Raw genomic sequence first — 143,555 nt, 5'->3', positions numbered from 1 at the left:
GCAACACTCCATTCATTTCGCACAGTGAATTGAAGTGTTGTAACAGACTGCTTTTCTTTCAGAGAAAGAGATGTGAGTTTCTTGTAAATGCTTGTAAGTAGCTTAAGGCAGTTTCTAAAGAGAGTGATTTTCTCTAAAAAGAGAGCCTTTAGAAAGTGAAGCAACACTCCATTCACTTCGCACAGTGAATTGAAGTGTTGGAACATACTGCTTCTCTTTCAGAGAAACGCATGTGAATTTCTGTTAAATGCTTGTAAGTAGCTTAAGGCACTTTCAAAGGAAAGTGATTTTCTCTGAAAAGACAGCATTTAGAGAGTGAAGCAACACTCCTTTCACTTCGCACAGTGAATTGAAGTGTTGGAACAGACTGCTTCTCTTTCAGAGAAACAGATGTGAGTTTCTTGTGAATGCTTGTAAGTCGCTTAAGGCAGTTTCAAAAGAGAGTGATTTTCTCTAAAAGGAGAGCATTTAGAAAGTGAAGCAACACTCCATTCACTTCGCACAGAGAATTGAAGTGTTGGAACAGACTGCTTCTCTTTCAGAAAAATGCATGTGAGTTTCTTGTGAATGCTTGTAAGTAGCTTAAGGCACTTTCAAAGGAAAAACATATTCTCTGAAAGGACAGCTTTTAGAAAGTGAAGCAACACTCCATTCACTTCGCACAGTGAATTGAAGTGTTGGAACAGACTGCTTCTCTTTCATGGAAACACATGTGAATTTCTGTTGAATGCTTGCAAGTAGCTTAAGGCACTTTCAAAGTAAAGTGATTTTCTCTGAAAGGACAGCATTTAGAAAGTGAAGCAACACTCCATTCACTTCGCAGAGTGAATTGAAGTGTTGGAAAAGACTGCTTTCTTTCAGAGAAACACATGTGAATTTCTGTTGAATGCTTGTAAGTAGCTTAAGGCACTTTCAAAGGAAAGTGATTTTCTCTGAAAGGACTGCATTTAGAAAGTGAAGCAACACTCCATTCACTTCTCACAGTGAATTGAAGTGTTGGAACAGACTGCTTCTCTTTCAGAGAAACAGATGTGAGTTTCTTGTGAATGCTTGTAAGTCGCTTAAGGCAGTTTCAAAAGAGAGTGATTTTCTCTAAAAGGAGAGCATTGAGAAAGTGAAGCAACACTCCATTCACTTCGCACAGTGAATTGAAGTGTTGGAACAAACTGCTTCTCTTTCAGAAAAATGCATGTGAGTTTCTTGTGAATGCTTGTAAGTAGCTTAAGGCACTTTCAAAGGAAAGTGATTTTCTCTGAAAGGACAGCATTTAGAAAGTGAAGCAACACTCCATTCACTTCGCACAGTGAATTGAAGTGTTGGAACAGACAGCTTCTCTTTCATAGAAACACATGTGAATTTCTGTTGAATGCTTGTATGTAGCCTAAGGCACTTTCAAAGGAAAGTGATTTTCTCTGAAAGGACAGCATTTAGAAAGTGAAGCAACACTCCATTCACTTCGCACAGTGAATTGAAGTGTTGGAACAGACTGCTTCTCTTTCACAGAAACGCATGTGAATTTCTGTTGAATGCTTGTAAGTTGCTTAAGGCAGTTTCCAAGGAAAGTGATTTTCTCTGAAAGGACAGCATTTAGAAAGTGAAGCAACACTCCATTCACTTCGCACAGTGAATTGAAGTGTTGTAACAGACTGCTTCTCTTTCAGAGAAAGAGATGTGAGTTTCTTGCAAATGCTTGTAAGTAGCTTAAGGCAGTTTCAAAAGAGAGTGATTTTCTCTAAAAGGAGAGCATTTAGAAAGTGAAGCAACACTCCATTCACTTCGCACAGTGAATTGAAGTGTTGGCACATAATGCTTCTCTTTCAGAGAAACGCATGTGAATTTCTGTTAAATGCTTGTAAGTAGCTTAAGGCACTTTCAAAGGAAAGTGATTTTCTCTGAAAAGACAGCATTTAGAGAGTGAAGCACCACTCCATTCACTTCGCACAGTGAATTGAAGTGTTGGAACAGACTGCTTCTCTTTCAGAGAAACAGATGTGAGTTTCTTGTGAATGCTTGTAAGTCGCTTAAGGCAGTTTCAAAAGAGAGTGATTTTCTCTAAAAGGAGAGCATTGAGAAAGTGAAGCAACACTCCATTCACTTCGCACAGTGAATTGAATTGTTGGAACAAACTGCTTCTCTTTCAGAAAAATGCATGTGAGTTTCTTGTGAATGCTTGTAAGTAGCTTAAGGCACTTTCAAAGGAAAGTGATTTTCTCTGAAAGGACAGCATTTAGAAAGTGAAGCAACACTCCATTCACTTCGCACAGTGAATTGAAGTGTTGGAACAGACAGCTTCTCTTTCATAGAAACACATGTGAATTTCTGTTGAATGCTTGTATGTAGCTTAAGGCACTTTCAAAGGAAAGTGATTTTCTCTGAAAGGACAGCATTTAGAAAGTGAAGCAACACTCCATTCACTTTGCACTGTGAATTGAAGTGTTGGAACAGACTGCTTCTTTTGCAGAAAAACGCATGTGAATTTCTGTTGAATGCTTGTAAATAGCTTAAGGCACTTTCAAAGGAAAGTGATTCTCTCTGAAAGGACAGCATTTAGAAAGTGAAGCAACACTCCATTCACTTCGCGCAGTGAATTGAAGTGTTGCAACAGACTGCTTCTCTTTCATGGAAAAACATGTGAATTTCTGTTGAATGCTTGTAAGTAGCTTAAGGTACTTTCTAAGGAAAGTGATTTTCTCTGAAAGGACAGCATGTAGAAAGTGAAGCAACACTTCATTCCCTTCGCACAGTGAACTGAAATGTTGGAACAGACAACTTCTCTTTCATAGAAACGCATTTGAGTTTCCTGTGAATGCTTGTCAATAGCTTAAGGCAGTTTCAAAGGAAAGTGATTTTCTCTGAATATAAAGCATTCAGAATGTCAAGGAACACTCCATTCACTTCGCACAGTGAATTGAAGTGTTGGAACAGACTGTTTCTCTTTCAGAAAAATGCATGTGAGTTTCTTGTGAATGCTTGTAAGTAGCTTAAGGCATTTTCAAAGGAAAGTATTTTCTCTGAAATGACAGCATTTAGAAGGTGAAGCAACACTCCATTCACTTCGCACAGTGAATTGAAGTGTTGGAACAGACTGCTTCTCTTTCACAGAAATGCATGTGAATTTCTGTTGAATGCTTGTAAGTTGCTTAGGGCAGTTTCAAAGGAAAGTGATTTTCTCTGAAAGGACAGCATTTAGAAAGTGAAGCAACACTCCATTCACTTCGCACAGTGAATTGAAGTGTTGTAACAGACTGCTTCTCTTTCAGAGAAAGAGATGTGAGTTTCTTGTAAATGCTTGCAAGTAGCTTAAGGCAGTTTCAAAAGAGAGTGATTTTCTCTAAAAAGAGAGCCTTTAGAAAGTGAAGCAACACTCCATTCACTTCGCACAGTGAATTGAAGTGTTGGAACATACTACTTCTCTTTCAGAGAAACGCATGTGAATTTCTGTTAAATGCTTATAAGTCGCTTAAGGCAGTTTCAAAAGAGAGTGATTTTCTCTAAAAAGAGAGCCTTTAGAAAGTGAAGCAACACTCCATTCACTTCGCACAGTGAATTGAAGTGTTGGAACAGACTGCTTCTCTTTCAGAGAAACGCATGTGAATTTCTGTTAAATGCTTGTAAGTAGCTTAAGGCACTTTCAACGGAAAGTGATTTTCTCTGAAAAGACAGCATTTAGAGAGTGAAGCAACACTCCATTCACTTCGCACAGTGAATTGAAGTGTTGGAACAGACTGCTTCTCTTTCAGAGAAACAGATGTGAGTTTCTTGTGAATGCTTGTAAGTCGCTTAAGGCAGTTTCAAAAGAGAGTGATTTTCTCTAAAATGAGAGCATTGAGAAAGTGAAGCAACACTCCATTCACTTCGCACAGTGAATTGAAGTGATGGAACAGACTGCTTCTCTTTCAGAGAAACAGATGTGAGTTTCTTGTGAATGCTTGTAAGTCGCTTAAGGCAGTTTCAAAAGAGAGTGATTTTCTCTAAAAGGAGAGCATTGAGAAAGTGAAGCAACACTCCATTCACTTCGCACAGTGAATTGAAGTGTTAGAACAGACTGCTTCTCTTTCAGAAAAGTGCATGTGAGTTTCTTGTGAACGCTTGTAAGTAGCTTAAGGCACTTTCAAAGGAAAGTGATTTTCTCTGAAAGGACAGCATTTAGAAAGTGAAGCAACAATCCATTCAATTCGCACAGTGAATTGAAGTGTTGCAACAGACTGCTTCTCTTTCATGGAAAAACATGTGAATTTCTGTTGAATGCTTGTAAGTAGCTTAAGGTACTTTCTAAGGAAAGTGATTTTCTCTGAAAGGACAGCATGTAGAAAGTGAAGCAACACTTCATTCACTTCGCACAGTGAACTGAATTGTTGGAACAGACAACTTCTCTTTCATAGAAATGCATTTGAGTTTCCTGTGAATGCTTGTCAATAGCTTAAGGCAGTTTCAAAGGAAAGTGATTTTCTCTGAATATAAAGCATTCAGAATGTCAAGGAACACTCCATTCACTTCGCACAGTGAATTGAAGTGCTGGAACAGACTGCTTCTCTTTCAGAGAAACAGATGTGAGTTTCTTGTGAATGCTTGTAAGTCGCTTAAGGCTGTTTCAAAAGAGAGTGATTTTCTCTAAAAGGAGAGCATTGAGAAAGTGAAGCAACACTCCATTCAGTTCGCACAGTGAATTGAAGTGTTGGAACAAACTGCTTCTCTTTCAGAAAAATGCATGTGAGTTTCTTGTGAATGCTTGTAAGTAGCTTAAGGCACTTTCAAAGGAAAGTGATTTTCTCTGAAAGGATAGCATTTAGAAAGTGAAGCAACACTCCATTCACTTCGCACATTGAATTGAAGTGTTGGAACAGACAGCTTCTCTTTCATAGAAACACATGTGAATTTCTGTTGAATGCTTGTATGTAGGTTAAGGCACTTTCAAAGGAAAGTGATTTTCTCTAAAAGGACAGCATTTAGAAAGTGAAGCAACACTCCATTCACTTCGCACAGTGAATTGAAGTGTTGGAACAGACTGCTTCTTTTGCAGAGAAACGCATGTGAATTTCTGTTGAATGCTTGTAAATAGCTTAAGGCACTTTCAAAGGAAAGTGATTCTCTCTGAAAGGACAGCATTTAGAAAGTGAAGCAACACTCCATTCACTTCGCACAGTGAATTGAAGTTTTGGAACAGACTGCTTCTCTTTCAGAGAAACAGATGTGAGTTTCTTGTGAATGCTTGTAAGTAGCTTAAGGCAGTTTCAAAAGAGAATGATTATCTCTAAAAGGAGAGCATTTAGAAAGTGAAGCAACACTCCATTCACTTCGCACAGTGAATTGAAGTGTTGGAACAGACTGCTTCTCTTTCAGAAAAATGCATATGAGTCTCTTGTGAATGCTTGTAAGTAGCTTAAGGCACTTTCAAAGGAAAGTGATTTTCTCTGAAAGGACGGCATTTAGAAAGTGAAGCCACACTCCATTCACTTCGCACAGTGAATTGAAGTGTTGGAACAGACTGCTTCTCTTTCAGAGAAACGCATGTGAATTTCTGTTGAATGCTTGTATGTAGCTTAAGGCACTTTCAAAGGAAAGTGATTTTCTCTGAAACTACAACATTTAGAATGTGAAGGAACACTCCATTCACTTCGCACAGTGAATTGAAGTGTTGGAACAGACGGCTTCTCTTTCAGAAAAATGCATGTGAGTTTCTTGTGAACGCTTGTAAGTAGCTTAAGGCACTTTCAAAGGAAAGTGATTTTCTCTGAAAGGACAGCATTTAGAAAGTGAAGCAACACTCCATTCACTTCGCACAGTGAATTGAAGTGTTGCAACAGACTGCTTCTCTTTCATGGAAAAACATGTGAATTTCTGTTGAATGCTTGTAAGTAGCTTAAGGTACTTTCTAAGGAAAGTGATTTTCTCTGAAAGGACAGCATGTAGAAAGTGAAGCAACACTTCATTCACTTCGCACAGTGAACTGAAATGTTGGAACAGACAACTTCTCTTTCATAGAAACGCATTTGAGTTTCCTGTGAATGCTTGTCAATAGCTTAAGGCAGTTTCAAAGGAAAGTGATTTTCTCTGATTATAAAGCATTCAGAATGTCAAGGAACACTCCATTCACTTCGCACAGTAAATTGAAGTGATGGAACAGATTGCTTCTCTTTCAAAGAAACAGATGTGAGTTTCTTGTGAATGCTTGTAAGTCGCTTCAGGCAGTTCTAAAAGAGAGTGATTTTCTCTAAAATGAGAGCATTTAGAAAGTGAAACAACACTCCATTCACTTCGCACAGTGAATTGAAGTGTTGGAACAGACTGCTTCTCTTTCAGAAAAATGCATGTGAGTTTCTTGTGAATGCTTGTAAGTAGCTTAAGGCACTTTCAAAGGAAAAACATATTCTCTGAAAGGAGAGCATTTAGAAAGTGAAGCAACACTCCATTCACTCCGCACAGTGAATTGAAGTGTTGGAAGAGACTGCTTCTCTTTCATGGAAACACATGTGAATTTCTGTTGAATGCTTGCAAGTAGCTTAAGGCACTTTCAAAGTAAAGTGATTTTCTCTGAAAGGACAGCATTTAGAAAGTGAAGCAACACTCCATTCTCTTCGCAGAGTGAATTGAAGTGTTGGAAAAGACTGCTTTCTTTCAGAGAAATGCATGTGAATTTCTGTTGAATGCTTGTAAATAGCTTAAGGCACTTTCAAAGGAAAGTGATTTTCCCTGAAAGGACAGCATTTAGAAAGTGAAGCAACACTCCATTCACATCGAACAGTGAATTGAAGTGTTGGAACAGACTGCTTCTCTTTCAGAGAAACAGATGTGAGTTTCTTGTGAATGCTTGTAATTCCTTTAAGGCAGTTTCAAAAGAGACTGATTTCTCTAAAAGGAGAGCATTTAGAAAGTGAAGCAACACTCCATTAACTTCGCACAGAGAATTGAAGTGTTGGAACAGACTGCTTCTCTTTAAGAAAAATGCATGTGAGTTTCTTGTGAATGCTTGTAAGTAGCTTAAGGCACTTTCAAAGGAAAGTGATTTTTTCTGAAATGACAGCATTTAGAAGGTGAAGCAACACTCCATTCACTTCGCACAGTGAATTGAAGTTTTGGAACAGACTGCTTCTCTTTCACAGAAACGCATGTGAATTTCTGTTGAATGCTTGTAAGTTGCTTAAGGCAGTTTCAAAGGAAAGTGATATTCTCTGAAAGGACAGCATTTAGAAAGTGAAGCAACACTCCATTCACTTCGCACAGTGAATTGAAGTGTTGTAACAGACTGCTTCTCTTTCAGAGACAGAGATGTGAGTTTCTTGCAAATGCTTGTAAGTAGCTTAAGGCAGTTTCAAAAGAGAGTGATTTTCTCTAAAAGGAGAGCATTTAGAAAGTGAAGCAACACTCCATTCACTTCGCACTCTGAATTGAAGTGTTGGCACATACTGCTTCTCTTTCAGAGAAATGCATGTGAATTTCTGTTAAATGCTTGTAAGTAGCTTAAGGCACTTTCAAAGGAAAGTGATTTTCTCTGAAAAGACAGCATTTAGAGAGTGAAGCAACACTCCATTCACTTCGCACAGTGAATTGAAGTGTTGGAACAGACTGCTTCTCTTTCAGAGAAACAGATGTGAGTTTCTTGTGAATGCTTGTAAGTCGCTTAAGGCAGTTTCAAAAGAGAGTGATTTTCTCTAAAAAGAGAGCCTTTAGAAAGTGAAGCAACACTCCATTCACTTCGCACAGTGAATTGAAGTGTTGGAACATACTGCTTCTCTTTCAGAGAAACGCATGTGAATTTCTGTTAAATGCTTATAAGTCGCTTAAGGCAGTTTCAAAAGAGAGTGATTTTCTCTAAAAAGAGAGCCTTTAGAAAGTGAAGCAACACTCCATTCACTTCGCACAGTGAATTGAAGTGTTGGAACAGACTGCTTCTCTTTCAGAGAAACGCATGTGAATTTCTGTTAAATGCTTGTAAGTAGCTTAAGGCACTTTCAACGGAAAGTGATTTTCTCTGAAAAGACAGCATTTAGAGAGTGAAGCAACACTCCATTCACTTCGCACAGTGAATTGAAGTGTTGGAACAGACTGCTTCTCTTTCAGAGAAACAGATGTGAGTTTCTTGTGAATGCTTGTAAGTCGCTTAAGGCAGTTTCAAAAGAGAGTGATTTTCTCTAAAATGAGAGCATTGAGAAAGTGAAGCAACACTCCATTCACTTCGCACAGTGAATTGAAGTGATGGAACAGACTGCTTCTCTTTCAGAGAAACAGATGTGAGTTTCTTGTGAATGCTTGTAAGTCGCTTAAGGCAGTTTCAAAAGAGAGTGATTTTCTCTAAAAGGAGAGCATTTAGAAAGTGAAGCAACACTCCATTCACTTCGCACAGTGAATTGAAGTGTTGGAACATACTGCTTCTCTTTCAGAGAAACGCATGTGAATTTCTGTTAAATGCTTGTAAGTAGCTTAAGGCACTTTCAAAGGAAAGTGATTTTCTCTGAAAAGACAGCATTTAGAGAGTGAAGCAACACTCCATTCACTTCACACAGTGAATTGAAGTGTTGGAACAGACTGCTTCTCTTTCAGAGAAACAGATGTGAGTTTCTTGTGAATGCTTGTAAGTCGCTTAAGGCTGTTTCAAAAGAGAGTGATTTTCTCTAAAAGGAGAGCATTGAGAAAGTGAAGCAACACTCCATTCACTTCGCACAGTGAATTGAAGTGTTGGAACAAACTGCTTCTCTTTCAGAAAAATGCATGTGAGTTTCTTGTGAATGCTTGTAAGTAGCTTAAGGCACTTTCAAAGGAAAGTGATTTTCTCTGAAAGGATAGCATTTAGAAAGTGAAGCAACACTCCATTCACTTCGCACATTGAATTGAAGTGTTGGAACAGACAGCTTCTCTTTCATAGAAACACATGTGAATTTCTGTTGAATGCTTGTATGTAGGTTAAGGCACTTTCAAAGGAAAGTGATTTTCTCTAAAAGGACAGCATTTAGAAAGTGAAGCAACACTCCATTCACTTCGCACAGTGAATTGAAGTGTTGGAACAGACTGCTTCTTTTGCAGAGAAACGCATGTGAATTTCTGTTGAATGCTTGTAAATAGCTTAAGGCACTTTCAAAGGAAAGTGATTCTCTCTGAAAGGACAGCATTTAGAAAGTGAAGCAACACTCCATTCACTTCGCACAGTGAATTGAAGTTTTGGAACAGACTGCTTCTCTTTCAGAGAAACAGATGTGAGTTTCTTGTGAATGCTTGTAAGTAGCTTAAGGCAGTTTCAAAAGAGAATGATTATCTCTAAAAGGAGAGCATTTAGAAAGTGAAGCAACACTCCATTCACTTCGCACAGTGAATTGAAGTGTTGGAACAGACTGCTTCTCTTTCAGAAAAATGCATATGAGTTTCTTGTGAATGCTTGTAAGTAGCTTAAGGCACTTTCAAAGGAAAGTGATTTTCTCTGAAAGGACGGCATTTAGAAAGTGAAGCAACACTCCATTCACTTCGCACAGTGAATTGAAGTGTTGGAACAGACTGCTTCTCTTTCAGAGAAACACATGTGAATTTCTGTTGAATGCTTGTATGTAGCTTAAGGCACTTTCAAAGGAAAGTGATTTTCTCTGAAACTACAACATTTAGAATGTGAAGGAACACTCCATTCACTTCGCACAGTGAATTGAAGTGTTGGAACAGACTGCTTCTTTTGCAGAGAAACGCATGTGAATTTCTGTTGAATGCTTGTAAATAGCTTAAGGCACTTTCAAAGGACAGTGATTCTCTCTGAAAGGACAGCATTTAGAAAGTGAAGCAACACTCCATTCACTTCGCACAGTGAATTGAAGTGTTGCAACAGACTGCTTCTCTTTCATGGAAAAACATGTGAATTTCTGTTGAATGCTTGTAAGTAGCTTAAGGTACTTTCTAAGGAAAGTGATTTTCTCTGAAAGGACAGCATGTAGAAAGTGAAGCAACACTTCATTCACTTCGCACAGTGAACTGAAATGTTGGAACAGACAACTTCTCTTTCATAGAAACGCATTTGAGTTTCCTGTGAATGCTTGTCAATAGCTTAAGGCAGTTTCAAAGGAAAGTGATTTTCTCTGAATATAAAGCATTCAGAATGTCAAGGAACACTCCATTCACTTCGCACAGTGAATTGAAGTGTTGGAACAGATTGCTTCCCTTTCAAAGAAACAGATGTGAGTTTCTTGTGAATGCTTGTAAGTCGCTTCAGGCAGTTCTAAAAGAGAGTGATTTTCTCTAAAAGGAGAGCATTTAGAAAGTGAAGCAACACTCCATTTACTTCGCACAGTGAATTGAAGTGTTGCAACAGACTGCTTCTCTTTCAGAAAAATGCATGTGAGTTTCTTGTGAATGCTTGTAAGTAGCTTAAGGCACTTTCAAAGGAAAAACATTCTCTGAAAGGACAGCATTTAGAAAGTAAAGCAACACTCCATTTACTTCGCACAGTGAATTGAAGTGTTGGAACAGACTGCTTCTCTTTCATGGAAACACATGTGAATTTCTGTTGAATGCTTGTAAGTATCTTAAGGCACTTTCAAAAGAAAGTGATTTTCTCTGAAAGGACAGCATTTAGAAAGTGAAGCAACACTCCATTCACTTCGCAGAGTGAATTGAAGTGTTGGAACAGACTGCTTCTCTTTCAGAGAAACGCATGTGAGTTTCTTGTGAATGCTTGTAAGTAGCTTAAGGCACTTTCAAAGGAAAGTGATTTTCTCTGAAAGGACTGCATTTAGAAAGTGAAGCAACACTCCATTCACTTCTCACAGTGAATTGAAGTGTTGGAACAGACTGCTTCTCTTTCAGAGAAACAGATGTGAGTTTCTTGTGAATGCTTGTAAGTCGCTTAAGGCAGTTTCAAAAGAGAGTGATTTTCTCTAAAAGGAGAGCATTGAGAAAGTGAAGCAACACTCCATTCACTTCGCACAGTGAATTGAAGTGTTGGAACAAACTGCTTCTCTTTCAGAAAAATGCATGTGAGTTTCTTGTGAATGCTTGTAAGTAGCTTAAGGCACTTTCAAAGGAAAGTGATTTTCTCTGAAAGGACAGCATTTAGAAAGTGAAGCAACACTCCATTCACTTCGCACAGTGAATTGAAGTGTTGGAACAGACAGCTTCTCTTTCATAGAAACACATGTGAATTTCTGTTGAATGCTTGTATGTAGCCTAAGGCACTTTCAAAGGAAAGTGATTTTCTCTGAAAGGACAGCATTTAGAAAGTGAAGCAACACTCCATTCACTTCGCACAGTGAATTGAAGTGTTGGAACAGACTGCTTCTTTTGCAGAGAAACGCATGTGAATTTCTGTTGAATGCTTGTAAATAGCTTAAGGCACTTTCAAATGAAAGTGATTCTCTCTGAAAGGACAGCATTTAGAAAGTGAAGCAACACTCCATTCACTTCGCACAGTGAATTGAAGTGTTGCAACAGACTGCTTCTCTTTCATGGAAAAACATGTGAATTTCTGTTGAATGCTTGTAAGTAGCTTAAGGTACTTTCTAAGGAAAGTGATTTTCTCTGAAAGGACAGCATGTAGAAAGTGAAGCAACACTTCATTCACTTCGCACAGTGAACTGAAATGTTGGAACAGACAACTTCTCTTTCATAGAAACGCATTTGAGTTTCCTGAGAATGCTTGTCAATAGCTTAAGGCAGTTTCAAAGGAAAGTGATTTTCTCTGAATATAAAGCATTCAGAATGTCAAGGAACACTCCATTCACTTCGCACAGTGATTTGACGTGTTGGAACAGATTGCTTCTCTTTCAAAGAAACAGATGTGAGTTTCTTGTGAATGCTTGTAAGTCGCTTCAGGCAGTTCTAAAAGAGAGTGATTTTCTCTAAAAGGAGAGCATTTAGAAAGTGAAGCAACACTCCATTCACTTTGCACAGTGAATTGAAGTGTTGGAACAGACTGCTTCTCTTTCAGAAAAATGCATGTGAGTTTCTTGTGAATGCTTGTAAGTAGCTTAAGGCACTTTGAAAGGAAAAACATTCTCTGAAAGGACAGCATTTAGAAAGTGAAGCAACACTCCATTTACTTCGCACAGTGAATTGAAGTGTTGGAACAGACTGCTTCTCTTTCATGGAAACACATGTGAATTTCTGTTGAATGCTTGTAAGTATCTTAAGGCACTTTCAAAAGAAAGTGATTTTCTCTGAAAGGACAGCATTTAGAAAGTGAAGCAACACTCCATTCACTTCGCAGATTGAATTGAAGTGTTGGAACAGACTGCTTCTCTTTCAGAGAAACGCATGTGAGTTTCTTGTGAATGCTTCTAAGTAGCTTAAGGCACTTTCAAAGGAAAGTGATTTTCTCTGAAAGGACTGCATTTAGAAAGTGAAGCAACACTCCATTCACTTCGCACAGTGAATTGAAGTGTTGGAACAGACTGTTTCTCTTTCAGAGAAACAGATGTGAGTTTCTTGTGAATGCTTGTAATTAGCTTAAGGCATTTTCAAAGGAAAGTGATTTTCTCTGAAATGACAGCATTTAGAAGGTGAAGCAACACTCCATTCACTTCGCACAGTGAATTGAAGTGTTGGAACAGACTGCTTCTCTTTCACAGAAACACATGTGAATTTCTGTTGAATGCTTGTAAGTTGCTTAAGGCAGTTTCAAAAGAAAGTGATTTTCTCTGAAAGGACAGCATTTAGAAAGTGAAGCAACACTCCATTCACTTCGCACAGTGAATTGAAGTGTTGTAACAGACTGCTTTTCTTTCAGAGAAAGAGATGTGAGTTTCTTGTAAATGCTTGTAAGTAGCTTGAGGCAGTTTCAAAAGAGAGTGATTTTCTCTAAAAAGAGAGCTTTTAGAAAGTGAAGCAACACTCCATTCACTTCGCACAGTGAATTGAAGTGTTGGAACATACTGCTTCTCTTTCATAGAAACGCATGTGAATTTCTGTTAAATGCTTGTAAGTAGCTTAAGGCACTTTCAAAGGAAAGTGATTTTCTCTGAAAAGACAGCATTTAGAGAGTGAAGCAACACTCCATTCACTTCGCACAGTGAATTGAAGTGTTGGAACAGACTGCTTCTCTTTCATAGAAATGCATTTGAGTTTCCTGAGAATGCTTGTCAATAGCTTAAGGCAGTTTCAAAGGAAAGTGATTTTCTCTGAATATAAAGCATTCAGAATGTCAAGGAACACTCCATTCACTTCGCACAGGGAATTGAAGTGTTGGAACAGATTGCTTCTCTTTCAAAGAAACTGATGTGAGTTTCTTGTGAATGCTTGTAATTCCTTTAAGGCAGTTCAAAAGAGACTGATTTCTCTAAAAGGAGAGCATTTAGAAAGTGAAGCAACACTCCATTCACTTCGCACAGTGAATTGAAGTGTTGGAACAGACTGCTTCTCTTTCAGAAAAATGCATGTGAGTTTCTTGTGAATGCTTGTAAGTAGCTTAAGGCACTTTCAAAGGAAAAACATATTCTCTGAAAGGACAGCATTTAGAAAGTGAAGCAACACTCCATTCACTACGCACAGTGAATTGAAGTGTTGGAACAGACTGCTTCTCTTTCATGGAAACACATGTGAATTTCTGTTGAATGCTTGTAAGTAGCTTAAGGCACTTTCAAAGGAAAGTGATTTTCTCTGAAAGGACAGCATTTAGAAAGTGAAGCAACACTCCATTCACTTCACAGAGTGAATTGAAGTGTTGGAACAGACTGCTTCTCTTTCAGAGAAACGCATGTGAATTTCTGTTGAATGCTTGTAAATAGCTTAAGGCACTTTCAAAGGAAAGTGATTTTCTCTGAAAGGACAGCATTTAGAAAGTGAAGCAACACTCCATTCACATCGAACATTGAATTGAAGTGTTGGAACAGACTGCTTCTCTTTCAGAGAAACAGATGTGAGTTTCTTGTGAATGCTTGTAATTCCTTTAAGGCAGTTTCAAAAGAGACTGATTTCTCTAAAAGGAGAGCATTTAGAAAGTGAAGCAACACTCCATTCACTTCGCACAGTGAATTGAAGTGTTGGAACAGACTGCTTCTCTTTCAGAAAAATGCATGTGAGTTTCTTGTGAATGCTTGTAAGTAGCTTAAGGCATTTTCAAAGGAAAGTGATTTTCTCTGAAATGACAGCATTTAGAAGGTGAAGCAACACTCCATTCACTTCGCACAGTGAATTGAAGTGTTGGAACAGACTGCTTCTCTTTCACAGAAACGCATGTGAATTTCTGTTGAATGCTTGTAAGTTGCTTAAGGCAGTTTCAAAGGAAAGTGATTTTCTCTGAAAGGACAGCATTTAGAAAGTGAAGCAACACTCCATTCACTTCGCACAGTGAATTGAAGTGTTGTAACAGACTGCTTTTCTTTCAGAGAAAGAGATGTGAGTTTCTTGTAAATGCTTGTAAGTAGCTTGAGGCAGTTTCAAAAGAGAGTGATTTTCTCTAAAAAGAGAGCTTTTAGAAAGTGAAGCAACACTCCATTCACTTCGCACAGTGAATTGAAGTGTTGGAACATACTGCTTCTCTTTCATAGAAACGCATGTGAATTTCTGTTAAATGCTTGTAAGTAGCTTAAGGCACTTTCAAAGGAAAGTGATTTTCTCTGAAAAGACAGCATTTAGAGAGTGAAGCAACACTCCATTCACTTCGCACAGTGAATTGAAGTGTTGGAACAGACTGCTTCTCTTTCATAGAAATGCATTTGAGTTTCCTGAGAATGCTTGTCAATAGCTTAAGGCAGTTTCAAAGGAAAGTGATTTTCTCTGAATATAAAGCATTCAGAATGTCAAGGAACACTCCATTCACTTCGCACAGGGAATTGAAGTGTTGGAACAGATTGCTTCTCTTTCAAAGAAACTGATGTGAGTTTCTTGTGAATGCTTGTAATTCCTTTAAGGCAGTTCAAAAGAGACTGATTTCTCTAAAAGGAGAGCATTTAGAAAGTGAAGCAACACTCCATTCACTTCGCACAGTGAATTGAAGTGTTGGAACAGACTGCTTCTCTTTCAGAAAAATGCATGTGAGTTTCTTGTGAATGCTTGTAAGTAGCTTAAGGCACTTTCAAAGGAAAAACATATTCTCTGAAAGGACAGCATTTAGAAAGTGAAGCAACACTCCATTCACTACGCACAGTGAATTGAAGTGTTGGAACAGACTGCTTCTCTTTCATGGAAACACATGTGAATTTCTGTTGAATGCTTGTAAGTAGCTTAAGGCACTTTCAAAGGAAAGTGATTTTCTCTGAAAGGACAGCATTTAGAAAGTGAAGCAACACTCCATTCACTTCACAGAGTGAATTGAAGTGTTGGAACAGACTGCTTCTCTTTCAGAGAAACGCATGTGAATTTCTGTTGAATGCTTGTAAATAGCTTAAGGCACTTTCAAAGGAAAGTGATTTTCTCTGAAAGGACAGCATTTAGAAAGTGAAGCAACACTCCATTCACATCGAACATTGAATTGAAGTGTTGGAACAGACTGCTTCTCTTTCAGAGAAACAGATGTGAGTTTCTTGTGAATGCTTGTAATTCCTTTAAGGCAGTTTCAAAAGAGACTGATTTCTCTAAAAGGAGAGCATTTAGAAAGTGAAGCAACACTCCATTCACTTCGCACAGTGAATTGAAGTGTTGGAACAGACTGCTTCTCTTTCAGAAAAATGCATGTGAGTTTCTTGTGAATGCTTGTAAGTAGCTTAAGGCATTTTCAAAGGAAAGTGATTTTCTCTGAAATGACAGCATTTAGAAGGTGAAGCAACACTCCATTCACTTCGCACAGTGAATTGAAGTGTTGGAACAGACTGCTTCTCTTTCACAGAAACGCATGTGAATTTCTGTTGAATGCTTGTAAGTTGCTTAAGGCAGTTTCAAAGGAAAGTGATTTTCTCTGAAAGGACAGCATTTAGAAAGTGAAGCAACACTCCATTCATTTCGCGCAGTGAATTGAAGTGTTGTAACGGACTGCTTCTCTTTCAGAGAAAGAGATGTGAGTTTCTTGTAAATGCTTGTAAGTAGCTTAAGGCAGTTTCAAAAGAGAGTGATTTTCTCTAAAAAGAGAGCCTTTAGAAAGTGAAGCAACACTCCATTCACTTCGCACAGTGAATTGAAGTGTTGGAACATACTGCTTCTCCTTCAGAGAAACGAGTGTGAATTTCTGTTAAATGCTTGTAATTAGCTTAAGGCACTTTCAAAGGAAAGTGATTTTCTCTGAAAAGACAGCATTTAGAGAGTGAAGCAAGACTTCATTCACTTCGCACAGTGAATTGAAGTGTTGGAACAGACTGCTTCTCTTTCAGAGAAACAGATGTGAGCTTCTTGTGAATGCTTGTAAGTCGCTTAAGGCAGTTTCAAAAGAGAGTGATTTTCTCTAAAAGGAGAGCATTGAGAAAGTGAAGCAACACTCCATTCACTTCGCACAGTGAATTGAAGTGTTGGAACAGACTGCTTCTCTTTCAGAAAAATGCATATGAGTTTCTTGTGAATGCTTGTAAGTAGCTTAAGGCACTTTCAAAGGAAAGTGATTTTCTGTGAAAGGACGGCATTTAGAAAGTGAAGCAACACTCCATTCACTTCGCACAGTGAATTGAAGTGTTGGAGCAGACTGCTTCTTTTGCAGAGAAACGCATGTGAATTTCTGTTGAATGCTTGTAAATAGCTTAAGGCACTTTCAAAGGAAAGTGATTCTCTCTGAAAGGACAGCATTTAGAAAGTGAAGCAACACTCCATTCACTTCGCACAGTGAATTGAAGTGTTGGAACAGACTGCTTCTCTTTCAGAGAAACAGATGTGAGTTTCTTGTGAATGCTTGTAAGTAGCTTAAGGCAGTTTCAAAAGAGAGTGATTTTCTCTAAAAGGAGAGCATTTAGAAAGTGAAGCAACACTCCATTCACTTCGCACAGTGAATTGAAGTGTTGGAACAGACTGCTTCTCTTTCAGAAAAATGCATATGAGTTTCTTGTGAATGCTTGTAAGTAGCTTAAGGCACTTTCAAAGGAAAGTGATTTTTTGTGAAAGGACGGCATTTAGAAAGTGAAGCAACACTCCATTCACTTCGCACAGTGAATTGAAGTGTTGGAACAGACTGCTTCTCTTTCAGAGAAACGCATGTGAATTTGTGTTGAATGCTTGTTAGTAGCTTAAGGTACTTTCTAAGGAAAGTGATTTTCTCTGAAAGGACAGCATGTAGAAAGTGAAGCAACACTTCATTCCCTTCGCACAGTGAACTGAAATGTTGGAACAGACAACTTCTCTTTCATAGAAACGCATTTGAGTTTCCTGTGAATGCTTGTCAATAGCTTAAGGCAGTTTCAAAGGAAAGTGATTTTCTCTGAATATAAAGCATTCAGAATGTCAAGGAACACTCCATTCACTTCGCACAGTGAATTGAAGTGATGGAACAGATTGCTTCTCTTTCAAAGAAACAGATGTGAGTTTCTTGTGAATGCTTGTAAGTCGCTTCAGGCAGTTCTAAAAGAGAGTGATTTTCTCTAAAAGGAGAGCATTTAGAAAGTGAAACAACAAACCATTCACTTCGCACAGTGAATTGAAGTGTTGGAACAGACTGCTTCTCTTTCAGAAAAATGCATGTGAGTTTCTTGTGAATGCTTGTAAGTAGCTTAAGGCACTTTCAAAGGAAAAACATATTCTCTGAAAGGAGAGCATTTAGAAAGTGAAGCAACACTCCATTCACTTCGCACAGTGAATTGAAGTGTTGGAAGAGACTGCTTCTCTTTCATGGAAACACATGTGAATTTCTGTTGAATGCTTGCAAGTAGCTTAAGGCACTTTCAAAGTAAAGTGATTTTCTCTGAAAGGACAGCATTTAGAAAGTGAAGCAACACTCCATTCTCTTCGCAGAGTGAATTGAAGTGTTGGAAAAGACTGCTTTCTTTCAGAGAAACGCATGTGAATTTCTGTTGAATGCTTGTAAATAGCTTAAGGCACTTTCAAAGGAAAGTGATTTTCCCTGAATGGACAGCATTTAGAAAGTGAAGCAACACTCCATTCACATCGAACAATGAATTGAAGTGTTGGAACAGACTGCTTCTTTTTCAGAGAAACAGATGTGAGTTTCTTGTGAATGCTTGTAATTCCTTTAAGGCAGTTTCAAAAGAGACTGATTTCTCTAAAAGGAGAGCATTTAGAAAGTGAAGCAACACTCCATTCACTTCGCACAGAGAATTGAAGTGTTGGAACAGACTGCTTCTCTTTAAGAAAAATGCATGTGAGTTTCTTCTGAATGCTTGTAAGTAGCTTAAGGCACTTTCAAAGGAAAGTGATTTTTTCTGAAATGACAGCATTTAGAAGGTGAAGCAACACTCCATTCACTTCGCACAGTGAATTGAAGTTTTGGAACAGACTGCTTCTCTTTCACAGAAACGCATGTGAATTTCTGTTGAATGCTTGTAAGTTGCTTAAGGCAGTTTCAAAGGAAAGTGATTTTCTCTGAAAGGACAGCATTTAGAAAGTGAAGCAACACTCCATTCACTTCGCACAGTGAATTGAAGTGTTGTAACAGACTGCTTCTCTTTCAGAGAAAGAGATGTGAGTTTCTTGCAAATGCTTGTAAGTAGCTTAAGGCAGTTTCAAAAGAGAGTGATTTTCTCTAAAAGGAGAGCATTTAGAAAGTGAAGCAACACTCCATTCACTTCGCACTGTGAATTGAAGTGTTGGAACATACTGCTTCTCTTTCAGAGAAACGCATGTGAATTTCTGTTAAATGCTTGTAAGTAGCTTAAGGCACTTTCAAAGGAAAGTGATTTTCTCTGAAAAGACAGCATTTAGAGAGTGAAGCAACACTCCATTCACTTCGCACAGTGAATTGAAGTGTTGGAACAGACTGCTTCTCTTTCAGAGAAACAGATGTGAGTTTCTTGTGAATGCTTGTAAGTCGCTTAAGGCAGTTTCAAAAGAGAGTGATTTTCTCTAAAAGGAGAGCATTGAGAAAGTGAAGCAACACTCCATTCACTTCGCACAGTGAATTGAAGTGTTGGAACAAACTGCTTCTCTTTCAGAAAAATGCATGTGAGTTTCTTGTGAATGCTTGTAAGTAGCTTAAGGCACTTTCAAAGGAAAGTGATTTTCTCTGAAAGGACAGCATTTAGAAAGTGAAGCAACACTCCATTCACTTCGCACAGTGAATTGAAGTGTTGGAACAGACAGCTTCTCTTTCATAGAAACACATGTGAATTTCTGTTGAATGCTTGTATGTAGCTTAAGGCACTTTCAAAGGAAAGTGATTTTCTCTGAAAGGACAGCATTTAGAAAGTGAAGCAACACTCCATTCACTTCGCACAGTGAATTGAAGTGTTGGAACAGACTGCTTCTTTTGCAGAGAAACGCATGTGAATTTCTGTTGAATGCTTGTAAATAGCTTAAGGCACTTTCAAAGGAAAGTGATTCTCTCTGAAAGGACAGCATTTAGAAAGTGAAGCAACACTCCATTCACTTCGCACAGTGAATTGAAGTGTTGCAACAGACTGCTTCTCTTTCATGGAAAAACATGTGAATTTCTGTTGAATGCTTGTAAGTAGCTTAAGGTACTTTCTAAGGAAAGTGATTTTCTCTGAAAGGACAGCATGTAGAAAGTGAAGCAACATTTCATTCACTTCGCACAGTGAACTGAAATGTTGGAACAGACAACTTCTCTTTCATAGAAACGCATTTGAGTTTCCTGTGAATGCTTGTCAATAGCTTAAGGCAGTTTCAAAGGAAAGTGATTTTCTCTGAATATAAAGCATTCAGAATGTCAAGGAACACTCCATTCACTTCGCACAGTGAATTGAAGTGTTGGAACAGATTGCTTCTCTTTCAAAGAAACAGATGTGAGTTTCTTGTGAATGCTTGTAAGTCGCTTCAGGCAGTTCTAAAAGAGAGTGATTTTCTCTAAAAGGAGAGCATTTAGAAAGTGAAGCAACACTCCATTCACTTCGCACAGTGAATTGAAGTGTTGGAACAGACTGCTTCTCTTTCAGAAAAATGCATGTGAGTTTCTTGTGAATGCTTGTAAGTAGCTTAAGGCACTTTCAAAGGAAAAACATTCTCTGAAAGGACAGCGTTTAGAAAGTAAAGCAACACTCCATTTACTTCGCACAGTGAATTGAAGTGTTGGAACAGACTGCTTCTCTTTCATGGAAACACATGTGAATTTCTGTTGAATGCTTGTAAGTATCTTAAGGCACTTTCAAAAGAAAGTGATTTTCTCTGAAAGGACAGCATTTAGAAAGTGAAGCAACACTCCATTCACTTCGCAGAGTGAATTGAAGTGTTGGAACAGACTGCTTCTCTTTCAGAGAAACGCATGTGAGTTTCTTGTGAATGCTTGTAAGTAGCTTAAGGCACTTTCAAAGGAAAGTGATTTTCTCTGAAAGGACTGCATTTAGAAAGTGAAGCAACACTCCATTCACTTCTCACAGTGAATTGAAGTGTTGGAACAGACTGCTTCTCTTTCAGAGAAACAGATGTGAGTTTCTTGTGAATGCTTGTAAGTCGCTTAAGGCAGTTTCAAAAGAGAGTGATTTTCTCTAAAAGGAGAGCATTGAGAAAGTGAAGCAACACTCCATTCACTTCGCACAGTGAATTGAAGTGTTGGAACAAACTGCTTCTCTTTCAGAAAAATGCATGTGAGTTTCTTGTGAATGCTTGTAAGTAGCTTAAGGCACTTTCAAAGGAAAGTGATTTTCTCTGAAAGGACAGCATTTAGAAAGTGAAGCAACACTCCATTCACTTCGCACAGTGAATTGAAGTGTTGGAACAGACAGCTTCTCTTTCATAGAAACACATGTGAATTTCTGTTGAATGCTTGTATGTAGCCTAAGGCACTTTCAAAGGAAAGTGATTTTCTCTGAAAGGACAGCATTTAGAAAGTGAAGCAACACTCCATTCACTTCGCACAGTGAATTGAAGTGTTGGAACAGACTGCTTCTTTTGCAGAGAAACGCATGTGAATTTCTGTTGAATGCTTGTAAATAGCTTAAGGCACTTTCAAAGGAAAGTGATTCTCTCTGAAAGGACAGCATTTAGAAAGTGAAGCAACACTCCATTCACTTCGCACAGTGAATTGAAGTGTTGCAACAGACTGCTTCTCTTTCATGGAAAAACATGTGAATTTCTGTTGAATGCTTGTAAGTAGCTTAAGGTACTTTCTAAGGAAAGTGATTTTCTCTGAAAGGACAGCATGTAGAAAGTGAAGCAAGACTTCATTCACTTCGCACAGTGAACTGAAATGTTGGAACAGACAACTTCTCTTTCATAGAAACGCATTTGAGTTTCCTGAGAATGCTTGTCAATAGCTTAAGGCAGTTTCAAAGGAAAGTGATTTTCTCTGAATATAAAGCATTCAGAATGTCAAGGAACACTCCATTCACTTCGCACAGTGATTTGAAGTGTTGGAACAGATTGCTTCTCTTTCAAAGAAACAGATGTGAGTTTCTTGTGAATGCTTGTAAGTCGCTTCAGGCAGTTCTAAAAGAGAGTGATTTTCTCTAAAAGGAGAGCATTTAGAAAGTGAAGCAACACTCCATTCACTTCGCACAGTGAATTGAAGTGTTGGAACAGACTGCTTCTCTTTCAGAAAAATGCATGTGAGTTTCTTGTGAATGCTTGTAAGTAGCTTAAGGCACTTTCAAAGGAAAAACATTCTCTGAAAGGACAGCATTTAGAAAGTGAAGCAACACTCCATTTACTTCGCACAGTGAATTGAAGTGTTGGAACAGACTGCTTCTCTTTCACAGAAACACATGTGAATTTCTGTTGAATGCTTGTAAGTTGCTTAAGGCAGTTTCAAAAGAAAGTGATTTTCTCTGAAAGGACAGCATTTAGAAAGTGAAGCAACACTCCATTCACTTCGCACAGTGAATTGAAGTGTTGTAACAGACTGCTTTTCTTTCAGAGAAAGAGATGTGAGTTTCTTGTAAATGCTTGTAAGTAGCTTAAGGCAGTTTCAAAAGAGAGTGATTTTCTCTAAAAAGAGAGCTCTTAGAAAGTGAAGCAACACTCCATTCACTTCGCACAGTGAATTGAAGTGTTGGAACATACTGCTTCTCTTTCAGAGAAACGCATGTGAATTTCTGTTAAATGCTTGTAAGTAGCTTAAGGCACTTTCAAAGGAAAGTGATTTTCTCTGAAAAGACAGCATTTAGAGAGTGAAGCAACACTCCATTCACTTCGCACAGTGAATTGAAGTGTTGGAACAGACTGCTTCTCTTTCATAGAAATGCATTTGAGTTTCCTGAGAATGCTTGTCAATAGCTTAAGGCAGTTTCAAAGGAAAGTGATTTTCTCTGAATATAAAGCATTCAGAATGTCAAGGAACACTCCATTCACTTCGCACAGGGAATTGAAGTGTTGGAACAGATTGCTTCTCTTTCAAAGAAACTGATGTGAGTTTCTTGTGAATGCTTGTAATTCCTTTAAGGCAGTTCAAAAGAGACTGATTTCTCTAAAAGGAGAGCATTTAGAAAGTGAAGCAACACTCCATTCACTTCGCACAGTGAATTGAAGTGTTGGAACAGACTGCTTCTCTTTCAGAAAAATGCATGTGAGTTTCTTGTGAATGCTTGTAAGTAGCTTAAGGCACTTTCAAAGGAAAAACATATTCTCTGAAAGGACAGCATTTAGAAAGTGAAGCAACACTCCATTCACTTCGCACAGTGAATTGAAGTGTTGGAACAGACTGCTTCTCTTTCATGGAAACACATGTGAATTTCTGTTGAATGCTTGTAAGTAGCTTAAGGCACTTTCAAAGGAAAGTGATTTTCTCTGAAAGGACAGCATTTAGAAAGTGAAGCAACACTCCATTCACTTCGCAGAGTGAATTGAAGTGTTGGAACAGACTGCTTCTCTTTCAGAGAAACGCATGTGAATTTCTGTTGAATGCTTGTAAATAGCTTAAGGCACTTTCAAAGGAAAGTGATTTTCTCTGAAAGGACAGCATTTAGAAAGTGAAGCAACACTCCATTCACATCGAACAGTGAATTGAAGTGTTGGAACAGACTGCTTCTCTTTCAGAGAAACAGATGTGAGTTTCTTGTGAATGCTTGTAATTCCTTTAAGGCAGTTTCAAAAGAGACTGATTTCTCTAAAAGGAGAGCATTTAGAAAGTGAAGCAACACTCCATTCACTTCGCACAGTGAATTGAAGTGTTGGAACAGACTGCTTCTCTTTCAGAAAAATGCATGTGAGTTTCTTGTGAATGCTTGTAAGTAGCTTAAGGCATTTTCAAAGGAAAGTGATTTTCTCTGAAATGACAGCATTTAGAAGGTGAAGCAACACTCCATTCACTTCGCACAGTGAATTGAAGTGTTGGAACAGACTGCTTCTCTTTCACAGAAACGCATGTGAATTTCTGTTGAATGCTTGTAAGTTGCTTAAGGCAGTTTCAAAGGAAAGTGATTTTCTCTGAAAGGACAGCATTTAGAAAGTGAAGCAACACTCCATTCATTTCGCGCAGTGAATTGAAGTGTTGTAACGGACTGCTTCTCTTTCAGAGAAAGAGATGTGAGTTTCTTGTAAATGCTTGTAAGTAGCTTAAGGCAGTTTCAAAAGAGAGTGATTTTCTCTAAAAAGAGAGCCTTTAGAAAGTGAAGCAACACTCCATTCACTTCGCACAGTGAATTGAAGTGTTGGAACATACTGCTTCTCCTTCAGAGAAACGAGTGTGAATTTCTGTTAAATGCTTGTAATTAGCTTAAGGCACTTTCAAAGGAAAGTGATTTTCTCTGAAAAGACAGCATTTAGAGAGTGAAGCAAGACTTCATTCACTTCGCACAGTGAATTGAAGTGTTGGAACAGACTGCTTCTCTTTCAGAGAAACAGATGTGAGCTTCTTGTGAATGCTTGTAAGTCGCTTAAGGCAGTTTCAAAAGAGAGTGATTTTCTCTAAAAGGAGAGCATTGAGAAAGTGAAGCAACACTCCATTCACTTCGCACAGTGAATTGAAGTGTTGGAACAGACTGCTTCTCTTTCAGAAAAATGCATATGAGTTTCTTGTGAATGCTTGTAAGTAGCTTAAGGCACTTTCAAAGGAAAGTGATTTTCTGTGAAAGGACGGCATTTAGAAAGTGAAGCAACACTCCATTCACTTCGCACAGTGAATTGAAGTGTTGGAGCAGACTGCTTCTTTTGCAGAGAAACGCATGTGAATTTCTGTTGAATGCTTGTAAATAGCTTAAGGCACTTTCAAAGGAAAGTGATTCTCTCTGAAAGGACAGCATTTAGAAAGTGAAGCAACACTCCATTCATTTCGCGCAGTGAATTGAAGTGTTGTAACGGACTGCTTCTCTTTCAGAGAAAGAGATGTGAGTTTCTTGTAAATGCTTGTAAGTAGCTTAAGGCAGTTTCAAAAGAGAGTGATTTTCTCTAAAAAGAGAGCCTTTAGAAAGTGAAGCAACACTCCATTCACTTCGCACAGTGAATTGAAGTGTTGGAACATACTGCTTCTCCTTCAGAGAAACGAGTGTGAATTTCTGTTAAATGCTTGTAATTAGCTTAAGGCACTTTCAAAGGAAAGTGATTTTCTCTGAAAAGACAGCATTTAGAGAGTGAAGCAAGACTTCATTCACTTCGCACAGTGAATTGAAGTGTTGGAACAGACTGCTTCTCTTTCAGAGAAACAGATGTGAGCTTCTTGTGAATGCTTGTAAGTCGCTTAAGGCAGTTTCAAAAGAGAGTGATTTTCTCTAAAAGGAGAGCATTGAGAAAGTGAAGCAACACTCCATTCACTTCGCACAGTGAATTGAAGTGTTGGAACAGACTGCTTCTCTTTCAGAAAAATGCATATGAGTTTCTTGTGAATGCTTGTAAGTAGCTTAAGGCACTTTCAAAGGAAAGTGATTTTCTGTGAAAGGACGGCATTTAGAAAGTGAAGCAACACTCCATTCACTTCGCACAGTGAATTGAAGTGTTGGAGCAGACTGCTTCTTTTGCAGAGAAACGCATGTGAATTTCTGTTGAATGCTTGTAAATAGCTTAAGGCACTTTCAAAGGAAAGTGATTCTCTCTGAAAGGACAGCATTTAGAAAGTGAAGCAACACTCCATTCACTTCGCACAGTGAATTGAAGTGTTGGAACAGACTGCTTCTCTTTCAGAGAAACAGATGTGAGTTTCTTGTGAATGCTTGTAAGTAGCTTAAGGCAGTTTCAAAAGAGAGTGATTTTCTCTAAAAGGAGAGCATTTAGAAAGTGAAGCAACACTCCATTCACTTCGCACAGTGAATTGAAGTGTTGAAACAGACTGCTTCTCTTTCAGAAAAATGCATATGAGTTTCTTGTGAATGCTTGTAAGTAGCTTAAGGCACTTTCAAAGGAAAGTGATTTTCTGTGAAAGGACGGCATTTAGAAAGTGAAGCAACACTCCATTCACTTCGCACAGTGAATTGAAGTGTTGGAACAGACTGCTTCTCTTTCAGAGAAACGCATGTGAATTTGTGTTGAATGCTTGTTAGTAGCTTAAGGCACTTTCAAAGGAAAGTGATTTTCTCTGAAACTACAACATTTCGAATGTGACGGAACACTTCATTCACTTCGCACAGTGAATTGAAGTGTTGGAACAGACTGCTTATCTTTCAGATAAACGCATGTGAATTTCTGTTGAATGCTTGTAAATAGCTTAAGGCACTTTGAAAGGAAAGTGATTTTCTCTGAAAGGACAGCATTTAGAAAGTGAAGCAACACTCCATTCACATCGAACAGTGAATTGAAGTGTTGGAACAGACTGCTTCTCTTTCAGAGAAACAGATGTGAGTTTCTTGTGAATGCTTGTAATTCCTTTAAGGCAGTTTCAAAAGAGACTGATTTCTCTAAAAGGAGAGGATTTAGAAAGTGAAGCAACACTCCATTCACTTCGCACAGTGAATGGAAGTGTTGGAACAGACTGCTTCTCTTTCAGAAAAATGCATGTGAGTTTCTTGTGAATGCTTGTAAGTAGCTTAAGGCACTTTCAAAGGAAAAACATATTCTCTGAAAGGACAGCATTTAGCAAGTGAAGCAACACTCCATTCACTTCGCACAGTGAATTGAAGTGTTGGAACATACTGCTTCTCTTTCAGAGAAACAGATGTGAGTTTCTTGTGAATGCTTGTAAGTCGCTTAAGGCAGTTTCAAAAGAGAGTGATTTTCTCTAAAATGAGAGCATTGAAAAAGTGAAGCAACACTCCATTCACTTCGCACAGTGAATTGAAGTGTTGGAGCAGACTGCTTCTCTTTCAGAAAAATGCATGTGAGTTTCTTGTGAATGCTTGTAAGTAGCTTAAGGCACTTTCAAAGGAAAAACATATTCTCTGAAAGGACAGCATTTAGAAAGTGAAGCAACACTCCATTCACTTCGCACAGTGAATTGAAGTGTTGGAACAGACTGCTTCTCTTTCATGGAAACACATGTGAATTTCTGTTGAATGCTTGCAAGTAGCTTAAGGCACTTTCAAAGTAAAGTGATTTTCTCTGAAAGGACAGCATTTAGAAAGTGAAGCAACACTCCATTCACTTCGCAGAGTGAATTGAAGTGTTGGAAAAGACTGCTTTCTTTCAGAGAAATGCATGTGAATTTCTGTTGAATGCTTGTAAATAGCTTAAGGCACTTTCAAAGGAAAGTGATTTTCTCTGAAAGGACAGCATTTAGAAAGTGAAGCAACACTCCATTCACATCGAACAGTGAATTGAAGTGTTGGAACAGACTGATTCTCTTTCAGAGAAACAGATGTGAGTTTCTTGTGAATGCTTGTAATTCCTTTAAGGCAGTTTCAAAAGAGACTGATTTCTCTAAAAGGAGAGCATTTAGAAAGTGAAGCAACACTCCATTCACTTCGCACAGAGAATTGAAGTGTTGGAACAGACTGCTTCTCTTTAAGAAAAATGCATGTGAGTTTCTTGTGAATGCTTGTAAGTAGCTTAAGGCACTTTCAAAGGAAAGTGATTTTCTCTGAAATGACAGCATTTAGAAGGTGAAGCAACACTCCATTCACTTCGCACAGTGAATTGAAGTGTTGGAACAGACTGCTTCTCTTTCACAGAAACGCATGTGAATTTCTGTTGAATGCTTGTAAGTTGATTAAGGCAGTTTCAAAGGAAAGTGATTTTCTCTGAAAGGACAGCATTTAGAAAGTGAAGCAACACTCCATTCACTTCGCACAGTGAATTGAAGTGTTGTAACAGACTGCTTCTCTTTCAGAGAAAGAGATATGAGTTTCTTGCAAATGCTTGTAAGTAGCTTAAGGCAGTTTCAAAAGAGAGTGATTTTCTCTAAAAGGAGAGCATTTAGAAAGTGAAGCAACACTCCATTCACTTCGCACAGTGAATTGAGGTGTTGGAACATACTGCTTCTCTTTCAGAGAAACGCATGTGAATTTCTGTTAAATGCTTGTAAGTAGCTTAAGGCACTTTCAAAGGAAAGTGATTTTCTCTGAAAGGACAGCATGTAGAAAGTGAAGCAACACTTCATTCACTTCGCACAGTGAACTGAAATGTTGGAACAGACAACTTCTCTTTCATAGAAACGCATTTGAGTTTCCTATGAATGCTTGTCAATAGCTTAAGGCAGTTTCAAAGGAAAGTGATTTTCTCTGAATATAAAGCATTCAGAATGTCAAGGAACACTCCATTCACTTCGCACAGTGAATTGAAGTGTTGGAACAGACTGCTTCTCTTTCAGAAAAATGCATGTGAGTTTCTTGTGAATGCTTGTAAGTAGCTTAAGTCATTTTCAAAGGAAAGTATTTTCTCTGAAATGACAGCATTTAGAAGGTGAAGCAACACTCCATTCACTTCGCACAGTGAATTGAAGTGTTGGAACAGACTGCTTCTCTTTCACAGAAACGCATGTGAATTTCTGTTGAATGCTTGTAAGTTGCTTAAGGCAGTTTCAAAGGAAAGTGATTTTCTCTGAAAGGACAGCATTTAGAAAGTGAAGCAACACTCCATTCACTTCGCACAGTGAATTGAAGTGTTGTAACAGACTGCTTCTCTTTCAGAGAAAGAGATGTGAGTTTCTTGTAAATGCTTGTAAGTAGCTTAAGGCAGTTTCAAAAGAGAGTGATTTTCTCTAAAAAGAGAGCCTTTAGAAAGTGAAGCAACACTCCATTCACTTCGCACAGTGAATTGAAGTGTTGGAACATACTGCTTCTCTTTCAGAGAAACACATGTAAATTTCTGTTAAATGCTTATAAGTCGCTTAAGGCAGTTTCAAAAGAGAGTGATTTTCTCTAAAAAGAGAGCCTTTAGAAAGTGAAGCAACACTCCATTCACTTCGCACAGTGAATTGAAGTGTTGGAACAGACTGCTTCTCTTTCCGAGAAAGGCATGTGAATTTCTGTTAAATGCTTGTCAGTAGCTTAAGGCACTTTCAACGGAAAGTGATTTTCTCTGAAAAGACAGCATTTAGAGAGTGAAGCAACACTCCATTCACTTCGCACAGTGAATTGAAGTGTTGGAACAGACTGCTTCTCTTTCAGAGAAACAGATGTGAGTTTCTTGTGAATGCTTGTAAGTCGCTTAAGGCAGTTTCAAAAGAGAGTGATTTTCTCTAAAAGGAGAGCATTGAGAAAGTGAAGCAACACTCCATTCACTTCGCACAGTGAATTGAAGTGTTGGAACAGACTGCTTCTCTTTCAGAGAAACAGATGTGAGTTTCTTGTGAATGCTTGTAAGTCGCTTAAGGCAGTTTCAAAAGAGAGTGATTTTCTCTAAAAGGAGAGCATTGAGAAAGTGAAGCAACACTCCATTCACTTCGCACAGTGAATTGAAGTGTTAGAACAGACTGCTTCTCTTTCAGAAAAGTGCATGTGAGTTTCTTGTGAACGCTTGTAAGTAGCTTAAGGCACTTTCAAAGGAAAGTGATTTTCTCTGAAAGGACAGCATTTAGAAAGTGAAGCAACACTCCATTCACTTCGCACAGTGAATTGAAGTGTTGCAACAGACTGCTTCTCTTTCATGGAAAAACATGTGAATTTCTGTTGAATGCTTGTAAGTAGCTTAAGGTACTTTCTAAGGAAAGTGATTTTCTCTGAAAGGACAGCATGTAGAAAGTGAAGCAACACTTCATTCACTTCGCACAGTGAACTGAATTGTTGGAACAGACAACTTCTCTTTCATAGAAATGCATTTGAGTTTCCTGTGAATGCTTGTCAATAGCTTAAGGCAGTTTCAAAGGAAAGTGATTTTCTCTGAATATAAAGCATTCAGAATGTCAAGGAACACTCCATTCACTTCGCACAGTGAATTGAAGTGTTGGAACAGATTGCTTCTCTTTCAAAGAAACTGATGTGAGTTTCTTGTGAATGCTTGTAAGTCGCTTCAGGCAGTTCTAAAAGAGAGTGATTTTCTCTAAAAGGAGAGCATTTAGAAAGTGAAGTAACATTCCATTCACTTCGCACAGTGAATTGAAGTGTTGGAACAGACTGCTTCTGTTTCAGAAAAATGCATGTGAGTTTCTTGTGAATGCTTGTAAGTAGCTTAAGGCACTTTCAAAGGAAAAACATATTCTCTGAAAGGACAGCATTTAGAAAGTGAAGCAACACTCCATTCACTTCGCACAGTTAATTGAAGTGTTGGAACAGACTGCTTCTCTTTCATGGAAACACATGTGAATTTCTGTTGAATGCTTGTAAGTAGCTTAAGGCACTTTCAAAGGAAAGTGGTTTTCTCTGAAAGGACAGCATTTAGAAAGTGAAGCAACACTCCATTCACTTCGCAGAGTGAATTGAAGTGTTGGAACAGACTGCTTCTCTTTCAGAGAAACGCATATGAATTTCTGTTGAATGCTTGTAAATAGCTTAAGGCACTTTCAAAGGAAAGTGGTTTTCTCTGAAAGGACAGCATTTAGAAAGTGAAGCAACACTCCATTCACATCGAACAGTGAATTGAAGTGTTGGAACAGACTGCTTCTCTTTCAGAGAAACAGATGTGAGTTTCTTGTGAATGCTTGTAATTCCTTTAAGGCAGTTTCAAAAGAGACTGATTTCTCTAAAAGGAGAGCCTTTAGAAAGTGAAGCAACACTCCATTCACTTCGCACAGTGAATTGAAGTGTTGGAACAGACTGCTTCTCTTTCAGAAAAATGCATGTGAGTTTCTTGTGAATGCTTGTAAGTAGCTTAAGGCATTTTCAAAGGAAAGTGATTTTCTCTGAAATGACAGCATTTAGAAGGTGAAGCAACAATCCATTCACTTCGCACAGTGAATTGAAGTGTTGGAACAGACTGCTTCTCTTTCACAGAAACGCATGTGAATTTCTGTTGAATGCTTGTAAGTTGCTTAAGGCAGTTTCAAAGGAAAGTGATTTTCTCTGAAAGGACAGCATTTAGAAAGTGAAGCAACACTCCATTCATTTCGCGCACTGAATTGAAGTGTTGTAACAGACTGCTTCTCTTTCAGAGAAAGAGATGTGAGTTTCTTGTAAATGCTTGTAAGTAGCTTAAGGCAGTTTCAAAAGAGAGTGATTTTCTCTAAAAAGAGAGCCTTTAGAAAGTGAAGCAACACTCCATTCACTTCGCACAGTGAATTGAAGTGTTGGAACATACTGCTTCTCCTTCAGAGAAACGAGTGTGAATTTCTGTTAAATGCTTGTAATTAGCTTAAGGCACTTTCAAAGGAAAGTGATTTTCTCTGAAAAGACAGCATTTAGAGAGTGAAGCAAGACTTCATTCACTTCGCACAGTGAATTGAAGTGTTGGAACAGACTGCTTCTCTTTCAGAGAAACAGATGTGAGTTTCTTGTGAATGCTTGTAAGTCGCTTAAGGCAGTTTCAAAAGAGAGTGATTTTCTCTAAAAGGAGAGCATTGAGAAAGTGAAGCAACACTCCATTCACTTCGCACAGTGAATTGAAGTGTTGGAACAGACTGCTTCTCTTTCAGAAAAATGCATATGAGTTTCTTGTGAATGCTTGTAAGTAGCTTAAGGCACTTTCAAAGGAAAGTGATTTTCTGTGAAAGGACGGCATTTAGAAAGTGAAGCAACACTCCATTCACTTCGCACAGTGAATTGAAGTGTTGGAGCAGACTGCTTCTTTTGCAGAGAAACGCATGTGAATTTCTGTTGAATGCTTGTAAATAGCTTAAGGCACTTTCAAAGGAAAGTGATTCTCCCTGAAAGGACAGCATTTAGAAAGTGAAGCAACACTCCATTCACTTCGCACAGTGAATTGAAGTGTTGGAACAGACTGCTTCTCTTTCAGAGAAACAGATGTGAGTTTCTTGTGAATGCTTGTAAGTAGCTTAAGGCAGTTTCAAAAGAGAGTGATTTTCTCTAAAAGGAGAGCATTTAGAAAGTGAAGCAACACTCCATTCGCTTCGCACAGTGAATTGAAGTGTTGGAACAGACTGCTTCTCTTTCAGAAAAATGCATATGAGTTTCTTGTGAATGCTTGTAAGTAGCTTAAGGCACTTTCAAAGGGAAGTGATTTTCTGTGAAAGGACGGCATTTAGAAAGTGAAGCAACACTCCATTCACTTCGCACAGTGAATTGAAGTGTTGGAACAGACTGCTTCTCTTTCAGAGAAACGCATGTGAATTTGTGTTGAATGCTTGTTAGTAGCTTAAGGCACTTTCAAAGGAAAGTGATTTTCTCTGAAACTACAACATTTCGAATGTGACGGAACACTTCATTCACTTCGCACAGTGAATTGAAGTGTTGAAACAGACTGTTTCTCTTTCAGAGAAACGCATGTGAATTTCTGTTGAATGCTTGTATATAGTTTAAGGCACTTTCAAAGGAAAGTGATTTTCTCTGAAAGGACAGCATTTAGAAAGTGAAGCAACACTCCATTCACATCGAACAGTGAATTGAAGTGTTGGAACAGACTGCTTCTCTTTCAGAGAAACAGATGTGAGTTTCTTGTGAATGCTTGTAATTCCTTTAAGGCAGTTTCAAAAGAGACTGATTTCTCTAAAAGGAGAGCATTTAGAAAGTGAAGCAACACTCCATTCACTTCGCACAGTGAGTGGAAGTGTTGGAACAGACTGCTTCTCTTTCAGAAAAATGCATGTGAGTTTCTTGTGAATGCTTGTAAGTAGCTTAAGGCACTTTCAAAGGAAAAACATATTCTCTGAAAGGACAGCATTTAGAAAGTGAAGCAACACTCCATTCACTTCGCACAGTGAATTGAAGTGTTGGAACATACTGCTTCTCTTTCAGAGAAACGCATGTGAATTTCTGTTAAATGCTTGTAAGTAGCTTAAGGCACTTTCAAAGGAAAGTGATTTTCTCTGAAAAGACAGCATTTAGAGAGTGAAGCAACACTCCATTCACTTCGCACAGTGAATTGAAGTGTTGGAACAGACTGCTTCTCTTTCAGAGAAACAGATGTGAGTTTCTTGTGAATGCTTGTAAGTCGCTTAAGGCAGTTTCAAAAGAGAGTGATTTTCTCTAAAAGGAGAGTATTGAAAAAGTGAAGCAACACTCCATTCACATCGCACAGTGAATTGAAGTGTTGGAGCATACTGCTTCTCTTTCAGAAAAATGCATATGAGTTTCTTGTGAATGCTTGTAAGAAGCTTAAGGCACTTTCAAAGGAAAGTGATTTTCTGTGAAAGGACGGCATTTAGAAAGTGAAGCAACACTCTATTTACTTCGCACAGTGAATTGAAGTGTTGGAGCAGACTGCTTCTTTTGCAGAGAAACGCAAGTGAATTTCTGTTGAATGCTTGTAAATAGCTTAAGGCACTTTCAAAGGAAAGTGATTCTCTCTGAAAGGACAGCATTTAGAAAGTGAAGCAACACTCCATTCACTTCGCACAGTGAATTGAAGTGTTGGAACAGACTGCTTCTCTTTCAGAGAAACAGATGTGAGTTTCTTGTGAATGCTTGTAAGTAGCTTAAGGCAGTTTCAAAAGAGAGTGATTTTCTCTAAAAGGAGAGCATTTAGAAAGTGAAGCAACACTCCATTCACTTCGCACAGTGAATTGAAGTGTTAGAACAGACTGCTTCTCTTTCAGAAAAATGCATATGAGTTTCTTGTGAATGCTTGTAAGTAGCTTAAGGCACTTTCAAAGGAAAGTGATTTTCTGTGAAAGGACAGCATTTAGAAAGTGAAGCAACACTCCATTCACTTCGCAGAGTGAATTGAAGTGTTGGAACAGACTGCTTCTCTTTCAGAGAAACGCATGTGAATTTCTGTTGAATGCTTGTTAGTAGCTTAAGGCACTTTCAAAGGAAAGTGATTTTCTCTGAAACTACAACATTTCGAATGTGACGGAACACTCCATTCACTTCGCACAGTGAATTGAAGTGTTGGAACAGACTGCTTCTCTTTCAGAGAAACGCATGTGAATTTCTGTTAAATGCTTGTAAGTAGCTTAAGGCACTTTCAAAGGAAAGTGATTTTCTCTGAAAGGACAGCATTTAGAAAGTGAAGCAACACTCCATTCACTTCGCACAGTGAATTGAAGTGTTGGAACAGACTGCTTCTCTTTCATGGAAACACATGTGAATTTCTGTTGAATGTTTGTAAGTAGCTTAAGGCACTTTCTAAGGAAAGTGATTTTCTCTGAAAGGACAGCATTTAGAAAGTGAAGCAACACTTCATTCACTTCGCGCAGTGAACTGAAGTGTTGGAACAGACAACTTCTCTTTCATAGAAACGCATTTGAGTTTCCTGTGAATGCTTGTAAATAGCTTAAGGCAGTTTCAAAGGAAAGTGATTTTCTCTGAATATACAGCATTCAGAATGTCAAGGAACACTCCATTCACTTCGCACAGTGAATTGAAGTGTTGGAACAGACTGCTTCTCTTTCAAATAAACAGATGTGAGTTTCTTGTGAATGCTTGTAAGTCACTTCAGGCAGTTCCAAACGAGAGTGATTTTCTCTAAAAGAAGAGCAGTTAGAAAGTGAAGCAACACTCTATTCACTTCGCACAGTGAATTGAAGTGTTGGAACAGACTATTTCTCTTTCAGAAAAATGCATGTGAGCTTCTTGTGAATGCTTGTAAGTAGCTTAAGGCACTTTCAAAGGAAAGTGATTTTCTCTGAAATGACAGCATTTAGAAGGTGAAGCAACACTCCATTCACTTCGCACAGTGAATTGAAGTGTTGGAACAGACTGCTTCTCTTTCAGAAAAGTGCATGTGAGTTTCTTGTGAACGCTTGTAAGTAGCTTAAGGCACTTTCAAAGGAAAGTGATTTTCTCTGAAAGGACAGCATTTAGAAAGTGAAGCAACACTCCATTCACTTCGCACAGTGAATTGAAGTGTTGGAACAGACTGCTTCTCTTTCAGAAAAATGCATGTAAGTTTCTTGTGAATGCTTGTAAGTAGCTTAAGGCACTTTCAAAGGAAAAACATATTCTCTGAAAGGACAGCATTTAGAAAGTGAAGTAACACTCCTTTTACTTCGCACAGTGAATTGAAGTGTTGGAACAGACTGATTCTCTTTCAGAAAAATGCATGTGAGTTTCTTGTGAATGCTTGTAAGTAGGTTAAGGCATTTTCAAAGGAAAGTATTTTCTCTGAAATGACAGCATTTAGAAGGTGAAACAACACTCCATTCACTTCGCACAGTGAATTGAAGTGTTGGAACAGACTGCTTCTCTTTCGCAGAAACGCATGTGAATTTCTGTTGAATGCTTGTAAGTTGCTTAAGGCAGTTTCAAAGGAAAGTGATTTTCTCTGAAAGGACAGCATTTAGAAAGTGAAGCAACACTCCATTCACTTCGCACAGTGAATTGAAGTGTTGTAACAGACTGCTTCTCTTTCAGAGAAAGAGATGTGAGTTTCTTGTAAATGCTTGTAAGTCGCTTAAGGCAGTTTCAAAAGAGAGTGATTTTCTCTAAAAAGAGAGCCTTTAGAAAGTGAAGCAACACTCCATTCACTTCGCACAGTGAATTGAAGTGTTGGAACATACTGCTTCTCTTTCAGAGAGACGCATGTGAATTTCTGTTAAATGCTTGTAAGTCGCTTAAGGCAGTTTCAAAAGAGAGTGATTTTCTCTAAAAAGAGAGCGTTTAGAAAGTGAAGCAACACTCCATTCACTTGGCACAGTGAATTGAAGTGTTGGAACAGACTGCTTCTCTTTCAGAGAAACAGATGTGAGTTTCTTGTGAATGCTTGTAAGTCGCTTAAGGCAGTTTCAAAAGAGAGTGATTTTCTCTGAAAAGACAGCATTTAGAGAGTGAAGCAACACTCCATTCACTTCGCACAGTGAATTGAAGTGTTGGAACAGACTGCTTCTCTTTCAGAGAAACAGATGTGAGTTTCTTGTGAATGCTTGTAAGTCGCTTAAGGCAGTTTCAAAAGAGAGTGATTTTCTCTAAAAGGAGAGCATTTAGAAAGTGAAGCAACACTCCATTCACTTCGCACAGTGAATTGAAGTGTTGGAACATACTGCTTCTCTTTCAGAGAAACGCATGTGAATTTCTGTTAAATGCTTGTAAGTAGCTTAAGGCACTTTCAACGGAAAGTGATTTTCTCTGAAAAGACAGCATTTAGAGAGTGAAGCAACACTCCATTCACTTCGCACAGTGAATTGAAGTGTTGGAACAGACTGCTTCTCTTTCAGAGAAACAGATGTGAGTTTCTTGTGAATGCTTGTAAGTCGCTTAAGGCAGTTTCAAAAGAGAGTGATTTTCTCTAAAAGGAGAGCATTGAGAAAGTGAAGCAACACTCCATTCACTTCGCACAGTGAATTGAAGTGTTGGAACAAACTGCTTCTCTTTCAGAGAAACAGATGTGAGTTTCTTGTGAATGCTTGTAAGTAGCTTAAGGCAGTTTCAAAAGAGAGTGATTTTCTCTAAGAGGAGAGCATTTAGAAAGTGAAGCAACACTCCATTCACTTCGCACAGTGAATTGAAGTGTTAGAACAGACTGCTTCTCTTTCAGAAAAGTACATGTGAGTTTCTTGTGAACGCTTGTAAGTAGCTTAAGGCACTTTCAAAGGAAAGTGATTTTCTTTGAAAGGACAGCATTTAGAAAGTGAAGCAACACTCCATTCACTTCGCACAGTGAATTGAAGTGTTGCAACAGACTGCTTCTCTTTCATGGAAAAACATGTGAATTTCTGTTAAATGCTTGTAAGTAGCTTAAGGCACTTTCAAAGGAAAGTGATTTTCTCTGAAAAGACAGCATTTAGAGAGTGAAGCAACACTCCATTCACTTCGCACAGTGAATTGAAGTGTTGGAACAGACTGCTTCTCTTTCAGAGAAACAGATGTGAGTTTCTTGTGAATGCTTGTAAGTCGCTTAAGGCAGTTTCAAAAGAGAGTGATTTTCTCTAAAAGGAGAGCATTGAAAAAATGAAGCAACACTCCATTCACTTCGCACAGTGAATTGAAGTGTTGGAGCAGACTGCTTCTCTTTCAGAAAAATGCATATGAGTTTCTTGTGAATGCTTGTAAGAAGCTTAAGGCACTTTCAAAGGAAAGTGATTTTCTGTGAAAGGACGGCATTTAGAAAGTGAAGCAACACTCTATTCACTCCTCACAGTGAATTGAAGTGTTGGAGCAGACTGCTTCTTTTGCAGAGAAACGCATGTGAATTTCTGTTGAATGCTTGCAAATAGCTTAAGGCACTTTCAAAGGAAAGTGATTCTCTCTGAAAGGACAGCATTTAGAAAGTGAAGCAACACTCCATTCACTTTGCACAGTGAATTGAAGTGTTGGAACAGACTGCTTCTCTTTCAGAGAAACAGATGTGAGTTTCTTGTGAATGCTTGTAAGTAGCTTAAGGCAGTTTCAAAAGAGAGTGATTTTCTCTAAAAGGAGAGCATTTAGAAAGTGAAGCAACACTCCATTCACTTCGCACAGTGAATTGAAGTGTTAGAACAGACTGCTTCTCTTTCAGAAAAATGCATATGAGTTTCTTGTGAATGCTTGTAAGTAGCTTAAGGCACTTTCAAAGGAAAGTGATTTTCTGTGAAAGGACAGCATTTAGAAAGTGAAGCAACACTCCATTCACTTCGCACAGTGAATTGAAGTGTTGGAACAGACTGCTTCTCTTTCAGAGAAACGCATGTGAATTTCTGTTGAATGCTTGTTAGTAGCTTAAGGCACTTTCAAAGGAAAGTGATTTTCTCTGAAACTACAACATTTCGAATGTGACGGAACACTCCATTCACTTCGCACAGTGAATTGAAGTGTTGGAACAGACTGCTTCTCTTTCATGGAAACACATGTGAATTTCTGTTGAATGTTTGTAAGTAGCTTAAGGCACTTTCTAAGGAAAGTGATTTTCTCTGAAAGGACAGCATTTAGAAAGTGAAGCAACACTTCATTCACTTCGCGCAGTGAACTGAAGTGTTGGAACAGACAACTTCTCTTTCATAGAAACGCATTTGAGTTTCCTGTGAATGCTTGTAAATAGCTTAAGGCAGTTTCAAAGGAAAGTGATTTTCTCTGAATATACAGCATTCAGAATGTCAAGGAACACTCCATTCTCTTCGCACAGTGAATTGAAGTGTTGGAACAGACTGCTTCTCTTTCAAATAAACAGATGTGAGTTTCTTGTGAATGCTTGTAAGTCGCTTCAGGCAGTTCCAAACGAGAGTGATTTTCTCTAAAAGAAGAGCAGTTAGAAAGTGAAGCAACACTCTATTCACTTCGCACAGTGAGTTGAAGTGTTGGAACAGACTATTTCTCTTTCAGAAAAATGCATGTGAGCTTCTTGTGAATGCTTGTAAGTAGCTTAAGGCACTTTCAAAGGAAAGTGATTTTCTCTGAAATGACAGCATTTAGAAGGTGAAGCAACACTCCATTCACTTCGCACAGTGAATTGAAGTGTTGGAACAGACTGCTTCTCTTTCAGAAAAGTGCATGTGAGTTTCTTGTGAACGCTTGTAAGTAGCTTAAGGCACTTTCAAAGGAAAGTGATTTTCTCTGAAAGGACAGCATTTAGAAAGTGAAGCAACACTCCATTCACTTCGCACAGTGAATTGAAGTGTTGCAACAGACTGCTTCTCTTTCATGGAAAAACATGTGAATTTCTGTTGAATGCTTGTAAGTAGCTTAAGGTACTTTCTAAGGAAAGTGATTTTCTCTGAAAGGACAGCATGTAGAAAGTGAAGCAACACTCCATTCACTTCGCACAGTGAATTGAAGTGTTGGAACAGATTGCTTCTCTTTCAAAGAAACAGATGTGAGTTTCTTGTGAATGCTTGTAAGTCGCTTCAGGCAGTTCTAAAAGAGAGTGATTTTCTCTAAAAGGAGAGCATTTAGAAAGTGAAGCAACACTCCATTCACTTCGCACAGTGAATTGAAGTGTTGGAACAGACTGCTTCTCTTTCAGAAAAATGCATGTGAGTTTCTTGAGAATGCTTGTAAGTAGCTTAAGGCACTTTCAAAGGAAAAACATATTCTCTGAAAGGACAGCATTTAGAAAGTGAAGTAACACTCCATTTACTTCGCACAGTGAATTGAAGTGTTGGAACAGACTGCTTCTCTTTCAGAAAAGTGCATGTGAGTTTCTTGTGAACGCTTGTAAGTAGCTTAAGGCACTTTCAAAGGAAAGTGATTTTCTCTGAAAGGACAGCATTTAGAAAGTGAAGCAACACTCCATTCACTTCGCACAGTGAATTGAAGTGTTGGAACAGACTGCTTCTCTTTCAGAAAAATGCATGTAAGTTTCTTGTGAATGCTTGTAAGTAGCTTAAGGCACTTTCAAAGGAAAACATATTCTCTGAAAGGACAGCATTTAGAAAGTGAAGTAACACTCCTTTTACTTCGCACAGTGAATTGAAGTGTTGGAACAGACTGATTCTCTTTCAGAAAAATGCATGTGAGTTTCTTGTGAATGCTTGTAAGTAGGTTAAGGCATTTTCAAAGGAAAGTATTTTCTCTGAAATGACAGCATTTAGAAGGTGAAACAACACTCCATTCACTTCGCACAGTGAATTGAAGTGTTGGAACAGACTGCTTCTCTTTCGCAGAAACGCATGTGAATTTCTGTTGAATGCTTGTAAGTTGCTTAAGGCAGTTTCAAAGGAAAGTGATTTTCTCTGAAAGGACAGCATTTAGAAAGTGAAGCAACACTCCATTCACTTCGCACAGTGAATTGAAGTGTTGTAACAGACTGCTTCTCTTTCAGAGAAAGAGATGTGAGTTTCTTGTAAATGCTTGTAAGTCGCTTAAGGCAGTTTCAAAAGAGAGTGATTTTCTCTAAAAAGAGAGCCTTTAGAAAGTGAAGCAACACTCCATTCACTTCGCACAGTGAATTGAAGTGTTGGAACATACTGCTTCTCTTTCAGAGAAACGCATGTGAATTTCTGTTAAATGCTTGTAAGTCGCTTAAGGCAGTTTCAAAAGAGAGTGATTTTCTCTAAAAAGAGAGCGTTTAGAAAGTGAAGCAACACTCCATTCACTTGGCACAGTGAATTGAAGTGTTGGAACAGACTGCTTCTCTTTCAGAGAAACAGATGTGAGTTTCTTGTGAATGCTTGTAAGTCGCTTAAGGCAGTTTCAAAAGAGAGTGATTTTCTCTGAAAAGACAGCATTTAGAGAGTGAAGCAACACTCCATTCACTTCGCACAGTGAATTGAAGTGTTGGAACAGACTGCTTCTCTTTCAGAGAAACAGATGTGAGTTTCTTGTGAATGCTTGTAAGTCGCTTAAGGCAGTTTCAAAAGAGAGTGATTTTCTCTAAAAGGAGAGCATTTAGAAAGTGAAGCAACACTCCATTCACTTCGCACAGTGAATTGAAGTGTTGGAACATACTGCTTCTCTTTCAGAGAAACGCATGTGAATTTCTGTTAAATGCTTGTAAGTAGCTTAAGGCACTTTCAACGGAAAGTGATTTTCTCTGAAAAGACAGCATTTAGAGAGTGAAGCAACACTCCATTCACTTCGCACAGTGAATTGAAGTGTTGGAACAGACTGCTTCTCTTTCAGAGAAACAGATGTGAGTTTCTTGTGAATGCTTGTAAGTCGCTTAAGGCAGTTTCAAAAGAGAGTGATTTTCTCTAAAAGGAGAGCATTGAGAAAGTGAAGCAACAGTCCATTCACTTCGCACAGTGAATTGAAGTGTTGGAACAAACTGCTTCTCTTTCAGAGAAACAGATGTGAGTTTCTTGTGAATGCTTGTAAGTAGCTTAAGGCAGTTTCAAAAGAGAGTGATTTTCTCTAAGAGGAGAGCATTTAGAAAGTGAAGCAACACTCCATTCACTTCGCACAGTGAATTGAAGTGTTAGAACAGACTGCTTCTCTTTCAGAAAAGTGCATGTGAGTTTCTTGTGAACGCTTGTAAGTAGCTTAAGGCACTTTCAAAGGAAAGTGATTTTCTTTGAAAGGACAGCATTTAGAAAGTGAAGCAACACTCCATTCACTTCGCACAGTGAATTGAAGTGTTGGAACAGACTGCTTCTCTTTCATGGAAAAACATGTGAATTTCTGTTAAATGCTTGTAAGTAGCTTAAGGCACTTTCAAAGGAAAGTGATTTTCTCTGAAAAGACAGCATTTAGAGAGTGAAGCAACACTCCATTCACTTCGCACAGTGAATTGAAGTGTTGGAACAGACTGCTTCTCTTTCAGAGAAACAGATGTGAGTTTCTTGTGAATGCTTGTAAGTCGCTTAAGGCAGTTTCAAAAGAGAGTGATTTTCTCTAAAAGGAGAGCATTGAAAAAATGAAGCAACACTCCATTCACTTCGCACAGTGAATTGAAGTGTTGGAGCAGACTGCTTCTCTTTCAGAAAAATGCATATGAGTTTCTTGTGAATGCTTGTAAGAAGCTTAAGGCACTTTCAAAGGAAAGTGATTTTCTGTGAAAGGACGGCATTTAGAAAGTGAAGCAACACTCTATTCACTCCTCACAGTGAATTGAAGTGTTGGAGCAGTCTGCTTCTTTTGCAGAGAAACGCATGTGAATTTCTGTTGAATGCTTGCAAATAGCTTAAGGCACTTTCAAAGGAAAGTGATTCTCTCTGAAAGGACAGCATTTAGAAAGTGAAGCAACACTCCATTCACTTTGCACAGTGAATTGAAGTGTTGGAACAGACTGCTTCTCTTTCAGAGAAACAGATGTGAGTTTCTTGTGAATGCTTGTAAGTAGCTTAAGGCAGTTTCAAAAGAGAGTGATTTTCTCTAAAAGGAGAGCATTTAGAAAGTGAAGCAACACTCCATTCACTTCGCACAGTGAATTGAAGTGTTAGAACAGACTGCTTCTCTTTCAGAAAAATGCATATGAGTTTCTTGTGAATGCTTGTAAGTAGCTTAAGGCACTTTCAAAGGAAAGTGATTTTCTGTGAAAGGACAGCATTTAGAAAGTGAAGCAACACTCCATTCACTTCGCACAGTGAATTGAAGTGTTGGAACAGACTGCTTCTCTTTCAGAGAAACGCATGTGAATTTCTGTTGAATGCTTGTTAGTAGCTTAAGGCACTTTCAAAGGAAAGTGATTTTCTCTGAAACTACAACATTTCGAATGTGACGGAACACTCCATTCACTTCGCACAGTGAATTGAAGTGTTGGAACAGACTGCTTCTCTTTCATGGAAACACATGTGAATTTCTGTTGAATGTTTGTAAGTAGCTTAAGGCACTTTCTAAGGAAAGTGATTTTCTCTGAAAGGACAGCATTTAGAAAGTGAAGCAACACTTCATTCACTTCGCGCAGTGAACTGAAGTGTTGGAACAGACAACTTCTCTTTCATAGAAACGCATTTGAGTTTCCTGTGAATGCTTGTAAATAGCTTAAGGCAGTTTCAAAGGAAAGTGATTTTCTCTGAATATACAGCATTCAGAATGTCAAGGAACACTCCATTCTCTTCGCACAGTGAATTGAAGTGTTGGAACAGACTGCTTCTCTTTCAAATAAACAGATGTGAGTTTCTTGTGAATGCTTGTAAGTCGCTTCAGGCAGTTCCAAACGAGAGTGATTTTCTCTAAAAGAAGAGCAGTTAGAAAGTGAAGCAACACTCTATTCACTTCGCACAGTGAATTGAAGTGTTGGAACAGACTATTTCTCTTTCAGAAAAATGCATGTGAGCTTCTTGTGAATGCTTGTAAGTAGCTTAAGGCACTTTCAAAGGAAAGTGATTTTCTCTGAAATGACAGCATTTAGAAGGTGAAGCAACACTCCATTCACTTCGCACAGTGAATTGAAGTGTTGGAACAGACTGCTTCTCTTTCAGAAAAGTGCATGTGAGTTTCTTGTGAACGCTTGTAAGTAGCTTAAGGCACTTTCAAAGGAAAGTGATTTTCTCTGAAAGGACAGCATTTAGAAAGTGAAGCAACACTCCATTCACTTCGCACAGTGAATTGAAGTGTTGCAACAGACTGCTTCTCTTTCATGGAAAAACATGTGAATTTCTGTTGAATGCTTGTAAGTAGCTTAAGGTACTTTCTAAGGAAAGTGATTTTCTCTGAAAGGACAGCATGTAGAAAGTGAAGCAACACTCCATTCACTTCGCACAGTGAATTGAAGTGTTGGAACAGATTGCTTCTCTTTCAAAGAAACAGATGTGAGTTTCTTGTGAATGCTTGTAAGTCGCTTCAGGCAGTTCTAAAAGAGAGTGATTTTCTCTAAAAGGAGAGCATTTAGAAAGTGAAGCAACACTCCATTCACTTCGCACAGTGAATTGAAGTGTTGGAACAGACTGCTTCTCTTTCAGAAAAATGCATGTGAGTTTCTTGAGAATGCTTGTAAGTAGCTTAAGGCACTTTCAAAGGAAAAACATATTCTCTGAAAGGACAGCATTTAGAAAGTGAAGTAACACTCCATTTACTTCGCACAGTGAATTGAAGTGTTGGAACAGACTGCTTCTCTTTCATGGAAACACATGTGAATTTCTGTTGAATGCTTGTAAGTAGCTTAAGGCACTTTCAAAGGAAAGTGATTTTCTATGAAAGGACAGCATTTAGAAAGTGAAGCAACACTCCATTCACTTCGCAGAGTGAATTGAAGTGTTGGAACAGACTGCTTCTCTTTCAGAGAAACGCATGTGAATTTCTGTTGAATGCTTGTAAATAGCTTAAGGCACTTTCAAAGGAAAGTGATTTTCTCTGAAAGGACAGCATTTAGAAAGTGAAGCAACACTCCATTCACATCGAACAGTGAATTGAAGTGTTGGAACAGACTGCTTCTCTTTCAGAGAAACAGATGTGAGTTTCTTGTGAATGCTTGTAATTCCTTTAAGGCAGTTTCAAAAGAGACTGATTTTTCTAAAAGGAGAGCATTTAGAAAGTGAAGCAACACTCCATTCACTTCGCACAGTGAATTGAAGTGTTGGAACAGACTGCTTCTCTTTCAGAAAAATGCATGTGAGTTTCTTGTGAATGCTTGTAAGTAGCTTAAGGCATTTTCAAAGGAAAGTATTTTCTCTGAAATGACAGCATTTAGAAGGTGAAGCAACACTCCATTCACTTCGCACAGTGAATTGAAGTGTTGGAACAGACTGCTTCTCTTTCACAGAAACGCATGTGAATTTCTGTTGAATGCTTGTAAGTTGCTTAAGGCAGTTTCAAAGGAAAGTGATTTTCTCTGAAAGGACAGCATTTAGAAAGTGAAGCAACACTCCATTCACTTCGCACAGTGAATTGAAGTGTTGTAACAGACTGCTTCTCTTTCAGAGAAAGAGATGTGAGTTTCTTGTAAATGCTTGTAAGTAGCTTAAGGCAGTTTCAAAAGAGAGTGATTTTCTCTAAAAAGAGAGCCTTTAGAAAGTGAAGCAACACTCCATTCACTTCGCACAGTGAATTGAAGTGTTGGAACAGACTGCTTCTCTTTCAGAAAAATGCATGTGAGTTTCTTGTGAATGCTTGTAAGTAGCTTAAGGCATTTTCAAAGGAAAGTTTTTTCTCTGAAATGACAGCCTTAGAAAGTGAAGCAACACTCTATTCACTTCGCACAGTGAATTGAAGTGTTGGAACAGACTGCTTCTCTTTCAGAGAAACAGATGTGAGTTTCTTGTGAATGCTTGTAAGTCGCTTAAGGCAGTTTCAAAAGAGAGTGATTTTCTCTGAAAAGACAGCATTTAGAGAGTGAAGCAACACTCCATTCACTTCGCACAGTGAATTGAAGTGTTGGAACAGACTGCTTCTCTTTCAGAGAAACAGATGTGAGTTTCTTGTGAATGCTTGTAAGTCGCTTAAGGCAGTTTCAAAAGAGAGTGATTTTCTCTAAAAGGAGAGCATTTAGAAAGTGAAGCAACACTCCATTCACTTCGCACAGTGAATTGAAGTGTTGGAACATACTGCTTCTCTTTCAGAGAAACGCATGTGAATTTCTGTTAAATGCTTGTAAGTAGCTTAAGGCACTTTCAACGGAAAGTGATTTTCTCTGAAAAGACAGCATTTAGAGAGTGAAGCAACACTCCATTCACTTCGCACAGTGAATTGAAGTGTTGGAACAGACTGCTTCTCTTTCAGAGAAACAGATGTGAGTTTCTTGTGAATGCTTGTAAGTCGCTTAAGGCAGTTTCAAAAGAGAGTGATTTTCTCTAAAAGGAGAGCATTGAGAAAGTGAAGCAACACTCCATTCACTTCGCACAGTGAATTGAAGTGTTGGAACAAACTGCTTCTCTTTCAGAGAAACAGATGTGAGTTTCTTGTGAATGCTTGTAAGTAGCTTAAGGCAGTTTCAAAAGAGAGTGATTTTCTCTAAGAGGAGAGCATTTAGAAAGTGAAGCAACACTCCATTCACTTCGCACAGTGAATTGATGTGTTAGAACAGACTGCTTCTCTTTCAGAAATGTGCATGTGAGTTTCTTGTGAACGCTTGTAAGTAGCTTAAGGCACTTTCAAAGGAAAGTGATTTTCTCTGAAAGGACAGCATTTAGAAAGTGAAGCAACACTCCATTCACTTCGCACAGTGAATTGAAGTGTTGCAACAGACTGCTTCTCTTCCATGGAAAAACATGTGAATTTCTGTTGAATGCTTGTAAGTAGCTTAAGGTACATTCTAAGGAAAGTGATTTTCTCTTAAAGGACAGCATGTAGAAAGTGATGCAACACTTCATTCACTTCGCACAGTGAACTGAATTGTTGGAACAGACAACTTCTCTTTCATAGAAATGCATTCGAGTTTCCTGTGAATGCTTGTCAATAGCTTAAGGCAGTTTCAAAGGAAAGTGATTTTCTCTGAATATAAAGCATTCAGAATGTCAAGGAACACTCCATTCACTTCGCACAGTGAATTGAAGTGTTGGAACAGATTGCTTCTCTTTCAAAGAAACTGATGTGAGTTTCTTGTGAATGCTTGTAAGTCGCTTCAGGCAGTTCTAAAAGAGAGTGATTTACTCTAAAAGGAGAGCATTTAGAAAGTGAAGCAACACTCCATTCACTTCGCACAGTGAATTGAAGTGTTGGAACAGACTGCTTCTCTTTCATGGAAACACATGTGAATTTCTGTTGAATGCTTGTAAGTAGCTTAAGGCACTTTCAAAGGAAAGTGATTTTCTCTGAAAGGACAGCATTTAGAAAGTGAAGCAACACTCCATTCACTTCGCAGAGTGAATTGAAGTGTTGGAACAGACTGCTTCTCTTTCAGAGAAACACATGTGAATTTCTGTTGAATGCTTGTAAATAGCTTAAGGCACTTTCAAAGGAAAGTGATTTTCTCTGAAAGGACAGCATTTAGAAAGTGAAGCAACACTCCATTCTCATTGAACAGTGAATTGAAGTGTTGGAACAGACTGCTTCTCTTTCAGAGAAACAGATGTGAGTTTCTTGTGAATGCTTGTAATTCCTTTAAGGCAGTTTCAAAAGAGACTGATTTCTCTAAAAGGAGAGCATTTAGAAAGTGAAGCAATACTCCATTCACTTCGCACAGTGAATTGAAGTGTTGTAACAGACTGCTTCTCTTTCAGAAAAATGCATGTGAGTTTCTTGTGAATGCTTGTAAGTAGCTTAAGGCATTTTCAAAGGAAAGTGATTTTCTCTGAAATGACAGCATTTAGAAGGTGAAGCAACACTCCATTCACTTCGCACAGTGAATTGAAGTGTTGGAACAGACTGCTTCTCTTTCACAGAAACGCATGTGAATTTCTGTTGAATGCTTGTAAGTTGCTTAAGGCAGTTTCAAAGGAAAGTGATTTTCTCAGAAAGGACAGCATTTAGAAAGTGAAGCAACACTCCATTCACTTCGCACAGTGAATTGAAGTGTTGTAACAGAGTGCTTCTCTTTCAGAGAAAGAGATGTGAGTTTCTTGTAAATGCTTGTAAGTAGCTTAAGGCAGTATCAAAAGAGAGTGATTTTCTCTAAAAAGAGAGCCTTTAGAAAGTGAAGCAACACTCCATTCACTTCGCACAGTGAATTGAAGTGTTGGAACATACTGCTTCTCTTTCAGAGAAACGCATGTGAATTTCTGTTAAATGCTTGTAAGTCGCTTAAGGCAGTTTCAAAAGAGAGTGATTTTCTCTAAAAAGACAGCGTTTAGAAAGTGAAGCAACACTCCATTCACTTCGCACAGTGAATTGAAGTGTTGGAACAGACTGCTTCTCTTTCAGAGAAACAGATGTGAGTTTCTTGTGAATGCTTGTAAGTCGCTTAAGGCAGTTTCAAAAGAGAGTGATTTTCTCTGAAAAGACAGCATTTAGAGAGTGAAGCAACACTCCATTCACTTCGCACAGTGAATTGAAGTGTTGGAACAGACTGCTTCTCTTTCTGAGAAACAGATGTGAGTTTCTTGTGAATGCTTGTAAGTCGCTTAAGGCAGTTTCAAAAGAGAGTGATTTTCTCTAAAAGGAGAGCATTTAGAAAGTGAAGCAACACTCCATTCACTTCGCACAGTGAATTGAATTGTTGGAACATACTGCTTCTCTTTCAGAGAAACGCATGTGAATTTCTGTTAAATGCTTGTAAGTAGCTTAAGGCACTTTCAACGGAAAGTGATTTTCTCTGAAAAGACAGCATTTAGAGAGTGAAGCAACACTCCATTCACTTCGCACAGTGAATTGAAGTGTTGGAACAGACTGCTTCTCTTTCAGAGAAACAGATGTGAGTTTCTTGTGAATGCTTGTAATTCCTTTAAGGCAGTTTCAAAAGAGAGTGATTTTCTCTAAAAGGAGAGCATTGAGAAAGTGACGCAACACTCCATTCACTTCGCACAGTGAATTGAAGTGTTGGAACAAACTGCTTCTCTTTCAGAGAAACAGATGTGAGTTTCTTGTGAATGCTTGTAAGTAGCTTAAGGCAGTTTCAAAAGAGAGTGATTTTCTCTAAGAGGAGAGCATTTAGAAAGTGAAGCAACACTCCATTCACTTCGCACAGTGAATTGAAGTGTTAGAACAGACTGCTTCTCTTTCAGAAAAGTGCATGTGAGTTTCTTGTGAACGCTTGTAAGTAGCTTAAGGCACTTTCAAAGTAAAGTGATTTTCTCTGAAAGGACAGCATGTAGAAAGTGAAGCAACACTTCATTCACTTCGCACAGTGAACTGAATTGTTGGAACAGACAACTTCTCTTTCATAGAAATGCATTTGAGTTTCCTGTGAATGCTTGTCAATAGCTTAAGGCAGTTTCAAAGGAAAGTGATTTTCTCTGAATATAAAGCATTCAGAATGTCAAGGAACACTCCATTCACATCGCACAGTGAATTGAAGTGTTGGAACAGATTGCTTCTCTTTCAAAGAAACTGATGTGAGTTTCTTGTGAATGCTTGTAAGTCGCTTCAGGCAGTTCTAAAAGAGAGTGATTTTCTCTAAAAGGAGAGCATTTAGAAAGTGAAGCAACACTCCATTCACTTTGCACAGTGAATTGAAGTGTTGGAACAGACTGCTTCTCTTTCAGAAAAATGCATGTGAGTTTCTTGTGAATGCTTGTAAGTAGCTTAAGGCACTTTCAAAGGAAAAACATATTCTCTGAAAGGACAGCATTTAGAAAGTGAAGCAACACTCCATTCACTTCGCACAGTGAATTGAAGTGTTGGAACAGACTGCTTCTCTTTCATGGAGACACATGTGAATTTCTGTTGAATGCTTGTAAGTAGCTTAAGGCACTTTCAAAGGAAAGTGATTTTCTCTGAAAGGACAGCATTTAGAAAGTGAAGCAACACTCCATTCACTTCGCACAGTGAATTGAAGTGTTGGAACAGACTGCTTCTCTTTCAGAAAAATGCGTATGAGTTTCTTGTGAATGCTTGTAAGTAGCTTAAGGCACTTTCAAAGGAAAGTGATTTTCTGTGAAAGGACGGCATTTAAAAAGTGAAGCAACACTCCATTCACTTCGCACAGTGAATTGAAGTGTTGGAGCAGACTGCTTCTTTTGCAGAGAAAGGCATGTGAATTTCTGTTGAATGCTTGTAAATAGCTTAAGGCACTTTCAAAGGAAAGTGATTCTCTCTGAAAGGACAGCATTTAGAAAGTGAAGCAACACTCCATTCACTTCGCACAGTGAATTGAAGTGTTGGAACAGACTGCTTCTCTTTCAGAGAAACGCATGTGAATTTCTGTTGCATGCTTGTAAATAGCTTAAGGCACTTTCAAAGGAAAGTGATTTTCTCTGAAAGACAGCATTTAGAAAGTGAAGCAACACTCCATTCACATCGAAAAGTGAATTGAAGTGTTGGAACAGACTGCTTCTCTTTCAGAGAAACAGATGTGAGTTTCTTGTGAATGCTTGTAATTCCTTTAAGGCAGTTTCAAAAGAGACTGATTTCTCTAAAAGGAGAGCATTTAGAAAGTGAAGTAACACTCCATTCACTTCGCACAGTGAATGGAAGTGTTGGAACAGACTGCTTCTCTCTCAGAAAAATGCATGTGAGTTTCTTGTGAATGCTTGTAAGTAGCTTAAGGCACTTTCAAAGGAAAAACATATTCTCTGAAAGGACAGCATTTAGAAAGTGAAGCAACACTCCATTCACTTCGCACAGTGAATTGAAGTGTTGGAACAGACTGCTTCTCTTTCAGAGAAATGCATGTGAATTTCTGTTGAATGCTTGTAAGTAGCTTAAGGCACTTTCAAAGGAAAGTGATTTTCTCTGAAAGGACAGCATTTAGAAAGTGAAGCAACACTCCATTCACTTCGCAGAGTGAATTGAAGTGTTGGAACAGACTGCTTCTCTTTCAGAGAAACGCATGTGAATTTCTGTTGAATGCTTGTAAATAGCTTAAGGCACTTTCAAAGGAAAGTGATTTTCTCTGAAAGGACAGCATTTAGAAAGTGAAGCAACACTCCATTCACATCGAAAAGTGAATTGAAGTGTTGGAACAGACTGCTTCTCTTTCAGAGAAACAGATGTGAGTTTCTTGTGAATGCTTGTAATTCCTTTAAGGCAGTTTCAAAAGAGACTGATTTCTCTAAAAGGAGAGCATTTAGAAAGTGAAGCAACACTCCATTCACTTCGCACAGTGAATTGAAGTGTTGGAACAGACTGCTTCTCTTTCAGAAAAATGCATGTGAGTTTCTTGTGAATGCTTGTAAGTAGCTTAAGGCATTTTCAAAGGAAAGTGATTTTCTCTGAAATGACAGCATTTAGAAGGTGAAGCAACACTCCATTCACTTCGCACAGTGAATTGAAGTGTTGGAACAGACTGCTTCTCTTTCACAGAAACGCATGTGAATTTCTGTTAAATGCTTGTAAGTTGCTTAAGGCAGTTTCAAAGGAAAGTGATTTTCTCTGAAAGGACAGCATTTAGAAAGTGAAGCAACACTCCATTCACTTCGCACAGTGAATTGAAGTGTTGGAACAGACTGCTTCTCTTTCTGAGAAACAGATGTGAGTTTCTTGTAAATGCTTGTAAGTAGCTTAAGGCAGTTTCAAAAGAGAGTGATTTTCTCTAAAAAGAGAGCCTTTAGAAAGTGAAGCAACACTCCATTCACTTCGCACAGTGAATTGAAGTGTTGGAACATACTGCTTCTCTTTCAGAGAAACGCATGTGAATTTCTGTTAAATGCTTGTAAGTAGCTTAAGGCACTTTCAAAGGAAAGTAATTTTCTCTGAAAAGACAGCATTTAGAGTGTGAAGCAACACTCCATTCACTTCGCACAGTGAATTGAAGTGTTGGAACAGACTGCTTCTCTTTCAGAGAAACAGATGTGAGTTTCTTGTGAATGCTTGTAAGTCGCTTAAGGCAGTTTCAAAAGAGAGAGATTTTCTCTAAAAGGAGAGCATTGAGAAAGTGAAGCAACACTCCATTCACTTCGCACAGTGAATTGAAGTGTTGGAACAGACTGCTTCTCTTTCAGAAAAATGCATATGAGTTTCTTGTGAATGCTTGTAAGAAGCTTAAGGCACTTTCAAAGGAAAGTGATTTTCTGTGAAAGGACGGCATTTAGAAAGTGAAGCAACACTCCATTCACTTCGCACAGTGAATTGAAGTGTTGGAGCAGACTGCTTCTTTTGCAGAGAAACGCATGTGAATTTCTGTTGAATGCTTGCAAATAGCTTAAGGCACTTTCAAAGGAAAGTGATTCTCTCTGAAAGACAGCATTTAGAAAGTGAAGCAACACTCCATTCACTTCGCACAGTGAATTGAAGTGTTGGAACAGACTGCTTCTCTTTCAGAGAAACAGATGTGAGTTTCTTGTGAATGCTTGTAAGTAGCTTAAGGCAGTTTCAAAAGAGAGTGATTTTCTCTAAAAGGAGAGCATTTAGAAAGTGAAGCAACACTCCATTCACTTCGCACAGTGAATTGAAGTGTTAGAACAGACTGCTTCTCTTTCAGAAAAATGCATGTGAATTTCTGTTGAATGCTTGTAAGTAGCTTAAGGCACTTTCAAAGGAAAGTGATTTTCTCTCAAAGGACAGCATTTAGAAAGTGAAGCAACACTCCATTCACTTCGCACAGTGAATTGAAGTGTTGTAACAGACTGCTTCTCTTTCAGAGAAAGAGATGTGAGTTTCTTGTAAATGCTTGTAAGTAGCTTAAGGCAGTTTCAAAAGAGAGTGATTTTCTCTAAAAAGAGAGCCTTTAGAAAGTGAAGCAACACTCCATTCACTTCGCACAGTGAATTGAAGTGTTGGAACAGACTGCTTCTCTTTCAGAAAAATGCATGTGAGTTTCTTGTGAATGCTTGTAAGTAGCTTAAGGCATTTTCAAAGGAAAGTATTTTCTCTGAAATGACAGCCTTTAGAAAGTGAAGCAACACTCTATTCACTTCGCACAGTGAATTGAAGTGTTGGAACGTACTGCTTCTCTTTCAGAGAAACGCATGTGAATTTCTGTTAAATGCTTGTAAGTCGCTTAAGGCAGTTTCAAAAGAGAGTGATTTTCTCTAAAAAGAGAGCGTTTAGAAATTGAAGCAACACTCCATTCACTTCGCACAGTGTATTGAAGTGTTGGAACAGACTGCTTCTCTTTCAGAGAAACAGATGTGAGTTTCTTGTGAATGCTTGTAAGTCGCTTAAGGCAGTTTCAAAAGAGAGTGATTTTCTCTGAAAAGACAGCATTTAGAGAGTGAAGCAACACTCCATTCACTTCGCACAGTGAAATGAAGTGTTGGAACAGACTGCTTCTCTTTCAGAGAAACAGATGTGAGTTTCTTGTGAATGCTTGTAAGTAGCTTAAGGCAGTTTCAAAAGAGAGTGATTTTCTCTAAAAGGAGAGCATTTAGAAAGTGAAGCAACACTCCATTCACTTCGCACAGTGAATTGAAGTGTTGGAACATACTGCTTCTCTTTCAGAGAAACGCATGTAAATTTCTGTTAAATGCTTGTAAGTAGCTTAAGGCACTTTCAACGGAAAGTGATTTTCTCTGAAAAGACAGCATTTAGAGAGTGAAGCAACACTCCATTCACTTCGCACAGTGAATTGAAGTGTTGTAACAGACTGCTTCTCTTTCAGAGAAACAGATGTGAGTTTCTTGTGAATGCTTGTAAGTCGCTTAAGGCAGTTTCAAAAGAGAGTGATTTTCTCTAAAAGGAGAGCATTGAGAAAGTGAAGCAACACTCCATTCACTTCGCACAGTGAATTGAAGTGTTGGAACAAACTGCTTCTCTTTCAGAGAAACAGATGTGAGTTTCTTGTGAATGCTTGTAAGTAGCTTAAGGCAGTTTCAAAAGAGAGTGATTTTCTCTAAGATGAGAGCATTTAGAAAGTGAAGCAACACTCCATTCACTTCGCACAGTGAATTGAAGTGTTAGAACAGACTGCTTCTCTTTCAGAAATGTGCATGTGAGTTTCTTGTGAACGCTTGTAAGTAGCTTAAGGCACTTTCAAAGGAAAGTGATTTTCTCTGAAAGGACAGCATTTAGAAAGTGAAGCAACACTCCATTCACTTCGCACTGTGAATTGAAGTGTTGCAACAGACTGCTTCTCTTCCATGGAAAAACATGTGAATTTCTGTTGAATGCTTGTTAGTAGCTTAAGGTGCTTTCTAAGGAAAGTGATTTTCTCTTAAAGGACAGCATGTAGAAAGTGAAGCAACACTTCATTCACTTCGCACAGTGAACTGAATTGTTGGAACAGACAACTTCTCTTTCATAGAAATGCATTTGAGTTTCCTGTGAATGCTTGTCAATAGCTTAAGGCAGTTTCAAAGGAAAGTGATTTTCTCTGAATATAAAGCATTCAGAATGTCAAGGAACACTCCATTCACTTCGCACAGTGAATTGAAGTGTTGGAACAGATTGCTTCTCTTTCAAAGAAACTGATGTGAGTTTCTTGTGAATGCTTGTAAGTCGCTTCAGGCAGTTCTAAAAGAGAGTGATTTACTCTAAAAGGAGAGCATTTAGAAAGTGAAGCAACACTCCATTCACTTCGCACAGTGAATTGAAGTGTTGGAACAGACTGCTTCGCTTTCATGGAAACACATGTGAATTTCTGTTGAATGCTTGTAAGTAGCTTAAGGCACTTTCAAAGAAAGTGATTTTCTCTGAAAGGACAGCATTTAGAAAGTGAAGCAACACTCCATTCTCATCGAACAGTGAATTGAAGTGTTGGAACAGACTGCTTCTCTTTCAGAGAAACAGATGTGAGTTTCTTGTGAATGCTTGTAATTCCTTTAAGGCAGTTTCAAAAGAGACTGATTTCTCTAAAAGGAGAGCATTTAGAAAGTGAAGCAACACTCCATTCACTTCGCACAGTGAATTGAAGTGTTGTAACAGACTGCTTCTCTTTCAGAAAAATGCATGTGAGTTTCTTGTGAATGCTTGTAAGTAGCTTAAGGCATTTTCAAAGGAAAGTGATTTTCTCTGTAATGACAGCATTTAGAAGGTGAAGCAACACTCCATTCACTTCGCACAGTGAATTGAAGTGTTGGAACAGACTGCTTCTCTTTCAGAGAAACGCATGTGAATTTCTGTTAAATGCTTGTAAGTAGCTTAAGGCACTTTCAACGGAAAGTGATTTTCTCTGAAAAGACAGCATTTAGAGAGTGAAGCAACACTCCATTCACTTCGCACAGTGAATTGAAGTGTTGGAACAGACTGCTTCTCTTTCAGAGAAACAGATGTGAGTTTCTTGTGAATGCTTGTAATTCCTTTAAGGCAGTTTCAAAAGAGAGTGATTTTCTCTAAAAGGAGAGCATTGAGAAAGTGAGGCAACACTCCATTCACTTCGCACAGTGAATTGAAGTGTTGGAACAAACTGCTTCTCTTTCAGAGAAACAGATGTGAGTTTCTTGTGAATGCTTGTAAGTAGCTTAAGGCAGTTTCAAAAGAGAGTGATTTTCTCTAAGAGGAGAGCATTTAGAAAGTGAAGCAACACTCCATTCACTTCGCACAGTGAATTGAAGTGTTAGAACAGACTGCTTCTCTTTCAGAAAAGTGCATGTGAGTTTCTTGTGAACGCTTGTAAGTAGCTTAAGGCACTTTCAAAGGAAAGTGATTTTCTCTGAAAGGACAGCATGTAGAAAGTGAAGCAACACTTCATTCACTTCGCACAGTGAACTGAATTGTTGGAACAGACAACTTCTCTTTCATAGAAATGCATTTGAGTTTCCTGTGAATGCTTGTCAATAGCTTAAGGCAGTTTCAAAGGAAAGTGATTTTCTCTGAATATAAAGCATTCAGAATGTCAAGGAACACTCCATTCACTTCGCACAGTGAATTGAAGTGTTGGAACAGATTGCTTCTCTTTCAAAGAAACTGATGTGAGTTTCTTGTGAATGCTTGTAAGTCGCTTCAGGCAGTTCTAAATGAGAGTGATTTTCTCTAAAAGGAGAGCATTTAGAAAGTGAAGCAACACTCCATTCACTTCGCACAGTGAATTGAAGTGTTGGAACAGACTGCTTCTCTTTCAGAAAAATGCATGTGAGTTTCTTGTGAATGCTTGTAAGTAGCTTAAGGCACTTTCAAAGGAAAAACATATTCTCTGAAAGGACAGCATTTAGAAAGTGAAGCAACACTCCATTCACTTCGCACAGTGAATTGAAGTGTTGGAACAGACTGCTTCTCTTTCATGGAGACACATGTGAATTTCTGTTGAATGCTTGTAAGTAGCTTAAGGCACTTTCAAAGGAAAGTGATTTTCTCAGAAAGGACAGCATTTAGAAAGTGAAGCAACACTCCATTCACTTCGCACAGTGAATTGAAGTGTTGGAACAGACTGCTTCTCTTTCAGAAAAATGCGTATGAGTTTCTTGTGAATGCTTGTAAGTAGCTTAAGGCACTTTCAAAGGAAAGTGATTTTCTGTGAAAGGACGGCATTTAGAAAGTGAAGCAACACTCCATTCACTTCGCACAGTGAATTGAAGTGTTGGAGCAGACTGCTTCTTTTGCAGAGAAACGCATGTGAATTTCTGTTGAATGCTTGTAAATAGCTTAAGGCACTTTCAAAGGAAAGTGATTCTCTCTGAAAGGACAGCATTTAGAAAGTGAAGCAACACTCCATTCACTTCGCACAGTGAATTGAAGTGTTGGAACAGACTGCTTCTCTTTCAGAGAAACAGATGTGAGTTTCTTGTGAATGCTTATAAGTAGCTTAAGGCAGTTTCAAAAGAGAGTGATTTTCTCTAAAAGGAGAGCATTTAGAAAGTGAAGCAACACTCCATTCACTTCGCACAGTGAATTGAAGTGTTGGAACAGACTGCTTCTCTTTCAGAAAAATGCATATGAGTTTCTTGTGAATGCTTGTAAGTAGCTTAAGGCACTTTCAAAGGAAAGTGATTTTCTGTGAAAGGACGGCATTTAGAAAGTGAAGCAACACTCCATTCACTTCGCACAGTGAATTGAAGTGTTGGAACAGACTGCTTCTCTTTCAGAGAAACGCATGTGAATTTGTGTTGAATGCTTGTTAGTAGCTTAAGGCACTTTCAAAGGAAAGTGATTTTCTCTGAAACTACAACATTTCGAATGTGACGGAACACTTCATTCACTTCGCACAGTGAATTGAAGTGTTGGAACAGACTGCTTCTCTTTCAGAGAAACGCATGTGAATTTCTGTTGAATGCTTGTAAATAGCTTAAGGCACTTTCAAAGGAAAGTGATTTTCTCTGAAAGACAGCATTTAGAAAGTGAAGCAACACTCCATTCACATCGAACAGTGAATTGAAGTGTTGGAAGAGACTGCTTCTCTTTCAGAGAAACAGATGTGAGTTTCTTGTGAATGCTTGTAATTCCTTTAAGGCAGTTTCAAAAGAGACTGATTTCTCTAAAAGGAGAGCATTTAGAAAGTGAAGTAACACTCCATTCACTTTGCACAGTGAATGGAAGTGTTGGAACAGACTGCTTCTCTTTCAGAAAAATGCATGTGAGTTTCTTGTGAATGCTTGTAAGTAGCTTAAGGCACGTTCAAAGGAAAAACATATTCTCTGAAAGGACAGCATTTAGAAAGTGAAGCAACACTCCATTCACTTCGCACAGTGAATTGAAGTGTTGGAACAGACTGCTTCTCTTTCAGAGAAATGCATGTGAATTTCTGTTGAATGCTTGTAAGTAGCTTAAGGCACTTTCAAAGGAAAGTGATTTTCTCTGAAAGGACAGCATTTAGAAAGTGAAGCAACACTCCATTCACTTCGCAGAGTGAATTGAAGTGTTGGAACAGACTGCTTCTCTTTCAGAGAAACGCATGTGAATTTCTGTTGAATGCTTGTAAATAGCTTAAGGCACTTTCAAAGGAAAGTGATTTTCTCTGAAAGGACAGCATTTAGAAAGTGAAGCAACACTCCATTCACATCGAAAAGTGAATTGAAGTGTTGGAACAGACTGCTTCTCTTTCTGAGAAACAGATGTAAGTTTCTTGTAAATGCTTGTAAGTAGCTTAAGGCAGTTTCAAAAGAGAGTGATTTTCTCTGAAAGGACAGCATTTAGAAAGTGAAGCAACACTCCATTCACTTCGCACAGTGAATTTAAGTGTTGGAACAGACTGCTTCTCTTTCTGAGAAACAGATGTGAGTTTCTTGTAAATGCTTGTAAGTAGCTTAAGGCAGTTTCAAAAGAGAGTGATTTTCTCTAAAAAGAGAGCCTTTAGAAAGTGAAGCAACACTCCATTCACTTCGCACAGTGAATTGAAGTGTTGGAACATACTGCTTCTCTTTCAGAGAAACGCATGTGAATTTCTGTTAAATGCTTGTAAGTAGCTTAAGGCACTTTCAAAGGAAAGTGATTTTCTCTGAAAAGACAGCATTTAGAGTGTGAAGCAACACTCCATTCACTTCGCACAGTGAATTGAAGTGTTGGAACAGACTGCTTCTCTTTCAGAGACAGATGTGAGTTTCTTGTGAATGCTTGTAAGTCGCTTAAGGCAGTTTCAAAAGAGAGTGATTTTCTCTAAAAGGAGAGCATTGAGAAAGTGAAGCAACACTCCATTCACTTCGCACAGTGAACTGAAGTGTTGGAACAGACTGCTTCTCTTTCAGAAAAATGCATATGATTTTCTTGTGAATGCTTGTAAGAAGCTTAAGGCACTTTCAAAGGAAAGTGATTTTCTGTGAAAGGACGGCATTTAGAAAGTGAAGCAACACTCCATTCACTTCGCACAGTGAATTGAAGTGTTGGAGCAGACTGCTTCTTTTGCAGAGAAACGCATGTGAATTTCTGTTGAATGCTTGCAAATAGCTTAAGGCACTTTCAAAGGAAAGTGATTCTCTCTGAAAGGACAGCATTTAGAAAGTGAAGCAACACTCCATTCACTTCGCACAGTGAATTGAAGTGTTGGAACAGACTGTTTCTCTTTCAGAGAAACAGATGTGAGTTTCTTGTGAATGCTTGTAAGTAGCTTAAGGCAGTTTCAAAAGAGAGTGATTTTCTCTAAAAGGAGAGCATTTAGAAAGTGAAGCAACACTCCATTCACTTCGCACAGTGAATTGAAGTGTTAGAACAGACTGCTTCTCTTTCAGAAAAATGCATATGAGTTTCTTGTGAATGCTTGTAAGTAGCTTAAGGCACTTTCAAAGGAAAGTGATTTTCTGTGAAAGGACAGCATTTAGAAAATGAAGCAACACTCCATTCACTTCGCACAGTGAATTGAAGTGTTGGAACAGACTGCTTCTCTTTCAGAGAAACGCATGTGAATTTCTGTTGAATGCTTGTTAGTAGCTTAAGGCACTTTCAAAGGAAAGTGATTTTCTCTGAAACTACAACATTTCGAATGTGACGGAACACTTCATTCACTTCGCACACTGAATTGAAGTGTTGGAAGAGACTGCTTCTCTTTCAGAGAAACGCATGTGAATTTCTGTTGAATGCTTGTAAATAGCTTAAGGCACTTTCAAAGGAAAGTGATTTTCTCTGAAAGACAGCATTTAGAAAGTGAAGCAACACTCCATTCACATCGAACAGTGAATTGAAGTGTTGGAACAGACTGCTTCTCTTTCAGAGAAACAGATGTGAGTTTCTTGTGAATGCTTGTAATTCCTTTAAGGCAGTTTCAAAAGAGACTGATTTCTCTAAAAGGAGAGCATTTAGAAAGTGAAGTAACACTCCATTCACTTCGCACAGTGAATGGAAGTGTTAGAACAGACTGCTTCTCTTTCAGAAAAATGCATGTGAGTTTCTTGTGAATGCTTGTAAGTAGCTTAAGGCACTTTCAAAGGAAAAACATATTCTCTGAAAGGACAGCATTTAGAAAGTGAAGCAACACTCCATTCACTTCGCACAGTGAATTGAAGTGTTGGAACAGACTGCTTCTCTTTCAGAGAAATGCATGTGAATTTCTGTTGAATGCTTGTAAGTAGCTTAAGGCACTTTCAAAGGAAAGTGATTTTCTCTGAAAGGACAGCATTTAGAAAGAGAGGCAACACTCCATTCACCTCGCAGAGTGAATTGAAGTGTTGGAACAGACTGCTTCTCTTTCAGAGAAACGCATGTGAATTTCTGTTGAATGCTTGTAAATAGCTTAAGGCACTGTCAAAGGAAAGTGATTTTCTCTGAAGGGACAGCATTTAGAAAGTGAAGCAACACTCCATTCACATCGAAAAGTGAATTGAAGTGTTGGAACAGACTGCTTCTCTTTCAGAGAAACAGATGTGAGTTTCTTGTGAATGCTTGTAATTCCTTTAAGGCAGTTTCAAAAGAGACTGATTTCTCTAAAAGGAGAGCATTTAGAAAGTGAAGCAACACTCCATTCACTTCGCACAGTGAATTTAAGTGTTGGAACAGACTGCTTCTCTTTCAGAAAAATGCATGTGAGTTTCTTGTGAATGCTTGTAAGTAGCTTAAGGCATTTTCAAAGGAAAGTGATTTTCTCTGAAATGACAGCATTTAGAAGGGGAAGCAACACTCCATTCACTTCGCACAGTGAATTGAAGTGTTGGAACAGACTGCTTCTCTTTCACAGAAACGCATGTGAATTTCTGTTGAATGCTTGTAAGTTGCTTAAGGCAGTTTCAAAGGAAAGTGATTTTCTCTGAAAGGACAGCATTTAGAAAGTGAAGCAACACTCCATTCACTTCGCACAGTGAATTGAAGTGTTGGAACAGACTGCTTCTCTTTCTGAGAAACAGATGTGAGTTTCTTGTAAATGCTTGTAAGTAGCTTAAGGCAGTTTCAAAAGAGAGTGATTTTCTCTAAAAAGAGAGCCTTTAGAAAGTGAAGCAACACTCCATTCACTTCGCACAGTGAATTGAAGTGTTGGAACATACTGCTTCTCTTTCAGAGAAACGCATGTGAATTTCTGTTAAATGCTTGTAAGTAGCTTAAGGCACTTTCAAAGGAAAGTGATTTTCTCTGAAAAGACAGCATTTAGAGTGTGAAGCAACACTCCATTCACTTCGCACAGTGAATTGAAGTGTTGGAACAGACTGCTTCTCTTTCAGAGAAACAGATGTGAGTTTCTTGTGAATGCTTGTAAGTCGCTTAAGGCAGTTTCAAAAGAGAGTGATTTTCTCTAAAAGGAGAGCATTGAGAAAGTGAAGCAACACTCCATTCACTTCGCACAGTGAATTGAAGTGTTGGAACAGACTGCTTCTCTTTCAGAAAAATGCATATGAGTTTCTTGTGAATGCTTGTAAGAAGCTTAAGGCACTTTCAAAGGAAAGTGATTTTCTGTGAAAGGACGGCATTTAGAAAGTGAAGCAACACTCCATTCACTTCGCACAGTGAATTGAAGTGTTGGAGCAGACTGCTTCTTTTGCAGAGAAACGCATGTGAATTTCTGTTGAATGCTTGCAAATAGCTTAAGGCACTTTCAAAGGAAAGTGATTCTCTATGAAAGGACAGCATTTAGAAAGTGAAGCAACACTCCATTCACTTCGCACAGTGAATTGAAGTGTTGGAACAGACTGCTTCTCTTTCATGGAAACACATGTGAATTTCTGTTGAATGTTTGTAAGTAGCTTAAGGCACTTTCTAAGGAAAGTGATTTTCTCTGAAAGGACAGCATTTAGAAAGTGAAGCAACACTTCATTCACTTCGCGCAGTGAACTGAAGTGTTGGAACAGACAACTTCTCTTTCATAGAAACGCATTTGAATTTCCTGTGAATGCTTGTAAATAGCTTAAGGCAGTTTCAAAGGAAAGTGATTTTCTCTGAATATACAGCATTCAGAATGTCAAGGAACACTCCATTCACTTCGCACAGTGAATTGAAGTGTTGGAACAGACTGCTTCTCTTTCAAAGAAACAGATGTGCGTTTCTTGTGAATGCTTGTAAGTCGCTTCAGGCAGTTCCAAACGAGAGTGATTTTCTCTAAAAGAAGAGCAGTTAGAAAGTGAAGCAACACTCTATTCACTTCGCACAGTGCATTGAAGTGTTGGAACAGACTATTTCTCTTTCTGAAAAATGCATGTGAGCTTCTTGTGAATGCTTGTAAGTAGCTTAAGGCACTTTCAAAGGAAAGTGATTTTCTCTGAAATGACAGCATTTAGAAGGTGAAGCAATACTCCATTCACTTTGCACAGTGAATTGAAGTGTTGGAACAGACTGCTTCTCTTTCACAGAATCGCATGTGAATTTCTGTTGAATGCTTGTAAGTTGCTTAAGGCAGTTTCAAAGGAAAGTGATTTTCTCTGAAAGGACAGCATTTAGAAAGTGAAGCAACACTCCATTCACTTCGCACAGTGAATTGAAGTGTTGTAACAGACTGCTTCTCTTTCAGAGAAAGAGATGTGAGTTTCTTGTAAATGCTTGTAAGTAGCTTAAGGCAGTTTCAAAAGAGAGTGATTTTCTCTAAAAGGAGAGCATTTAGAAAGTGAAGCAACACTCCATTCACTTCGCCTAGTGAATTGAAGTGTTGGAACATACTGCTTCTCTTTCAGAGAATCGCATGTGAATTTCTGTTAAATGCTTGTAAGTAGCTTAAGGCACTTTCAAAGGAAAGTGATTTTCTCTGAAAAGACAGCATTTAGAGAGTGAAGCAACACTCCATTCACTTCGCACAGTGAATTGAAGTGTTGGAACAGACTGCTTCTCTTTCAGAGAAACAGATGTGAGTTTCTTGTGAATGCTTGTAAGTCGCTTAAGGCAGTTTCAAAAGAGAGTGATTTTCTCTAAAAGGAGAGCATTGAGAAAGTGAAGGAACACTCCATTCACTTCGCACAGTGAATTGAAGTGTTGGAACAAACTGCTTCTCTTTCAGAATAATGCATGTGAGTTTCTTGTGAATGCTTGTAAGTAGCTTAAGGCACTTTCAAAGGAAAAACATATTCTCTGAAAGGACAGCATTTAGAAAGTGAAGCAACACTCCATTCACTTCGCACAGTGAATTGAAGTGTTGGAAAAGACTGCTCCTCTTTCATGGAAACACATGTGAATTTCTGTTGAATGCTTGTAAGTAGCTTAAGGCACTTTCAAAGGAAAGTGATTTTCTCTGAAAGGACAGCATTTAGAAAGTGAAGCAACACTCCATTCACTTCGCAGAGTGAATTGAAGTGTTGGAACAGAATGCTTCTCTTTCAGAGAAACGCATGTGAATTTCTGTTGACTGCTTGTAAATAGCTTAAGGCACTTTCAAAGGAAAGTGATTTTCTCTGAAAGGACAGCATTTAGAAAGTGAAGCAACACTCCATTCACATCGAACAGTGAATTGAAGTGTTGGAACAGACTGCTTCTCTTTCAGAGAAACAGATGTGAGTTTCTTGTGAATGCTTGTAATTCGCTTAAGGCAGTTTCAAAAGAGACTGATTTCTCTAAAAGGAGAGCATTTAGAAAGTGAAGCAACACTCCATTCACTTTGCACAGTGAATTGAAGTGTTGGAACAGACTGCTTCTCTTTCAGAGAAACCCATGTAAATTTCTGTTAAATGTTTGTAAGTAGCTTAAGGCACTTTCAAAGGAAAGTGATTTTCTCTGAAAGGACAGCATTTAGAAAGTGAAGCAACACTCCATTCACTTCGCACATTGATTGAAGTGTTGGAACAGAGAGCTTCTCTTTCATAGAAACGCATTTGAGTTTCCTGTGAATGCTTGTAAGTAGCTTAAGGCACTTTCAAAGGAAAGTGATTTTCTCTGAATATACAGCATTCAGAATGTCAAGGAACACTCCATTCACTTCGCACAGTGAATTGAAGTGTTGGAACAGATTGCTTCTCTTTCAAAGAAACAGATGTGAGTTTCTTGTGAATGCTTGTAAGTCGCTTCAGGCAGTTCCAAAAGAGAGTGATTTTCTCTAAAAGGAGAGCATTTAGAAAGTGAAGCAATACTCCATTCACTTCGGACAGTGAATTGAAGTGTTGGAACAGACTGCTTCTCTTTCAGAGAAACACATGTGAATTTCTGTTGAATGCTTGTTAGTAGCTTAAGGCACTTTCAAAGGAAAGTGATTTTCTCTGAAACTACACAATTTAGAATGTGAAGGAACACTCCATTCACTTCGAACAGTGAATTGAAGTGTTGGAACAGACTGCTTCTCTTTCATGGAAACACATGTGGATTTCTGTTGAATGCTTGTAAGTAGCTTAAGGCACTTTCTAAGGAAAGTGATTTTCTCTGAAAGGACAGCATTTAGAAAGTGAAGCAACACTTCATTCACTTCGCACAGTGAACTGAAGTGTTGGAACAGACAACTTCTCTTTCATAGAAACGCATTTGAGTTTCCTGTGAATGCTTGTAAATAGCTTAAGGCAGTTTCAAAGGAAAGTGATATTCTCTGAATATACAGCATTCAGAATGTCAGGGAACACTCCATTCACTTCGCACAGTAAATTGAAGTGTTGGAACAGATTGCTTCTCTTTCAAAGAAACAGATGTGAGTTTCTTGTGAATGCTTGTAAGTCGCTTCAGGCAGTTCCAAAAGAGAGTGATTTTCTCTAAAAGGAGAGCATTTAGAAAGTGAAGCAACACTCCATTCACTTCGCACAGTGAATTGAAGTGTTGGAACAGACTGTTTCTCTTTCAGAAAAATACATGTGTGTTTCTTGTGAATGCTTGTAAGTAGCTTAAGGCACCTTCAAAGGAAAGTGATTTTCTCTGAAAAGACAGCATTTAGAAAGTGAAGCAACACTCCATTCACTTTGCACAGTGAATTGAAGTGTTGGAACAGACTGCTTCACTTTCACAGAAACGCATGTGAATTTCTGTTGAATGCTTGTAAGTTGCTTAAGGCAGTTTCAAAGGAAAGTGATTTTCTATGAAAGGACAGCATTTAGAAAGTGAAGCAACACTCCATTCACTTCGCACAGTGAATTGAAGTGTTGGAACAGACTGCTTCTCTTTCAGAGAAAGAGATGTGAGTTTCTTGTGAATGCTTGTAAGTCGCTTAAGGCAGTTTCAAAAGAGAGTGATTTTCTCTAAAAGGAGACCATTTAGAAAGTGAAGCAACACTCCATTCTCTTCGCACAGTGAATTGAAGTGTTGGAACAGACTGCTTCTCTTTCAGAGAAATGCATGTGAGTTGCTGGTGAATGCTTTAAGTAGCTTAAGGCAATTTCAAAGGAAAGTGATTTTCTCTGAAAGTACAGCATTTAGAAAGTGAAGCAACACTCCATTCACTTCGCACAGTGAATTGAAGTGTTGGAACAGACTGTTTCTCTTTCAGAAAAATGCATGTGAGTTTCTTGTGAATGCTTGTAAGTAGCTTAAGGCACTTTCAAAGGAAAGTGATTTTCTCTGAAATGACAGCATTTAGAAAGTGAAGGAACACTCCTTTCACTTCGCACAGTGAATTGAAGTGTTGTAACAGACTGCTTCTCTTTCAGAGAAAGAGATGTGAGTTTCTTGTAAATGCTTGTAAGTAGCTTAAGGCAGTTTCAAAAGAGAGTGATTTTCTCTAAAAGGAGAGCATTTAGAAAGTGAAGCAACACTCCATTCACTTCGCACAGTGAATTGAAGTGTTGGAACATACTGCTTCTCTTTCAGAGAAACACATGTGAATTTCTGTTAAATGCTTGTAAGTAGCTTAAGGCACTTTCAAAGGAAAGTGATTTTCTCTGAAAGGACAGCATTTAGAAAGTGAAGCAACACTCCATTCACTTCGCACAGTGAATTGAAGTGTTGGAACAGACAGCTTCTCTTTCATAGAAACACATGTGAATTTCTGTTGAATGCTTGTATGTAGCTTAAGGCACTTTCAAAGGAAAGTGATTTTCTCTGAAAAGACAGCATTTAGAAAGTGAAGGAACACTCCATTCACTTCGCACAGTGAATTGAAGTGTTGGAACAGACTGCTTCTTTTGCAGAGAAACGCATGTGAATTTCTGTTGAATGCTTGTAAATAGCTTAAGGCAGTTTCAAAGGAAAGTGATTTTCTCTGAAAGGACAGCATTTAGAAAGTGAAGCAACACTCCATTCTCTTCGAACAGTGAATTGAAGTGTTGGAACAGACTGCTTCTCTTTCAGAGAAACGCATGTGAATTTCCTGTGAATGCTTGTAAGTAGCTTAAGGCAGTTTCAAAAGAGAGTGATTTTCTCTAAAAGGAGAGCATTTAGAAAGTGAAGCAACACTCCATTCACTTCGCACAGTGAATTGAAGTGTTGGAACAGACTGCTTCTCTTTCAGAAAAATGCATGTGAGTTTCTTGTTAACGCTTGTAAGTAGCTTAAGGCACTTTCAAAGGAAAGTGATTTTCTCTGAAAGGACAGCATTTAGAAAGTGAATCAACACTCCATTCATTCGCACAGTGAATTGAAGTGTTGGAACAGACTGCTTCTCTTTCATGGAAACACATGTGAATTTCTGCTGAATGCTTGTAAGAAGCTTAAGGAACTTTCTAAGGAAAGTGATTTTCTCTGAAAGGACAGCATTTAGAAAGTGAAGCAACACTTCATTCACATCGAACAGTGAATTGAAGTGTTGGAACAGACTGCTTCTCTTTCAGAAAAACAGATGTGAGTTTCTTGTGAATGCTTGTAATTCGCTTAAGGCAGTTTCAAAAGAGACTGATTTCTCTAAAAGGAGAGCATTTAGAAAGTGAAGCAACACTCCATTCACTTCGCACAGTGAATTGAAGTGTTGGAACAGACTGCTTCTCTTTTAGAGAAAGAGATGTGAGTTTCTTGTGAATGCTTGTAAGTCGCTTCAGGCAGTTTCAAAAGAGAGTGATTTTCTCTAAAAGGAGAGCATTTAGAAAGTGAAGCAACACTCCATTCATTTCGCACAGTGAATTGAAGTGTTGGAACAGACTGCTTCTCTTTCAGAGAAACCCATGTGAATTTCTGTTAAATGCTTGTAAGTAGCTTAAGGCACTTTCAAAGGAAAGTGATTTTCTCTGAAAGGACAGCCTTTAGAAAGTGAAGCAACACTCCATTCACTTCGCACATTGAATGGAAGTGTTGGAACAGAGAGCTTCTCTTTCATAGAAACGCATTTGAGTTTCCTGTGAATGCTTGTAAGTAGCTTAAGGCACTTTCAAAGGAAAGTGATTTTCTCTGAATATACAGCATTCAGAATGTCAAGGAACACTCCATTCACTTCGCACAGTGAATTGAAGTGTTGGAACAGATTGCTTCTCTTTCAAAGAAACAGATGTGAGTTTCTTGTGAATGCTTGTATGTCGCTTCAGGCAGTTACAAAAGAGAGTGATTTTCTCTAAAAGGAGAGCATTTAGAAAGTGAAGCAATACTCCATTCACTTCGGACAGTGAATTGAAGTGTTGGAACAGACTACTTCTCTTTCAGAGAAACGCATGTGAATTTCTGTTGAATGCTTGTTAGTAGCTTAAGGCACTTTCAAAGGAAAGTGATTTCCTCTGAAACTACAACATTTAGAATGTGAAGGAACACTCCATTCACTTCGCACAGTGAATTGAAGTGTTGGAACAGACTGCTTCTCTTTCATGGAAACACATGTGAATTTCTGTTTAATGCTTGTAAGTAACTTAAGGCACTTTCTAAGGAAAGTGATTTTCTCTGAAAGGACAGCATTTAGAAAGTGAAGCAACACTTCATTCACTTTGCACAGTGAACTGAAGTGTTGGAACAGACAACTTCTCTTTCATAGAAACGCATTTGAGTTTCCTGTGAATGCTTGTAAATAGCTTAAGGCAGTTTCAAAGGAAAGTGATATTCTCTGAATATACAGCATTCAGAATGTCAGGGAACACTCCATTCACTTCGCACAGTAAATTGAAGTGTTGGAACAGATTGCTTCTCTTTCAAAGAAACAGATGTGAGTTTCTTGTGAATGCTTGTAAGTCGCTTCAGGCAGTTCCAAAAGAGAGTGATTTTCTCTAAAAGGAGAGCATTTAGAAAGTGAAGCAACACTCCATTCACTTCGAACAGTGAATTGAAGTGTTGGAACAGACTGTTTCTCTTTCAGAAAAATACATGTGTGTTTCTTGTGAATGCTTGTAAGTAGCTTAAGGCACTTTCAAAGGAAAGTGATTTTCTCAAAAAAGACAGCATTTAGAAAGTGAAGCAACACTCCATTCACTTCGCAAAGTGAATTGAAGTGTTGGAACAGACTGCTTCTCTTTCACAGAAACGCATGTGAATTTCTGTTTTTGCTTGTAAGTTGCTTAAGGCAGTTTCAAAGGAAAGTGATTTTCTCTGAAAGGACAGCATTTAGAAAGTGAAGCAACACTCCATTCACTTCGCACAGTGAATTGAAGTGTTGGAACAGACTTCTTCTCTTTCAGAGAAAGAGATGTGAGTTTCTTGTGAATGCTTGTAAGTCGCTTAAGGCAGTTTCAAAAGAGAGTGATTTTCTCTAAAAGGAGACCATTTAGAAAGTGAAGCAACATTCCATTCACTTCGCACAGTGAATTGAAGTGTTGGAACAGACTGCTTCTCTTTCAGAAAAATGCATGTGAGTTTCTTGTTAACGCTTGTAAGTAGCTTAAGGCACTTTCAAAGGAAAGTGATTTTCTCTGAAAGGACAGCATTTAGTAAGTGAAGCAACACTCCATTCACTCGCACAGTGAATTGAAGTGTTGGAACAGACTGCTTCTCTTTCATGGAAACACATGTTAATTTCTGCTGAATGCTTGTAAGTAGCTTAAGGCACTTTCTAAGGAAAGTGATTTTCTCTGAAAGGACAGCATTTAGAAAGTGAAGCAACACTTCATTCACTTTGCACAGTGAACTGAAGTGTTGGAACAGACAACTTCTCTTTCATAGAAACGCATTTGTGTTTCCTGTGAATGCTTGTAAATAGCTTAAGGCAGTTTCAAAGGAAAGTGATTTTCTCTGAATATACAGCATTCAGAATGTCAAGGAACACTCCATTCACTTCGCACAGTGAATTGAAGTGTTGGAACAGATTGCTTCTCTTTCAAAGAAACAGATGTGAGTTTCTTGTGAATGCTTGTAAGTCGCTTCAAGCAGTTCCAAAAGAGAGTGATTTTCTCTAAAAGGAGAGCATTTAGAAAGTGAAGCAACACTCCATTCACTTCGCACAGTGAATTGAAGTGTTGGAACATACTGCTTCTCTTTCAGAGAAACGCATGTGAGTTTCTGTTAAATGCTTGTAAGTAGCTTAAGGCACTTTCAAAGGAAAGTGATTTTCTCTGAAAGGACAGCATTTAGAAGGTGAAGCAACACTCCATTCACTTCGCACAGTGATTGAAGTGTTGGAACAGACTGCTTCTCTTTCAGAGAAACAAATGTGAGTTTCTTGTGAATGCTTGTAAGTCGCTTAAGGCAGTTTCAAAAGAGAGTGATTTTCTCTAAAAGGAGAGCATTTAGAAAGTGAAGCAACACTCCATTCACTTCGCACAGTGAATTGAATTGTTGGAACAAACTGCTTCTCTTTCAGAAAAATGCATGTGAGTTTCTTGTGAATGCTTGTAAGTAGCTTAAGGCACTTTCAAAGGAAAGTGATTTTCTCTGAAAGGACAGCATTTAGAAAGTGAAGCAACACTCCATTCACCTCGCACAGTGAATTGAAGTGTTGGAACAGACAGCTTCTCTTTCATAGAAACACATGTGAATTTCTGTTGAATGCTTGTATGTAGCTTAAGGCAGTTTCAAAAGAGAGTGATTTTCTCTAAAAGGAGAGCATTTAGAAAGTGAAGCAACACTCCATTCACTTCGCACAGTGAATTGAAGTGTTGGAACAGACTGCTTCTCTTTCAGAAAAATGCATGTGAGTTTCTAGTTAACGCTTGTAAGTAGCTTAAGGCACTTTCAAGGGAAAGTGATTTTCTCTGAAAGGACAGCATTTAGAAAGTGAAGCAACACTCCATTCACTCGCACAGTGAATTGAAGTGTTGGAACAGACTGCTTCTCTTTCATGGAAACACATGTGAATTTCTGCTGAATGCTTGTAAGTAGCTTAAGGCACTTTCTAAGGAAAGTTATTTTCTATGAAAGGACAGCATTTAGAAAGTGAAGCAACACTTCATTCACTTCGCACAGTGAACTGAAATGTTGGAACAGACAACTTCTCTTTCATAGAAACGCATTTGAGTTTCCTGTGAATGCTTGTAAATAGCTTAAGGCAGTTTCAAAGGAAAGTGATTTTCTCTGAATATACAGCATTTAGAAAGTGAAGCAACACTCCATTCACATCGAACACTGAATTGAAGTGTTGGAACAGACTGCTTCTCTTTCAGAGAAACAGATGTGAGTTTCTTGTGAATGCTTGTAATTCGCTTAAGGCAGTTTCAAAAGAGACTGATTTTTCTAAAAGGAGAGCATTTAGAAAGTGAAGCAACACTCCAATCACTTGGCACAGTGAATTGAAGTGTTGGAACAGACTGCTTCTCTTTCAGAGAAAGAGATGTGAGTTTCTTGTGAATGCTTGTAAGTCGCTTCAGGCAGTTTCAAAAGAGAGTGATTTTCTCTAAAAGGAGAGCATTTAGAAAGTGAAGCACCACTCCATTCATTTTGCACAGTGAATTGAAGTGTTGGAACAGACTGCTTCTCTTTCAGAGAAACCCATGTGAATTTCTGTTAAATGCTTGTAAGTAGCTTAAGGCACTTTCAAAGGAAAGTGATTTTCTCTGAAAGGACAGCATTTAGAAAGTGAAGCAAAACTCCATTCACTTCGCACATTGAATTGAAGTGTTGGAACAGAGAGCATCTCTTTCATAGAAACGCATTTGAGTTTCCTGTGAATGCTTGTAAGTAGCTTAAGGCACTTTCAAAGGAAAGTGATTTTCTCTGAATATACAGCATTCAGAATGTCAAGGAACACTCCATTCACTTCGCACAGTGAATTGAAGTGTTGGAACAGATTGCTTCTCTTTCAAAGAAACAGATGTGAGTTTCTTGTGAATGCTTGTAAGTCGCTTCAGGCAGTTCCAAAAGAGAGTGATTTTCTCTAAAAGGAGAGTATTTAGAAAGTGAAGCAATACTCCATTCACTTCGGACAGTGAATTGAAGTGTTGGAACAGACTGCTTCTCTTTCAGAGAAACGCATGTGAATTTCTGTTGAATGCTTGTTAGTAGCTTAAGGCACTTTCAAACGAAAGTGATTTTCTCTGAAACTACAACATTTAGAATGAAAGGAACACTCCATTCACTTCGCACAGTGAATTGAAGTGCTGGAACAGACTGCTTCTCTTTCATGGAAACTCATGCGAATTTCTGTTGAATGCTTGTAAGTAGCTTAAGGCACTTTCTAAGGAAAGTGATTTTCTCTGAAAGGACAGCATTTAGAAAGTGAAGCAACACTTCATTCACTTCGCACAGTGAACTGAAGTGTTGGAACAGACAACTTCTCTTTCATAGAAACGCATTTGAGTTTCCTGTGAATGCTTGTAAATAGCTTAAGGCAGTTTCAAAGGAAAGTGATATTCTCTGAATATACAGCATTCAGAATGTCAGGGAACACTCCATTCACTTCGCACAGTAAATAGAAGTGTTGGAACAGATTGCTTCTCTTTCAAAGAAACAGATGTGAGTTTCTTGTGAATGCTTGTAAGTCGCTTCAGGCAGTTCCAAAAGAGAGTGATTTTCTCTAAAAGGAGAGCATTTAGATAGTGAAGCAACACTCCATTCACTTCGCACAGTGAATTGAAGTGTTGGAACAGACTGTTTCTCTTTCAGAAAAATACATGTGTGTTTCTTGTGAATGCTTGTAAGTAGCTTAAGGCACTTTCAAAGGAAAGTGATTTTCTCTGAAAAGACAGCATTTAGAAAGTGAAGCAACACTCCATTCACTTCGCACAGTGAATTGAAGTGTTGGAACAGACTGCTTCTCTTTCACAGAAACGCATGTGAATTTCTGTTGAATGCTTGTAAGTTGCTTAAGGCAGTTTCAAAGGAAAGTGATTTTCTCTGAAAGGACAGCATTTAGAAAGTGAAGCAGCACTCCATTCACTTCGCACAGTGAATTGAAGTGTTGGAACAGACTGCTTCTCTTTCAGAGAAAGAGATGTGAGTTTCTTGCGAATGCTTGTAAGTCGCTTAAGGCAGTTTCAAAAGAGAGTGATTTTCTCTAAAAGGAGACCATTTAGAAAGTGAAGCAACACTCCATTCACTTCGCACAGTGAATTGAAGTGTTGGAACAAACTGCTTCTCTTTCGGAAAAATGCATATGAGTTTCCTGTGAATGCTTGTAAATAGCTTAAGGCAGTTTCAAAGGAAAGTGATATTCTCTGAATATACAGCATTCGGAATGTCAGGGAACACTCCATTCACTTCGCACAGTAAATTGAAGTGTTGGAACAGATTGCTTCTCTTTCAAAGAAACAGATGTGAGTTTCTTGTGAATGCTTGTAAGTCGCTTCAGGCAGTTCCAAAAGAGAGTGATTTTCTCTAAAAGGAGAGCATTTAGAAAGTGAAGCAACACTCCATTCACTTCGCACAGTGAATTGAAGTGTTGGAACAGACTGCTTCTCTTTCAGAAAAATACATGTGTGTTTCTTGTGAATGCTTGTAAGTAGCTTAAGGCACTTTCAAAGGAAAGTGATTTTCTCTGAAAAGACAGCATTTAGAAAGTGAAGCAACACTCCATTCACTTCGCACCGTGAATTGAAGTGTTGGAACAGACTGTTTCTCTTTCAGAAAAATGCATGTGAGTTTCTTGTGAATGCTTGTAAGTAGCCTAAGGCACTTTCAAAGGAAAGTGATTTTCTCTGAAATGACAGCATTTAGAAAGTGAAGGAACACTCCATTCACTTCGCACAGTGAATTGAAATGTTGTAACAGACTGCTTCTCTCTCAGAGAAAGAGATGTGAGTTTCTTGTAAATGCTTGTAAGTAGCTTAAGGCAGTTTCAAAAGAGAGTGATTTTCTCTAAAAGGAGAGCATTTAGAAAGCGAAGCAACACTCCATTCACTTCGCACAGTGAATTGAAGTGTTGGAACATACTGCTTCTCTTTCAGAGAAACGCATGTGAATTTCTGTTAAATGCTTGTAAGTAGCTTAAGGCACTTTCAAAGGAAAGTGATTTTCTCTGAAAGGACAGCATTGAGAAAGTGAAGCAACACTCCATTCACTTCGCACAGAGAATTGAAGTGTTAAAACAGACAGATTCCCTTTCATAGAAACACATGTGAATTTCTGTTGAATGCTTGTATGTAGCTTATGGCACTTTCAAAGGAAAGTGATTTTCTCTGAAAAGACAGCATTTAGAAAGTGAAGGAACACTCCATTTACTTCGCACAGTGAATTGAAGTGTTGGAACAGACTGCTTCTTTTGCAGAGAAACGCATGTGAATTTCTGTTGAATGCTTGTAAATAGCTTAAGGCAGTTTCAAAGGAAAGTGATTTTCTCTGAAAGGACAGCATTTAGAAAGTGAAGCAACACTCCATTCTCTTCGCACAGTGAATTGAAGTGTTGGAACAGACTGCTTCTCTTTCAGAGAAACGCATGTGAATTTCTTGTGAATGCTTGTAAGTAGCTTAAGGCAGTTTCAAAAGAGAGTGATTTTCTCTAAAAGGAGAGCATTTAGAAAGTGAAGCAACACTCCATTCACTTCGCACAGTGAATTGAAGTGTTGGAACAGACTGCTTCTCTTTCAGAAAAATGCATGTGAGTTTCTTGTTAACGCTTGTAAGTAGCTTAAGGCACTTTCAAAGGAAAGTGATTTTCTCTGAAAGGACAGCATTTAGAAAGTGAAGCAACACTCCATTCACTCGCACAGTGAATTGAAGTGTTGGAACAGACTGCTTCACTTTCATGGAAACACATGTGAATTTCTGCTGAATGCTTGTAAGTAGCTTAAGGCACTTTCTAAGGAAAGTGATTTTCTCTGAAAGGACAACATTTAGAAAGTGAAGCAACACTTCATTCACTTTGCACAGTGAACTGAAATGTTGGAACAGACAACTTCTCTTTCATAGAAACGCATTTGAGTTTCCTGTGAATGCTTGTAAATAGCTTAAGGCAGTTTCAAAGGAAAGTGATTTTCTCTGAAAGGACAGCATTTAGAAAGTGAAGCAACACTCCATTCACATCGAACAGTGAATTGAAGTGTTGGAACAGACTGCTTCTCTTTCAGAGAAACAGATGTGAGTTTCTTGTGAATGCTTGTAATTCGCTTAAGGCAGTTTCAAAAGAGACTGATTTCTCTAAAAGGAGAGCATTTAGAAAGTGAAGCAACACTCCATTCACTTCGCACAGTGAATTGAAGTGTTGGAACAGACTGCTTCTCTTTCAGAGAAAGAGATGTGAGTTTCTTGTGAATGCTTGTAAGTCGCTTCAGGCAGTTTCAAAAGAGAGTGATTTTCTCTAAAAGGAGAGCATTTAGAAAGTGAAGCAACACTCCATTCATTTCGCACAGTGAATTGAAGTGTTGTAACAGACTGCTTCTCTTTCAGAGAAACCCATGTGAATTTCTGTTAAATGCCTGTAAGTAGTTTAAGGCACTTTCAAAGGAAAGTGATTTTCTCTGAAAGGACAGCATTTAGAAAGTGAAGCAACACTCCATTCACTTCGCACAGTGAATTGAAGTGTTGGAACAGACAGCTTCTCTTTCATAGAAACACATGTGAATTTCTGTTGAATGCTTGTATGTAGCTTAAGGCACTTTCAAAGGAAAGTGATTTTCTCTGAAAAGACAGCATTTAGAAAGTGAAGGAACACTCCATTCACTTCGCACAGTGAATTGAAGTGTTGGAACAGACTGCTTCTTTTGCAGAGAAACGCATGTGAATTTCTGTTGAATGCTTGTAAATAGCTTAAGGCAGTTTCAAAGGAAAGTGATTTTCTCTGAAAGGACAGCATTTAGAAAGTGAAGCAACACTCCATTCTCTTCGCACAGTGAATTGAAGTGTTGGAACAGACTGCTTCTCTTTCAGAGAAACGCATGTGAATTTCTTGTGAATGCTTGTAAGTAGCTTAAGGCACTTTCAAAGGAAAGTGATTTTCTCTGAAATGACAGCATTTAGAAAGTGAAGCAACACTCCATTCACTTCGCACAGTGAATTGAAGTGTTGGAACAGACTGCTTCTCTTTCAGAGAAACAGATGTGAGTTTCTTGTGAATGCTTGTAATTCGCTTAAGGCAGTTTCAAAAGAGACTGATTTCTCTAAAAGGAGAGCATTTAGAAAGTGAAGCAACACTCCATTCACTTCGCACAGTGAATTGAAGTGTTGGAACAGACTGCTTCTCTTTCAGAGAAAGAGATGTGAGTTTTTTGTGAATGCTTGTAAGTCGCTTCAGGCAGTTTCAAAAGAGAGTGATTTTCTCTAAAAGGAGAGCATTTAGAAAGTGAAGCAACACTCCATTCATTTCGCACAGTGAATTGAAGTGTTGGAACAGACTGCTTCTCTTTCAGAGAAACCCATGTGAATTTCTGTTAAATGCTTGTAAGTAGCTTAAGGCACTTTCAAAGGAAAGTGATTTTCTCTGAAAGGACAGTATTTAGAAAGTGAAGCAACACTCCATTCACTTCGCACATTCAATTGAAGTGTTGGAACAGAGAGCTTCTCTTTCATAGAAACGCATTTGAGTTTCCTGTGAATGCTTGTAAGTAGCTTAAGGCACTTTCAAAGGAAAGTGATTTTCTCTGAATATACAGCATTCAGAATGTCAAGGAACACTCCATTCACTTCGCACAGTGAATTGAAGTGTTGGAACAGATTGCTTCTCTTTCAAAGAAACAGATGTGAGTTTCTTGTGAATGCTTGTAAGTCGCTTCAGGCAGTTCCAAAAGAGAGTGATTTTCTCTAAAAGGAGAGCATTTAGAAAGTGAAGCAATACTCCATTCACTATGGACAGTGAATTGAAGTGTTGGAACAGACTGCTTCTCTTTCAGAGAAACGCATGTGAATTTCTGTTGAATGCTTGTTAGTAGCTTAAGGCACTTTCAAAGGAAAGTGATTTTCTCTGAAACTACAACATTTAGAATGAAAGGAACACTCCATTCACTTCGCACAGTGAATTGAAGTGTTGGAACAGACTGCTTCTCTTTCATGGAAACACATGTGAATTTCTGTTGAATGCTTGTAAGTAGCTTAAGGCACTTTCTAAGGAAAGTGATTTTCTCTGAAAGGACAGCATTTAGAAAGTGAAGCAACACTCCATTCACTTCGCACAGTGAATTGAAGTGTTGGAACATACTGCTTCTCTTTCAGAGAAACGCCTGTGAATTTCTGTTAAATGCTTGTAAGTAGCTTAAGGCACTTTCAAAGGAAAGTGATTTTCTCTGAAAGGACAGCATTTAGAAAGTGAAGCAACACACCATTCTCTTCGCCCAGTGAATTGAAGTGTTGGAACAGACTGCTTCTCTTTCAGAGAAACAAATGTGTGTTTCTTGTGAATGCTTGTAAGTCGCTTAAGGCAGTTTCAAAAGAGAGTGATTTTCTCTAAAAGGAGAGCATTTAGAAAGTGAAGCAACACTCCATTCACTTCGCACAGTGAATTGAAGTGTTGGAACAAACTGCTTCTCTTTCAGAAAAATGCATGTGAGTTTCTTGTGAATGCTTGTAAGTAGCTTAAGTCACTTTCAAAGGAAAGTGATTTTCTCTGAAAGGACAGCATTTAGAAAGTGAAGCAACACTCCATTCACTTCGCACAGTGAATTGAAGTGTTGGAACAGACAGCTTCTCTTTCATAGAAACACATGTGAATTTCTGTTGAATGCTTGTATGTAGCTTAAGGCACTTTCAAAGGAAAGTGATTTTCTCTGAAAAGACAGCATTTAGAAAGTGAAGGAACACTCCATTCACTTCGCACAGTGAATTGAAGTGTTGGAACAGACTGCTTCTTTTGCAGAGAAACGCATGTGAATTTCTGTTGAATGCTTGTAAATAGCTTAAGGCAGTTTCAAAGGAAAGTGATTTTCTCTGAAAGGACAGCATTTAGAAAGTGAAGCAACACTCCATTCTCTTCGCACAGTGAATTGAAGTGTTGGAACAGACTGCTTCTCTTTCAGAGAAACGCATGTGAATTTCTTGTGAATGCTTGTAAGTAGCTTAAGGCACTTTCAAAGGAAAGTGATTTTCTCTGAAATGACAGCATTTAGAAAGTGAAGCAACACTCCATTCACTTCGCACAGTGAATTGAAGTGTTGGAACAGACTGCTCTCTTTCAGAGAAACAGATGTGAGTTTCTTGTGAATGCTTGTAATTCGCTTAAGGCAGTTTCAAAAGAGACTGATTTCTCTAAAAGGAGAGCATTTAGAAAGTGAAGCAACACTCCATTCACTTCGCACAGTGAATTGAAGTGTTGGAACAGACTGCTTCTCTTTCAGAGAAAGAGATGTGAGTTTCTTGTGAATGCTTGTAAGTCGCTTCAGGCAGTTTCAAAAGAGAGTGATTTTCTCTAAAAGGAGAGCATTTAGAAAGTGAAGCAACACTCCATTCATTTCGCAGAGTGAATTGAAGTGTTGGAACAGACTGCTTCTCTTTCAGAGAAACCCATGTGAATTTCTGTTAAATGCTTGTAAGTAGCTTAAGGCACTTTCAAAGGAAAGTGATTTTCTCTGAAAGGACAGCATTTAGAAAGTGAAGCAACACTCCATTCACTTCGCTCATTGAATTGAAGTGTTGGAACAGAGAGCTTCTCTTTCATAGAAACGCATTTGAGTTTCCTGTGAATGCTTGTAAGTAGCTTAAGGCACTTTCAAAGGAAAGTGATTTTCTCTGAATATACAGCATTCAGAATGTCAAGGAACACTCCATTCACTTCGCACAGTGAATTGAAGTGTTGGAACAGATTGCTTCTCTTTCAAAGAAACAGATGTGAGTTTCTTGTGAATGCTTGTAAGTCGCTTCAGGCAGTTCCAAAAGAGAGTGATTTTCTCTAAAAGGAGAGCATTTAGAAAGTGAAGCAATACTCCATTCACTTCGGACAGTGAATTGAAGTGTTGGAACAGACTGCTTCTCTTTCAGAGAAACGCATGTGAATTTCTGTTGAATGCTTGTTAGTAGCTTAAGGCACTTTCAAAGGAAAGTGATTTTCTCTGAAACTACAACATTTAGAATAAAAGGAACACTCCATTCACTTCGCACAGTGAATTGAAGTGTTCGAACAGACTGCTTCTCTTTCATGGAAACACATGTGAATTTCTGTTGAATGCTTGTAAGTAGCTTAAGGCACTTTCTAAGGAAAGTGATTTTCTCTGAAAGGACAGCATTTAGAAAGTGAAGCAACACTTCATTCACTTCGCACAGTGAATTGAAGTGTTGTAACAGACTGCTTCTCTTTCATAGAAACGCATTTGAGTTTCCTGTGAATGCTTGTAAATAGCTTAAGGCAGTTTCAAAGGAAAGTGATATTCTCTGAATATACAGCATTCAGAATGTCAGGGAACACTCCATTCACTTCGCACAGTAAATAGAAGTGTTGGAACAGATTGCTTCTCTTTCAAAGAAACAGATGTGAGTTTCTTGTGAATGCTTGTAAGTCGCTTCAGGCAGTTCCAAAAGAGAGTGATTTTCTCTAAAAGGAGAGCATTTAGAAAGTGAAGCAACACTCCATTCACTTCGCACAGTGAATTGAAGTGTTGGAACAGACTGTTTCTCTTTCAGAAAAATACATGTGTGTTTCTTGTGAATGCTTGTAAGTAGCTTAAGGCACTTTCAAAGGAAAGTGATTTTCTCTGAAAAGACAGCATTTAGAAAGTGAAGCAACACTCCATTCACTTCGCACAGTGAATTGAAGTGTTGGAACAGACTGCTTCTCTTTCACAGAAACGCATGTGAATTTCTGTTGAATGCTTGTAAGTTGCTTAAGGCAGTTTCAAAGGAAAGTGATTTTCTCTGAAAGGACAGCATTTAGAAAGTGAAGCAACACTCCATTCACTTCGCACCGTGAATTGAAGTGTTGGAACAGACTGTTTCTCTTTCAGAAAAATGCATGTGAGTTTCTTGTGAATGCTTGTAAGTAGCCTAAGGCACTTTCAAAGGAAAGTGATTTTCTCTGAAATGACAGCATTTAGAAAGTGAAGGAACACTCCATTCACTTCGCACCGTGAATTGAAATGTTGTAACAGACTGCTTCTCTCTCAGAGAAAGAGATGTGAGTTTCTTGTAAATGCTTGTAAGTAGCTTAAGGCAGTTTCAAAAGAGAGTGATTTTCACTAAAAGGAGAGCATTTAGAAAGCGAAGCAACACTCCATTCACTTCGCACAGTGAATTGAAGTGTTGGAACTTACTGCTTCTCTTTCAGAGAAACGCATGTGAATTTCTGTTAAATGCTTGTAAGTAGCTTAAGGCACTTTCAAAGGAAAGTGATTTTCTCTGAAAGGACAGCATTGAGAAAGTGAAGCAACACTCCATTCACTTCGCACAGAGAATTGAAGTGTTAAAACAGACAGATTCCCTTTCATAGAAACACATGTGAATTTCTGTTGAATGCTTGTATGTAGCTTATGGCACTTTCAAAGGAAAGTGATTTTCTCTGAAAAGACAGCATTTAGAAAGTGAAGGAACACTCCATTCACTTCGCACAGTGAATTGAAGTGTTGGAACAGACTGCTTCTTTTGCAGAGAAACGCATGTGAATTTCTGTTGAATGCTTGTAAATAGCTTAAGGCAGTTTCAAAGGAAAGTGATTTTCTCTGAAAGGACAGCATTTAGAAAGTGAAGCAACACTCCATTCTCTTCGCACAGTGAATTGAAGTGTTGGAACAGACTGCTTCTCTTTCAGAGAAACGCATGTGAATTTCTTGTGAATGCTTGTAAGTAGCTTAAGGCAGTTTCAAAAGAGAGTGATTTTCTCTAAAAGGAGAGCATTTAGAAAGTGAAGCAACACTCTATTCACTTCGCACAGTGAATTGAAGTGTTGGAACAGACTGCTTCTCTTTCAGAAAAATGCATGTGAGTTTCTTGTTAACGCTTGTAAGTAGCTTAAGGCACTTTCAAAGGAAAGTGATTTTCTCTGAAAGGACAGCATTTAGAAAGTGAAGCAACACTCCATTCACTCGCACAGTGAATTGAAGTGTTGGAACAGACTGCTTCACTTTCATGGAAACACATGTGAATTTCTGCTGAATGCTTGTAAGTAGCTTAAGGCACTTTCTAAGGAAAGTGATTTTCTCTGAAAGGACAGCATTTAGAAAGTGAAGCAACACTTCATTCACTTTGCACAGTGAACTGAAATGTTGGAACAGACAACTTCTCTTTCATAGAAACGCATTTGAGTTTCCTGTGAATGCTTGTAAATAGCTTAAGGCAGTTTCAAAGGAAAGTGATTTTCTCTGAAAGGACAGCATTTAGAAAGTGAAGCAACACTCCATTCACATCGAACAGTGAATTGAAGTGTTGGAACAGACTGCTTCTCTTTCAGAGAAACAGATGTGAGTTTCTTGTGAATGCTTGTAATTCGCTTAAGGCAGTTTCAAAAGAGACTGATTTCTCTAAAAGGAGAGTATTTAGAAAGTGAAGCAACACTCCATTCACTTCGCACAGTGAATTGAAGTGTTGGAACAGACTGCTTCTCTTTCAGAGAAAGAGATGTGAGTTTCTTGTGAATGCTTGTAAGTCGCTTCAGGCAGTTTCAAAAGAGAGTGATTTTCTCTAAAAGGAGAGCATTTAGAAAGTGAAGCAACACTCCATTCATTTCGCACAGTGAATTGAAGTGTTGTAACAGACTGCTTGTCTTTCAGAGAAACCCATGTGAATTTCTGTTAAATGCCTGTAAGTAGCTTAAGGCACTTTCAAAGGAAAGTGATTTTCTCTGAAAGGACAGCATTTAGAAAGTGAAGCAACACTCCATTCACTTCGCACAGTGAATTGAAGTGTTGGAACAGACAGCTTCTCTTTCATAGAAACACATGTGAATTTCTGTTGAATGCTTGTATGTAGCTTAAGGCACTTTCAAAGGAAAGTGATTTTCTCTGAAAAGACAGCATTTAGAAAGTGAAGGAACACTCCATTCATTTCGCACAGTGAATTGAAGTGTTGGAACAGACTGCTTCTTTTGCAGAGAAACGCATGTGAATTTCTGTTGAATGCTTGTAAATAGCTTAAGGCAGTTTCAAAGGAAAGTGATTTTCTCTGAAAGGACAGCATTTAGAAAGTGAAGCAACACTCCATTCTCTTCGCACAGTGAATTGAAGTGTTGGAACAGACTGCTTCTCTTTCAGAGAAACGCATGTGAATTTCTTGTGAATGCTTGTAAGTAGCTTAAGGCACTTTCAAAGGAAAGTGATTTTCTCTGAAATGACAGCATTTAGAAAGTGAAGCAACACTCCATTCACTTCGCACAGTGAATTGAAGTGTTGGAACAGACTGCTTCTCTTTCAGAGAAACAGATGTGAGTTTCTTGTGAATGCTTGTAATTCGCTTAAGGCAGTTTCAAAAGAGACTGATTTCTCTAAAAGGAGAGCATTTAGAAAGTGAAGCAACACTCCATTCACTTCGCACAGTGAATTGAAGTGTTGGAACAGACTGCTTCCCTTTCAGAGAAAGAGATGTGAGTTTTTTGTGAATGCTTGTAAGTCGCTTCAGGCAGTTCCAAAAGAGAGTGATTTTCTCTAAAAGGAGAGCATTTAGAAAGTGAAGCAACACTCCATTCACTTCGCACAGTGAATTGAAGTGTTGGAACAGACTGCTTCTCTTTCAGAGAAACGCATGTGAATTTCTGTTGAATGCTTGTTAGTAGCTTAAGGCACTTTCAAAGGAAAGTGATTTTCTCTGAAACTACAACATTTAGAATAAAAGGAACACTCCATTCACTTCGCACAGTGAATTGAAGTGTTCGAACAGACTGCTTCTCTTTCATGGAAACACATGTGAATTTCTGTTGAATGCTTGTAAGTAGCTTAAGGCACTTTCTAAGGAAAGTGATTTTCTCTGAAAGGACAGCATTTAGAAAGTGAAGAAACACTTCATTCACTTCGCACAGTGAACTGAAGTGTTGGAACAGACAACTTCTCTTTCATAGAAACGCATTTGAGTTTCCTGTGAATGCTTGTAAATAGCTTAAGGCAGTTTCAAAGGAAAGTGATATTCTCTGAATATACAGCATTCAGAATGTCAGGGAACACTCCATTCACTTCGCACAGTAAATAGAAGTGTTGGAACAGATTGCTTCTCTTTCAAAGAAACAGATGTGAGTTTCTTGTGAATGCTTGTAAGTCGCTTCAGGCAGTTCCAAAAGAGAGTGATTTTCTCTAAAAGGAGAGCATTTAGAAAGTGAAGCAACACTCCATTCACTTCGCACAGTGAATTGAAGTGTTGGAACAGACTGTTTCTCTTTCAGAAAAATACATGTGTGTTTCTTGTGAATGCTTGTAAGTAGCTTAAGGCACTTTCAAAGGAAAGTGATTTTCTCTGAAAAGACAGCCTTTAGAAAGTGAAGCAACACTCCAATCACTTCGCACAGTGAATTGAAGTGTTGGAACAGACTGCTTCTCTTTCAGAGAAAGAGATGTGAGTTTCTTGCGAATGCTTGTAAGTCGCTTAAGGCAGTATCAAAAGAGAGTGATTTTCTCTAAAAGTAGACCATTTAGAAAGTGAAGCAACACTCCATTCACTTCGCACAGTGAATTGAAGTGTTGGAACAAACTGCTTCTCTTTCGGAAAAATGCATATGAGTTTCCTGTGAATGCTTGTAAATAGCTTAAGGCAGTTTCAAAGGAAAGTAATATTCTCTGAATATACAGCATTCAGAATGTCAGGGAACACTCCATTCACTTCGCACAGTAAATTGAAGTGTTGGAACAGATTGCTTCTCTTTCAAAGAAACAGATGTGAGTTTCTTGTGAATGCTTGTAAGTCGCTTCAGGCAGTTCCAAAAGAGAGTGATTTTCTCTAAAAGGAGAGCATTTAGAAAGTGAAGCAACACTCCATTCACTTCGCACAGTGAATTGAAGTGTTGGAACAGACTGTTTCTCTTTCAGAAAAATACATGTGTGTTTCTTGTGAATGCTTGTAAGTAGCTTAAGGCACTTTCAAAGGAAAGTGATTTTCTCTGAAAAGACAGCATTTAGAAAGTGAAGCAACACTCCATTCACTTCGCACCGTGAATTGAAGTGTTGGAACAGACTGTTTCTCTTTCAGAAAAATGCATGTGAGTTTCTTGTGAATGCTTGTAAGTAGCCTAAGGCACTTTCAAAGGAAAGTGATTTTCTCTGAAATGACAGCATTTAGAAAGAGAAGGAACGCTCCATTCACTTCGCACAGTGAATTGAAATGTTGTAACAGACTGCTTCTCTCTCAGAGAAAGAGATGTGAGTTTCTTGTAAATGCTTGTAAGTAGCTTAAGGCAGTTTCAAAAGAGAGTGATTTTCTCTAAAAGGAGAGCATTTAGAAAGTGAAGCAACACTCCATTCACTTCGCACAGTGAATTGAAGTGTTGGAACATACTGCTTCTCTTTCAGAGAAACGCATGTGAATTTCTGTTAAATGCTTGTAAGTAGCTTAAGGCACTTTCAAAGGAAAGTGATTTTCTCTGTAAGGACAGCATTTAGAAAGTGAAGCAACACTCCATTCACTTCGCACAGAGAATTGAAGTGTTGGAACAGACAGCTTCTCTTTCATAGAAACACATGTGAATTTCTGTTGAATGCTTGTATGTAGCTTATGGCACTTTCAAAGGAAAGTGATTTTCTCTGAAAAGACAGCATTTAGAAAGTGAAGGAAAACTCCATTCACTTCGCACAGTGAATTGAAGTGTTGGAACAGACTGCTTCTTTTTCAGAGAAACGCATGTGAATTTCTGTTGAATGCTTGTAAATAGCTTAAGGCAGTTTCAAAGGAAAGTGAATTTCTCTGAAAGGACAGCATTTAGAATGTGAAGCAACACTCCATTCTCTTCGCACAGTGAATTGAAGTGTTGGAACAGACTGCTTCTCTTTCAGAGAAACGCATGTGAATTTCTTGTGAATGCTTGTAAGTAGCTTAAGGCAGTTTCAAAAGAGAGTGATTTTCTCTAAAAGGAGAGCATTTAGAAAGTGAAGCAACACTCTATTCACTTCTCACAGTGAATTGAAGTGTTGGAACAGACTGCTTCTCTTTCTGAAAAATGCATGTGAGTTTCTTGTTAACGCTTGTAAGTAGCTTAAGGCACTTTCAAAGGAAAGTGATTTTCTCTGAAAGGACAGCATTTAGAAAGTGAAGCAACACTCCATTCACTCGCACAGTGAATTGAAGTGTTGGAACAGACTGCTTCTCTTTCATGGAAACACATGTGAATTTCTGTTGAATGCTTGTAAGTAGCTTAAGGCACTTTCTAAGGAAAGTGATTTTCTCTGAAAGGACAGCATTTAGAAAGTGAAGCAACACTTCATTCACTTTGCACAGTGAACTGAAATGTTGGAACAGACAACTTCTCTTTCATAGAAACGCATTTGAGTTTCCTGTGATGCTTGTAAATAGCTTAAGGCAGTTTCAAAGGAAAGTGATTTTCTCTGAAAGGACAGCATTTAGAAAGTGAAGCAACACTCCATTCACATCGAACAGTGAATTGAAGTGTTGGAACAGACTGCTTCTCTTTCAGAGAAACAGATGTGAGTTTCTTGTGAATGCTTGTAATTCGCTTAAGGCAGTTTCAAAAGAGACTGATTTCTCTAAAATGAGAGCATTTAGAAAGTGAAGCAACACTCCATTCATTTCGCACAGTGAATTGAAGTGTTGGAACAGACTGCTTCTCTTTCAGAGAAAGAGATGTGAGTTTCTTGTGAATGCTTGTAAGTCGCTTCAGGCAGTTTCAAAAGAGAGTGATTTTCTCTAAAAGGAGAGCATTTAGAAAGTGAAGCAACACTCCATTCATTTCGCACAGTGAATTGAAGTGTTGGAACAGACTGCTTCTCTTTCAGAGAAACCCATGTGAATTTCTGTTAAATGCCTGTAAGTAGCTTAAGGCACTTTCAAAGGAAAGTGATTTTCTCTGAAAGGACAGCATTTAGAAAGTGAAGCAACACTCCATTCACTTCGCACATTGAATTGAAGTGTTGGAACAGAGAGCTTCTCTTTCATAGAAACGCATTTGAGTTTCCTGTGAATGCTTGTAAGTAGCTTAAGGCACTTTCAAAGGAAAGTGATTTTCTCTGAATATACAGCATTCAGAATGTCAAGGAACACTCCATTCACTTCGCACAGTGAATTGAAGTGTTGGAACAGATTGCTTCTCTTTCAAAGAAACAGATGTGAGTTTCTTGTGAATGCTTGTAAGTCGCTTCAGGCAGTTCCAAAAGAGAGTGATTTTCTCTAAAAGGAGAGCATTTAGAAAGTGAAGCAATACTCCATTCACTTCGGACAGTGAATTGAAGTGTTGGAACAGACTGCTTCTCTTTCAGAGAAACGCATGTGAATTTCTGTTGAATGCTTGTTAGTAGCTTAAGGCACTTTCTAAGGAAAGTGATTTTCTCTGAAAGGACAGCATTTAGAAAGTGAAGCAACACTTCATTCACTTCGCACAGTGAACTGAAGTGTTGGAACAGACAACTTCTCTTTCATAGAAACGCATTTGAGCTTCCTGTGAATGCCTGTAAGTAGCTTAAGGCACTTTCAAAGGAAAGTGATTTTCTCTGAAAGGACAGCATTTAGAAAGTGAAGCAACACTCCATTCACTTCGCACAGTGAATTGAAGTGTTGGAACAGACTGCTTCTCTTTCAGAGAAACGCATGGGAATTTCTGTTGAATGATTGTAAGGTGCTTAAGGCACTTTCAAAGGAAAGTGATTTTCTCTGAAAGGACAGCATTTAGAAAGTGAAGCAACACTCCATTCACATCGAACAGTGAATTGAAGTGTTGGAACAGACTGCTTCTCTTTCAGAGAAACAGATGTGAGTTTCTTGTGAATGCTTGTAATTCCTTTAAGGCAGTTTCAAAAGAGACTGATTTCTCTAAAAGGAGAGCATTTAGAAAGTGAAGCAACACTCCATTCACTTCGCACAGTGAATTGAAGTGTTGGAACAGACTGCTTCTCTTTCAGAAAAATGCATGTGAGTTTCTTGTGAATGCTTGTAAGTAGCTTAAGGCATTTTCAAAGGAAAGTGATTTTCTCTGAAATGACAGCATTTAGAAGGTGAAGCAACACTCCATTCACTTCGCACAGTGAATTGAAGTGTTGGAACAGACTGCTTCTCTTTCACAGAAACGCATGTGAATTTCTGTTGAATGCTTGTAAGTTGCTTAAGGCAGTTTCAAAGGAAAGTGATTTTCTCTGAAAGGACAGCATTTAGAAAGTGAAGCAACACTCCATTCATTTCGCACAGTGAATTGAAGTGTTGTAACAGACTGCTTCTCTTTCAGAGAAACAGATGTGAGTTTCTTGTGAATGCTTGTAAGTCGCTTAAGGCAGTTTCAAAAGAGAGTAATTTTCTCTAAAAGGAGAGCATTGAGAAAGTGAAGCAACACTCCATTCACTTCGCACAGTGAATTGAAGTGTTGGAACAGACTGCTTCTCTTTCAGAAAAATGCATATGAGTTTCTTGTGAATGCTTGTAAGTAGCTTAAGGCACTTTCAAAGGAAAGTGATTTTCTGTGAAAGGACGGCATTTAGAAAGTGAAGCAACACTCCATTCACTTCGCACAGTGAATTGAAGTGTTGGAGCAGACTGCTTCTTTTGCAGAGAAACGCATGTGAATTTCTGTTGAATGCTTGTAAATAGCTTAAGGCACTTTCAAAGGAAAGTGATTCTCTCTGAAAGGACAGCATTTAGAATGTGAAGCAACACTCCATTCACTTCGCACAGTGAATTGAAGTGTTGGAACAGACTGCTTCTCTTTCAGAGAAACAGATGTGAGTTTCTTGTGAATGCTTGTAAGTAGCTTAAGGCAGTTTCAAAAGAGAGTGATTTTGTCTAAAAGGAGAGCATTTAGAACGTGAAGCAACACTCCATTCACTTCGCACAGTGAATTGAAGTGTTGGAACAGACTGCTTCTCTTTCAGAAAAATGCATATGAGTTTCTTGTGAATGCTTGTAAGTAGCTTAAGGCACTTTCAAAGGAAAGTGATTTTCTGTGAAAGGACGGCATTTAGAAAGTGAAGCAACACTCTATTCACTTCGCACAGTGAATTGAAGTGTTGGAACAGACTGCTTCTCTTTCAGAGAAACGCATGTGAATTTCTGTTGAATGCTTGTTAGTAGCTTAAGGCACTTTCTAAGGAAAGTGATTTTCTCTGAAAGGACAGCATTTAGAAAGTGAAGCAACACTTCATTCACTTCGCACAGTGAACTGAAGTGTTGGAACAGACAACTTCTCTTTCATAGAAACGCATTTGAGCTTCCTGTGAATGCTTGTAAATAGCTTAAGGCAGTTTCAAAGGAAAGGGATATTCTCTGAATATACAGCATTCAGAATGTCAGGGAACACTCCATTCACTTCGCACAGTAAATAGAAGTGTTGGAACAGATTGCTTCTCTTTCAGAGAAAGAGATGTGAGTTTCTTGTGAATGCTTGTAAGTCGCTTCAGGCAGTTTCAAAAGAGAGTGATTTTCTCTAAAAGGAGAGCATTTAGAAAGTGAAGCAACACTCCATTCATTTCGCACAGTGAATTGAAGTGTTGGAACAGACTGCTTCTCTTTCAGAGAAACCCATGTGAATTTCTGTTAAATGCCTGTAAGTAGCTTAAGGCACTTTCAAAGGAAAGTGATTTTCTCTGAAAGGACAGCATTTAGAAAGTGAAGCAACACTCCATTCACTTCGCACATTGAATTGAAGTGTTGGAACAGAGAGCTTCTCTTTCATAGAAACGCATTTGAGCTTCCTGTGAATGCCTGTAAGTAGCTTAAGGCACTTTCAAAGGAAAGTGATTTTCTCTGAAAGGACAGCATTTAGAAAGTGAAGCAACACTCCATTCACTTCGCACAGTGAATTGAAGTGTTGGAACAGACTGCTTCTCTTTCAGAGAAACGCATGGGAATTTCTGTTGAATGATTGTAAGGTGCTTAAGGCACTTTCAAAGGAAAGTGATTTTCTCTGAAAGGACAGCATTTAGAAAGTGAAGCAACACTCCATTCACATCGAACAGTGAATTGAAGTGTTGGAACAGACTGCTTCTCTTTCAGAGAAACAGATGTGAGTTTCTTGTGAATGCTTGTAATTCCTTTAAGGCAGTTTCAAAAGAGACTGATTTCTCTAAAAGGAGAGCATTTAGAAAGTGAAGCAACACTCCATTCACTTCGCACAGTGAATTGAAGTGTTGGAACAGACTGCTTCTCTTTCAGAAAAATGCATGTGAGTTTCTTGTGAATGCTTGTAAGTAGCTTAAGGCATTTTCAAAGGAAAGTGATTTTCTCTGAAATGACAGCATTTAGAAGGTGAAGCAACACTCCATTCACTTCGCACAGTGAATTGAAGTGTTGGAACAGACTGCTTCTCTTTCACAGAAACGCATGTGAATTTCTGTTGAATGCTTGTAAGTTGCTTAAGGCAGTTTCAAAGGAAAGTGATTTTCTCTGAAAGGACAGCATTTAGAAAGTGAAGCAACACTCCATTCATTTCGCACAGTGAATTGAAGTGTTGTAACAGACTGCTTCTCTTTCAGAGAAAGAGATGTGAGTTTCTTGTAAATGCTTGTAAGTAGCTTAAGGCAGTTTCAAAAGAGAGTGATTTTCTATAAAAAGAGAGCCTTTAGAAAGTGAAGCAACACTCCATTCACTTCGCACAGTGAATTGAAGTGTTGGAACATACTGCTTCTCTTTCAGAGAAACGCATGTGAATTTCTGTTAAATGCTTGTAAGTAGCTTAAGGCACTTTCAAAGGAAAGTGATTTTCTCTGAAAAGACAGCATTTAGAGAGTGAAGCAAGACTTCATTCACTTCGCACAGTGAATTGAAGTGTTGGAACAGACTGCTTCTCTTTCAGAGAAACAGATGTGAGTTTCTTGTGAATGCTTGTAAGTCGCTTAAGGCAGTTTCAAAAGAGAGTAATTTTCTCTAAAAGGAGAGCATTGAGAAAGTGAAGCAACACTCCATTCACTTCGCACAGTGAATTGAAGTGTTGGAACAGACTGCTTCTCTTTCAGAAAAATGCATATGAGTTTCTTGTGAATGCTTGTAAGTAGCTTAAGGCACTTTCAAAGGAAAGTGATTTTCTGTGAAAGGACGGCATTTAGAAAGTGAAGCAACACTCCATTCACTTCGCACAGTGAATTGAAGTGTTGGAGCAGACTGCTTCTTTTGCAGAGAAACGCATGTGAATTTCTGTTGAATGCTTGTAAATAGCTTAAGGCACTTTCAAAGGAAAGTGATTCTCTCTGAAAGGACAGCATTTAGAATGTGAAGCAACACTCCATTCACTTCGCACAGTGAATTGAAGTGTTGGAACAGACTGCTTCTCTTTCAGAGAAACAGATGTGAGTTTCTTGTGAATGCTTGTAAGTAGCTTAAGGCAGTTTCAAAAGAGAGTGATTTTGTCTAAAAGGAGAGCATTTAGAACGTGAAGCAACACTCCATTCACTTCGCACAGTGAATTGAAGTGTTGGAACAGACTGCTTCTCTTTCAGAAAAATGCATATGAGTTTCTTGTGAATGCTTGTAAGTAGCTTAAGGCACTTTCAAAGGAAAGTGATTTTCTGTGAAAGGACGGCATTTAGAAAGTGAAGCAACACTCTATTCACTTCGCACAGTGAATTGAAGTGTTGGAACAGACTGCTTCTCTTTCAGAGAAACGCATGTGAATTTGTGTTGAATGCTTGTTAGTAGCTTAAGGCACTTTCAAAGGAAAGTGATTTTCTCTGAAACTACAACATTTCGAATGTGACGGAACACTTCATTCACTTCGCACAATGAATTGAAGTGTTGGAACAGACTGCTTCTCTTTCAGAGAAACGCATGTGAATTTCTGTTGAATGCTTGTAAGTAGCTTAAGGCACTTTCAAAGGAAAGTGATTTTCTCTGAAAGGACAGCATATAGAAAGTGAAGCAACACTCCATTCACTTCGCAGAGTGAATTGAAGTGTTGGAACAGACTGCTTCTCTTTCAGAGAAACGCATGTGAATTTCTGTTGAATGCTTGTAAATAGCTTAAGGCACTTTCAAAGGAAAGTGATTTTCTCTGAAAGGACAGCATTTAGAAAGTGAAGCAACACTCCATTCACATCGAACAGTGAATTGAAGTGTTGGAACAGACTGCTTCTCTTTCAGAGAAACAGATGTGAGTTTCTTGTGAATGCTTGTAATTCCTTTAAGGCAGTTTTAAAAGAGACTAATTTCTCTAAAAGGAGAGCATTTAGAAAGTGAAGCAACACTCCATTCACTTCGCACAGTGAATTGAAGTGTTGGAACAAACTGCTTCTCTTTCGGAAAAATGCATATGAGTTTCCTGTGAATGCTTGTAAATAGCTTAAGGCAGTTTCAAAGGAAAGTGATATTCTCTGAATATACAGCATGCAGAATGTCAGGGAACACTCCATTCACTTCGCACAGTAAATTGAAGTGTTGGAACAGATTGCTTCTCTTTCAAAGAAACAGATGTGAGTTTCTTGTGAATGCTTGTAAGTCGCTTCAGGCAGTTCCAAAAGAGAGTGATTTTCTCTAAAAGGAGAGCATTTAGAAAGTGAAGCAACACTCCATTCACTTCGCACAGTGAATTGAAGTGTTGGAACAGACTGTTTCTCTTTCAGAAAAATACATGTGTGTTTCTTGTGAATGCTTGTAAGTAGCTTAAGGCACTTTCAAAGGAAAGTGATTTTCTCTGAAAAGACAGCATTTAGAAAGTGAAGCAACACTCCATTCACTTCGCACAGTGAATTGAAGTGTTGGAACAGACTATTTCTCTTTCAGAAAAATGCATGTGAGTTTCTTGTGAATGCTTGTAAGTAGCCTAAGGCACTTTCAAAGGAAAGTGATTTTCTCTGAAAGGACAGCATTTAGAAAGTGAAGCAACACTCCATTCACTCGCACAGTGAATTGAAGTGTTGGAACAGACTGCTTCTCTTTCATGGAAACACATGTGAATTTTTGCTGAATGCTTGTAAGTAGCTTACGGCACTTTCTAAGGAAAGTGATTTTCTCTGAAAGGACAGCATTTAGAAAGTGAAGCAACACTTCATTCACTTCGCACAGTGAACTGAAATGTTGGAACAGAAAACTTCTCTTTCATAGAAACGCATTTGAGTTTCCTGTGAATGCTTGTAAATAGCTTAAGGCAGTTTCAAAGGAAAGTGATTTTCTCTGAAAGGACAGCATTTAGAAAGTGAAGCAACACTCCATTCACATCGAACAGTGAATTGAAGTGTTGGAACAGACTGCTTCTCTTTCAGAGAAACAGATGTGAGTTTCTTGTGAATGCTTGTAATTCGCTTAAGGCAGTTTCAAAAGAGACTGATTTCTCTAAAAGGAGAGCATTTAGAAAGTGAAGCAACACTCCATTCACTTCGCACAGTGAATTGAAGTGTTGGAACAGACTGCTTCTCTTTCAGAGAAAGAGATGTGAGTTTCTTGTGAATGCTTGTAAGTCGCTTCAGGCAGTTTCAAAAGAGAGTGATTTTCTCTAAAAAGAGAGCATTTAGAAAGTGAAGCAACACTCCATTCATTTCGCACAGTGAATTGAAGTGTTGGAACAGACTGCTTCTCTTTCAGAGAAACCCATGTGAATTTCTGTTAAATGCTTGTAAGTAGCTTAAGGCACTTTCAAAGGAAAGTGATTTTCTCTGAAAGGACAGCATTTAGAAAGTGAAGCAACACTCCATTCACTTCGCACAGTGAATTGAAGTGTTGGAACAGAGAGCTTCTCTTTCATAGAAACGCATTTGAGTTTCCTGTGAATGCTTGTAAGTAGCTTAAGGCACTTTCAAAGGAAAGTGATTTTCTCTGAATATACAGCATTCAGAATGTCAAGGAACACTCCATTCACTTCGCACAGTGAATTGAAGTGTTGGAACAGATTGCTTCTCTTTCAAAGAAACAGATGTGAGTTTCTTGTGAATGCTTGTAAGTCGCTTCAGGCAGTTCTAAAAGAGAGTGATTTTCTCTAAAAGGAGAGCATTTAGAAAGTGAAGCAACACTCCATTCACTTCGCACAGTGAATTGAAGTGTTGGAACAGACTGCTTCTCTTTCATGGAAACACATGTGAATTTCTGTTGAATGCTTGTAAGTAGCTTAAGGCACTTTCAAAGGAAAGTGATTTTCTCTGAAAGGACAGCATTTAGAAAGTGAAGCAACACTCCATTCACTTCGCACAGTGAATTGAAGTGTTGGAACAGACTGCTTCTCTTTCAGAGAAACGCATGTGAATTTCTGTTGAATGCTTGTAAATAGCTTAAGGCACTTTCAAAGGAAAGTGATTTTCTCTGAAAGGACAGCATTTAGAAAGTGAAGCAACACTCCATTCACATCGAACAGTGAATTGAAGTGTTGGAACAGACTGCTTCTCTTTCAGAGAAGGAGATGTGAATTTCTTGTAAATGCTTGTAAGTAGCTTAAGGCAGTTTCAAAAGAGAGTGATTTTCTATAAAATGAGAGCCTTTAGAAAGTGAAGCAACACTCCATTCACTTCGCAGAGTGAATTGAAGTGTTGGAACATACTGCTTCTCCTTCAGAGAAACGCATGTGAATTTCTGTTAAATGCTTGTAAGTAGCTTAAGGCACTTTCAAAGGAAAGTGATTTTCTCTGAAAGGACAGCATTTAGAGAGTGAAACAAGACTTCATTCACTTCGCACAGTGAATTGAAGTGTTGGAACAGACTGCTTCTCTTTCAGAGAAACAGATGTGAGTTTCTTGTGAATGCTTGTAAGTCGCTTAAGGCAGTTTCAAAAGAGAGTGATTTTCTCTAAAAGGAGAGCATTGAGAAAGTGAAGCAACACTCCATTCACTTCGCACAGTGAATTGAAGTGTTGGAACAGACTGCTTCTCTTTCAGAAAAATGCATATGAGTTTCTTGTGAATGCTTGTAAGTAGCTTAAGGCACTTTCAAAGGAAAGTGATTTTCTGTGAAAGGACGGCATTTAGAAAGTGAAGCAACACTCCATTCACTTCGCACAGTGAATTGAAGTGTTGGAGCAGACTGCTTCTTTTGCAGAGAAACGCATGTGAATTTCTGTTGAATGCTTGTAAATAGCTTAAGGCACTTTCAAAGGAAAGTGATTCTCTCTGAAAGGACAGCATTTAGAAAGTGAAGCAACACTACATTCACTTCGCACAGTGAATTGAAGTGTTGGAACAGACTGCTTCTCTTTCAGAGAAACAGATGTGAGTTTCTTGTGAATGCTTGTAAGTAGCTTAAGGCAGTTTCAAAAGAGAGTGATTTTCTCTAAAAGGAGAGCATTTAGAAAGTGAAGCAACACTCTATTCACTTCGCACAGTGAATTGAAGTGTTGGAACAGACTGCTTCTCTTTCAGAGAAACGCATGTGAATTTCTGTTGAATGCTCGTAAATAGCTTAAGGCACTTTCAAAGGAAAGTGATTTTCTCTGAAAGGACAGCATTTAGAAAGTGAAGCAACACTCCACTCACATCGAACAGTGAATTGAAGTGTTGGAAGAGACTGCTTCTCTTTCAGAGAAACAGATGTGAGTTTCTTGTGAATGCTTGTAATTCCTTTACGGCAGTTTCAAAAGAGACTGATTTCTCTAAAAGGAGAGCATTTAGAAAGTGAAGCAACACTCCATTCACTTCGCACAGTGAATGGAAGTGTTGGAACAGACTGCTTCCCTTTCAGAAAAATGCATGTGAGTTTCTTGTGAATGCTTGTAAGTAGCTTAAGGCACTTTCAAAGGAAAAACATATTCTCTGAAAGGACAGCATATAGAAAGTGAAGCAACACTCCATTCACTTCGCACAGTGAATTGAAGTGTTGGAACAGACTGCTTCTCTTTCATGGAAACACATGTGAATTTCTGTTGAATGCTTGTAAGTAGCTTAAGGCACTTTCAAAGGAAAGTGATTTTCTCTGAAAGGACAGCATTTAGAAAGTGAAGCAACACTCCATTCACTTCGCAGAGTGAATTGAAGTGTTGGAACAGACTGCTTCTCTTTCAGAGAAACGCATGTGAATTTCTGTTGAATGCTTGTATATAGCTTAAGGCACTTTCAAAGGAAAGTGATTTTCTCTGAAAGGACAGCATTTAGAAAGTGAAGCAACACTCCATTCACATCGAAAAGTGAATTGAAGTGTTGGAACAGACTGCTTCTCTTTCAGAGAAACAGATGTGAGTTTCTTGTGAATGCTTGTAATTCCTTTAAGGCAGTTTCAAAAGAGACAGATTTCTCTAAAAGGAGAGCATTTAGAAAGTGAAGCAACACTCCATTCACATCGAAAAGTGAATTGAAGTGTTGGAACAGACTGCTTCTCTTTCAGAGAAACAGATGTGAGTTTCTTGTGAATGCTTGTAATTCCTTTAAGGCAGTTTCAAAGAGACTGATTTCTCTAAAAGGAGAGCATTTAGAAAGTGAAGCAACACTCCATTCACTTCGCACAGTGAATTGAAGTGTTGGAACAGACTGCTTCTCTTTCAGAAAAGTGCATGTGAGTTTCTTGTGAATGCTTGTAAGTAGCTTAAGGCATTTTCAAAGGAAAGTGATTTTCTCTGAAATGACAGCATTTAGAAGGTGAAGCAACACTCCATTCACTTCGCACAGTGAATTGAAGTGTTGAAACAGACTGCTTCTCTTTCACAGAAACGCATGTGAATTTCTGTTGAATGCTTGTAAATAGTTTAAGGCACTTTCAAAGGAAAGTGATTCTCTCTGAAAGGACAGCATTTAGAAAGTGAAGCAACACTCCATTCACTTCGCACAGTGAATTGAAGTGTTGGAACAGACTGCTTCTCTTTCAGAGAAACAGATGTGAGTTTCTTGTGAATGCTTGTAAGTAGCTTAAGGCAGCTTCAAAAGAGAGTGATTTTCTCTAAAAGGAGAGCATTTAGAAAGTGAAGCAACACTACATTCACTTCGCACAGTGAATTGAAGTGTTGGAACAGACTGCTTCTCTTTCAGAAAAATGCATATGAGTTTCTTGTGAATGCTTGTAAGTAGCTTAAGGCACTTTCAAAGGAAAGTGATTTTCTGTGAAAGGACGGCATTTAGAAAGTGAAGCAACACTCTATTCACTTCGCACAGTGAATTGAAATGTTGGAACAGACTGCTTCTCTTTCAGAGAAATGCATGTGAATTTGTGTTGAATGCTTGTTAGTAGCTTAAGGCACTTTCAAAGGAAAGTGATTTTCTCTGAAACTACAACATTTCGAATGTGACGGAACACTTCATTCACTTCGCACAATGAATTGAAGTGTTGGAACAGACTGCTTCTCTTTCAAAGAAACGCATGTGAATTTCTGTTGAATGCTTGTAAGTAGCTTAAGGCACTTTCAAAGGAAAGTGATTTTCTCTGAACGGACAGCATTTAGAAAGTGAAGCAACACTCCATTCACTTCGCAGAGTGAATTGAGGTGTTGGAAGAGACTGCTTCTCTTTCAGAGAAACGCATCTGAATTTCTGTTGAATGCTTGTAAATAGCTTAAGGCACTTTCAAAAGAAAGTGATTTTCTCTGAAAGGACAGCATTTAGAAAGTGAAGCAACACTCCATTCACATCGAACAGTGAATTGAAGTGTTGGAACAGACTGCTTCTCTTTCAGAGAAACAGATGTGAGTTTCTTGTGAATGCTTGTAATTCCTTTAAGGCAGTTTCAAAAGAGACAGATTTCTCTAAAAGGAGAGCATTTAGAAAGTGAAGCAACACTCCATTCACTTCGCACAGTGAATGGAATTGTTGGAACAGACTGCTTCCCTTTCAGAAAAATGCATGTGAGTTTCTTGTGAATGCTTGTAAGTAGCTTAAGGCACTTTCAAAGGAAAAACATATTCTCTGAAAGGACAGCATTTAGAAAGTGAAGCAACACTCCATTCACTTCGCACAGTGAATTGAAGTGTTGGAACAGACTGCTTCTCTTTCATGGAAACACATGTGAATTTCTGTTGAATGCTTGTAAGTAGCTTAAGGCACTTTCAAAGGAAAGTGATTTTCTCTGAAAGGACAGCATTTAGAAAGTGAAGCAACACTCCATTCACTTCGCAGAGTGAATTGAAGTGTTGGAACAGACTGCTTCTCTTTCAGAGAAACGCATGTGAATTTCTGTTGAATGCTTGTAAATAGCTTAAGGCACTTTCAAAGGAAAGTGATTTTCTCTGAAAGGACAGCATTTAGAAAGTGAAGCAACACTCCATTCACATCGAAAAGTGAATTGAAGTGTTGGAACAGACTGCTTCTCTTTCAGAGAAACAGATGTGAGTTTCTTGTGAATGCTTGTAATTCCTTTAAGGCAGTTTCAAAAGAGACAGATTTCTCTAAAAGGAGAGCATTTAGAAAGTGAAGCAACACTCCATTCACATCGAAAAGTGAATTGAAGTGTTGGAACAGACTGCTTCTCTTTCAGAGAAACAGATGTGAGTTTCTTGTGAATGCTTGTAATTCCTTTAAGGCAGTTTCAAAGAGACTGATTTCTCTAAAAGGAGAGCATTTAGAAAGTGAAGCAACACTCCATTCACTTCGCACAGTGAATTGAAGTGTTGGAACAGACTGCTTCTCTTTCAGAAAAGTGCATGTGAGTTTCTTGTGAATGCTTGTAAGTAGCTTAAGGCATTTTCAAAGGAAAGTGATTTTCTCTGAAATGACAGCATTTAGAAGGTGAAGCAACACTCCATTCACTTCGCACAGTGAATTGAAGTGTTGAAACAGACTGCTTCTCTTTCACAGAAACGCATGTGAATTTCTGTTGAATGCTTGTAAATAGCTTAAGGCACTTTCAAAGGAAAGTGATTCTCTCTGAAAGGACAGCATTTAGAAAGTGAAGCAACACTCCATTCACTTCGCACAGTGAATTGAAGTGTTGGAACAGACTGCTTCTCTTTCAGAGAAACAGATGTGAGTTTCTTGTGAATGCTTGTAAGTAGCTTAAGGCAGCTTCAAAAGAGAGTGATTTTCTCTAAAAGGAGAGCATTTAGAAAGTGAAGCAACACTACATTCACTTCGCACAGTGAATTGAAGTGTTGGAACAGACTGCTTCTCTTTCAGAAAAATGCATATGAGTTTCTTGTGAATGCTTGTAAGTAGCTTAAGGCACTTTCAAAGGAAAGTGATTTTCTGTGAAAGGACGGCATTTAGAAAGTGAAGCAACACTCTATTCACTTCGCACAGTGAATTGAAATGTTGGAACAGACTGCTTCTCTTTCAGAGAAACGCATGTGAATTTGTGTTGAATGCTTGTTAGTAGCTTAAGGCACTTTCAAAGGAAAGTGATTTTCTCTGAAACTACAACATTTCGAATGTGACGGAACACTTCATTCACTTCGCACAATGAATTGAAGTGTTGGAACAGACTGCTTCTCTTTCAAAGAAACGCATGTGAATTTCTGTTGAATGCTTGTAAGTAGCTTAAGGCACTTTCAAAGGAAAGTGATTTTCTCTGAACGGACAGCATTTAGAAAGTGAAGCAACACTCCATTCACTTCGCAGAGTGAATTGAGGTGTTGGAAGAGACTGCTTCTCTTTCAGAGAAACGCATCTGAATTTCTGTTGAATGCTTGTAAATAGCTTAAGGCACTTTCAAAGGAAAGTGATTTTCTCTGAAAGGACAGCATTTAGAAAGTGAAGCAACACTCCATTCACATCGAACAGTGAATTGAAGTGTTGGAACAGACTGCTTCTCTTTCAGAGAAACAGATGTGAGTTTCTTGTGAATGCTTGTAATTCCTTTAAGGCAGTTTCAAAAGAGACTGATTTCTCTAAAAGGAGAGCATTTAGAAAGTGAAGCAACACTCCATTCACTTCGCACAGTGAATTGAAATGTTGGAACAGACTGCTTCTCTTTCAGAAAAATGCATGTGAGTTTTTTGTGAATGCTTGTAAGTAGCTTAAGGCATTTTCAAAGGAAAGTGATTTTCTCTGAAATGACAGCATTTAGAAGGTGAAACAACACTCCATTCACTTCGCACAGTGAATTGAAGTGTTGGAACAGACTGCTTCTCTTTCATGGAAACACATGTGAATTTCTGTTGAATGCTTGTAAGTAGCTTAAGGCACTTTCAAAGGAAAGTGATTTTCTCTGATAGGACAGCATTTAGAAAGTGAAGCAACACTCCATTCACTTCGCAGAGTGAATTGAAGTGTTGGAACAGACTGCTTCTCTTTCAGAGAAACGCATGTGAATTTCTGTTGAATGCTCGTAAATAGCTTAAGGCACTTTCAAAGGAAAGTGATTTTCTCTGAAAGGACAGCATTTAGAAAGTGAAGCAACACTGCATTCACATCGAACAGTTAATTGAAGTGTTGGAACAGACTGCTTCTCTTTCAGAGAAACAGATGTGAGTTTCTTGTGAATGCTTGTAATTCCTTTAAGGCAGTTTCAAAAGAGACTGATTTCTCTAAAAGGAGAGCATTTAGAAAGTGAAGCAACACTCCATTCACTTCGCACAGTGAATGGAATTGTTGGAACAGACTGCTTCCCTTTCAGAAAAATGCATGTGAGTTTCTTGTGAATGCTTGTAAGTAGCTTAAGGCACTTTCAAAGGAAAAACATATTCTCTGAAAGGACAGCATTTAGAAAGTGAAGCAACACTCCATTCACTTCGCACAGTGAATTGAAGTGTTGGAACAGACTGCTTCTCTTTCATGGAAACACATGTGAATTTCTGTTAAATGCTTGTAAGTAGCTTAAGGCACTTTCAAAGGAAAGTGATTTTCTCTGAAAGGACAGCATTTAGAAAGTGAAGCAACACTCCATTCACTTCGCAGAGTGAATTGAAGTGTTGGAACAGACTGCTTCTCTTTCAGAGAAACGCATGTGAATTTCTGTTGAATGCTTGTAAATAGCTTAAGGCACTTTCAAAGGAAAGTGATTTTCTCTGAAAGGACAGCATTTAGAAAGTGAAGCAACACTCCATTCACATCGAAAAGTGAATTGAAGTGTTGGAACAGACTGCTTCTCTTTCAGAGAAACAGATGTGAGTTTCTTGTGAATGCTTGTAATTCCTTTAAGGCAGTTTCAAAAGAGACAGATTTCTCTAAAAGGAGAGCATTTAGAAAGTGAAGCAACACTCCATTCACATCGAAAAGTGAATTGAAGTGTTGGAACAGACTGCTTCTCTTTCAGAGAAACAGATATGAGTTTCTTGTGAATGCTTGTAATTCCTTTAAGGCAGTTTCAAAGAGACTGATTTCTCTAAAAGGAGAGCATTTAGAAAGTGAAGCAACACTCCATTCACTTCGCACATTGAATTGAAGTGTTGGAACAGACTGCTTCTCTTTCAGAAAAGTGCATGTGAGTTTCTTGTGAATGCTTGTAAGTAGCTAAAGGCATTTTCAAAGGAAAGTGATTTTCTCTGAAATGACAGCATTTAGAAGGTGAAGCAACACTCCATTCACTTCGCACAGTGAATTGAAGTGTTGAAACAGACTGCTTCTCTTTCACAGAAACGCATGTGAATTTCTGTTGAATGCTTGTAAGTTGCTTAAGGCAGTTTCAAAGGAAAGTGATTTTCTCTGAAAGGACAGCATTTAGAAAGTGAAGCAACACTCCATTCACTTCGCACAGTGAATTGAAGTGTTGTAACAGACTGCTTCTCTTACAGAGAAAGAGATGTGAGTTTCTTGTAAATGCTTGTAAGTAGCTTAAGGCAGTTTCAAAAGAGAGTGATTTTCTCTAAAAAGAGGGCCTTTAGAAAGTGAAGCAACACTCCGTTCACTTCGCACAGTGAATTGAAGTGTTGGAACATACTGCTTCTCTTTCAGAGAAACGCATGTGAATTTCTGTTAAATGCTTGTAAGTATCTTAAGGCACTTTCAAAGGAAAGTGATTTTCTCTGAAAAGACAGCATTTAGAGAGTGAAGCAACACTCCATTCACTTCGCACAGTGAATTGAAGTGTTGGAACAGACTGCTTCTCTTTCAGAGAAACAGATGTGAGTTTCTTGTGAATGCTTGTAAGTCGCTTAAGGCAGTTTCAAAAGAGAGTGATTTTCTCTAAAAGGAGAGCATTGAAAAAGTGAAGCAACACTCCATTCACTTCGCACAGTGAATTGAAGTGTTGGAACAGACTGCTTCTCTTTCAGAAAAATGCATATGAGTTTCTTGTGAATGCTTGTAAGTAGCTTAAGGCACTTTCAAAGGAAAGTGATTTTCTGTGAAAGGACGGCATTTAGAAAGTAAAGCAACACTCCATTCACTTCGCACAGTGAATTGAAGTGTTGGAGCAGACTGCTTCTTTTGCAGAGAAACACATGTGAATTTCTGTTGAATGCTTGCAAATAGCTTAAGGCACTTTCAAAGGAAAGTGATTCTCTCTGAAAGGACAGCATTTAGAAAGTGAAGCAACACTCCATTCACTTCGCACAGTGAATTGAAGTGTTGGAACAGACTGCTTCTCTTTCAGAGAAACAGATATGAGTTTCTTGTGAATGCTTGTAAGTAGCTTAAGGCAGTTTCAAAAGAGAGTGATTTTCTCTAAAAGGAGAGCATTTAGAAAGTGAAGCAACACTCCATTCACTTCGCACAGTGAATTGAAGTGTTAGAACAGACTGCTTCTCTTTCAGAAAAATGCATATGAGTTTCTTGTGAATGCTTGTAAGTAGCTTAAGGCACTTTCAAAGGAAAGTGATTTTCTCTGAAAGGACAGCATTTAGAAAGTGAAGCAACACTCCATTCACTTCGCACAGTGAATTGAAGTGTTGGAACAGACTGCTTCTCTTTCAGAGAAACGCATGTGAATTTCTGTTTAATGCTTGTTAGTAGCTTAAGGCACTTTCAAAGGAAAGTGATTTTCTCTGAAACTACAACATTTCGAATGTGACGGAACACTTCATTCACTTCGCACAGTGAATTGAAGTGTTGGAACAGACTGCTTCTCTTTCAGAGAAACGCATGTGAATTTCTGTTAAATGCTTGTAAGTAGCTTAAGGCACTTTCAAAGGAAAGTGATTTTCTCTGAAAGGACAGCATTTAGAAAGTGAAGCAACACTCCATTCACTTCGCACAGTGAATTGAAGTGTTGGAACAGACTGCTTCTCTTTCATGGAAACACATGTGAATTTCTGTTGAATGCTTGTAAGTAGCTTAAGGCACTTTCTAAGGAAAGTGATTTTCTCTGAAAGGACAGCATTTAGAAAGTGAAGCAACACTTCATTCACTTCGCGCAGTGAACTGAAGTGTTGGAACAGACAACTTCTCTTTCATAGAAACGCATTTGAGTTTCCTGTGAATGCTTGTAAATAGCTTAAGGCAGTTTCAAAGGAAAGTGATTTTCTCTGAATATACAGCATTCAGAATGTCAAGGAACACTCCATTCACTTCGCACAGTGAATTGAAGTGTTGGAACAGACTGCTTCTCTTTCAAAGAAACAGATGTGAGTTTCTTGTGAATGCTTGTAAGTCGCTTCAGGCAGTTCCAAACGAGAGTGATTTTCTCAAAAAGAAGAGCAGTTAGAAAGTGAAGCAACACTCTATTCACTTCGCACAGTGAATTGAAGTGTTGGAACAGACTATTTCACTTTCAGAAAAATGCATGTGAGCTTCTTGTGAATGCTTGTAAGTAGCTTAAGGCACTTTCAAAGGAAAGTGATTTTCTCTGAAATGACAGCATTTAGAAGGTGAAGCAACACTCCATTCACTTCGCACAGTGAATTGAAGTGTTGGAACAGACTGCTTCTCTTTCAAAGAAACAGATGTGAGTTTCTTGTAAATGCTTGTAAGTAGCTTAAGGCAGTTTCAAAAGAGAGTGATTTTCTCTAAAAGGAGAGCATTTAGAAAGTGAAGCAACACTCCATTCACTTCGCACAGTGAATTGAAGTGTTGTAACATACTGCTTCTCTTTCAGAGAAACGCATGTGAATTTCTGTTAAATGCTTGTAAGTAGCTTAAGGCACTTTCAAAGTAAAGTGTTTTTCTCTGAAAAGACAGCATTTAGAGAGTGAAGCAACACTCCATTCACATCGCACAGTGAATTGAAGTGTTGGAACAGACTGCTTCTCTTTCAGAGAAACAGATGTGAGTTTCTTGTGAATGCTTGTAAGTCGCTTAAGGCAGTTTCAAAAGAGAGTGATTTTCTCTAAAAGGAGAGCATTGAGAAAGTGAAGCAACACTCCATTCACTTCGCACAGTGAATTGAAGTGTTGGAACAAACTGCTTCTCTTTCAGAAAAAAGCATGTGAGTTTCTTGTGAATGCTTGTAAGTAGCTTAAGGCACTTTCAAAGGAAAGTGATTTTCTCTGAAAAGACAGCCTTTAGAGAGTGAAGCAACACTCCATTCACTTCGCACAGTGAATTGAAGTGTTGGAACAGACTGCTTCTCTTTCAGAGAAACAGATGTGAGTTTCTTGTGAATGCTTGTAAGTAGCTTAAGCCAGTTTCAAAGGAAAGTGATTTTCTCTAAAAGGAGAGCATTTAGAAAGTGAAGCAACACTCCATTCACTTCGCACAGTGAATTGAAGTGTTGGAACAGACCGCTTCTCTTTCAGAAAAATGCATATGAGTTTCTTGTGAATGCTTGTAAGTAGCTTAAGGCACTTTCAAAGGAAAGTGATTTTCTCTGAAATGACAGCATTTAGAAGGTGAAGCAACACTCCATTCACTTCGCACAGTGAATTGAAGTGTTGGAACAGACTGCTTCTCTTTCAGAGAAACGCATGTGAGTTTCTGGTGAATGCTTGTAAGTAGCTTAAGGCAGTTTCAAAGGAAAGTGATTTTCTCTGAAAGGAAAGCATTTAGAAAGTGAAGCAACACTCCATTCACTTCGCACAGTGAATTGAAGTGTTGTAACAGACTGCTTCTCTTTCAGAGAAAGAGATGTGAGTTTCTTGTAAATGCTTGCAAGTAGCTTAATGCAGTTTCAAAAGAGAGTGATTTTCTCTAAAAGGAGAGCATTTAGAAAGTGAAGCAACACTCCATTCACTTCGCCCAGTGAATTGAAGTGTTGGAACATACTGCTTCTCTTTCAGAGAATCGCATGTGAATTTCTGTTAAATGCTTGTAAGTAGCTTAAGGCACTTTCAAAGGAAAGTGATTTTCTCTGAAAAGACAGCATTTAGAGAGTGAAGCAACACTCCATTCACTTCGCACAGTGAATGGAAGTGTTGGAACAGACTGCTTCTCTTTCAGAGAAACAGATGTGAGTTTCTTGTGAATGCTTGTAAGTCGCTTAAGGCAGTTTCAAAAGAGAGTGATTTTCTCTAAAAGGAGAGCATTGAGAAAGTGAAGGAACACTCCATTCACTTCGCACAGTGAATTGAATTGTTGGAACAAACTGCTTCTCTTTCAGAATAATGCATGTGAGTTTCTTGTGAATGCTTGTAAGTAGCTTAAGGCACTTTCAAAGGAAAGTGATTTTCTCTGAAAGGACAGCATTTAGAAAGTGAAGCAACACTCCATTCACTTCGCACAGTGAATTGAAGTGTTGGAACAGACAGCTTCTCTTTCATAGAAACACATGTGAATTTCTGTTGAATGCTTGTATGTAGCTTAAGGCACTTTCAAAGGAAAGTGATTTTCTCTGAAAGGACAGCATTGAGAAAGTGAAGCAACACTCCATTCACTTCGCACAGTGAATTGAAGTGTTGGAATAGACTGCTTCTTTTGCAGAGAAACGCATGTGAATTTCTGTTGAATGCTTGTAAATAGCTTACGGCACTTTCAAAGGAAAGTGATTCTCTCTGAAAGGACAGCATTTAGAAAGTGAAGCAACACTCCATTCACTTCGCACAGTGAATTGAAGTGTTGGAACAGACTGCTTCTCTTTCAGAGAAACGCATGTGAATTTCTGTTGAATGCTTGTTAGTAGCTTAAGGCACTTTCAAAGGAAAGTGATTTTCTCTGAAAGGACAGCATTTAGAAAGTGAAGCAACACTCCATTCACTTCGCACAGTGAATTGAAGTGTTGTAACAGACTGCTTCTCTTTCAGAGAAAGAGATGTGAGTTTCTTGTAAAATCTTGAAAGTAGCTTAATGCAGTTTCAAAAGAGAGTGATTTTCTCTAAAAGGAGAGCATTTAGAAAGTGAAGCAACACTCCATTCACTTCGCCCAGTGAATTGAAGTGTTGGAACATACTGCTTCTCTTTCAGAGAATCGCATGTGAATTTCTGTTAAATGCTTGTAAGTAGCTTAAGGCACTTTCAAAGGAAAGTGATTTTCTCTGAAAAGACAGCATTTAGAGAGTGAAGCAACACTCCATTCACTTCGCACAGTGAATTGAAGTGATGGAACAGACTGCTTCTCTTTCAGAGAAACAGATGTGAGTTTCTTGTGAATACTTGTAAGTCGCTTAAGGCAGTTTCAAAAGAGAGTGATTTTCTCTAAAAGGAGAGCATTGAGAAAGTGAAGGAACACTCCATTCACTTCGCACAGTTAATTGAAGTGTTGGAACAAACTGCTTCTCTTTCAGAATAATGCATGTGAGTTTCTTGTGAATGCTTGTAAGTAGCTTAAGGCACTTTCAAAGGAAAGTGATTTTCTCTGAAAGGACAGCATTTAGAAAGTGAAGCAACACTCCATTCACTTCGCACAGTGAATTGAAGTGTTGGAACAGACAGCTTCTCTTTCATAGAAACACATGTGAATTTCTGTTGAATGCTTGTATGTAGCTTAAGGCACTTTCAAAGGAAAGGGATTTTCCCTGAAAGGACAGCATTGAGAAAGTGAAGCAACACTCCATTCACTTCGCACAGTGAATTGAAGTGTTGGAATAGACTGCTTCTTTTGCAGAGAAACGCATGTGAATTTCTGTTGAATGCTTGTAAATAGCTTACGGCACTTTCAAAGGAAAGTGATTCTCTCTGAAAGGACAGCATTTAGAAAGTGAAGCAACACTCCATTCACTTCGCACAGTGAATTGAAGTGTTGGAACAGACTGCTTCTCTTTCAGAGAAACGCATGTGAATTTCTGTTGAATGCTTGTTAGTAGCTTAAGGCACTTTCAAAGGAAAGCGATTTTCTCTGAAACTACAACATTTAGAATGTGAAGGAGCACTCCATTCACTTCGCACAGTGAATTGAAGTGTTGGAACAGACTGCTTCTCTTTCAAAAAAATGCATGTGAGTTTCTTGTGAACGCTTGTAAGTAGCTTAAGGCACTTTCAAAGGAAAGTGATTTTCTCTGAATATACAGCATTCAGAATGTCAAGGAACACTCCATTCACTTCGCACAGTGAATTGAAGTGTTGGAACAGATTGCTTCTCTTTCAAAGAAACAGATGTGAGTTTCTTGTGAATGCTTGTAAGTCGTTTCAGGCAGTTCTAAAAGAGAGTGATTTTCTCTAAAAGGAGAGCATTTAGAAAGTGAAGCAACACTCCATTCACTTCGCACAGTGAATTGAAGTGTTGGAACAGATTGCTTCTCTTTCAGAAAAATGCATGTGAGTTTCTTGTGAATGCTTGTAAGTAGCTTAAGGCACTTTCAAAGGAAAAACATATTCTCTGAAAGGACAGCATTTAGAAAGTGAAGCAACACTCCATTCACTTCGCACAGTGAATTGAAGTGTTGGAACATACTGCTTCTCTTTCATGGAAACACATGTGAATTTCTGTTGAATGCTTGTAAGTAGCTTAAGGCACTTTCAAAGGAAAGTGATTTTCTCTGAAAGGACAGCATTTAGAAAGTGAAGCAACACTCCATTCACTTCGCAGAGTGAATTGAAGTGTTGGAACAGACTGGTTCTCTTTCAGAGAAATGCATGTGAATTTCTGTTGAATGCTTGTAAATAGCTTAAGGCACTTTCAAAGGAAAGTGATTTTCTCTGAAAGGACAGCATTTAGAAAGTGAAGCAACACTCCATTCACATCGAACAGTGAATTGAAGTGTTGGAACAGACTGCTTCTCTTTCAGAGAAACAGATGTGAGTTTCTTGTGAATGCTTGTAATTCGCTTAAGGCAGTTTCAAAAGAGACTGATTCCTCTAAAAGGAGAGCATTTAGAAAGGGAAGCAACACTCCATTCACTTCGCACAGTGAATTGAAGTGTTGGAACAGACTGCTTCTCTTTCAGAGAAACAGATGTGAGTTTCTTGTGAATGCTTGTAAGTCGCTTCAGGCAGTTTCAAAAGAGAGTGATTTTCTCTAAAAGGAGAGCATTTAGAAAGTGAAGCAACACTCCATTCATTTCGCACAGTGAATTGAAGTGTTGGAACAGACTGCTTCTCTTTCAGAGAAACCCATGTGAATTTCTCTTAAATGCTTGTAAATAGCTTAAGGCACTTTCAAAGGAAAGTGATTTTCTCTGAAAGGACAGCATTTAGAAAGTGAAGCAACACTCCATTCACTTCGCACAGTGAATTGAAGTGTTGGAACAGACAGCTTCTCTTTCATAGAAACACATGTGAATTTCTGTTGAATGCTTGTATGTAGCTTAAGGCACTTTCAAAGGAAAGTGATTTTCTCTGAAAGGACAGCATTGAGAAAGTGAAGCAACACTCCATTCACTTCGCACAGTGAATTGAAGTGTTGGAATAGACTGCTTCTTTTGCAGAGAAACGCATGTGAATTTCTGTTGAATGCTTGTAAATAGCTTACGGCACTTTCAAAGGAAAGTGATTCTCTCTGAAAGGACAGCATTTAGAAAGTGAAGCAACACTCCATTCACTTCGCACAGTGAATTGAAGTGTTGGAACAGACTGCTTCTCTTTCAGAGAAACGCATGTGAATTTCTGTTGAATGCTTGTTAGTAGCTTAAGGCACTTTCAAAGGAAAGTGATTTTCTCTGAAAGGACAGCATTTAGAAAGTGAAGCAACACTCCATTCACTTCGCACAGTGAATTGAAGTGTTGTAACAGACTGCTTCTCTTTCAGAGAAAGAGATGTGAGTTTCTTGTAAAATCTTGAAAGTAGCTTAATGCAGTTTCAAAAGAGAGTGATTTTCTCTAAAAGGAGAGCATTTAGAAAGTGAAGCAACACTCCATTCACTTCGCCCAGTGAATTGAAGTGTTGGAACATACTGCTTCTCTTTCAGAGAATCGCATGTGAATTTCTGTTAAATGCTTGTAAGTAGCTTAAGGCACTTTCAAAGGAAAGTGATTTTCTCTGAAAAGACAGCATTTAGAGAGTGAAGCAACACTCCATTCACTTCGCACAGTGAATTGAAGTGATGGAACAGACTGCTTCTCTTTCAGAGAAACAGATGTGAGTTTCTTGTGAATACTTGTAAGTCGCTTAAGGCAGTTTCAAAAGAGAGTGATTTTCTCTAAAAGGAGAGCATTGAGAAAGTGAAGGAACACTCCATTCACTTCGCACAGTGAATTGAAGTGTTGGAACAAACTGCTTCTCTTTCAGAATAATGCATGTGAGTTTCTTGTGAATGCTTGTAAGTAGCTTAAGGCACTTTCAAAGGAAAGTGATTTTCTCTGAAAGGACAGCATTTAGAAAGTGAAGCAACACTCCATTCACTTCGCACAGTGAATTGAAGTGTTGGAACAGACAGCTTCTCTTTCATAGAAACACATGTGAATTTCTGTTGAATGCTTGTATGTAGCTTAAGGCACTTTCAAAGGAAAGTGATTCTCTCTGAAAGGACAGCATTTAGAAAGTGAAGCAACACTCCATTCACTTCGCACAGTGAATTGAAGTGTTGGAATAGACTGCTTCTTTTGCAGAGAAACGCATGTGAATTTCTGTTGAATGCTTGTAAATAGCTTACGGCACTTTCAAAGGAAAGTGATTCTCTCTGAAAGGACAGCATTTAGAAAGTGAAGCAACACTCCATTCACTTCGCACAGTGAATTGAAGTGTTGGAACAGACTGCTTCTCTTTCAGAGAAACGCATGTGAATTTCTGTTGAATGCTTGTTAGTAGCTTAAGGCACTTTCAAAGGAAAGCGATTTTCTCTGAAACTACAACATTTAGAATGTGAAGGAGCACTCCATTCACTTCGCACAGTGAATTGAAGTGTTGTAACAGACTGCTTCTCTTTCAGAGAAAGAGATGTGAGTTTCTTGTAAAATCTTGAAAGTAGCTTAATGCAGTTTCAAAAGAGAGTGATTTTCTCTAAAAGGAGAGCATTTAGAAAGTGAAGCAACACTCCATTCACTTCGCCCAGTGAATTGAAGTGTTGGAACATACTGCTTCTCTTTCAGAGAATCGCATGTGAATTTCTGTTAAATGCTTGTAAGTAGCTTAAGGCACTTTCAAAGGAAAGTGATTTTCTCTGAAAAGACAGCATTTAGAGAGTGAAGCAACACTCCATTCACTTCGCACAGTGAATTGAAGTGATGGAACAGACTGCTTCTCTTTCAGAGAAACAGATGTGAGTTTCTTGTGAATACTTGTAAGTCGCTTAAGGCAGTTTCAAAAGAGAGTGATTTTCTCTAAAAGGAGAGCATTGAGAAAGTGAAGGAACACTCCATTCACTTCGCACAGTGAATTGAAGTGTTGGAACAAACTGCTTCTCTTTCAGAATAATGCATGTGAGTTTCTTGTGAATGCTTGTAAGTAGCTTAAGGCACTTTCAAAGGAAAGTGATTTTCTCTGAAAGGACAGCATTTAGAAAGTGAAGCAACACTCCATTCACTTCGCACAGTGAATTGAAGTGTTGGAACAGACAGCTTCTCTTTCAGAGAAACACATGTGAATTTCTGTTGAATGCTTGTATGTAGCTTAAGGCACTTTCAAAGGAAAGTGATTCTCTCTGAAAGGACAGCATTTAGAAAGTGAAGCAACACTCCATTCACTTCGCACAGTGAATTGAAGTGTTGGAATAGACTGCTTCTTTTGCAGAGAAACGCATGTGAATTTCTGTTGAATGCTTGTAAATAGCTTACGGCACTTTCAAAGGAAAGTGATTCTCTCTGAAAGGACAGCATTTAGAAAGTGAAGCAACACTCCATTCACTTCGCACAGTGAATTGAAGTGTTGGAACAGACTGCTTCTCTTTCAGAGAAACGCATGTGAATTTCTGTTGAATGCTTGTTAGTAGCTTAAGGCACTTTCAAAGGAAAGCGATTTTCTCTGAAACTACAACATTTAGAATGTGAAGGAGCACTCCATTCACTTCGCACAGTGAATTGAAGTGTTGGAACAGACTGCTTCTCTTTCAGAAAAATGCATGTGAGTTTCTTGTGAACGCTTGTAAGTAGCTTAAGGCACTTTCAAAGGAAAGTGATTTTCTCTGAATATACAGCATTCAGAATGTCAAGGAACACTCCATTCACTTCGCACAGTGAATTGAAGTGTTGGAACCGATTGCTTCTCTTTCAAAGAAACAGATGTGAGTTTCTTGTGAATGCTTGTAAGTCGTTTCAGGCAGTTCTAAAAGAGAGTGATTTTCTCTAAAAGGAGAGCATTTAGAAAGTGAAGCAACACTCCATTCACTTCGCACAGTGAATTGAAGTGTTGGAACAGATTGCTTCTCTTTCAGAAAAATGCATGTGAGTTTCTTGTGAATGCTTGTAAGTAGCTTAAGGCACTTTCAAAGGAAAAACATATTCTCTGAAAGGACAGCATTTAGAAAGTGAAGCAACACTCCATTCACTTCGCACAGTGAATTGAAGTGTTGGAACATACTGCTTCTCTCTCATGGAAACACATGTGAATTTCTGTTGAATGCTTGTAAGTAGCTTAAGGCACTTTCAAAGGAAAGTGATTTTCTCTGAAAGGACAGCATTTAGAAAGTGAAGCAACACTCCATTCACTTCGCAGAGTGAATTGAAGTGTTGGAACAGACTGGTTCTCTTTCAGAGAAACGCATGTGAATTTCTGTTGAATGCTTGTAAATAGCTTAAGGCACTTTCAAAGGAAAGTGATTTTCTCTGAAAGGATAGCATTTAGAAAGTGAAGCAACACTCCATTCACATCGAACAGTGAATTGAAGTGTTGGAACAGACTGCTTCTCTTTCAGAGAAACAGATGTGAGTTTCTTGTGAATGCTTGTAATTCGCTTAAGGCAGTTTCAAAAGAGACTGATTCCTCTAAAAGGAGAGCATTTAGAAAGGGAAGCAACACTCCATTCACTTCGCACAGTGAATTGAAGTGTTGGAACAGACTGCTTCTCTTTCAGAGAAACAGATGTGAGTTTCTTGTGAATGCTTGTAAGTCGCTTCAGGCAGTTTCAAAAGAGAGTGATTTTCTCTAAAAGGAGAGCATTTAGAAAGTGAAGCAACACTCCATTCATTTCGCACAGTGAATTGAAGTGTTGGAACAGACTGCTTCTCTTTCAGAGAAACCCATGTGAATTTCTCTTAAATGCTTGTAAGTAGCTTAAGGCACTTTCAAAGGAAAGTGATTTTCTCTGAAAGGACAGCTTTTAGAAAGTGAAGCAACACTCCATTCACTTCGCACATTGAATTGAAGTGTTGGAACAGAGAGCTACTCTTTCATAGAAACGCATTTGAGTTTCCTGTGAATGCTTGTAAGTAGCTTAAGGCACTTTCAAAGGAAAGTGATTTTCTCTGAATATACAGCATTCAGAATGTCAAGGAACACTCCATTCACTTCGCACAGTGAATTGAAGTGTTGGAACAGATTGCTTCTCTTTCAAAGAAACAGATGTGAGTTTCTTGTGAATGCTTGTAAGTCGCTTCAGGCAGTTCCAAAAGAGAGTGATTTTCTCTAAAAGGAGAGCATTTAGAAAGTGAAGCAATACTCCATTCACTTCGGACAGTGAATTGAAGTGTTGGAACAGACTGCTTCTCTTTCAGAGAAACGCATGTGAATTTCTGTTGAATGCTTGTTAGTAGCTTAAGGCACTTTCAAAGGAAAGTGATTTTCTCTGAAACTACAACATTTAGAATGTGAAGGAGCACTCCATTCACTTCGCACAGTGAATTGAAGTGTTGGAACAGACTGCTTCTCTTTCAGAAAAATGCATGTGAGTTTCTTGTGAACGCTTGTAAGTAGCTTAAGGCACTTTCAAAGGAAAGTGATTTTCTCTGAATATACAGCATTCAGAATGTCAAGGAACACTCCATTCACTTCGCACAGTGAATTGAAGTGTTGGAACAGATTGCTTCTCTTTCAAAGAAACAGATGTGAGTTTCTTGTGAATGCTTGTAAGTCGTTTCAGGCAGTTCTAAAAGAGAGTGATTTTCTCTAAAAGGAGAGCATTTAGAAAGTGAAGCAACACTCCATTCACTTCGCAGCGTGAATTGAAGTGTTGGAACAGACTGCTTCTCTTTCAGAAAAATGCATGTGAGTTTCTTGTGAATGCTTGTAAGTAGCTTAAGGCACTTTCAAAGGAAAAACATATTCTCTGAAAGGACAGCATTTAGAAAGTGAAGCAACACTCCATTCACTTCGCACAGTGAATTGAAGTGTTGGAACATACTGCTTCTCTTTCATGGAAACACATGTGAATTTCTGTTGAATGCTTGTAAGTAGCTTAAGGCACTTTCAAAGGAAAGTGATTTTCTCTGAAAGGACAGCATTTAGAAAGTGAAGCAACACTCCATTCACTTCGCACAGTGAATTGAAGTGTTGGAACAGACTGGTTCTCTTTCAGAGAAACGCATGTGAATTTCTGTTGAATGCTTGTAAATAGCTTAAGGCACTTTCAAAGGAAAGTGATTTTCTCTGAAAGGACAGCATTTAGAAAGTGAAGCAACACTCCATTCACTTCGCACAGTGAATTGAAGTGTTGGAACAGACTGCTTCTCTTTCAGAGAAACAGATGTGAGTTTCTTGTGAATGCTTGTAAGTAGCTTAAGCCAGTTTCAAAGGAAAGTGATTTTCTCTAAAAGGAGAGCATTTAGAAAGTGAAGCAACACTCCATTCACTTCGCACAGTGAATTGAAGTGTTGGAACAGACCGCTTCTCTTTCAGAAAAATGCATATGAGTTTCTTGTGAATGCTTGTAAGTCGCTTAAGGCAGTTTCAAAAGAGAGTGATTTTCTCTAAAAGGAGAGCATTGAGAAAGTGAAGGAACACTCCATTCACTTCGCACAGTGAATTGAATTGTTGGAACAAACTGCTTCTCTTTCAGAATAATGCATGTGAGTTTCTTGTGAATGCTTGTAAGTAGCTTAAGGCACTTTCAAAGGAAAGTGATTTTCTCTGAAAGGACAGCATTTAGAAAGTGAAGCAACACTCCATTCACTTCGCACAGTGAATTGAAGTGTTGGAACAGACAGCTTCTCTTTCATAGAAACACATGTGAATTTCTGTTGAATGCTTGTATGTAGCTTAAGGCACTTTCAAAGGAAAGTGATTTTCTCTGAAAGGACAGCATTGAGAAAGTGAAGCAACACTCCATTCACTTCGCACAGTGAATTGAAGTGTTGGAATAGACTGCTTCTTTTGCAGAGAAACGCATGTGAATTTCTGTTGAATGCTTGTAAATAGCTTACGGCACTTTCAAAGGAAAGTGATTCTCTCTGAAAGGACAGCATTTAGAAAGTGAAGCAACACTTCATTCACTTCGCGCAGTGAACTGAAGTGTTGGAACAGACAACTTCTCTTTCATAGAAACGCATTTGAGTTTCCTGTGAATGCTTGTAAATAGCTTAAGGCAGTTTCAAAGGAAAGTGATTTTCTCTGAATATACAGCATTCAGAATGTCAAGGAACACTCCATTCACTTCGCACAGTGAATTGAAGTGTTGGAACAGACTGCTTCTCTTTCAGAGAATCGCATGTGAATTTCTGTTAAATGCTTGTAAGTAGCTTAAGGCACTTTCAAAGGAAAGTGATTTTCTCTGAAAAGACAGCATTTAGAGAGTGAAGCAACACTCCATTCACTTCGCACAGTGAATTGAAGTGATGGAACAGACTGCTTCTCTTTCAGAGAAACAGATGTGAGTTTCTTGTGAATACTTGTAAGTCGCTTAAGGCAGTTTCAAAAGAGAGTGATTTTCTCTAAAAGGAGAGCATTGAGAAAGTGAAGGAACACTCCATTCACTTCGCACAGTGAATTGAAGTGTTGGAACAAACTGCTTCTCTTTCAGAATAATGCATGTGAGTTTCTTGTGAATGCTTGTAAGTAGCTTAAGGCACTTTCAAAGGAAAGTGATTTTCTCTGAAAGGACAGCATTTAGAAAGTGAAGCAACACTCCATTCACTTCGCACAGTGAATTGAAGTGTTGGAACAGACAGCTTCTCTTTCAGAGAAACACATGTGAATTTCTGTTGAATGCTTGTATGTAGCTTAAGGCACTTTCAAAGGAAAGTGATTCTCTCTGAAAGGACAGCATTTAGAAAGTGAAGCAACACTCCATTCACTTCGCACAGTGAATTGAAGTGTTGGAATAGACTGCTTCTTTTGCAGAGAAACGCATGTGAATTTCTGTTGAATGCTTGTAAATAGCTTACGGCACTTTCAAAGGAAAGTGATTCTCTCTGAAAGGACAGCATTTAGAAAGTGAAGCAACACTCCATTCACTTCGCACAGTGAATTGAAGTGTTGGAACAGACTGCTTCTCTTTCAGAGAAACGCATGTGAATTTCTGTTGAATGCTTGTTAGTAGCTTAAGGCACTTTCAAAGGAAAGCGATTTTCTCTGAAACTACAACATTTAGAATGTGAAGGAGCACTCCATTCACTTCGCACAGTGAATTGAAGTGTTGGAACAGACTGCTTCTCTTTCAGAAAAATGCATGTGAGTTTCTTGTGAACGCTTGTAAGTAGCTTAAGGCACTTTCAAAGGAAAGTGATTTTCTCTGAATATACAGCATTCAGAATGTCAAGGAACACTCCATTCACTTCGCACAGTGAATTGAAGTGTTGGAACCGATTGCTTCTCTTTCAAAGAAACAGATGTGAGTTTCTTGTGAATGCTTGTAAGTCGTTTCAGGCAGTTCTAAAAGAGAGTGATTTTCTCTAAAAGGAGAGCATTTAGAAAGTGAAGCAACACTCCATTCACTTCGCACAGTGAATTGAAGTGTTGGAACAGATTGCTTCTCTTTCAGAAAAATGCATGTGAGTTTCTTGTGAATGCTTGTAAGTAGCTTAAGGCACTTTCAAAGGAAAAACATATTCTCTGAAAGGACAGCATTTAGAAAGTGAAGCAACACTCCATTCACTTCGCACAGTGAATTGAAGTGTTGGAACATACTGCTTCTCTCTCATGGAAACACATGTGAATTTCTGTTGAATGCTTGTAAGTAGCTTAAGGCACTTTCAAAGGAAAGTGATTTTCTCTGAAAGGACAGCATTTAGAAAGTGAAGCAACACTCCATTCACTTCGCAGAGTGAATTGAAGTGTTGGAACAGACTGGTTCTCTTTCAGAGAAACGCATGTGAATTTCTGTTGAATGCTTGTAAATAGCTTAAGGCACTTTCAAAGGAAAGTGATTTTCTCTGAAAGGATAGCATTTAGAAAGTGAAGCAACACTCCATTCACATCGAACAGTGAATTGAAGTGTTGGAACAGACTGCTTCTCTTTCAGAGAAACAGATGTGAGTTTCTTGTGAATGCTTGTAATTCGCTTAAGGCAGTTTCAAAAGAGACTGATTCCTCTAAAAGGAGAGCATTTAGAAAGGGAAGCAACACTCCATTCACTTCGCACAGTGAATTGAAGTGTTGGAACAGACTGCTTCTCTTTCAGAGAAACAGATGTGAGTTTCTTGTGAATGCTTGTAAGTCGCTTCAGGCAGTTTCAAAAGAGAGTGATTTTCTCTAAAAGGAGAGCATTTAGAAAGTGAAGCAACACTCCATTCATTTCGCACAGTGAATTGAAGTGTTGGAACAGACTGCTTCTCTTTCAGAGAAACCCATGTGAATTTCTCTTAAATGCTTGTAAGTAGCTTAAGGCACTTTCAAAGGAAAGTGATTTTCTCTGAAAGGACAGCTTTTAGAAAGTGAAGCAACACTCCATTCACTTCGCACATTGAATTGAAGTGTTGGAACAGAGAGCTACTCTTTCATAGAAACGCATTTGAGTTTCCTGTGAATGCTTGTAAGTAGCTTAAGGCACTTTCAAAGGAAAGTGATTTTCTCTGAATATACAGCATTCAGAATGTCAAGGAACACTCCATTCACTTCGCACAGTGAATTGAAGTGTTGGAACAGATTGCTTCTCTTTCAAAGAAACAGATGTGAGTTTCTTGTGAATGCTTGTAAGTCGCTTCAGGCAGTTCCAAAAGAGAGTGATTTTCTCTAAAAGGAGAGCATTTAGAAAGTGAAGCAATACTCCATTCACTTCGGACAGTGAATTGAAGTGTTGGAACAGACTGCTTCTCTTTCAGAGAAACGCATGTGAATTTCTGTTGAATGCTTGTTAGTAGCTTAAGGCACTTTCAAAGGAAAGTGATTTTCTCTGAAACTACAACATTTAGAATGTGAAGGAGCACTCCATTCACTTCGCACAGTGAATTGAAGTGTTGGAACAGACTGCTTCTCTTTCAGAAAAATGCATGTGAGTTTCTTGTGAACGCTTGTAAGTAGCTTAAGGCACTTTCAAAGGAAAGTGATTTTCTCTGAATATACAGCATTCAGAATGTCAAGGAACACTCCATTCACTTCGCACAGTGAATTGAAGTGTTGGAACAGATTGCTTCTCTTTCAAAGAAACAGATGTGAGTTTCTTGTGAATGCTTGTAAGTCGTTTCAGGCAGTTCTAAAAGAGAGTGATTTTCTCTAAAAGGAGAGCATTTAGAAAGTGAAGCAACACTCCATTCACTTCGCAGCGTGAATTGAAGTGTTGGAACAGACTGCTTCTCTTTCAGAAAAATGCATGTGAGTTTCTTGTGAATGCTTGTAAGTAGCTTAAGGCACTTTCAAAGGAAAAACATATTCTCTGAAAGGACAGCATTTAGAAAGTGAAGCAACACTCCATTCACTTCGCACAGTGAATTGAAGTGTTGGAACATACTGCTTCTCTTTCATGGAAACACATGTGAATTTCTGTTGAATGCTTGTAAGTAGCTTAAGGCACTTTCAAAGGAAAGTGATTTTCTCTGAAAGGACAGCATTTAGAAAGTGAAGCAACACTCCATTCACTTCGCACAGTGAATTGAAGTGTTGGAACAGACTGGTTCTCTTTCAGAGAAACGCATGTGAATTTCTGTTGAATGCTTGTAAATAGCTTAAGGCACTTTCAAAGGAAAGTGATTTTCTCTGAAAGGACAGCATTTAGAAAGTGAAGCAACACTCCATTCACTTCGCACAGTGAATTGAAGTGTTGGAACAGACTGCTTCTCTTTCAGAGAAACAGATGTGAGTTTCTTGTGAATGCTTGTAAGTAGCTTAAGCCAGTTTCAAAGGAAAGTGATTTTCTCTAAAAGGAGAGCATTTAGAAAGTGAAGCAACACTCCATTCACTTCGCACAGTGAATTGAAGTGTTGGAACAGACCGCTTCTCTTTCAGAAAAATGCATATGAGTTTCTTGTGAATGCTTGTAAGTCGCTTAAGGCAGTTTCAAAAGAGAGTGATTTTCTCTAAAAGGAGAGCATTGAGAAAGTGAAGGAACACTCCATTCACTTCGCACAGTGAATTGAATTGTTGGAACAAACTGCTTCTCTTTCAGAATAATGCATGTGAGTTTCTTGTGAATGCTTGTAAGTAGCTTAAGGCACTTTCAAAGGAAAGTGATTTTCTCTGAAAGGACAGCATTTAGAAAGTGAAGCAACACTCCATTCACTTCGCACAGTGAATTGAAGTGTTGGAATAGACTGCTTCTTTTGCAGAGAAACGCATGTGAATTTCTGTTGAATGCTTGTAAATAGCTTACGGCACTTTCAAAGGAAAGTGATTCTCTCTGAAAGGACAGCATTTAGAAAGTGAAGCAACACTTCATTCACTTCGCGCAGTGAACTGAAGTGTTGGAACAGACAACTTCTCTTTCATAGAAACGCATTTGAGTTTCCTGTGAATGCTTGTAAATAGCTTAAGGCAGTTTCAAAGGAAAGTGATTTTCTCTGAATATACAGCATTCAGAATGTCAAGGAACACTCCATTCACTTCGCACAGTGAATTGAAGTGTTGGAACAGACTGCTTCTCTTTCAAAGAAACAGATGTGAGTTTCTTGTGAATGCTTGTAAGTCGCTTCAGGCAGTTCCAAACGAGAGTGATTTTCTCAAAAAGAAGAGCAGTTAGAAAGTGAAGCAACACTCTATTCACTTCGCACAGTGAATTGAAGTGTTGGAACAGACTATTTCACTTTCAGAAAAATGCATGTGAGCTTCTTGTGAATGCTTGTAAGTAGCTTAAGGCACTTTCAAAGGAAAGTGATTTTCTCTGAAATGACAGCATTTAGAAGGTGAAGCAACACTCCATTCACTTCGCACAGTGAATTGAAGTGTTGGAACAGACTGCTTCTCTTTCAAAGAAACAGATGTGAGTTTCTTGTAAATGCTTGTAAGTAGCTTAAGGCAGTTTCAAAAGAGAGTGATTTTCTCTAAAAGGAGAGCGTTTAGAAAGTGAAGCAACACTCCATTCACTTCGCACAGTGAATTGAAGTGTTGTAACATACTGCTTCTCTTTCAGAGAAACGCATGTGAATTTCTGTTAAATGCTTGTAAGTAGCTTAAGGCACTTTCAAAGTAAAGTGTTTTTCTCTGAAAAGACAGCATTTAGAGAGTGAAGCAACACTCCATTCACATCGCACAGTGAATTGAAGTGTTGGAACAGACTGCTTCTCTTTCAGAGAAACAGATGTGAGTTTCTTGTGAATGCTTGTAAGTCGCTTAAGGCAGTTTCAAAAGAGAGTGATTTTCTCTAAAAGGAGAGCATTGAGAAAGTGAAGCAACACTCCATTCACTTCGCACAGTGAATTGAAGTGTTGGAACAAACTGCTTCTCTTTCAGAAAAAAGCATGTGAGTTTCTTGTGAATGCTTGTAAGTAGCTTAAGGCACTTTCAAAGGAAAGTGATTTTCTCTGAAAAGACAGCCTTTAGAGAGTGAAGCAACACTCCATTCACTTCGCACAGTGAATTGAAGTGTTGGAACAGACTGCTTCTCTTTCAGAGAAACAGATGTGAGTTTCTTGTGAATGCTTGTAAGTAGCTTAAGCCAGTTTCAAAGGAAAGTGATTTTCTCTAAAAGGAGAGCATTTAGAAAGTGAAGCAACACTCCTTTCACTTCGCACAGTGAATTGAAGTGTTGGAACAGACCGCTTCTCTTTCAGAAAAATGCATATGAGTTTCTTGTGAATGCTTGTAAGTAGCTTAAGGCACTTTCAAAGGAAAGTGATTTTCTCTGAAATGACAGCATTTAGAAGGTGAAGCAACACTCCATTCACTTCGCACAGTGAATTGAAGTGTTGGAACAGACTGCTTCTCTTTCAGAGAAACGCATGTGAGTTTCTGGTGAATGCTTGTAAGTAGCTTAAGGCAGTTTCAAAGGAAAGTGATTTTCTCTGAAAGGAAAGCATTTAGAAAGTGAAGCAACACTCCATTCACTTCGCACAGTGAATTGAAGTGTTGTAACAGACTGCTTCTCTTTCAGAGAAAGAGATGTGAGTTTCTTGTAAATGCTTGCAAGTAGCTTAATGCAGTTTCAAAAGAGAGTGATTTTCTCTAAAAGGAGAGCATTTAGAAAGTGAAGCAACACTCCATTCACTTCGCCCAGTGAATTGAAGTGTTGGAACATACTGCTTCTCTTTCAGAGAATCGCATGTGAATTTCTGTTAAATGCTTGTAAGTAGCTTAAGGCACTTTCAAAGGAAAGTGATTTTCTCTGAAAAGACAGCATTTAGAGAGTGAAGCAACACTCCATTCACTTCGCACAGTGAATGGAAGTGTTGGAACAGACTGCTTCTCTTTCAGAGAAACAGATGTGAGTTTCTTGTGAATGCTTGTAAGTCGCTTAAGGCAGTTTCAAAAGAGAGTGATTTTCTCTAAAAGGAGAGCATTGAGAAAGTGAAGGAACACTCCATTCACTTCGCACAGTGAATTGAATTGTTGGAACAAACTGCTTCTCTTTCAGAATAATGCATGTGAGTTTCTTGTGAATGCTTGTAAGTATCTTAAGGCACTTTCAAAGGAAAGTGATTTTCTCTGAAAGGACAGCATTTAGAAAGTGAAGCAACACTCCATTCACTTCGCACAGTGAATTGAAGTGTTGGAACAGACAGCTTCTCTTTCATAGAAACACATGTGAATTTCTGTTGAATGCTTGTATGTAGCTTAAGGCACTTTCAAAGGAAAGTGATTTTCTCTGAAAGGACAGCATTGAGAAAGTGAAGCAACACTCCATTCACTTCGCACAGTGAATTGAAGTGTTGGAATAGACTGCTTCTTTTGCAGAGAAACGCATGTGAATTTCTGTTGAATGCTTGTAAATAGCTTACGGCACTTTCAAAGGAAAGTGATTCTCTCTGAAAGGACAGCATTTAGAAAGTGAAGCAACACTCCATTCACTTCGCACAGTGAATTGAAGTGTTGGAACAGACTGCTTCTCTTTCAGAGAAACGCATGTGAATTTCTGTTGAATGCTTGTTAGTAGCTTAAGGCACTTTCAAAGGAAAGTGATTTTCTCTGAAAGGACAGCATTTAGAAAGTGAAGCAACACTCCATTCACTTCGCACAGTGAATTGAAGTGTTGTAACAGACTGCTTCTCTTTCAGAGAAAGAGATGTGAGTTTCTTGTAAAATCTTGAAAGTAGCTTAATGCAGTTTCAAAAGAGAGTGATTTTCTCTAAAAGGAGAGCATTTAGAAAGTGAAGCAACACTCCATTCACTTCGCCCAGTGAATTGAAGTGTTGGAACATACTGCTTCTCTTTCAGAGAATCGCATGTGAATTTCTGTTAAATGCTTGTAAGTAGCTTAAGGCACTTTCAAAGGAAAGTGATTTTCTCTGAAAAGACAGCATTTAGAGAGTGAAGCAACACTCCATTCACTTCGCACAGTGAATTGAAGTGATGGAACAGACTGCTTCTCTTTCAGAGAAACAGATGTGAGTTTCTTGTGAATACTTGTAAGTCGCTTAAGGCAGTTTCAAAAGAGAGTGATTTTCTCTAAAAGGAGAGCATTGAGAAAGTGAAGGAACACTCCATTCACTTCGCACAGTTAATTGAAGTGTTGGAACAAACTGCTTCTCTTTCAGAATAATGCATGTGAGTTTCTTGTGAATGCTTGTAAGTAGCTTAAGGCACTTTCAAAGGAAAGTGATTTTCTCTGAAAGGACAGCATTTAGAAAGTGAAGCAACACTCCATTCACTTCGCACAGTGAATTGAAGTGTTGGAACAGACAGCTTCTCTTTCATAGAAACACATGTGAATTTCTGTTGAATGCTTGTATGTAGCTTAAGGCACTTTCAAAGGAAAGGGATTTTCCCTGAAAGGACAGCATTTAGAAAGTGAAGCAACACTCCATTCACTTCGCACAGTGAATTGAAGTGTTGGAACAGACTGCTTCTCTTTCAGAGAAACGCATGTGAATTTCTGTTGAATGCTTGTTAGTAGCTTAAGGCACTTTCAAAGGAAAGCGATTTTCTCTGAAACTACAACATTTAGAATGTGAAGGAGCACTCCATTCACTTCGCACAGTGAATTGAAGTGTTGGAACAGACTGCTTCTCTTTCAGAAAAATGCATGTGAGTTTCTTGTGAACGCTTGTAAGTAGCTTAAGGCACTTTCAAAGGAAAGTGATTTTCTCTGAATATACAGCATTCAGAATGTCAAGGAACACTCCATTCACTTCGCACAGTGAATTGAAGTGTTGGAACAGATTGCTTCTCTTTCAAAGAAACAGATGTGAGTTTCTTGTGAATGCTTGTAAGTCGTTTCAGGCAGTTCTAAAAGAGAGTGATTTTCTCTAAAAGGAGAGCATTTAGAAAGTGAAGCAACACTCCATTCACTTCGCACAGTGAATTGAAGTGTTGGAACAGATTGCTTCTCTTTCAGAAAAATGCATGTGAGTTTCTTGTGAATGCTTGTAAGTAGCTTAAGGCACTTTCAAAGGAAAAACATATTCTCTGAAAGGACAGCATTTAGAAAGTGAAGCAACACTCCATTCACTTCGCACAGTGAATTGAAGTGTTGGAACATACTGCTTCTCTTTCATGGAAACACATGTGAATTTCTGTTGAATGCTTGTAAGTAGCTTAAGGCACTTTCAAAGGAAAGTGATTTTCTCTGAAAGGACAGCATTTAGAAAGTGAAGCAACACTCCATTCACTTCGCAGAGTGAATTGAAGTGTTGGAACAGACTGGTTCTCTTTCAGAGAAACGCATGTGAATTTCTGTTGAATGCTTGTAAATAGCTTAAGGCACTTTCAAAGGAAAGTGATTTTCTCTGAAAGGACAGCATTTAGAAAGTGAAGCAACACTCCATTCACATCGAACAGTGAATTGAAGTGTTGGAACAGACTGCTTCTCTTTCAGAGAAACAGATGTGAGTTTCTTGTGAATGCTTGTAATTCGCTTAAGGCAGTTTCAAAAGAGACTGATTCCTCTAAAAGGAGAGCATTTAGAAAGGGAAGCAACACTCCATTCACTTTGCACAGTGAATTGAAGTGTTGGAACAGACTGCTTCTCTTTCAGAGAAACAGATGTGAGTTTCTTGTGAATGCTTGTAAGTCGCTTCAGGCAGTTTCAAAAGAGAGTGATTTTCTCTAAAAGGAGAGCATTTAGAAAGTGAAGCAACACTCCATTCATTTCGCACAGTGAATTGAAGTGTTGGAACAGACTGCTTCTCTTTCAGAGAAACCCATGTGAATTTCTCTTAAATGCTTGTAAATAGCTTAAGGCACTTTCAAAGGAAAGTGATTTTCTCTGAAAGGACAGCATTTAGAAAGTGAAGCAACACTCCATTCACTTCGCACAGTGAATTGAAGTGTTGGAACAGACAGCTTCTCTTTCATAGAAACACATGTGAATTTCTGTTGAATGCTTGTATGTAGCTTAAGGCACTTTCAAAGGAAAGTGATTTTCTCTGAAAGGACAGCATTGAGAAAGTGAAGCAACACTCCATTCACTTCGCACAGTGAATTGAAGTGTTGGAATAGACTGCTTCTTTTGCAGAGAAACGCATGTGAATTTCTGTTGAATGCTTGTAAATAGCTTACGGCACTTTCAAAGGAAAGTGATTCTCTCTGAAAGGACAGCATTTAGAAAGTGAAGCAACACTCCATTCACTTCGCACAGTGAATTGAAGTGTTGGAACAGACTGCTTCTCTTTCAGAGAAACGCATGTGAATTTCTGTTGAATGCTTGTTAGTAGCTTAAGGCACTTTCAAAGGAAAGTGATTTTCTCTGAAAGGACAGCATTTAGAAAGTGAAGCAACACTCCATTCACTTCGCACAGTGAATTGAAGTGTTGTAACAGACTGCTTCTCTTTCAGAGAAAGAGATGTGAGTTTCTTGTAAAATCTTGAAAGTAGCTTAATGCAGTTTCAAAAGAGAGTGATTTTCTCTAAAAGGAGAGCATTTAGAAAGTGAAGCAACACTCCATTCACTTCGCCCAGTGAATTGAAGTGTTGGAACATACTGCTTCTCTTTCAGAGAATCGCATGTGAATTTCTGTTAAATGCTTGTAAGTAGCTTAAGGCACTTTCAAAGGAAAGTGATTTTCTCTGAAAAGACAGCATTTAGAGAGTGAAGCAACACTCCATTCACTTCGCACAGTGAATTGAAGTGATGGAACAGACTGCTTCTCTTTCAGAGAAACAGATGTGAGTTTCTTGTGAATACTTGTAAGTCGCTTAAGGCAGTTTCAAAAGAGAGTGATTTTCTCTAAAAGGAGAGCATTGAGAAAGTGAAGGAACACTCCATTCACTTCGCACAGTGAATTGAAGTGTTGGAACAAACTGCTTCTCTTTCAGAATAATGCATGTGAGTTTCTTGTGAATGCTTGTAAGTAGCTTAAGGCACTTTCAAAGGAAAGTGATTTTCTCTGAAAGGACAGCATTTAGAAAGTGAAGCAACACTCCATTCACTTCGCACAGTGAATTGAAGTGTTGGAACAGACAGCTTCTCTTTCATAGAAACACATGTGAATTTCTGTTGAATGCTTGTATGTAGCTTAAGGCACTTTCAAAGGAAAGTGATTCTCTCTGAAAGGACAGCATTTAGAAAGTGAAGCAACACTCCATTCACTTCGCACAGTGAATTGAAGTGTTGGAATAGACTGCTTCTTTTGCAGAGAAACGCATGTGAATTTCTGTTGAATGCTTGTAAATAGCTTACGGCACTTTCAAAGGAAAGTGATTCTCTCTGAAAGGACAGCATTTAGAAAGTGAAGCAACACTCCATTCACTTCGCACAGTGAATTGAAGTGTTGGAACAGACTGCTTCTCTTTCAGAGAAACGCATGTGAATTTCTGTTGAATGCTTGTTAGTAGCTTAAGGCACTTTCAAAGGAAAGCGATTTTCTCTGAAACTACAACATTTAGAATGTGAAGGAGCACTCCATTCACTTCGCACAGTGAATTGAAGTGTTGGAACAGACTGCTTCTCTTTCAGAAAAATGCTTGTGAGTTTCTTGTGAACGCTTGTAAGTAGCTTAAGGCACTTTCAAAGGAAAGTGATTTTCTCTGAATATACAGCATTCAGAATGTCAAGGAACACTCCATTCACTTCGCACAGTGAATTGAAGTGTTGGAACAGATTGCTTCTCTTTCAAAGAAACAGATGTGAGTTTCTTGTGAATGCTTGTAAGTCGTTTCAGGCAGTTCTAAAAGAGAGTGATTTTCTCTAAAAGGAGAGCATTTAGAAAGTGAAGCAACACTCCATTCACTTCGCACAGTGAATTGAAGTGTTGGAACAGATTGCTTCTCTTTCAGAAAAATGCATGTGAGTTTCTTGTGAATGCTTGTAAGTAGCTTAAGGCACTTTCAAAGGAAAAACATATTCTCTGAAAGGACAGCATTTAGAAAGTGAAGCAACACTCCATTCACTTCGCACAGTGAATTGAAGTGTTGGAACATACTGCTTCTCTCTCATGGAAACACATGTGAATTTCTGTTGAATGCTTGTAAGTAGCTTAAGGCACTTTCAAAGGAAAGTGATTTTCTCTGAAAGGACAGCATTTAGAAAGTGAAGCAACACTCCATTCACTTCGCAGAGTGAATTGAAGTGTTGGAACAGACTGGTTCTCTTTCAGAGAAACGCATGTGAATTTCTGTTGAATGCTTGTAAATAGCTTAAGGCACTTTCAAAGGAAAGTGATTTTCTCTGAAAGGACAGCATTTAGAAAGTGAAGCAACACTCCATTCACATCGAACAGTGAATTGAAGTGTTGGAACAGACTGCTTCTCTTTCAGAGAAACAGATGTGAGTTTCTTGTGAATGCTTGTAATTCGCTTAAGGCAGTTTCAAAAGAGACTGATTCCTCTAAAAGGAGAGCATTTAGAAAGGGAAGCAACACTCCATTCACTTCGGACAGTGAATTGAAGTGTTGGAACAGACTGCTTCTCTTTCAGAGAAACAGATGTGAGTTTCTTGTGAATGCTTGTAAGTCGCTTCAGGCAGTTTCAAAAGAGAGTGATTTTCTCTAAAAGGAGAGCATTTAGAAAGTGAAGCAACACTCCATTCATTTCGCACAGTGAATTGAAGTGTTGGAACAGACTGCTTCTCTTTCAGAGAAACCCATGTGAATTTCTCTTAAATGCTTGTAAGTAGCTTAAGGCACTTTCAAAGGAAAGTGATTTTCTCTGAAAGGACAGCTTTTAGAAAGTGAAGCAACACTCCATTCACTTCGCACATTGAATTGAAGTGTTGGAACAGAGAGCTTCTCTTTCATAGAAACGCATTTGAGTTTCCTGTGAATGCTTGTAAGTAGCTTAAGGCACTTTCAAAGGAAAGTGATTTTCTCTGAATATACAGCATTCAGAATGTCAAGGAACACTCCATTCACTTCGCACAGTGAATTGAAGTGTTGGAACAGATTGCTTCTCTTTCAAAGAAACAGATGTGAGTTTCTTGTGAATGCTTGTAAGTCGCTTCAGGCAGTTCCAAAAGAGAGTGATTTTCTCTAAAAGGAGAGCATTTAGAAAGTGAAGCAATACTCCATTCACTTCGGACAGTGAATTGAAGTGTTGGAACAGACTGCTTCTCTTTCAGAGAAACGCATGTGAATTTCTGTTGAATGCTTGTTAGTAGCTTAAGGCACTTTCAAAGGAAAGTGATTTTCTCTGAAACTACAACATTTAGAATGTGAAGGAGCACTCCATTCACTTCGCACAGTGAATTGAAGTGTTGGAACAGACTGCTTCTCTTTCAGAAAAATGCATGTGAGTTTCTTGTGAACGCTTGTAAGTAGCTTAAGGCACTTTCAAAGGAAAGTGATTTTCTCTGAATATACAGCATTCAGAATGTCAAGGAACACTCCATTCACTTCGCACAGTGAATTGAAGTGTTGGAACAGATTGCTTCTCTTTCAAAGAAACAGATGTGAGTTTCTTGTGAATGCTTGTAAGTCGTTTCAGGCAGTTCTAAAAGAGAGTGATTTTCTCTAAAAGGAGAGCATTTAGAAAGTGAAGCAACACTCCATTCACTTCGCAGAGTGAATTGAAGTGTTGGAACAGACTGCTTCTCTTTCAGAAAAATGCATGTGAGTTTCTTGTGAATGCTTGTAAGTAGCTTAAGGCACTTTCAAAGGAAAAACATATTCTCTGAAAGGACAGCATTTAGAAAGTGAAGCAACACTCCATTCACTTCGCACAGTGAATTGAAGTGTTGGAACATACTGCTTCTCTTTCATGGAAACACATGTGAATTTCTGTTGAATGCTTGTAAGTAGCTTAAGGCACTTTCAAAGGAAAGTGATTTTCTCTGAAAGGACAGCATTTAGAAAGTGAAGCAACACTCCATTCACTTCGCACAGTGAATTGAAGTGTTGGAACAGACTGGTTCTCTTTCAGAGAAACGCATGTGAATTTCTGTTGAATGCTTGTAAATAGCTTAAGGCACTTTCAAAGGAAAGTGATTTTCTCTGAAAGGACAGCATTTAGAAAGTGAAGCAACACTCCATTCACATCGAACAGTGAATTGAAGTGTTGGAACAGACTGCTTCTCTTTCAGAGAAACAGATGTGAGTTTCTTGTGAATGCTTGTAATTCGCTTAAGGCAGTTTCAAAAGAGACTGATTTCTCTAAAAGGAGAGCATTTAGAAAGGGAAGCAACACTCCATTCACTTCGCACAGTGAATTGAAGTGTTGGAACAGACTGCTTCTCTTTCAGAGAAACAGATGTGAGTTTCTTGTGAATGCTTGTAAGTCGCTTCAGGCAGTTTCAAAAGAGACAGATTTCTCTAAAAGGAGAGCATTTAGAAAGTGAAGCAACACTCCATTCACATCGAAAAGTGAATTGAAGTGTTGGAACAGACTGCTTCTCTTTCAGAGAAACAGATGTGAGTTTCTTGTGAATGCTTGTAATTCCTTTAAGGCAGTTTCAAAGAGACTGATTTCTCTAAAAGGAGAGCATTTAGAAAGTGAAGCAACACTCCATTCACTTCGCACAGTGAATTGAAGTGTTGGAACAGACTGCTTCTCTTTCAGAAAAGTGCATGTGAGTTTCTTGTGAATGCTTGTAAGTAGCTTAAGGCATTTTCAAAGGAAAGTGATTTTCTCTGAAATGACAGCATTTAGAAGGTGAAGCAACACTCCATTCACTTCGCACAGTGAATTGAAGTATTGAAACAGACTGCTTCTCTTTCACAGAAACGCATGTGAATTTCTGTTGAATGCTTGTAAGTTGCTTAAGGCAGTTTCAAAGGAAAGTGATTTTCTCTGAAAGGACAGCATTTAGAAAGTGAAGCAACACTCCATTCACTTCGCACAGTGAATTGAAGTGTTGTAACAGACTGCTTCTCTTACAGAGAAAGAGATGTGAGTTTCTTGTAAATGCTTGTAAGTAGCTTAAGGCAGTTTCAAAAGAGAGTGATTTTCTCTAAAAAGAGGGCCTTTAGAAAGTGAAGCAACACTCCATTCACTTCGCACAGTGAATTGAAGTGTTGGAACATACTGCTTCTCTTTCAGAGAAACGCATGTGAATTTCTGTTAAATGCTTGTAAGTAGCTTAAGGCACTTTCAAAGGAAAGTGATTTTCTCTGAAAAGACAGCATTTAGAGAGTGAAGCAACACTCCATTCACTTCGCACAGTGAATTGAAGTGTTGGAACAGACTGCTTCTCTTTCAGAGAAACAGATGTGAGTTTCTTGTGAATGCTTGTAAGTCGCTTAAGGCAGTTTCAAAAGAGAGTGATTTTCTCTAAAAGGAGAGCATTGAAAAAGTGAAGCAACACTCCATTCACTTCGCACAGTGAATTGAAGTGTTGGAACAGACTGCTTCTCTTTCAGAAAAATGCATATGAGTTTCTTGTGAATGCTTGTAAGTAGCTTAAGGCACTTTCAAAGGAAAGTGATTTTCTGTGAAAGGACGGCATTTAGAAAGTAAAGCAACACTCCATTCACTTCGCACAGTGAATTGAAGTGTTGGAGCAGACTGCTTCTTTTGCAGAGAAACACATGTGAATTTCTGTTGAATGCTTGCAAATAGCTTAAGGCACTTTCAAAGGAAAGTGACTCTCTCTGAAAGGACAGCATTTAGAAAGTGAAGCAACACTCCATTCACTTCGCACAGTGAATTGAAGTGTTGGAACAGACTGCTTCTCTTTCAGAGAAACAGATGTGAGTTTCTTGTGAATGCTTGTAAGTAGCTTAAGGCAGTTTCAAAAGAGAGTGATTTTCTCTAAAAGGAGAGCATTTAGAAAGTGAAGCAACACTCCATTCACTTCGCACAGTGAATTGAAGTGTTAGAACAGACTGCTTCTCTTTCAGAAAAATGCATATGAGTTTCTTATGAATGCTTGTAAGTAGCTTAAGGCACTTTCAAAGGAAAGTGATTTTCTGTGAAAGGACAGCATTTAGAAAGTGAAGCAACACTCCATTCACTTCGCACAGTGAATTGAAGTGTTGGAACAGACTGCTTCTCTTTCAGAGAAACGCATGTGAATTTCTGTTTAATGCTTGTTAGTAGCTTAAGGCACTTTCAAAGGAAAGTGATTTTCTCTGAAACTACAACATTTCGAATGTGACGGAACACTTCATTCACTTCGCACAGTGAATTGAAGTGTTGGAACAGACTGCTTCTCTTTCAGAGAAATGCATGTGAATTTCTGTTAAATGCTTGTAAGTAGCTTAAGGCACTTTCAAAGGAAAGTGATTTTCTCTGAAAGGACAGCATTTAGAAAGTGAAGCAACACTCCATTCACTTCGCACAGTGAATTGAAGTGTTGGAACAGACTGCTTCTCTTTCATGGAAACACATGTGAATTTCTGTTGAATGCTTGTAAGTAGCTTAAGGCACTTTCTAAGGAAAGTGATTTTCTCTGAAAGGACAGCATTTAGAAAGTGAAGCAACACTTCATTCACTTCGCGCAGTGAACTGAAGTGTTGGAACAGACAACTTCTCTTTCATAGAAACGCATTTGAGTTTCCTGTGAATGCTTGTAAATAGCTTAAGGCAGTTTCAAAGGAAAGTGATTTTCTCTGAATATACAGCATTCAGAATGTCAAGGAACACTCCATTCACTTCGCACAGTGAATTGAAGTGTTGGAACAGACTGCTTCTCTTTCAAAGAAACAGATGTCAGTTTCTTGTGAATGCTTGTAAGTCGCTTCAGGCAGTTCCAAACGAGAGTGATTTTCTCAAAAAGAAGAGCAGTTAGAAAGTGAAGCAACACTCTATTCACTTCGCACAGTGAATTGAAGTGTTGGAACAGACTATTTCACTTTCAGAAAAATGCATGTGAGCTTCTTGTGAATGCTTGTAAGTAGCTTAAGGCACTTTCAAAGGAAAGTGATTTTCTCTGAAATGACAGCATTTAGAAGGTGAAGCCACACTCCATTCACTTCGCACAGTGAATTGAAGTGTTGGAACAGACTGCTTCTCTTTCAAAGAAACAGATGTGAGTTTCTTGTAAATGCTTGTAAGTAGCTTAAGGCAGTTTCAAAAGAGAGTGATTTTCTCTAAAAGGAGAGCATTTAGAAAGTGAAGCAACACTCCATTCACTTCGCACAGTGAATTGAAGTGTTGGAACATACTGCTTCTCTTTCAGAGAAACGCATGTGAATTTCTGTTAAATGCTTGTAAGTAGCTTAAGGCACTTTCAAAGTAAAGTGTTTTTCTCTGAAAAGACAGCATTTAGAGAGTGAAGCAACACTCCATTCACATCGCACAGTGAATTGAAGTGTTGGAACAGACTGCTTCTCTTTCAGAGAAACAGATGTGAGTTTCTTGTGAATGCTTGTAAGTCGCTTAAGGCAGTTTCAAAAGAGAGTGATTTTCTCTAAAAGGAGAGCATTGAGAAAGTGAAGCAACACTCCATTCACTTCGCACAGTGAATTGAAGTGTTGGAACAAACTGCTTCTCTTTCAGAAAAAAGCATGTGAGTTTCTTGTGAATGCTTGTAAGTAGCTTAAGGCACTTTCAAAGGAAAGTGATTTTCTCTGAAAAGACAGCCTTTAGAGAGTGAAGCAACACTCCATTCACTTCGCACAGTGAATTGAAGTGTTGGAACAGACTGCTTCTCTTTCAGAGAAACAGATGTGAGTTTCTTGTGAATGCTTGTAAGTAGCTTAAGCCAGTTTCAAAGGAAAGTGATTTTCTCTAAAAGGAGAGCATTTAGAAAGTGAAGCAACATTCCATTCACTTCGCACAGTGAATTGAAGTGTTGGAACAGATCGCTTCTCTTTCAGAAAAATGCATATGAGTTTCTTGTGAATGCTTGTAAGTAGCTTAAGGCACTTTCAAAGGAAAGTGATTTTCTCTGAAATGACAGCATTTAGAAGGTGAAGCAACACTCCATTCACTTCGCACAGTGAATTGAAGTGTTGGAACAGACTGCTTCTCTTTCAGAGAAACGCATGTGAGTTTCTGGTGAATGCTTGTAAGTAGCTTAAGGCAGTTTCAAAGGAAAGTGATTTTCTCTGAAAGGAAAGCATTTAGAAAGTGAAGCAACACTCCATTCACTTCGCACAGTGAATTGAAGTGTTGTAACAGACTGCTTCTCTTTCAGAGAAAGAGATGTGAGTTTCTTGTAAATGCTTGCAAGTAGCTTAATGCAGTTTCAAAAGAGAGTGATTTTCTCTAAAAGGAGAGCATTTAGAAAGTGAAGCAACACTCCATTCACTTCGCCCAGTGAATTGAAGTGTTGGAACATACTGCTTCTCTTTCAGAGAATCGCATGTGAATTTCTGTTAAATGCTTGTAAGTAGCTTAAGGCACTTTCAAAGGAAAGTGATTTTCTCTGAAAAGACAGCATTTAGAGAGTGAAGCAACACTCCATTCACTTCGCACAGTGAATGGAAGTGTTGGAACAGACTGCTTCTCTTTCAGAGAAACAGATGTGAGTTTCTTGTGAATGCTTGTAAGTCGCTTAAGGCAGTTTCAAAAGAGAGTGATTTTCTCTAAAAGGAGAGCATTGAGAAAGTGAAGGAACACTCCATTCACTTCGCACAGTGAATTGAATTGTTGGAACAAACTGCTTCTCTTTCAGAATAATGCATGTGAGTTTCTTGTGAATGCTTGTAAGTAGCTTAAGGCACTTTCAAAGGAAAGTGATTTTCTCTGAAAGGACAGCATTTAGAAAGTGAAGCAACACTCCATTCACTTCGCACAGTGAATTGAAGTGTTGGAACAGACAGCTTCTCTTTCATAGAAACACATGTGAATTTCTGTTGAATGCTTGTATGTAGCTTAAGGCACTTTCAAAGGAAAGTGATTTTCTCTGAAAGGACAGCATTGAGAAAGTGAAGCAACACTCCATTCACTTCGCACAGTGAATTGAAGTGTTGGAATAGACTGCTTCTTTTGCAGAGAAACGCATGTGAATTTCTGTTGAATGCTTGTAAATAGCTTACGGCACTTTCAAAGGAAAGTGATTCTCTCTGAAAGGACAGCATTTAGAAAGTGAAGCAACACTCCATTCACTTCGCACAGTGAATTGAAGTGTTGGAACAGACTGCTTCTCTTTCAGAGAAACGCATGTGAATTTCTGTTGAATGCTTGTTAGTAGCTTAAGGCACTTTCAAAGGAAAGTGATTTTCTCTGAAAGGACAGCATTTAGAAAGTGAAGCAACACTCCATTCACTTCGCACAGTGAATTGAAGTGTTGTAACAGACTGCTTCTCTTTCAGAGAAAGAGATGTGAGTTTCTTGTAAAATCTTGAAAGTAGCTTAATGCAGTTTCAAAAGAGAGTGATTTTCTCTAAAAGGAGAGCATTTAGAAAGTGAAGCAACACTCCATTCACTTCGCCCAGTGAATTGAAGTGTTGGAACAGACAGCTTCTCTTTCATAGAAACACATGTGAATTTCTGTTGAATGCTTGTATGTAGCTTAAGGCACTTTCAAAGGAAAGGGATTTTCCCTGAAAGGACAGCATTGAGAAAGTGAAGCAACACTCCATTCACTTCGCACAGTGAATTGAAGTGTTGGAACAGACTGCTTCTCTTTCAGAGAAACGCATGTGAATTTCTGTTGAATGCTTGTTAGTAGCTTAAGGCACTTTCAAAGGAAAGCGATTTTCTCTGAAACTACAACATTTAGAATGTGAAGGAGCACTCCATTCACTTCGCACAGTGAATTGAAGTGTTGGAACAGACTGCTTCTCTTTCAGAAAAATGCATGTGAGTTTCTTGTGAACGCTTGTAAGTAGCTTAAGGCACTTTCAAAGGAAAGTGATTTTCTCTGAATATACAGCATTCAGAATGTCAAGGAACACTCCATTCACTTCACACAGTGAATTGAAGTATTGGAACAGATTGCTTCTCTTTCAAAGAAACAGATGTGAGTTTCTTGTGAATGCTTGTAAGTCGTTTCAGGCAGTTCTAAAAGAGAGTGATTTTCTCTAAAAGGAGAGCATTTAGAAAGTGAAGCAACACTCCATTCACTTCGCACAGTGAATTGAAGTGTTGGAACAGACTGCTTCTCTTTCAGAAAAATGCATGTGAGTTTCTTGTGAATGCTTGTAAGTAGCTTAAGGCACTTTCAAAGGAAAAACATATTCTCTGAAAGGACAGCATTTAGAAAGTGAAGCAACACTCCATTCACTTCGCACAGTGAATTGAAGTGTTGGAACATACTGCTTCTCTTTCATGGAAACACATGTGAATTTCTGTTGAATGCTTGTAAGTAGCTTAAGGCACTTTCAAAGGAAAGTGATTTTCTCTGAAAGGACAGCATTTAGAAAGTGAAGCAACACTCCATTCACTTCGCAGAGTGAATTGAAGTGTTAGAACAGACTGGTTCTCTTTCAGAGAAACGCATGTGAATTTCTGTTGAATGCTTGTAAATAGCTTAAGGCACTTTCAAAGGAAAGTGATTTTCTCTGAAAGGACAGCATTTAGAAAGTGAAGCAACACTCCATTCACATCGAACAGTGAATTGAAGTGTTGGAACAGACTGCTTCTCTTTCAGAGAAACAGATGTGAGTTTCTTGTGAATGCTTGTAATTCGCTTAAGGCAGTTTCAAAAGAGACTGATTCCTCTAAAAGGAGAGCATTTAGAAAGGGAAGCAACACTCCATTCACTTCGCACAGTGAATTGAAGTGTTGGAACAGACTGCTTCTCTTTCAAAGAAACAGATGTGAGTTTCTTGTGAATGCTTGTAAGTCGCTTCAGGCAGTTTCAAAAGAGAGTGATTTTCTCTAAAAGGAGAGCATTTAGAAAGTGAAGCAACACTCCATTCATTTCGCACAGTGAATTGAAGTGTTGGAACAGACTGCTTCTCTTTCAGAGAAACCCATGTGAATTTCTCTTAAATGCTTGTAAGTAGCTTAAGGCACTTTCAAAGGAAAGTGATTTTCTCTGAAAGGACAGCTTTTAGAAAGTGAAGCAACACTCCATTCACTTCGCACATTGAATTGAAGTGTTGGAACAGAGAGCTTCTCTTTCATAGAAACGCATTTGAGTTTCCTGTGAATGCTTGTAAGTAGCTTAAGGCACTTTCAAAGGAAAGTGATTTTCTCTGAATATACAGCATTCAGAATGTCAAGGAACACTCCATTCACTTCGCACAGTGAATTGAAGTGTTGGAACAGATTGCTTCTCTTTCAAAGAAACAGATGTGAGTTTCTTGTGAATGCTTGTAAGTCGCTTCAGGCAGTTCCAAAAGAGAGTGATTTTCTCTAAAAGGAGAGCATTTAGAAAGTGAAGCAATACTCCATTCACTTCAGACAGTGAATTGAAGTGTTGGAACAGACTGCTTCTCTTTCAGAGAAACGCATGTGAATTTCTGTTGAATGCTTGTTAGTAGCTTAAGGCACTTTCAAAGGAAAGTGATTTTCTCTGAAACTACAACATTTAGAATGTGAAGGAACACTCCATTCACTTCGAAAAGTGAATTGAAGTGTTGGAACAGACTGCTTCTCTTTCATGGAAACACATGTGAATTTCTGTTGAATGCTTGTAAGTAGCTTAAGGCACTTTCTAAGGAAAGTGATTTTCTCTTAAAGGACAGCATTTAGAAAGTGAAGCAACACTTCATTCACTTCGCACAGTGAACTGAAGTGTTGGAACAGACAACTTCTCTTTCATAGAAACGCATTTGAGTTTCCTGTGAATGCTTGTAAATAGCTTAAGGCAGTTTCAAAGGAAAGTGATATTCTCTGAATATACAGCATTCAGAATATCAGGGAACACTCCATTCACTTCGCACAGTAAATTGAAGTGTTGGAACAGATTGCTTCTCTCTCAAAGAAACAGATGTGAGTTTCTTGTGAATGCTTGTAAGTCGCTTCAGGCAGTTCCAAAAGAGAGTGATTTTCTCTAAAAGGAGAGCATTTAGAAAGTGAAGCAACACTCCATTCACTTCGCACAGTGAATTGAAGTGTTGGAACAGACTGTTTCTCTTTCAGAAAAATACATGTGTGTTTCTTGTGAATGCTTGTAAGTAGCTTAAGGCACTTTCAAAGGAAAGTGATTTTCTCTGAAAAGACAGCATTTAGAAAGTGAAGCAACACTCCATTCACTTCGCACAGTGAATTGAAGTGTTGGAACAGACTGTTTCTCTTTCACAGAAACGCATGTGAATTTCTGTTGAATGCTTGTAAGTTGCTTAAGGCAGTTTCAAAGGAAAGTGATTTTCTCTGAAAGGAAAGCATTTAGAAAGTGAAGCAACACTTCATTCACTTTGCAGAGTGAACTGAAATGTTGGAACAGACAACTTCTCTTTCATAGAAACAGATGTGAGTTTCTTGTGAATGCTTGTAAGTCGCTTCAGGCAGTTCCAAAAGAGAGTGATTTTCTCTAAAAGGAGAGCATTTAGAAAGTGAAGCAACACTCCATTCACTTCGCACAGTGAATTGAAGTGTTGGAACAGACTGTTTCTCTTTCAGAAAAATGCATGTGAGTTTCTTGTGAATGCTTGTAAGTAGCTTAAGGCACTTTCAAAGGAAAGTGATTTTCTCTGAAATGACAGCATTTAGAAAGTGAAGGAACACTCCATTCACTTCGCACAGTGAATTGAAGTGTTGTAACAGACTGCTTCTCTTTCAGAGAAAGAGATGTGAGTTTCTTGTAAATGTGTGTAAGTAGCTTAAGGCAGTTTCAAAAGAGAGTGATTTTCTCTAAAATGAGAGCATTTAGAAAGTGAAGCAACACTCCATTCACTTCGCACAGTGAATTGAAGTGTTGGAACATACTGCTTCTCTTTCAGAGAAACGCATGTGAATTTCTGTTAAATGCTTGTAAGTAGCTTAAGGCACTTTCAAAGGACAGTGATTTTCTCTGAAAGGACAGCATTTAGAAAGTGAAGCAACACTCCATTCACTTCGCACAGTGAATTGAAGTGTTGGAACAGACAGCTTCTCTTTCATAGAAACACATGTGAATTTCTTTTGAATGCTTGTATGTAGCTTAAGGCACTTTCAAAGGAAAGTGATTTTCTCTGAAAAGACAGCATTTAGAAAGTGAAGCAACACTCCATTCACTTCGCACAGTGAATTGAAGTGTTGGAACAGACTGCTTCATTTGCAGAGAAACGCTTGTGAATTTCTGTTGAATGCCTGTAAATAGCTTAAGGCAGTTTCAAAGGAAAGTGATTTTCTCTGAAAGGACAGCATTTAGAAAGTGAAGCAACACTCCATTCTCTTCGCACAGTGAATTGAAGTGTTGGAACAGACTGCTTCTCTTTCATGGAAACACATGTGAATATCTGCTGAATGCTTGTAAGTAGCTTAAGGCACTTTCTAAGGAAAGTGATTTTCTCTGAAAGGACAGCATTTAGAAAGTGAAGCAACACTTCATTCACTTCACACAGTGAACTGAAATGTTGGAACAGACAACTTCTCTTTCATAGAAACGCATTTGAGTTTCCTGTGAATGCTTGTAAATAGCTTAAGGCAGTTTCAAAGGAAAGTGATTTTCTCTGAAAGGACAGCATTTAGAAAGTGAAGCAACACTCCATTCTCTTCGCACAGTGAATTGAAGTGTTGGAACAGACAGCTTCTCTTTCAGAGAAACGCATGTGAATTTCTTGTGAATGGTTGTAAGTAGCTTCAGGCAGTTTCAAAAGAGAGTGATTTTCTCTAAAAGGAGAGTATTTAGAAAGTGAAGCAACACTCCATTCACTTCGCACAGTGAATTGAAGTGTTGGAACAGACTGCATCTCTTTCAGAAAAATGCATGTGAGTTTCTTGTTAACGCTTGTAAGTAGCTTAAGGCACTTTCAAAGGGAAGTGATTTTCTCTGAAAGGACAGCATTTAGAAAGTGAAGCAACACTCCATTCACTCGCACAGTGAATTGAAGTGTTGGAACAGACTGCTTCTCTTTCATGGAAACACATGTGAATTTCTGCTGAATGCTTGTAAGTAGCTTAAGGCACTTTCTAAGGAAAGTGATTTTCTCTGAAAGGACAGCATTTAGAAAGTGAAGCAACACTTCATTCACTTCGCACAGTGAACTGAAATGTTGGAACAGACAACTTCTCTTTCATAGAAACGCATTTGAGTTTCCTGTGAATGCTTGTAAATAGCTTAAGGCAGTTTCAAAGGAAAGTGATTTTCTCTGAAAGGACAGCATTTAGAAAGTGAAGCAACACTCCATTCACATCGAACAGTGAATTGAATTGTTTGAACAGACTGCTTCTCTTTCAGAGAAACAGATGTGAGTTTCTTGTGAATGCTTGTAATTCGCTTAAGGCAGTTTCAAAAGAGACTGATTTCTCTAAAAGGAGAGCATTTAGAAAGTGAAGCAACACTCCATTCACTTCGCACAGTGAATTGAAGTGTTGGAACAGACTGCTTCTCTTTCAGAGAAAGAGATGTGAGTTTCTTGTGAATGCTTGTAAGTCGCTTCAGGCAGTTTCAAAAGAGAGTGATTTTCTCTAAAAGGAGAGCATTTAGAAAGTGAAGCAACACTCCATTCACTTCGCACAGTGAATTGAAGTGTTGGAACAGACTGCTTCTCTTTCATGGAAACACATGTGAATTTCTGTTGAATGCTTGTAAGTAGCTTAAGGCACTTTCTAAGGAAAGTGATTTTCTCTGAAAGGAGAGCATTTAGAAAGTGAAGCAACACTTCATTCACTTTGCACAGTGAAGTGAAGTGTTGGAACAGACAACTTCTCTTTCATAGAAACGCATTTGAGTTTCCTGTGAATGCTTGTAAATAGCTTAAGGCAGTTTCAAAGGAAAGTGATATTCTCTGAATATACAGCATTCAGAATGTCAGGGAACACTCGATTCACTTCGCACAGTAAATTGAAGTGTTGGAACAGACTGCTTCTCTTTCACAGAAACGCATGTGAATTTCTGTTGAATGCTTGTAAGTTGCTTAAGGCAGTTTCAAAGGAAAGTAATTTTCTCTGAAAGGACAGCATTTAGAAAGTGAAGCAACACTCCATTCACTTCGCACAGTGAATTGAAGTGTTGGAACAGACTGCTTCTCTTTCAGAGAAAGAGATGTGAGTTTCTTGTGAATGCTTGTAAGTCGCTTAAGGCAATTTCAAAACAGAGTGATTTTCTCTAAAAGGAGACCATTTAGAAAGTGAAGCAACACTCCATTCACTTCGCACAGTGAATTGAAGTGTTGGAACAAACTGCTTCTCTTTCGAAAAAATGCATATGAGTTTCCTGTGAATGCTTGTAAATAGCTTAAGGCAGTTTCAAAGGAAAGTGATATTCTCTGAATATACAGCATTCAGAATGTCAGGGAACACTCCATTCACTTCGCACAGTAAATTGAAGTGTTGGAACAGATTGCTTCTCTTTCAAAGAAACAGATGTGAGTTTCTTGTGAATGCTTGTAAGTCGCTTCAGGCAGTTCCAAAAGAGAGTGATTTTCTCCAAAAGGAGAGCATTTAGAAAGTGAAGCAACACTCCATTCACTTCGCACAGTGAATTGAAGTGTTGGAACAGACTGTTTCTCTTTCAGAAAAATACATGTGTGTTTCTTGTGAATGCTTGTAAGTAGCTTAAGGCACTTTCAAAGGAAAGTGATTTTCTCTGAAAAGACAGCATTTAGAAAGTGAAGCAACACTCCATTCACTTCGCACAGTGAATTGAAGTGTTGGAACAGACTGCTTCTCTTTCACAGAAACGCATGTGAATTTCTGTTGAATGCTTTTAAGTTGCTTAAGGCAGTTTAAAAGGAAAGTGATTTTCTCTGAAAGGACAGCATTTAGAAAGTGAATCAACACTCCATTCACTTCGCACAGTGAATTGAAGTGTTGGAACAGACTGCTTCTCTTTCAGAGAAAGAGATGTGAGTTTCTTGTGAATGCTTGTAAGTCGCTTAAGGCAGTTTCAAAAGAGAGTGATTTTCTCTAAAAGGAGACCATTTAGAAAGTGAAGCAACACTCCATTCACTTCGCACAGTGAATTGAAGTGTTGGAACAAACTGCTTCTCTTTCGGAAAAATGCCTATGAGTTTCTTGTGAATGCTTGTAAATAGCTTAAGGCAGTTTCAAAGGAAAGTGATTTTCTCTGAAAGGACAGCATTTAGAAAGTGAAGCAACACTCCATTCACATCGAACAGTGAATTGAAGTGTTGGAACAGACTGCTTCCCTTTCAGAGAAACAGATGTGAGTTTCTTGTGAATGCTTGTAAGTCGCTTCAGGCAGTTTCAAAAGAGAGTGATTTTCTCTAAAAGGAGAGCATTTAGAAAGTGAAGCAACACTCCATTCATTTCGCACAGTGAATTGAAGTGTTGGAACAGACTGCTTCTCTTTCAGAGAAACCCATGTGAATTTCTGTTAAATGCTTGTTTGTAGCTTAAGCACTTTCAAAGGAAAGTGATTTTCTCTGAAAGGACAGCATTTAGAAAGTGAAGCAACACTCCATTCACTTCCCACATTGAATTGAAGTGTTGGAACAGAGAGCTTATCTTTCATAGAAACGCATTTGAGTTTCCTCTGAATGCTTGTAAGTAGCTTAAGTCACTTTCAAAGGAAAGTGATTTTCTCTGAATATACAGCATTCAGAATGTCAAGGAACACTCCATTCACTTCGCACAGTGAATTGAAGTGTTGGAACAGATTACTTCTCTTTCAAAGAAACAGATGTGAGTTTCTTGTGAATGCTTGTAAGTCGCTTCAGGCAGTTCCAAAAGAGAGTGATTTTCTCTAAAAGGAGAGCATTTAGAAAGTGAAGCAATACTCCATTCACTTCGGACAGTGAATTGAAGTGTTGGAATAGACTGCTTCTCTTTCAGAGAAACGCATGTGAATTTCTGTTGAATGCTTGTTAGTAGCTTAAGGCACTTTAAAAGGAAAGTGATTTTCTCTGAAACTACAACATTTAGAATGTGAAGGAACACTCCATTCACTTCGCACAGTGAACTGAATTGTTGGAACAGACTGCTTCTCTTTCTTGGAAACACATGTGAATTTCTGTTGAATGCTTGTAAGTAGCTTAAGGCACTTTCTAAGGAAAGTGATTTTCTCTGAAAGGACAGCATTTAGAAAGTGAAGCAACACTTCATTCACTTCGCACAGTGAACTGAAGTGTTGGAACAGACAACTTCTCTTTCATAGAAACGCATTTGAGTTTCCTGTGAATGCTTGTAAATAGCTTAAGGCAGTTTCAAAGGAAAGTGATATTCTCTGAATATACAGCATTCAGAATGTCAGGGAACACTCCATTCACTTCGCACAGTAAATTGAAGTGTTGGAACAGATTGCTTCTCTTTCAAAGAAACAGATGTGAGTTTCTTGTGAATGCTTGTAAGTCGCTTCAGGCATTTCCAAAAGAGAGTGATATTCTCTAAAAGGAGAGCATTTAGAAAGTGAAGCAACACTCCATTCACTTCGCACAGTGAATTGAAGTGTTGGAACAGACTGTTTCTCTTTCAGAAAAATACATGTGTGTTTCTTGGGAATGCTTGTAAGTAGCTTAAGGCACTTTCAAAGGAAAGTGATTTTCTCTGAAAAGACAGCATTTAGAAAGTGAAGCAACACTCCATTCACTTCGCACAGTGAATTGAAATGTTGGAACAGACTGCTTCTCTTTCACAGAAACGCATGTGAATTTCTGTTGAATGCTTGTAAGTTGCTTAAGGCAGTTTCAAAGGAAAGTGATTTTCTCTGAAAGGACAGCATTTAGAAAGTGAAGCAACACTCCATTCACTTCGCACAGTGAATTGAAGTGTTGGAACAGACTGCTTCTCATTCAGAGAAAGAGATGTGAGTTTCTTGTGAATGCTTGTAAGTCGCTTAAGGCAGTTTCAAAAGAGAGTGATTTTCTCTAAAAGGAGACCATTTAGAAAGTGAAGCAACACTCCATTCACTTCGCACAGTGACTTGAAGTGTTGGAACAAACTGCTTCTCTTTCGGAAAAATGCATATGAGTTTCTTGTGAATGCTTGTAAATAGCTTAAGGCACTTTCAAACTAAAGTGATTTTCTCTGAAAGGACAGCATTTAGAAAGGAAAGCAACACTCCATTCACTTCGCACAGTGAATTGAAGTGTTGGAACAGACAGCTTCTCTTTCAGAGAAACGCATGTGAATTTCTGTTAAATGCTTGTAAGTAGCTTAAGGCACTTTCAAGGGACAGTGATTTTCTCTGAAAGGACAGCATTTAGAAAGTGAAGCAACACTCCATTCACTTCGCACAGTGAATTGAAGTGTTGGAACAGACAGCTTCTCTTTCATAGAAACACATGTGACTTTCTGTTGAATGCTTGTATGTAGCTTAAGGCACTTTCAAAGGAAAGTGATTTTCTCTGAAAAGACAGCATTGAGAAAGTGAAGGAACACTCCATTCACTTCGCACAGTGAATTGAAGTGTTGGAACAGACTGCTTCTTTTGCAGAGAAACGCATGTGAATTTCTGTTGAATGCTTGTAAATAGCTTAAGGCAGTTTCAAAGGAAAGTGATTTTCTCTGAAAGGACAGAATTTAGAAAGTGAAGCAACACTCCATTCTCTTCGCACAGTGAATTGAAGTGTTGGAACAGACTGCTTCTCTTTCAGAGAAACACATGTGAATTTCTTGTGAATGCTTGTAAGTAGCTTAAGGCAGTTTCAAAAGAGAGTGATTTTCTCTAAAAGGAGAGCATTTAGAAAGTGAAGCAACACTCCATTCACTTCGCACAGTGAATTGAAGTGTTGGAACAAACTGCTTCTCTTTCAGAAAAATACATGTGAGTTTCTTGTTAACGCTTGTAAGTAGCTTAAGGCACTTTCAAAGGAAAGTGATTTTCTCTGAAAGGACAGCATTTAGAAAGCGAAGCAACACTCCATTCACTCGCACATTGAATTGAAGTGTTGGAACAGACTGCTTCTCTTTCATGGAAACACATGTGAATTTCTGCTGAATGCTTGTAAGTAGCTTAAGTCACTTTCTAAGGAAAGTGATTTTCTCTGAAAGGACAGCATTTAGAAAGTGAAGCAACACTTCATTCACTTCGCACAGTGAACTGAAGTGTTGGAACAGACAACTTCTCTTTCATAGAAACGCATTTGAGTTTCCTGTGAATGCTTGTAAATAGCTTAAGGCAGTTTCAAAGGAAAGTGATTTTCTCTGAATATACAGCATTCAGAATGTCAAGGAACACTCCATTCACTTCGCACAGTGAATTGAAGTGTTGGAACAGATTGCTTCTCTTTCAAAGAAACAGATATGAGTTTCTTGTGAAGGCTTGTAAGTCGCTTCAGGTAGTTCCAAAAGAGAGTGATTTTCTCTAAAAGGAGAGCATTTAGAAAGTGAAGCAACACTCCATTCACTTCGCACAGTGAATTGAAGTGTTGGAACAGACTGTTTCTCTTTCAGAAAAATGCATGTGAGTTTCTTGTGAATGCTTGTAAGTAGCTTAAGGCACTTTCAAAGGAAAGTGATTTTCTCTGAAATGACAGCATTTAGAAAGTGAAGGAACACTCCATTCAATTCGCACAGTGAATTGAAGTGTTGTAACAGACTGCTTCTCTTTCAGAGAAAGAGATGTGAGTTTCTTGTAAATGCTTGTAAGTAGCTTAAGGCAGTTTCAAAAGAGAGTGATTTTCTCTAAAAGGAGAGCATTTAGAAAGTGAAGCAACACTCCATTCACTTCGCACAGTTTATTGAAGTGTTGGAACATACTGCTTCTCTTTCAGAGAAACGCATGTGAATTTCTGTTAAATGCTTGTAAGTAGCTTAAGGCACTTTCAAAGGACAGTGATTTTCTCTGAAAGGACAGCATTTAGAAAGTGAAGCAACACTCCATTCACTTCGCACAGTGAATTGAAGTGTTGGAACAGACAGCTTCTCTTTCATGGAAACACATGTGACTTTCTGCTAAATGCTTGTAAGTAGATAAGGCACTTTCAAAGGAAAGTGACTTTCTCTGAAAGGACAGCATTTAGAAAGTGAAGCAACACTCCATTCACTTCGCACAGTGAATTGAAGTGTTGGAACAGACTGCTTATCTTTCAGAGAAACAAAAGTGAGTTTCTTGTGAATGCTTGTAAGTCGCTTAAGGCAGTTTCAAAGGAAAGTGATTTTCTCTGAAAGAACAGCATTTAGAAAGTGAAGCAACACTCCATTCACTTCGCACAGTGAATTGAAGTGTTGGAACAAACTGCTTCTCTTTCAGAGAAATGCATGTGAGTTTCTTGTGAATGCTTGTAAGTAGCTTAAGGCACTTTCAAAGGAACGTGATTTTCTCTGAAAGGACAGCATTTAGAAAGTGAAGCAACACTCCATTCACTTCGCACAGTGAATTGAACTGTTGGAACAGACAGCTTCTCTTTCATAGAAACACATGTGAATTTCTGTTGAATGCTTGTATGTAGCTTAAGGCACTTTCAGAGGAAAGTGATTTTCTCTGAAAGGACAGCATTTAGAAAGTGAAGTAACACTCCATTCACTTCGCACAGCGAATTGAAGTGTTGGAACAGACTGCTTCTTTTGCAGAGAAACGCATGTGAATTTCTGTTGAATGCTTGTGAATAGCATAAGGCACTTTCAAAGGAAAGTGATTCTCTCTGAAAGGACAGCATTTAGAAAGTGAAGCAACACTCCATTCACTTCGCACAGTGAATTGAAGTGTTGGAACCGACTGCTTCTCTTTCAGAGAAACGCATGTGAATTTCTGTTGAATGCTTATTAGTAGCTTAAGGCACTTTCTAAGGAAAGTGATTTTCTCTGAAAGGACAGCATTTAGAAAGTGAAGCAACACTTCATTCACTTCGCAGAGTGAACTGAAGTGTTGGAACACACAACTTCTCTTTCAGAGAAACGCATTTGAGTTTCCTATGAATGCCTGTCAATAGCTTAAGGCAGTTTCTAAGGAAAGTGATTTTCTGTGAATATACAGCATTCAGAATGTCAAGGAACACTCCATTCACTTCGCACAGTGAATTGAAGTGTTGGAACAGATTGCTTCTCTTATAAAGAAACAGATGTGAGTTTCTTGTGAATGCTTGTAAGTTGATACAGGCAGTAAAAAAAGAGAGTGATTTTCTTTAAAAGGAGACCATTTAGAAAGTGAAGCAACACTCCATTCACTTCGCACAGTGAATTGAAGTGTTGGAACAAACTGCTTCTCTTTCGGAAAAAAGCATATGAGTTTCCTGTGAATGCTTGTAAATAGCTTAAGGCAGTTTCAAAGGAAAGTGGTATTCTCTGAATATACAGCATTCAGAATGTCAGGGAACACTCCATTCACTTTGCACAGTAAATTGAAGTGTTGGAACAGATTGCTTCTCTTTCAAAGAAACAGATGTGAGTTTCTTGTGAATGCTTGTAAGTCGCTTTAGGCAGTTCCAAAAGACAGTGATTTTCTCTAAAAGGAGAGCATTTAGAAAGTGAAGCAACACTCCATTCACTTCGCACAGTGAATTGAAGTGTTGGAACAGACTGCTTCTCTTTCACAGAAACGCATGTGAATTTCTGTTGAATGCTTGTAAGTTGCTTAAGGCAGTTTCAAAGGAAAGTAATTTTCTCTGAAAGGACAGCATTTAAAAAGTGAAGCAACACTCCATTCACTTCGCACAGTGAATTGAAGTGTTTGAACCGACTGCTTCTCTTTCAGAGAAACAGATGTGAGTTTCTTGTGAATGCTTGTAAGTCGCTTAAGGCAATTTCAAAACAGAGTGATTTTCTCTAAAAGGAGACCATTTAGAAAGTGAAGCAACACTCCATTCACTTCGCACAGTGAATTGAAGTGTTGGAACAAACTGCTTCTCTTTCGGAAAAATGCATATGAGTTTCCTGTGAATGCTTGTAAATAGCTTAATGCAGTTTCAAAGGAAAGTGATATTCTCTGAATATACAGCATTCAGAATGTCAGGGAACACTCCATTCACTTCGCACAGTAAATTGAAGTGTTGGAACAGATTGCTTCTCTTTCAAAGAAACAGATGTGAGTTTCTTGTGAATGCTTGTAAGTCGCTTCAGGCAGTTCCAAAAGAGAGTGATATTCTCTAAAAGGAGAGCATTTAGAAAGTGAAGCAACACTCCATTCACTTCGCACAGTGAATTGAAGTGTTGGAACAGACTGTTTCTCTTTCAGAAAAATACATGTGTGTTTCTTGTGAATGCTTGTAAGTAGCTTAAGGCACTTTCAAAGGAAAGTGATTTTCTCTGAAAAGACAGCATTTAGAAAGTGAAGCAACACTCCATTCACTTCGCACAGTGAATTGAAATGTTGGAACAGACTGCTTCTCTTTCACAGAAACGCATGTGAATTTCTGTTGAATGCTTGTAAGTTGCTTAAGGCAGTTTCAAAGGAAAGTGATTTTCTCTGAATGGACAGCATTTAGAAAGTGAAGCAACACTCCATTCACTTCGCACAGTGAATTGAAGTGTTGGAACAGACTGCTTCTCATTCAGAGAAAGAGATGTGAGTTTCTTGTGAATGCTTGTAAGTCGCTTAAGGCAGTTTCAAAAGAGAGTGATTTTCTCTAAAAGGAGACCATTTAGAAAGTGAAGCAACACTCCATTCACTTCGCACAGTGACTTGAAGTGTTGGAACAAACTGCTTCACTTTCGGAAAAATGCATATGAGTTTCTTGTGAATGCTTGTAAATAGCTTAAGGCACTTTCAAACTAAAGTGATTTTCTCTGAAAGGACAGCATTTAGAAAGGAAAGCAACACTCCATTCACTTCGCACAGTGAATTGAAGTGTTGGAACAGACAGCTTCTCTTTCAGAGAAACGCATGTGAATTTCTGTTAAATGCTTGTAAGTAGCTTAAGGCACTTTCAAAGGACAGTGATTTTCTCTGAAAGGACAGCATTTAGAAAGTGAAGCAACACTCCATTCACTTCGCACAGTGAATTGAAGTGTTGGAACAGACAGCTTCTCTTTCATAGAAACACATGTGACTTTCTGTTGAATGCTTGTATGTAGCTTAAGGCACTTTCAAAGGAAAGTGATTTTCTCTGAAAAGACAGCATTTAGAAAGTGAAGGAACACTCCATTCACTTCGCACAGTGAATTGAAGTGTTGGAACAGACTGCTTCTTTTGCAGAGAAACGCATGTGAATTTCTGTTGAATGCTTGTAAATAGCTTAAGGCAGTTTCAAAGGAAAGTGATTTTCTCTGAAAGGACAGCATTTAGAAAGTGAAGCAACACTCCATTCTCTTCGCACAGTGAATTGAAGTGTTGGAACAGACTGCTTCTCTTTCAGAGAAACACATGTGAATTTCTTGTGAATGCTTGTAAGTAGCTTAAGGCAGTTTCAAAAGAGAGTGATTTTCTCTAAAAGGAGAGCATTTAGAAAGTGAAGCAACACTCCATTCACTTCGCACAGTGAATTGAAGTGTTGGAACAAACTGCTTCTCTTTCAGAAAAATACATGTGAGTTTCTTGTTAACGCTTGTAAGTAGCTTAAGGCACTTTCAAAGGAAAGTGATTTTCTCTGAAAGGACAGCATTTAGAAAGTGAAGCAACACTCCATTCACTCGCACAGTGAATTGAAGTGTTGGAACAGACTGCTTCTCTTTCATGGAAACACATGTGAATTTCTGCTGAATGCTTGTAAGTAGCTTAAGTCACTTTCTAAGGAAAGTGATTTTCTCTGAAAGGACAGCATTTAGAAAGTGAAGCAACACTTCATTCACTTCGCACAGTGAACTGAAGTGTTGGAACAGACAACTTCTCTTTCATAGAAACGCATTTGAGTTTCCTGTGAATGCTTGTAAATAGCTTAAGGCAGTTTCAAAGGAAAGTGATTTTCTCTGAATATACAGCATTCAGAATGTCAAGGAACACTCCATTCACTTCGCACAGTGAATTGAAGTGTTGGAACAGACAGCTTCTCTTTCATGGAAACACATGTGACTTTCTGTTAAATGCTTGTAAGTAGATAAGGCACTTTCAAAGGAAAGTGACTTTCTCTGAAAGGACAGCATTTAGAAAGTGAAGCAACACTCCATTCACTTCGCACAGTGAATTGAAGTGTTGGAACAGACTGCTTCTCTTTCAGAGAAACAAAAGTGAGTTTCTTGTGAATGCTTGTAAGTCGCTTAAGGCAGTTTCAAAGGAAAGTGATTTTCTCTGAAAGAACAGCATTTAGAAAGTGAAGCAACACTCCATTCACTTCGCACAGTGAATTGAAGTGTTGGAACAAACTGCTTCTCTTTCAGAGAAACGCATGTGAATTTCTGTTGAATGCTTGTTAGTAGCTTAAGGCACTTTCTAAGGAAAGTGATTTTCTCTGAAAGGACAGC

This window comes from Myodes glareolus, chromosome 13 (assembly GCF_982192425.1).
Source record: "Myodes glareolus chromosome 13, mMyoGla1.1, whole genome shotgun sequence".
In the NCBI taxonomy this organism is placed as follows: Eukaryota; Metazoa; Chordata; class Mammalia; order Rodentia; family Cricetidae; genus Myodes; species Myodes glareolus.
The sequence above is the reverse complement of the archived record's forward strand: the minus strand, read 5'-3'. Positions refer to the sequence as shown.